At 39.3% G+C, this 144179-nt stretch overlaps 2 protein-coding genes across 4 annotated transcripts; both read right to left on the reverse strand.

Annotated features, from left to right (window-relative positions):
- Positions 1 to 28960: 28960 nt before the first annotated feature.
- AQR (aquarius intron-binding spliceosomal factor) lies at positions 28961 to 116324 on the reverse strand. The gene is made up of 35 exons (XM_037133156.2): positions 116062 to 116324; positions 112100 to 112156; positions 109089 to 109129; positions 100475 to 100510; positions 97850 to 97970; positions 96326 to 96466; positions 94319 to 94387; positions 92968 to 93068; positions 90606 to 90682; positions 87278 to 87342; positions 86077 to 86193; positions 83937 to 84050; positions 82283 to 82386; positions 79001 to 79103; positions 76344 to 76464; positions 73246 to 73387; positions 70366 to 70544; positions 66555 to 66722; positions 64864 to 65033; positions 61751 to 61992; positions 59989 to 60135; positions 59149 to 59218; positions 56475 to 56585; positions 53931 to 54040; positions 51413 to 51548; positions 48902 to 49111; positions 47037 to 47174; positions 43846 to 43917; positions 42591 to 42778; positions 41803 to 41974; positions 39662 to 39832; positions 36142 to 36227; positions 31913 to 32087; positions 30681 to 30794; positions 28961 to 29561 (listed from the first exon to the last, which is right to left on the reverse strand). Exons 1-35 carry the CDS (start codon positions 116134 to 116136, stop codon positions 29250 to 29252), a joined length of 4455 nt encoding a protein of 1484 aa, XP_036989051.1. The 5' UTR covers positions 116137 to 116324; the 3' UTR covers positions 28961 to 29249.
- A 6471-nt stretch (positions 116325 to 122795) lies between these two features.
- On the reverse strand, positions 122796 to 131061 carry ZNF770 (zinc finger protein 770). 3 transcript variants are annotated; one of them, XM_037133175.2, is made up of 3 exons: positions 130944 to 131061; positions 129230 to 129399; positions 122796 to 127052 (listed from the first exon to the last, which is right to left on the reverse strand). In XM_037133175.2, the coding sequence occupies exon 3, from the start codon at positions 126994 to 126996 to the stop codon at positions 124915 to 124917; it is 2082 nt and encodes a 693-aa protein (XP_036989070.2). In that variant the 5' UTR covers positions 126997 to 127052; positions 129230 to 129399; positions 130944 to 131061; the 3' UTR covers positions 122796 to 124914. The 3 variants fall into 3 exon arrangements, with proteins under 3 accessions (XP_036989070.2, XP_036989071.2, XP_036989069.2); XM_037133176.2 differs by having other exon boundaries at positions 129310 to 129399; positions 130856 to 131061; XM_037133174.2 differs by having other exon boundaries at positions 130856 to 131061.
- Positions 131062 to 144179: the final 13118 nt, after the last annotated feature.

The raw sequence follows: 144179 nt of genomic DNA on the forward strand, positions 1-144179 counted from the left end.
TGAACCCCAGTTTCCCCCCGTGAAAAGGAACACAATAACTCTTTTCTGACAAGGGTTATTAATGATTATGATAATGAGGGATATCTGGAAAAACGCATAGGTGATAAATGGTTACAATTCAGTTACAGTGATGCTTTTGGAGGCAGTCGTAGCTCTCACTCCTAAAGAATCAGGTCCGTTTCACTTATCTATTGATTCAGCAAATATTTATGAGGCAAGAGCTGTGCTGGGCACAGGGATAGGTGATAGACAAACCAGCCTGTACAGGATAGACTGCAGGGCAGTTACAGGAAAGTCAGGGACAGTTACGCTACCTGCTGGGAAGGAAAGGCAGGAATCACTGGGACAGTCACTAAAAGAGGCAGCCACTCAAAAGATTGCCGTCCTTCATTGTTTTAAAAGGAACGTGGGATCGAAGTTCATGACCCTTTGGATGAACAAAAGCAGATAGTAGACAGTTTCTACCTGGGAGTGGCTGATGGCAGATTCCCATGTTCGCAGCCATATGGGCAAGGAAGCTCCTGGAAAGTCGAGCTAGTCACTGAATGCCATGGTCGCTGACCCGAATCCTTTACAAATACCCCCCCGGCCTGGGAGGCCAAGTCCAGCCCATGCGCCTCTGGGCCAGTCTGTTCTGGTGGGGGCCGGCAGGCCAGCGGGGCATCGAGAAGAGTTTCAGAAAACAACCCTTGCCCTCAAAACGTTTTTAAAGCAACTTAATTATTTTCCACATAGAACAAAATGTACTTTTATATGCCTTATATTTGTGGTCAGAAAGAACACTTTTCCCTTAAAGATCTCTGATGGTTTGATATTTATTTATTGTAGTTCTGCTCAATTTCCACGTTCAAAAGTTTGAATCCTATTTCACATACTGAGTGGATCAAAAGGAAGTTTAAGCTTGTTCATCTGGAAAATAATACAATAAATAATAAAGGATAAGAATAAGTTGTGTTTCCAGCACTCACAATTGTAAACCCACTTTTGCCCCGCCCTGTATTTGAAAAATAAGTCCGTGGGAAAGTAGGATTCAAAGACAGATTTTCACTTGGCACGATTTTCCAGGGACCCACTTCGTTTAAAAATTGAGATTGGTTTCTGTCAAACCTACTTAAGCAGGTTTATTAGAAACGACTTTGTCCTCTGTGGTGCATTGCAGATATCCCCTTTTTGAATACGGTGTTATGAAATTTTGAATTTTATGTTATGAAATACACATAACATAAAATTTACCATGTTAACTTTCAAATCGTGCCGTTCGGTAGCGTTCAGTACATTGGCATCGCTGTGCAGCCCCTCTCCCCATTTCACTCCTAATGCAAATTGGGACTGAATTGATGGTTTCAAAACTCAGAAATGGCTGTGCCGGGCAGTGTGGGAACAACAGGTTTTTGCCCTGAGGAGCGAGGATTCAAATCCAGGCGCCTGACTGAGCGCCCGTTCCTCATTACCACCCCAAATGCCTCCAGGTCCACTCGGGCTGCTGTCCTCTGCTATCCTGTGAGCAGAATGCCGGAGCCAAGTGCAGCCGGATTACCTGGGCTGCCTGATAGAACCTCAGTTCCCCGGTTTCACCTTGGGACATTGCATCTGCGTTTTAAATAAGTCACCGCCCCTCTTCCCCAGGTGACTGACAGAGCTAGACGAATTTAGCAGCACTGCCTGCTTGTTCCTTTCTAGGCCTGCGGGGTTTGCTGAACGCTGCCCACGCTGCCAGTGCTGGCCGAGTGGAGGTTGGCTGACCTTGAGCCTCCCAGTGGGATGGCAAAACCCGGGTGTGTCCCCAGGGCTCTTGAGAGCCAGCGAGGTCCTCCAGGCAGGGACAGGCCGTGAGGGAGACGTGCAGGGCAAGCTGAAGGAACAGAAGGTGGGACAGTTCCCACTGCCCTTGCCTCGAGGGAAGCCTGTTTCGTCCACCATCTGCTGGGATCTGGAAGGGAGCGCCCGGCTTCCTCCAGGCTCTGGGGGATTAGCAGTTACTTATCTCAGCTGTTCCTCTACTTGGAGGTGTCGCGGTATTTACAGAGAAGCCAGAAACAGACTTAATTCCTCCCCACAAGCTCCCTCTGTCTCCTCCTGCAGCCCCTGCATTCCATGGAGCAGGAGGGAAGGGAGGCTCTTTCTAGACTAGACAGTGTTGGGGGTGGGGAGAGCCAGCCTTCTTAAACATTTCTATTTTCTTCCCCTACACATTTGTTCACTCCCACTGCACTCTGGCTGGAGCTGGGTTTCAAATTTCATTAAAAGAAGAAAGTGACGTGACCGAGGGATGCAGGCCCCCACACAGCCTGGCGCTCAGAATTCAACACCAAGGCATGCCTGATCTGCCACATGCTTGTCTGTGCTGTACCCAAAGAGGGAGGGTGTTTCAACTCCAAATGGAGCAGATTCTGGCAGTCCCTGCCTTCTGACATGAGAGGACCAACTGTGATGAGTCTTTTAATAAGACTTAGAAAAGGAGAACAATGCCAGCGAGTAGGCGGGAGCAGAATGAAGGGAGATCCTTTTGGGTCTTGGAGTCACATGGGTGTAATGATCGAAAAGCCGAATTTTCCCTCTCTTCTCTCCTGGTATAGGTCCTGGAAGTAACAAAGGACTTCTAAAAGCCTTTTTAATCCCTTAAAAGGAGTTTGTCCTTCAAGAATGAAATGCTGAAGTTCACAGGTTTCTGCTTGGAAGGCATTCCTCTGAGCTAAGGTTTGGCTTGCTCCCCACAGAGGCGGTAACTCTATTTATGGAGTTTCAGTTTTTCAAGCATTACCTGGAGCAAGCCTGCCTTTGAGAACTCGAATGTGTCACTGCCGAACCTAAGCCTGGCCGTGTTCCGTGCTCCCACGAGTGCTGGAGGGCCTGTGGCAGAGGGAGAGCTGTGAGCTCACAGGTGCTCCTGGCGCTGCTTTCGTTCACCGGCATGGCAACATGGAGCTCGTCTCTGCCCCATCAAAGAGTAGGCACGCGTCTGACCTAGAACATTGGTGGCAATAATACCAATCACTGGCATTTATTGGGCATTTAGGGAGGCTGTGCACTATCTTGGGACGGTAGATGTGCACATGGTCCCGGGGAAGCTTTCTAGGTGCAGCTGGACTGGTTGCTGGCGGCAGAGCCTGCAGAACTCATCTCCATTCACAGAGCTGCTCTTTGGTGTGATGTCACCAGCTGCATGAGAAAGGCGCCATCTCTAGCACAGAAAGAGGTGCCACTGCCTCTAGGTGAGGATGTTGTCCGGGGTGTTCATCAGAGGATGCGGTCTTCTTTTTGAGTCTCTTGGAACAATTTCCTGTCTGGTGTTACAACCAAGAGAAGTAGCACTTCTACTGAGTGACTGGTTTGTTTTGATCCCATGGATGCTGAATCTAGTGACCAACCAGGTTTTCCCGTTGGTAGTGGCTAAGGAAAATCCTAAAACCACACGTGTGGTCCCATTATTAACATGATTACATATTATATGATTTACTTTACGGACCTACCTTTATTTTTCATTTTTCTATTCCTTCCGTTTTTAACTTCTATTTGTTTGTCTTTGTAAGCTGCTGTATATCCTTTTGTGGGACAAGACAAAGGATGGATTTATGGACAGACGGATGGATAGATAGATGGATGGATAAGAATGTGCTTTGGAGACAATGGAGAAAATATTTGAAATTAGAATTGGCACGATCGTTGTACAGGTAGCTGGGAGCCCGAGCTGAATGTCTGTCAGGTTCGTCCATCTCAATGGGAGCATATATTGCTCAAGGAGAATGCTCACTGCCTATACATTATCATACCATTTTGGCTTCCCTTTTAAGATCATAGCGAGTATCAGTATGACTGGCCATCATTGTAGAAATAACATGTGCTTTTTGGGTAAACTATTAAACACTAGACAGGAAAGCACAAAGAAAAAGATGTGTCTGGTTGGGTTCTTAGAGCCCTATATTTTAACCACCCTAAAATAAAACTTCATGTGATATAAAATTTATGAGGCCTCAGCTTCCATAGCTACTTACAGCCGCTGGGTAGAGAAAAGAAAAATAGCTTCCTATTCTGGTAGTTTGTAAGAATGTACACTTGTTCTTCAGAGAGACGTGCAATGCAAGGAATTTGCATTAAAGGCTTTTTTTGATTTTACTAGTATAATCCAAATTATCTCTAGTCAACAGCTGGACCCGAAGAATGCCGAACTGGGGGGCAGGCTGTGCCCTAGGGATTACACCACCCATCTTTCACTTATATTTTAGACGGTGGGTTTTAGTTTCCAACTCAGCTGTTGAACTCCTTCAAAACTATGGTCTAAAAACAGAGCTCTCACAATAACACAAAACTAAACCATGTGCGTATATCGCTGAAGGCTTTTCCTTTACACGGTGAGTTTGAAATCAGGTGTTCTGGGAAACATATATACAACTCCTCTTCATGAGGACTACAAATAACCAACTTATCGTACTGTCACCATCTCTAATTTAATTCCATAAGCAAAAAAATCATAAAAATAAAGGCTTTGCCTAAAGTCAGTCATCCGTGTCATCGAGGGAAAGAAAACGGAGATTATGCCTCCAAAATAAAAGCAACCGAAATGCCTGCTCAGGCCCTTTCTCAGGTGACAGTGAGAGCACTGTCACAAAGAAGTAGGTCTGGGTGCCTCTGGCGTTGCAGAGAAGAGGCAGCCCTCTGGAACAGAGAATGGAGTCTGCCACTAACCCGTGATGTGACTTTGAAAAATGATCAGAAAAAGTCTGGAGCGTGACCCAAAGGATGCAACCGAGTGCAGTGTATCTCCAGAGAAGTACCTGCAAGAACTGGGTAGACCTGAGTTGAGAACATTTTTTAAATCAATTAATTTTTAAATATATTATATTGATTATGCCATTACAGTTGTCCCATTCTCCCCTTCATTCCCCTCCACCCTGCACACCCCCGCCCCATCCACATTTCCCCCTTTAGTTCATGCCATTTATCATAAGTTCTTTAGCTTCTACATTTCCCACACTACTCTTGCCCTCCCCCTGTCTATTTCCTCCCCACAGTTTATGCTACTTATTCTCAGATGAACAAGAAAGGGTCCTCTGATCAGTTAACTCTTTTACAGATTCTATTAGAATACACGATTTTCCAGGGAGAGAGTCCATATATATAGATTTATCTCTCCACCATGGCTACAGCCATCTTCTCTTTGTGTCCTCGGTCCCATGACATGAGAGTCTAGGGCTCTACTCCCGGGGGTTTAGAAAGGGATCCCCCAAAACCTAAAGTAACCTTATCTCCAAGTCTGGCATAATCAGTCACTGTTTGTGTCTGCCCAATGATCCCGTCACTAAGCTACGGGCCCAACGTGATGGGTGGCGCTGAGGAGAGGATGATGGGAGCAGTGTGCAACCCCTCCGCCTGTCCCCTGAGTTTCTACCTTAATAGAACACTGGCAGAGATCAATCAGAAACACGTGCTGATACAGGTGCGAGGGCTGAGTCTCTGCTTTCACACGGGCAATGGAAAACCTTAGACAAGCTATGCTCATGATGCCCACCTCGGGGATGTGAGCCCCAAAGTGGTAATGGAAAGGGCAGAACTGACCCATGGAGCGCAGGCTCACGGAGCAGAGACTCATGGGGCAGAAAGCCGTGTTTATTAGAACAGCTCCAGTGATTGGGCAGTGCCCGCACCTCAGGCCTAAATATCACACCCTAAAACATCGTTCCATAGCTTATAACTGTAGCTAGTCAGATTCTCCTTTGATCTATCTGGAAGCTAACCTTTATTTTGATTAAATATGAAAAATGAAATGTTAAGCTTGCCAGCTGTCTCACCTGGAACATGTTTGTGTGAATCTGAGAGAATCAGCCATGAGTAAAAGATTTATTGTTTCTATTTCTGTGTGTCATAGAGCCGTCACGTGGGTAGGTCAAGTACACCTACCTGTCCAAAGCATCAGATTCAGCCACAGTCATGTAGACAGACAGGGTTTTAGAAACCTTAAAGTTGGGGTTGGGGAGCAGCTAAAATTGACAGATGCTCTTCATTTTCTCAGGTATTTGTGGGTGTGGAAGGTCTAGAAACATTTCATGCAGTCACCACACTGAAACTGTGACATGCAGGAATATCCCATTTATAAAAAGTGTGACGTGCTAAGAAAATATAGCATCCTATCATAAGAGTCTGTGTCATTCCCAATAAAGTATCTCTTATCCCCCTAGTCTCTGTGAACATTGTTTAAATTCTCACCACTAACCATGAAGACATCCAGTCTCAGAGACTGATTTTGAGCAAAGGGCTTCAAATAATTTCACTGGGAGAGCCAGGCTTGCTGTTACCTGTGGGGAAACTCTCTTATTTTAGAAATAATTAGCAAAATATTTCAGATGAATAAACTTTTGAGTTTTAAAAAAACATCACTTCTAACTAAATAAAATCAAAATAATGGTGCCCACTGTATAGATGTAGATACGGACAGGAGAAAAATTTAAATTTTGTAGCCAAATGGATGGGGTTCCCTTGAAATCAAGATGTGGTTAAGGCAATCTCTCTAACTGATATTAGTGAAATGCCTTCTCTGGGCAAGGCATTGTACCAGGTAGAGCGAGGAATATTAAAATAAACGGAACAGGGCTTGCACACCAAGACAATGTTCATACCGTACTAGTGGTACACCAGTCCAGCCCTCCACCACAAAGAGCTGTGCTAAGCAGCATAAAAGAGGTATCTGACAAATACCTGGGAGTGAGGGTGGAACAAGGGAGAGAGCCTTTCTTATTGGACACTTGGGCAAAGCTTCCTGGTCAATGGATTTTGAGCTGAGCTTCTAAGAGCTAACTGCCTCATAGCTTCCCTCCATCCCCCACAGACCAATCCTGCATAATTTTATAAATGAGTTAGAGAGAGTGCACAGCACTGCTGAGGGACAGAGAGGTTTCAAAAATGAGAAAAAGCTGGGGGGAAATAATTAGTAAGATTTAGTATATTGTGCTATATTTGAGAATTTATTTTCAATCCTAATCAATTTTTTAATGGGAAACACAGGCACAGGTATGTTGTCCCCCTGTGGAGTAATTAGTTTCTTTAGCAGATACTCGCTGAGTGCCCACTGCATACCACTGGCTGCACTCCGGGGGAGATGGCTTGAGGTTCTATCGGGTCAGAAATCAGCACAAAACTGAAGGCCCCAAAGACATGGCGACTTCAAATAAAGAGTGTGAAATGTGTGTGTGTGTGTGTGTGTGTGTGTGTGTGTGTGTGTGTTTTCAAGGGTAGGCACATCTTAGTCTTCATGAATTGAAAGCTAGCAGAGACCTTAGAGAGAATTCTTCCCCACTTACCACAAGTCACTGCCCAGGACTGATTGCAAAAATCTCCAGGGACTGAGAAGTTGCAAGTTCATCTGCACTTAGGAACCTTATCTAACCAAACACACTGAAACTGTTAGCTCAGGGGTGAGGGTTGAAGGGCAAAAAGAAAGGAATCTGTTACATTAGCCATTTCATATTTATGTATAGTTTGAATATTTTTCCAGAACCATGTATTAATTTTATAAATTTAAGAAAGGAAGAAAAAAATCTAATTTAACATCTTTAGCTTGAAGCCCAGCATGTTTTTGCCTTGCTGACCCAATGGAGATTTCTCCACAATAACTTCCACACCCTTGGAGAAAAACACTGCATCCCAAGGATTCTTTGGGATCTCTCTCACCAGCAGTGCTGATTTTAAAATTGTTTTCATATTTGGTCAATAGTCTAACTCTGCTCCAAGATTTCCACGTGCAATAAAATTTCTCTTAGCCAAATTGGTTATATGTTGGGTTTCTGTTTAAGTGGAAAACAACAACTATTGTTCAGAGAATTGAACTCATTTGAATACACCCACACAAAACAACAGAGAAGATAATTTAATTTTCTTTGGTGCCTCAGAAGTTCTTCACAGAATATTCTCATTTGGAAAGCAAATTCTTGTCACATTGGATTGGCATGATGTATGTGGCAGATGTAGAGTGTTGAGATAAACTAAAATTGGGATATCCTGAAAAGTTGCTATATGAATTAATTGTTGGTATCAACACACCCATTATCTATTCATTTCTCTTAAAAATCATGTATGGATCCAATTTCTGGTTTTATTCAAGATGGAGCATCCTATTTCTTCCAGGTTCTCCCTCTTACAACTGCGGACACCACCACAAGCAAGCATAGTAGGTCTCAGAGGTGGAAAGAAGGTGAATGGCCTGGTGACTTTGGGACTGAGAAATAGCATGGTAATGAGCTCCGCCGAGGAGGTTCCAGCATCCATGGGCACGTGTGCCGAGTCAAGTATGGTGACAGTAGGCACGCCACAGGGTGACGGAGGAGCCCAGGAGGAGGCTCTTTTCTATACCTATTTAAGATGGAACCTGCCACCATGAGCAGGCTCAGCACTGGCACCTAAAGATCAGAGAGGAGCGATGCTCCCCATGAACAGTGTGGTAGCTTTTAAATGCCAACGGAGCTACTCTAGAAGCAGGTGAACGTGTTGAACCAAAAGGCCTATGTTTCACACAAACATAGCTGCCCTACTAAGCTCACAGGGCCTGAGGGCCTCTGGTGGGAGTACCTAGTAGAAAAGCAGAACTTAAAGGTTGGGGAGTTAAGTTTCCTGCTCCGGTCCAGATCCACAGCTGACTGAGTGATGGTTAGCCTGCGATGCTGCACTGGGAGAAGGTATGTATCTATGAGGCTTGGATGTTGACATCCAGGAGCGAGTGGCAAAAGTGGTGCAAGTGATGGCCAGAGTGGCCTGGGCATGGCAGCAGCCAGAGTAGCAGTCCGCACCTTACCTGGAGCACCTGTGAGACCCTCTCCAGGAACTTTAGGGAGTATAGAAGAGATGGGAACCTTAAAAAGCAGGAGGGTGTGAGGGATGGAGAAGGGACGAAGAAATGCTTTGCAGATGGGGGTTCTCAAGCAGACAGAAATCTGGGCCAGTGGTTGTCAATCACTGCATGGAATTGCCCGGCGAGGTGGAGGGGGTGATGCCTGGGTATTGCCTCTGTGAGCAATGAACTGAGAAAGAATTCTTGTTCTGCAACACAGGGGTCCCCAACCCCAGGGCTGCCTGCTGTCCCCTCTGGCCCCTTATCTTCCACAAAACTGGTTCCTGGTGCCAAAAATGTCGATGACTGTGCTGTAACAGATCATCTTCAGATTCTGTTGAGTTGCGCTTAAAAAAAAATTAACATACGTGCATAATTTGGAGGAAGGAAAGGAAGGGATGTGTAGCCTCTGCTCTGGGCACGAAGTGCTCACATCTATGCGTCAATACAATGGAAAACAATCTAACTTTGGCCAAATGAAGGAGGGGAAAATCATGGTGTATCAGAGACCCATGCTGGACTTGTCATTCTGCCCTGCCTTCATAGTTGGGCAAGATTCCTATCTTGTGCTAATTTATGGATTTTCTCTAGTAGAAAGTAGGATGTGAATCTCACCTCCAAAGCGAAGTTGAGATATTCAAGTTAAGGAATATGGAAACAGAAATAAAAGGCAACCAATTCGCAACCAGAGTTCCTTTTGTTAAAGTGTCAGCAAGTCCTCAAAGCTGATGTGTCCTATTTCATCTACATGAAAGGAATATAAGATAACATGAGGCCAGGAAGATAAACACCATGTTTACAATTAGAAGCTCTTTTGGAGATGTGATCACATCAATGTGCAATACAATATAGTTGGAGCATTTCACAAAGCACCAGAAGGCAAAAACCCCCTCTCTTCAAGGAAAAAGCCCCACACATGTAAAAAAAAATGTTCATAATATCTTGCTACCTAGTTACCCAACTGGATGCTCTGGAGGGCTAGGGAGTCTCTAGTAATATTTGTTCTGCTCCCTTCTCCTCAGTTCCCAAAACCATACTCCTTCTGTTCAGCTAGTTAAAGACTTGTCTGAAATTATTAAGATATTTCTTTCTTTCTTTTCTTCCCATAAGGCTAAGCATATTGTATTACAAATACACATTGTTCTCAGTTACTTAACTTAGGTTTTATGCAACTTGATCATCTAGTAAAGATTCAGAGTGGAACCAAAAGCAGTTGATTGTTTTTGCTGACTGGAGGAGCCCTTTGTATTGTATGTAGTTTAAAACAACAAAGACACAGAGAAGAATGCTAAATGGCACAGGGCATGCCTACTTAGAAGACTACTGAGGAACTTGACAATGAAAGGAAAAAAATTGTGTGTTATTTTTATCAAGTGCCCTTCAGCAGGCCACTGTTGACTGTCACTGGTCTCCATAGCTGGAACCCTGCATGGATAGACCACACCTCCTAACATTCATCTGAAAAAAGTATAAGACATGATCTCCAAGAACGTTGCCCAGACAATCGGTGTTGAATGGAGAGAGAATTTACTACAGGTTGAAGTAATCTGGGGAGGCTTCCTGAGGGAGGTAGTGTTTGGTCTTGCGGTCTAAGTGCTGTAGACCAGAAGTACAAGGAAGGGAATGGCAACCCAAATAAAAGGCACAGAAGAAGCAAAGCCACTGAGGTGGGAAAGTTTAAGATGTTTTCAATGGAAACTAAGGAAAAAGTACTGGTTAAAGCAGAGATGCTCAAGGATACAGCTTATTAAAAGCACATAACAGTTTAATTAAGAAGGAAAGAGAGATGCACACTTCCTTCCCAGAAACTCATTTTTTAGCTAGAGGCTATGATAATATCAGAAGCACAAGGGTAAATGTAAGTCACCAGAAAAGGCTGTTTTGTGTGCAGACATCATGGCAATTAAACACAATATCCAGGTGGTTGACAAAAGCCCCCACCTCAGGGCAACTTCTCCGGCATCCACCTTCTCCAGGCTTCATCCCCAGCGAATGAAGACTTTTGGGCCATTTTGCCCCAGAAAGCTCTGGCTGCCTAGCCATCTTTATAAGTTTCTCTAGTCAGTTCATGATTTTGTTCTCCACATTATTTCATGCCATCTCCAGTCTCTTTGAACCATCAATGAACTGCCGCTCTTGAGCCAAACCTGTGAAAAGGGGTATTAGAAATTAGAATAGTGGGTGAATCCCAGCCATGACCGGAAGCCTGAAATGACATATCTTCAGCAACATCATTTTTTAGGACTTAAATTGTCCTTTCCTTCCCTGAATTTCTCCTTCCACACTTTACACATACTAACACCAGGGCTTTTTCCCCTCTGATCTATCTACTCTCCCAACGGTGGTGTGCTGGTAAGTTGGCTCTCTAAAAAAAAGAAATAAACCCTTGATGTGTAGTGTTTATTGATTTCTGTGGTAAAAATACTCCCACCACAGCTAATTGCAAGCTGTTCCCAGCTTGTAATATTTACCAACCCACCAGAAAGTCTGGGGGCCTCACTTTCTGAGTCATCCTTGTTGTATGGTGCTCCTTTCTCATTCCCCAGACAGCTCTCCCGATGGGCCTCTTGCTCTCTGGCCTTTGTAGGAATCTTGTGCTTTATCAAAGGATTGCAGCAACCAGGATCAGATGACTGAAGTATCCTTAAGTCACTGCGGGTAGACCTGTGTGTTAGAATGTGTCCTACTCTTCCATGTGTTGGGGCTCACCTTCCATTTCCCATGAAGTTCAGTATTCTAGAGGAACCAGGTTATGTTTGAAGAACACAACAAGAATCATTGAAAAGCCTCTTCCTTCTTCAACAAAATTCTGGTTCCTGAGTATTCTGGGCATATACTTCTTTTGCACGTGTGACAAGAGGCAAGAATTCTTATGCACACCCCTCTCTGTGCTTGATAACTACAAGCCATATACAATTACCTGGGGATCTGGTTAAAATGCAGATTCTAATTCAGGAGTGGAGAGGGAGCTGACAATTTGCACTTTTAACAGGCTCCAAGATGATGTGTGTGCTGCTGACCCAAGGACTACCGTTTGAGTAGCATCAGACTAGATGACTACTGAGGTCCTTTCCAGTGTGGCTATGAGCCCCATGCAGAATCTTGAGACCCTGCCTGGTGTGCAAGCCTTTCCTTCTACACCCTAAAGTTCTGAGAATTCTAAGAGGTCTGCCAGCCCTTCCCCTCTGTGACCCACTGTCCTCACCTTTTGCCATATCTTGGCTCAATTCTCAGTTACATCAATTTTGACTTGCTTTGTTAATATTTCAGGAATAAATAAAACCACAAAACCAAAAATATTGCATGGAAGTGGGAGGGAGTCGAAGTTAATAGTTATCTTCTTATTGGAAAGTTTTGAAAATTTGAGAGGAATTGAATGAATTGGCCCATGCACAGCTTTGCAAGCAACTGTGTAGGAAAGAGGGCTGGATGGAGGCAGAGTTTTTCTGTAGTCTTGTAACACTCAGCTGGATCACCACTGGAAATTTAAGAGCCCATGTTTTTCTTCTACTGAGCATTTATAACTAAAAAAGTCCCCATATGTATATAAAGCAGCGAGGTCTGAAGTTATGTTATTTTAGCATATAGTATTATTTCTGATATGCAGATTTTGGGAGCTATTTTGGGCAGTTAGTGCTAAAAATTGAAATAAGTAAAGCTACCTCCTACATTCTACTACAGTAATTTTTCCCACATAAAGTTAATGTTTTCAAATTGCCCACGCTTTAATCACTTTCATTTTCTATTGTCCTATCAGTACTTTACTGAATCAACATATGGCAGTTGTGTTAAAAAATAGTGCTCATGATTTCAGCAGCTCAGTAATCAGGCCTTTCTAACTGGAGGGGAAGAAATAATTCTCGAGATAAGGAGTCAAGTCTTAGGTCTCCCCAATGCATTTCTCTGAATGTATGCATTCCAGAATTTTATACTAATCTGCACTTAGTGTGATATCCATCAGCATGAAAAGAAGATTTTAGAAGAAGCATTTTAGGTCATATCTGCAACAAGAAAATTATTAACATTGCAGGCTGATTTTTTATTGAAAGATCATTTTTCTTCTGGACAGGTAAATACAGTTCACTAAATAAATATTTGCAATCATTAAATATTTGGATATCAACTGTGTGCAAGACACCACACTTGCTACTGTAAAACAGGCTGAGCCAGAGATGAAGGAGTCATTCTCCAAATTCCTCATGTTTTAAAGTGTATTTTCCTTTTTTCCTACCTATCAGTGTTCCTCTTGGAGATGCCCAGTCTATGTATCTTATTATGCCACAAAGTGGCCACATTTTTGTTCATTTAGCACAACTTCCTTGCAACTTTGGCCAAACCAAGTCAACTCTTTTTTGGTAAAATAAATATTTCTCAAATGCGTCTTTTTCTGGGCTTGAGGTATGTGAAAAGCATCTTTAAAATAGTCCCTAGTACACACAACCTGAAACACAGAGAACGCTAATTTTGTGAATAATTTCCTGCTTGTTTAGTAGGTCTGAGCACCTGGGCTTCTTATGAAATGGATACAAGGACCTCACCCTTTCCCCCAGAAGTCTCAATTCTCTATGTGCATACACAGCACTTTCATGTAAAAAGCTACTGATTGTGAAATTTACCATTGGTTCAATGACAGATATTTGGGGGAAAAGAAGCTTCTTTATGAGATGCATATCTGGTTAATGTTAATGTAGAGGAAAAAAGTACATCTTAGAATTAGGTAATGTAATGTTCTCACAAACATACATATACATACATAGGCAAACCCATATATATTTTAATCTCTCTCCACACACACACACACACAATCTATGTGGGAAAACCTCCAACATCACAGTAAATATATTTCATTTTCACACCCTGATTAACACATGCCATCTGTAGAAGCACACTTCTCACATGAGTGATGTAATTTTCGCAGTTTAGGTGCCATTTTCCCTTCTTTAAATATTTTAGTGCAAATGAGAATTTTAGTGTGATGATATCATGGGAAGTTTAAATTTACGGCAGTCAGGAAATTCCCAAGGTACATGAAGAACTTCTAAACATCACGTGTGCACAGAATGGCTGAGTATAAGTAGCAGTGATGATCCCCCTGTTGATTTTTGTTGTGTTTAGAACTCTTGAAATCATATGACAAAAGAAACTGGATTCTCTCTATGTCGATTTATGTAATTTTAATTATTTAGGGCCGATCATTTTCTAAAACTCAATAAAGAAATTGGATGTGACATTTTTGGAGGAAAAGTGAAACATGGTTCCCAACCATGAGAGAAAAATAGAAGGCGAAAGATAATGCGTAAACAGGAACAGAAGATGACATAGCCATCTGTCAGCCTCCCAAAGGAAATGCTGGCTTTCGTGATGGTGCCTTCTGTTTTCTTTTCCAGTGCTCTCCTGGGCAGTGTGCTGCTCAGGTTTCAACATTCGGGTAGAGGACCGAGGCAGACACTACTGATCAGAGTCACTGGCTTTGGGTACCACTGAGAGATAACCCGGCTTGTCCACTCACAGACTTTGGACAACGGTTTTAAAGGACCAGTTTTAACCCAAGGTAAGAATCTTAAAGCTACTGAATAGAAGACAGACTTTTTACATGTATGTATGTGTATATGTATGTGTATGTGTATGTCCACATATACAAATTCAGGGCAAAAGACGCTATTGACAAAGTCACTAGAGAAAATAAAGACTTCTGGTTCCAGCAGAGAGTGTATCAGCATAATCTTAAACTATGCCAAGGCAGACCACTAGAAATGCCAGATAGTCTAAAACAGTATTTTTTGTAGGTGTATAGAAGTCTCTGTAAGAAAAGGAAATCCCTAGATGCTAGAAGTGAAGAGGAACTGGAAAGCCTGAAATGTAAGAATGTGTTCTGAGGAAGGAGCTATTTTTTTTAAAAGCTACCCATTGCAGCCACATAAGCCACAAAAAAGCCACACCTTTTTCCCTTTTAGGTTGACTTAACACTCCATAAATTTTACCTTAGAATTACAAATATGATGTGCACGTATTTTAAATGTGTATCTTGATGAGTTTTTTAGAAAATGTACACACCCGTATAACCAATACCCCCCAGTCAAAACACAGAGCACCCCCAACACCCCAGGAAGCTTCTTAGGTCCCTTCCAGTCAGTCCCTGCACTCACAGCAATTAGTGTTCTGACTCCCATCACCATGAATCCTGTTCTCCATGTCCCTGAATCATAAGTGGAGTCACAATGTGCATATTCTTTTGTGTGTGGCTCTTTCAACATTGGGGCAGGCAAATCCAGGTACCTGCATGTAACTGTGCCTAAGAGGGTGGTTTAACTGACAAAATGTAATGCTGATGACAAAGGGCTTTTATGAGACTGACAACCCACACTCTGCTGTACTGTGAAGGGGACAGGGAGGACTCCAGTGTCAGTCTCCTGTTCTGCCTCATTGAGAAGCTGTTGACAACCCTTAACCAGTGTGGATGGGGAATAGTCTGTATTGGGTTCACCTTCGTAGTACAAATTATTCCTGCCACACAGGCATGGATCTACGTGCAAATGTTGACTTTTTCTTCAAGGATCAGTTTCAAGATGTGGCCTTCACAGGACACACTTATTTACAGACCACCGTCCTGCATGGAGTCTTCATTCTTGTGTGAACCTGAGTCATCCTGCCACTGCTTGTTCCTAACGTGGACTTGGTGGCTCTTCTCTTTCTCTGGGGCTGCGGACCAGGCCAGCTGCCTTCTGGTTTCCCGGGACAAAGACATAGGAAGGCTTCGACATCTAGTTTCCTTGTGAAAGTCCCTTTCTGTCTGAAGAAGCTTTTGTGCAACACATAGACGCCTCTTCCAATTGACAATAGTGCAGGACTTCTATTTGATTATTTTATGTCCAAAAGTGCAGGAATTACAAGCACTGCAAGCAGTCTGGGTTGGGGAGGGGCTGTGAGAGGGATCCTAGACTGGTTGCCTCTTACCTTCTCTGCAGATGGCGGTGAGGCAGTGGCCAGGAACCATGATGGCCTGGCTTTGTCTCTCCAGATACAGCAATGAATGGATGGATTTTCTTCATGCCTGGAGAAAAGCTAAAATACCCAACTACAAATACCCCACCTGTAAGGTTTCCTTTTGCCTGTCACTGCATTCAGGTGAATGAGCGTTTGGGCGCTTCCTAGGTAACGACTGATGCCGACCCCAAGCAACACGTGAACCTGCAGGCTGTGGCAGCCTTTGGGTGCTCCGAACATCTGTAAGCTGTCTCTCCTGAGTAGTTCAATGGAGCCAGGCTAGCTTGCCAGGCTTGGAAAGAGATGCAGGTGATGAGATCCAAGCACAGCTCGGCCCACCCACCAGGCAGGTGACCTCGGCTGATGAGCTTTCTCACAGATCCTCTCCCCATGTGAACATCTCTGTCAATATGTGCACTGCTTTTCTCCCAGTGGTCCAGTTTTAGATGCTTTAGTTAGTCCACCATGGCCAAGGTCTTCATTGGAAGCTCCAGGCAGGATTTAATGTAATCCCAGCAGCTTAGGGCTGGAATGGCCATTAAAGATCTGGTCAAATCAGGGCTGCTGGCGTTCAGACCTGTGCTGTGGGATTCCTCAGTTTAAAATGCCGTGGACACCTTCTGTACCAAAGCAGATGAAGGAGGAAGAAAACACTTCAGCTGGGCTGAGGCAGGAGTGGGGTGGAGAAGGGAGGTGAGCGATAGCCCCCCCCCCCCCACCGTCGAGGGCGAGAACTGAGGACTCAGGGCTCCAGGGCAGGACACACAGGCTGTGGGAATAGGCCCTGGGATGGTACGGGGACAGCAGTGAGAAGTTCCAGACTCTGATATCGGCAGGTCATAGCACACGGTGACGAGGAGCACAGAGGGACCCAGGGAAGGGACTGGGCTGCGAGCCGGCAGCAGAAGAGAGGTCTGTGGACAGCCAGCCGCCAGCAAGGCTGCCCCAGCAGCAGGTGCCGTGGCTTGGATGCCTGCGGCCTCCCTCCTGGTCCCAGCAGTCGCAGCTGAGTGGTGAGTCAGCACCAGGCAGTCACTCATCCTTTTCTGAAGCCAAGTTTTTAGTTATTTCTGAAAAAAATGGAAAAGATTGAGGAAGAGCTATTTTTTTATTCAGAGCTGATGTGAGTGAAGCCATTGTTACACTAGCCCATGTGAAAACAGTCATGTCTGCAGAGCAGCGTGGTGTTGAGGGTCGAAGGCCACTTGGATACACTTCGTCCATCAGAGACGGGGCCAAGGGGTGGGGTGGCTTGCCCGGCAGCTACACGGCCCCGCTGCCAGCGCAGCCCCACCCGAAGGATGTACACAGAAAACCAAGTGGGGCTCTTACTCAGTGAAGAGGCTAGAGATGGCAGGCGGGGGAGGGAGAAAATGATAAAGGGGGTAAACGGTGATGGCAGGAGACTTGACTCGGGGTGGTGAGCACACAGTACAATACGCAGATGTGTTATAAAATAGTACACCTGAAACCTGTATAATTTTATTAAGTAATGTCACACCGACACATTAAAGAAAATAAACAGGTAAAATAAAAAAGGGAATAAAATCGGCTTTTTGATTTTAAAAAATTCAGTTAAATTAAAAGAGGCTATAACTGTACTCGAACAACAATTAAAATTTAAAAAATGGCAAAAAAAAAAGAGATCGGAGTGAGCTAGCCCACTCACCACGCGTATTTCAGTAGTAAATACGCGTGGTGAGTAAATACGCGTGGTGGAAGGGTTCTGTATCCCCCGCTGCCTCTCAGGGCCCTCTCCACACCCCGGAGCCCCTGCCTGCCTCCTGGTGGTCTCACAGAACTTTGTAAGTTATATTAATGTCTAACCACTATACCGTACACCTAGAACTCATTAAAATGATATTGAATGTCAACTGCAGCTGAAAAAATAAAAATCAATGGGAAAAAGAATTCTATCTAGGAAAAGTATTGTGACTGAATTGCTAAAGAAAAATCAAGCTTTCATTAGATTCCCAAAGGGCAATATGACTTCCTCAAAAGACAAAAAAAACCCATATAAATGCTGTACTCTCAATACTGAAGCCACTAGCTACATATGACAATTTAAATTATCTACAATAAAATAAAATTTAAATTTCAGTTTCCCAGTCTAACCACAGGGCCAGTGCACCTGTGGACAGAGGGCAGCACAGATTCGGGGACACATCCATCTTTGCAGAAAGTGCTGTGGGACAGTGCTGGCAGGGTAACGGGGAGCCATCGAGGGTGTCAGAGGGGGAACCACGTGACCAGATACGGGTGTGAAAGGCTGATCTTACAGTAAATGGAGGACGGACTGGGGGAGGGACAGCCAGGAGACTCCAGAAGGAACTGACCTCTTGCCATAGTCAACAAGAATGGAGAAGGGGCTCGCAATGGAGAGAAATATTTCAGAGCATTAGGGGAAGAAGTGAACTAACATATAGAGGCAGAAAAAAATGTCGAAGCCAAATCCAAGTCTTTCTAATTTGAACGGTGGAAAACGCCAGCACATTCCTTTCTGGCCTCCCCTGATTCACCTGAAACGCCCAGGCCAGGTCCTTGGTCAGGGCCCCCACCCGCTGTGTCCTCTGCCTGGGGTCCTCTTTCTCTAGTTATTCAAATGTGTCCTTCCCTCCCCTCAGCCCAGTGAGGCCTCACCGGCCTGAGTGGACAGAGAGGAGACAGCGAACACGTCGACATGCCTCAGAGGCAGGCCCGAGGGTGAGGGAGCTGAGTCATTCTGAGTGTGTGAATCTGAGTCATCCACAAAACGCTGAGTCTTCACAGACGGGTGACAGTGTTCGCTGAAGAAAGGCAGTATTGGGAAACAGGTGGATGGAATCTCTCTCTCTCCAGGTACCCTGGACCCTCAAGGATCCACCGTCTTTTTGAAGTCTTCTCTTAGGAAGTGTCCTGATAAACTTATTAATACTGAGTGTCCCAAAATATTAATATGTGCAGTTTGTTAGCTGAATCAAGTGCTTTTCATTTTAATGTGGCAAAAGGTCCTCAGCCATAGACTGAATCTCGAATGCTGTACAAATCTGGGGAGCACCCACTTCCATACTGGGCCCCACAACCCCAGCCCACAGGTGGCCTGATCTTACGAGGTGACTGAAACAGTTTTTGAAAGGCATTTAGCAAAGGGTGGACAGGCCAATTCTTTTGTGACAGATTTGCTGTTACTCATAAAATGTAAGTGGATCACCTCCCATCCCCTCACCTCCTGAGCATGTCGGTAATCACGATGTTACTGTATAATGTGAACATTTCCAAATGGAACTAAAGTTGGGTCTATAAATATACATGATTAAGGCTTCAAATATAGCCCTGCTTTATTTTCATGGGGGCTATTTCTGTGTGGTGATTGCCTGGCTGATTTGCAATTTCCAAATACAAATGGCCTTTCCCCATAACTAATGGGCAACTTGGCGGGGCGCTGCACACCCAGGCCCTCTCTGGGGAGCAGTCTGTGAAACGGCGGCCAGTGCGCCTCCTTGGGACTGCAGAAGCGGCGCTGACAGACGGCATCAGCGCAACTCCAGATCCTGCTAAGGTGAAACAGTGTGTTTGTTTCCCTTCTGATTCTTGTAATACGTAGAGAAATACTGACTCTTATAATAAATAATGACATGATCACGAGCACCTACCCCTACGGCATTCTAAATTAAATGCAAGATGGCAGAAATTAGGAATACATGCCCATGGAGATTTCTCTGGCACTGATTTGTAAGTAACTAAAACATGTTTAAATAAGAATGATGTAATTAGTTTCATAGCCATGGTGACTGAGCCAAAGAGGAGGTGCCTGAAGCAAACTCACTCTATGGCTATTATGAGCAAAACACTGACTAAAGAGTTTATGGTCTCCATGTAACAGGGAGAAAAGCAGATTTATGACCTGTGGTGATCTCTGGATCATAAAGCAACTTTTCCAGTGTCGTCATAGACGGTATGACCTATCTCTGAGCCAGGCCTTTGTCAATAAATATAACAAAATGGTTACATTCTGAAACAGCTTAGAGAATGATGAACTTCGGAATCAAAATTCAAATACCAGTTCTTACAAATTCTGTTAACTTTAGACCAATCAGGAGAAGTCTTCTCCTCTGTACAAAGGGGATTTTAAAGTAGCACCTAGGTCTCAGGGTCATTGAGAAGATTAGGTGAAAGAAAGCACGTAAACAAATCAGAGAACCTGGCATATACTAGGTACTCGTAAACATCTCCAAAATTCGTTCAAAAGTCCATTTTTAGCGTCTCTCGTTGACTCCCTTGGCAAATGAGGAAAACAATCCCAGTTTGTGATAAATTATGTTAAATTAGGAGGCTGAACCAGTTGATGTATAATAGTAATTTAAGGTGCAAGTCTTGGTAAATACTACACTTTTCAAAAGCTATTGCTACTTAACCTGTTCTGACTTTGCTTAAAAATCAAATTGTTATTGAACAGAGGTCCAAGGGGGGGGGGCTGGCTTTCTGATAGAGCGTCACAGAAACCTGGAGCAAACACTGGTCCCAGTGGTGACACTGAAAGCTTTGCTCTTAAGCCTGGGAAAGAGTGCTGGATGGGACTGCCTCTGCTCAGCACTGTACCGGAGGTTCTCAACGGGTCAGTACAACAGGAAAGGGAAATACAAGACGTACAGACTAAAAAGGAAGTAAACGCACAAAGATTAAAGAGGAAGAAATAAAACTAGCATGTTTGCAGATGACAGAATTATGTACGTAGAAAATACACAAGAATCTACAAACTATATATGATTCCAACAAGATTGCTACATACCATGTCAACCTACAAAAATCAACTGCATTCTCTATACCAGTAACAAATAATTACAAAATGTATTAAAAAGTACCACTTATGAGAGCATAAAAAGATCAAATACCTAGGAATATATTTAATAAAAGATGGTCAAGATTTTATATAGAAAACTACACATTAATGAAATTTAGAAAAATTAAATGAAAAGAGATATTCCTAGATTATAAAGATGCCAATTTTCACCAAGTTGATCTATAGAGTCAATACCATTCAAATAAAAATCCCATCACATTAAAGAAATCTGTAGAATTGACAAGATGGTTCTAAAATTTATACAAAGACTAAGAATGGCTAATATCTTGATGAACAATACAGCTAAAAGATATATACAACTAGATATCAAGATTTAGTAAAAAGCTGTAACAATTAAAACAGTGAGATGTTGGCACAAGAATAGAAAAACATGCCAATGAAACAATCCCAGAAACTCCCCACAAACGCAGTCGCTCGATTTGACAAACGGGACACTACAGGGCAGTGAGGGAGAAGATCGTCTTCTCATAGAGTGCTCAGTTACTCTTGATCCCTGCACCACATTATACAGGGAAATCTATTTGAGGTGACAGAAAACATGTACATTCTGTATGATTCCATTTACATAAAGCTCAAAAACAAGGAACAACTGACCTGGAAAAAAAAACCAGGGTGTTTTTGGGAGCAGGGAATGACCCATGGGGGCCCGACAGAGAATTCCTGGAGAGCTGGCAATGTTCTTTTCTTGATTTGGGTGATGCTCACATGGTTGTATTCACTCCATGAAAATATATCGAGTTGTTCACCTCTGACATGTATACTTTTCTGTGTGTTTAAAATACTTTACTAAAAAATTAACTAACGAAAAAAAGTGGTCACACATGGCTTGCATGGGAACCAAGAGTATATATTCACACACAAAAAGAATGTCTTCTAGTGTCATTTTGTCCTAAAAATAAATGTAAACATTTTATACAATATATTATGAAATGTATCCCTTAAGATCCCAACATGCCTACTGAAATGTAGCACCTCCTGCTTCATGCAAAGTCCTACTAATTTAGCAGCTTCTCGGAGCTGATACTTTAAATCTGTTCTGAGAGTACCATGTAAGAGAACTTCGCACTCACTTGATCTGCATTCTACATTTCCACCTAGTCAGGTCACTGGCAGGTAATCCCTGTAATTGCTAACTGCAGGCAAGAACCAATAATTTCACTTCCCATGACCAATGTTAATAGCATCATAGCAATTTAAGACAATGGCCTGATCAACTTAAGTATCAGTGCCACCTGACGCTGGCTCCTTTCATCACAGCTAGGACTGCGTTTCTTCGGAGATCCATTCTTTACTTGCTCAGATGAGCCTGCCCTTTTATTTATTGCACCCAACTAGATCAATAGGTGCATTGGTAGCCTCTAAAAATCTTACCACACTTGATTGTGGGGGCAACTTTGCCAGCAAGTCCCCTCGTCTACCATAGATGAAAGTGAAACTACCAAGACACGATCTGCTTGGGGAGGAGAGGTGGCTGGTCCCTCAAAGGGGAAAGGCCAAGAACCTCTTCTTCAATGGCTTTTATTAGGTTGTAATACACAGGAATACAGGTAAAGCTCATCAATCAATGTCAGGCGGCAAGGATCAAACAATAGATAACATTTCAAAGGGATCTGAGGGCTTAGTCTGAGTCAGTGTCTGTCAGGTAAGGGGGTTGCAAAACCTTTGGGAGACAAACTCATTTCCTGCTTGAACCCTTATCATACAAATGAAAGCACCCTTAGCAAAGCAGGTTTCACAGGACTTTAGGAACTCTTTCTTATGCCCGATTACCGTGGATCTGGCTTGAGCTGGCAAGGAGCTGCACCGACTTCCCCATCATAGGTTTTCAGGTTTAAGTGGATTAGAGCCAGGAAGCACTTCTCCCAGACAGAAATGGGGACTCGGGCTATGTCAGAATAGCTGGGGGACAAGGGTCCATCACTCCCTCTTTGTTGCAGCCCCCTGAGTCCTTCCATGATGGCCTCCCAAGTGATGGTGTCTGGCTTAGGTTGCCCACCCCCCTGAGGGGTCTCACCTGTTTTTGACTAACTGACCAGGCATTGGGGGCAGGGGATGAAGCAGAAGCAACGCTGCTGCCAGAGACAAGCTTTGTCTCACAGTCCAGAGGACGCTCACTCATCCTTAGCTATGGGGGGCATTTACGACTCCTGAAACCAGGCAGAGGAGTTCCCAATACTTGATTAGTTTGAGGGTTTTTTTTTTTGTTTTTTTTTTAAGTAGACTTATACTCCTGAGAACTTCAACTTACTTGGACATTCATTTTAGCTCCCAAATGTGCTAATGCTGGCTTTGTGGTAAGTAGAACAAAATTGGGAGGCTGAACCAGTGGACGTATAATCGTAAAGTCTTAGTAAGTCTTATCTTCCCCTTATTATATATTACACTGTCTAAAAACTATATAACCTGTTCTGACTTTAGGATACTTAATTAGCATTTTTGGAGACACAGATTATTTACTAGGGTCCCTTTCCATTAGGTTTCTTCTTTTCTAAGCCAAAACAAGCATTAGTTTGACTTTCACACATGAGTATAAACACTGTAAACATTGAAGCATAGTGGTCTATAGACCTCTTATTTCCTATTTTGATTCTGGCAAGGCAGTCGCTTCTCTGATGTTCTAACCTTGGGAGGAATCCTTTCCAGGCTTATGTGTGGGGTTAAGTGTTGCTCTTTCCACTTTGATTGGTCTCAAGTAAGTTTAAAGAACAGCATGGTAAGGGACTTGCCCAACAGGCGGGCAGTGGGTCTGGTCCTGGTTCAGCCGACTGTGGCGTCCGAGGCAGATCACCCAAAGCCTTGGTGCACTCATCTGTGAATTAACGGGACATTTCCGGCACTGTATTCTGTCACACAGTAGTGCTCAGTCATCTACAAATGTACCAGAATGACACAGATTCAAAGACATCCTCCAACTTTTCCTTGTATTTAACTCAATCCAGTCCTGTGAAAAGTAGTCAACCAGCAACATAAAACACAAATTAAGCAGGTCTACTCCTGTTCCACTGCTATTCTTGGGGCAGCCTGGCACTCGAAGGAGCCAGCATTGAAAGGCACTGCTAGAAGCAAAGGGGCAATGAAAATACAGTGACACAAGAAGCACATTTATGTGTAAACAACTGAACAAAAAACCAGAAGGACTTCCCACCTCCAAGTGAACCAATGAGCTAAAGAAGAAAAAGATGGTATTTTATATGACCGCTTCCTATCCGGAACTCCTGACTTTTTGAAAAATGTCAATAAAATCAATTTCTCAAAACAGCTATTTATATATTACACTGCGCATCTCCCAAGGAAAAGCAGCTACCAGTAAGATTCCTGCACTGAGATTTACTGCAAGAAGAGGCACGTTGGGTGAGCGCAGTGTAAGCCAACGATGGGGCAGAGGGGTCGTGGAGACGCCATCTCTGGAGAGCGACCAAGAGAGTGCAACATGTCTGATGCACGGCAACTTGGGGTCCTCTATGTTACACGTTCTCGGGAGGGGAAATTCCTTCTTTCTTTGTACTTGTCTTAATTTTCTTCTATTATTTCTGGCCCATGGCTATTGGCTATTCCTTTCCCTGTTTGAAACATACACTTTTTTTTAAAGGAACGAACATTTAAACTTTCTAAAACAACAAATGTTCAACGAACTAAGAACATAAGACACACTGGAAATATAAACCGTTTTCCCACTGCATGGTGAGAAACGAGAAAAGCCTAATGTGAAATGCCGAAGCCTCAGAAAAAGTAAATGAGAAATGCTCAGTGACTGTTGGATCTCATGTGAAGAAATGTCAGTTTGTTGGTCAGACTTTTATTCATTTGCATTTTCAGGATGTTTCTATTAATACCACGTGACACTGACCAAATTATACCACCATGTGAAGTTCTATACAGGTAACTTCACCTCTAGTTTCCTCTGCAGTTGTGTAACTGCAGCCTCTGGTCACCTATAGGAAAAATGTATTGGAGTCTTTTTTTTGGTAGGGGAAGAAAAACTTTCTACCTTAAGTTCTGTGGCTGAGGTCTGTGAATAAAACTGACAAAAGGCTGATTACCAGGAGAAAAAGCATATATCCTTGGTAAGCCACTGAACTAAAAATGAGAAGAAAAAAATCCCAAAGTGGTCAAGTTTACAAAAGCAACTTCAATTGACCTTTTAACCTTTCCTTTCACTGGGGCCACACAGAAAGAGACAACTCAACAGCAGCGGTCAGGCTTGGAGCTGACATGACATATTATCAACACGGGGCAGTAAATGGGCAAGTGAACAGGTAAGTAAAGGGGGTCAGGCTTTTAGGGAGGCAAACTGTGGAACAGTAAATACAAGGGGAGACTGATAGAAAGTCCGGGCTGTTTTAGTCGAGGTCTGTTTACTTAGTCTCACCTTAGTACGGTCTGTTTCAGGGTGAGGACCAAAGGGGAGGAGCCACGGTACAGAGGGACATTTAAGCCCTGCTGCTATTGGGCAGCAGCGGGACTGACTTCTTCCCGCACCTACAATCTTTATGCTAAAGTGGCATATTTCAGGGTGGCATGTTATTGTTTTCTAAGAAGCAATCGAAGTTCAGCTGCTCCTATAAAAAACAGTGGTTTCCAACCTGTGTTCTGTGGAGCTAGTTCCCTAAGGTGTCTTGATTTTTTTGAAAAAAGTTCTATGGGCAAGTCAGTTTGAGAAATGCTCAGTTAAATAGTTAAACATGATTTAGTGTAGCAGAAATTCCCAGGACTTTTAATTATCTCATGATACTTAGTGATTTAACAGAAGGGGAATAATCACTTGTTTTCCACACTTAACCATGGAGAAGGTTTAAGAGTATGTTTCAAGATGAGTGTTTCCTATGAAATATATCAAGAAATAATGGGATCTACACGTTTATATCTCAGTGCAAAAGTTTAAGCAGCCACAGAATTAAGTAGAAGCCAAAAGGGACAGAGCTAACGAAGCTGGTCAGCGTTGGTCAGCAGCGACCACCCTGCACTCTGGATCACGCTCCTGGGGACGGAGCTCTGGTCTGTTCTGAGGAAGAACGAAAGCACCCAAAGCTTCTGGATCCCACTGAATTTAAAGCCCTTTCTTAGGCACTGAAGAGCACCCATGGGTGAAGGAAATATGGTCTCATGTTTATTTCCATCCTTGGCTCATACAGCTCCAGTGGTATTATTCTTAAACATCTATTAACACGATTGCCTCATAATTATACAAAGGCTAACTGCCAAGCATTTTTCTCAGGAAGCAAGGCACTGCTTGTCTTTAATTGCTCTTCTGGCTTGTGCAAAAGGGTCAGCATTTTTTTTGAAAATCTTTTTTTTAAAATTTTAATTGAAAAAAATCTCTAAAAATACCATTTGAGTGGCTTCAAGATAAATGGAAGAGTGCATTCAAGGCCCCAAACTGAGTAACTACAACAATATAGACAATTTGGGGGCAGGGGAGTACGGGACCCAGAACTGACAGAACTTAGCCGTCATCGGAAGCGTGACAGTTCTTAGCGCCTGGATTTTCACTGTGGCAGAGACTGTCCTCACTGGCATGACAGACGGATTCAGAGGTTCCCAATCAGTAGACCTGATTCTTGATCCTGAAAGGTCAATTGCCTCTACCCATCGTCCCCTTCATCATCCTCCAGGCTCCCCAGATAGGGGCACAGCTAGCACCCACGTCAGAGGATGGGTTGGCAAAATCCTATGTTGCTTTACGATTTGGGGAAATGTGGAGAGAGAGCAACTAATATTTACTGAGCACCTAATTGGCCAGATACTTTCATACAAATTACCGCATGAACAAACAAACGTTTTCCTTATTTTGTACATAAAGAAAACTAGGGCTTATGTTAGATTATAAAACCAGTCCAAGGTCAGTCCAAGTGCTGATGAATCAACTAGGTTAAAATTTGAGCCAGGTCTGAGTGAGTCCAAGGTCAACTTTACAATTTGCTGTCTCCTGACTACAAACAACTTTATTTTCTGTGGTAGTATAAACAGCCCATTTCTTCCAGGATCCAGCAAAGCATCTCAGCTTTTATCATCACACCAGCTTCTATCAGAGGCCGGATGTTTAGATCTTCTCATTCATTCGCCCAAATCAATGGAGCTATTTATTTTCCACTGCTGGTAATAAACTTTCTTAACTCAGCATTTTGGCGAAAAAAGTCTAAATACTTGAATTGCTTCATTTCACACTCTTTCTCTGTGCATGAATCTTTTTGGCTTGTTTTTAAAAATAGATTCCGAATCACTGCATATTTGGATTTGAAAAGCAAGAGGGAACGCAATGGGAGCACTAATGTGAAACGGTCACATGGCTGCAGTGTTTGTACCTCTTCTACCCCTAAATGAAATAGAAAACTCTCGAATTTATGAAACAGTCACTCCTGTGTTCTTGGGACTGAAAAAAAAGAAATAAAATAGTACCCTAGGACTGTAGACTTGGGTTCTCTCCCGCACTTGCCATCCTGGCTAGGTCTGTCTGATTCAGTTTCCTTATTATTTAAAATGAGTTTTTAAGGAACTCCTAAGTTTAACTGCAACTCATTGGCCTTTCCAGTGATTAAACAATATAAAATAATTCCATTACTACCACCTAATCCTTTTTAAAATTTCTTTGACAAAGGCAAAGGACTAACCCATCTACTAATTTAAAAAAATTTTGAGTCTGATAGGAAACCAAGCAGCAAAGAAAAAGGTATGGGACCCAGAAAATGGTCTACTTAATGAGACAGCAGCATCAGAGTTTGCTTATTTTGGTTGTGGGTATCATGATTCATGCCCTCAAAAGGACAGAGAGGAAGAACCACCTTTTCGAGGAAGGACTAATACAGTAAAGCTTCTTCCCCTTCTGCTTAGTCTGATACCACATTTTCACGACTGAGAATAATCCTGTGAGTGCGAGCTCACATAGATGCCCACAACACCTGCCTTCGGAGTCTTATAATCAGAGGGGTTACGTAACAGACTATCGGGCCCAATCCTTAAAGGGACAACAAGCAGACCTCGGTTTCCGAGGACAGTCTCCTTGGCATTTCACTCCCCTCACTGTCCCATCACTTTGATTTCCCTCCCTTACCCAACATTTACACTTGGGTTCTAATGCAGCGAGACACACTGTAAGGTGGGTGAATCATGTCCACCACAGCCTGGTTGGGTTGAGTCAATACTAGTCACTCAAAAATACTATATCATTGACTTGGCTTTCTGGGTTTAATTTCCTAATAAATTGATCATTCCTTCAAAACGTCAGGATCAGAAGTATTTCAGAACAGTGTGCAGTTCTTATTTCATCAAAGGTTCTTTGGATCTGGTGAAGCCCATAGGTACATGTGCTAGAGGAGAGTCTTTGGGGAAATGCTTCTCTTAGCCGCTCTAGCAGAATGGGGGACAGGGAATTAGAGCACAACTCCTCCCTCCCAGTATGTACAAATTCACCTCTTTCTCCAACCACCATTTACACTTGGTGTAAAGACTAGAAGTCTTTGTCAGAAAACATCAGTCACGCTCGGTTAATTCTACCACCAAGAGGTCATCATTCTACTACCATTCATGTGAGGAGAGCACAGTAATCTCAGTACAGTGCTTCTCAAACTACAGAGTGCTTATGAATCACCTGGGGACTTTGAAGAAATGCAGACTGAAATTCAATAGATCTGGGGTAGAGCCCAAAGGCCTGCATTTCTAACAAGCTTCAGTAATGCTGCTGATTTGCAAACCATACTTGAGTATCAAGATCCTAGTATCTGCTCGTGGCTGGTTATCTACCGAGAGAACTAAACAGGGCAGAAAACTCAGAACCTCTGTATGCACTGCAGAATCCCACCCTGCACAGAGGAGCAAAGTTCACTGCCTCTCCCTGCCTACACTCTGGATCTTTCTTCCTGCCCAGATGGATTTGCCAGCTTCTGCTTGCTGAGCTGAATGACAAATCCTGGCTCAGACTCACCAGCCTTACCTGACGCCACTGTGCCTGCAGCTCAAACACGCTAAGCTCCTAATGAAGTACAGATTCCTGGGCCCTAACCCTGAGATGCTGATTCATTACCTCTGGAGTGACCCCAAGAAGAAAGAGATACCCTAGGTGATTCTGACAGGTTATGAAATTTGGGGGAGGGAAATACATGTAACCTCTTTGGTGGATTTGAAAAACCTATATCCTATGGCTGTTAATGCCTTTATATCAAGAAAGAAAGGTTAAAGAAAAACAAAACAACTTGAGCATCTGGTACTATGAGAGAAGACACGGTTTCCTCCTCAGTTTCAACACTTGCTTAGGGGCACTTATTATTTCCAGTACATTCTATCTGTTTCCTCATTGAAGTTCACTAAAAATGTAATGTATGCCTTAGTCTATAAAAATTATTTTAATGTAGGTATGATGACAGATACACTCAGTTAATGAGAAAAATATCAAAGGAATGATTATTTTACCTTCTGATGGAACAAATAAAATTCATGTTGTTCATACACATACACTTTTTACAAATATATCCAAGAAGAGTACTGATCATTAATAAAAATAAGAAATGAACATTAATTATTCATTTCAAAATGGCAAAAGCAAATATAAAATACAAAAAGTAACTTTACTTTGACTTTGTAAATGAAATTATCTCCCTCAAAAAGGCTAGCGATTGGCTATCTGGTCTCCTCTGGGGCAGGTGTGACATGTGGACAGCTGTCAGCCTCTGCTGGCACAGCCTCGGGTCCCGCCCCGGCAGCAGGGGCCTCGGGTACAGCGCAGGCGACGTCAGGACCGGAACCAGCTCCTGTCTGATCAGGGGTGGTGTCGGGCGGAGAGGACAATGTTTCTTGACCAGAGCCAGCATCGGTCACACCGGGCATCTCGGCTTGCGCAGGCACACCCTCTTCTTCCATTTCCAGTTCTGTCTCCTGACCCTGAACTTCCTCACCTTCTTCTACCATAGCAGGTGGTAGCTGTAATAAGGTCTAATAAAAAAAGAAAATATCAGTGTGAAGTAATTCAAATGAAAAAAACACGGGCCTATGAAGTTAAGCTCTCGCATATCTTCTAATAAATACTGTTCACTGTAGTCTTCTCGACAACACTGCTGGCCATTTTGTATCACAGATGAAATAGCTCTGATGACAAAGGCCTAGGTTTTGCTGACTCCAAGAATATGCCAACACAGGTATCGCAGATAATGATAAAAATATGGCATATCTTTAGAGAGGAAAATAATTTTAAAAACCTATTAGATTTTTTAGCAAACGAATTTGCTGTCACACCTGGAGAAACAGTGGCTGATTCGGACTGACTGGGACTGACTGGGACCGACTGGACTGGGACAGCCACTCAAGAAGAGCCAACTGCAGTGAAGGAGCCCTGCGAAGGGCGGGGAGGAACCAAGCTGTGGGACAAGCCCCGGCAGGGAGGGAGCAGGAGGGTATAAGGCTTCTGTCCCCTCGAGTACTGGAACAGCTCCAGATTTCTAGATGCTGAAGCTGGAGCCTGGAAAAAGGTGGGAGAGGGACAAGTGAAAAATGGGAGGGATTTCCAAGGAGCGTGAGAAAACTTTTGGGGTAATGTGTCCATTATCTTGATTGCAAAGATGGTTTCACAGGTTGGCCTGCCTATCTATCTATCTATCTATCTATCTATCTATCTATCTATCTATCTATCTATTTTGTATCTCTGTATCTCTATACATCAGAACATATCAAATTGTATACTTTAAATATGTACAATTTATTTTATGCCAAATCATATCTACATAAAAATGTTTTGAAAGTATGGATGCTGCATGAATAATGACAGCCCACTTTGATTTGGCTGGTCTTCTGCAAGGAATCAAGTATTGAAAGACCTTCTCCAACGTGAAGGGGGAACGGCGTCAACACACCGCGGAAAGGTGGGGCCGGGGCAGGTACCAGGATGGGTGGGCGGTCATGCTGTAGGGTGTAAAAATGCCCAATCACTATCCTGTGCACCTGAAATTAGTATAACTAATATAATATTGTACACCAACTACACTTACATTTAAAAAGAAAGTTTATTCTGAAACAGATTCTTCAAGAAAAACAAGAGTTGTTTCTGAGAAAGCTCACCTGATGATAATGATGTGTGGTCTGTATCAAATGCATGTACATGTTATACACAAAGTTTGCCATTTGGGGCATGTTCTTTATTATCTGTACTTCATGAGATGGTCTCTCCCCGTTCTAGAAGAAGGCAAAAAGAGAGTGAAATATAAAGTGAAAAACACTAAAAAATAACATCCCATTAAAAGCCTATGTCTCCATTTTATGTATAAACACTATTAGGGTTTAGAGGACATAAAAGACGTGTGAGATTCCAATAAAATATGAAAAAGAGTGATTAAATTTAGAAAATACAGACATTGCGAGGGAGCTAAAAGTTATTAGCTTTTAATACAATTTTAGGCTGGTAAGTAAAATATGAGCTTTGGTCTGCTAACTAATATAGAAGAAAAAGAGATAAGCAAACAAGTGAAATAGAAAATACAGTCTAAAGGAACAGTTGCTAATATTACATATGCTCCAAAGGCAATTCTCAAGATTATTCAGAAAGAAAATATTAAAACTATTCGTCCTCTGTATGTTTTTCTAAAAAATAAGAAGCTGACATTTATAGTAAGAAGCTAACAATATCTATACTTTAGGTCATGAAGATGAAGATTCAAAAAGAATCTTTACTGATAAACCACATAGTCGAAAACACTGGCAAAGAGTAGTCTGAAGTGTGAACTTGGTGGTGTTCATTGGGACCACCTTGGGGAGGAGGCTCAATCACGGAGGCCTGGGCTCCGGACCCCAGAGGTTCAGACTCAGTCTGAGACAGAATGAGGCGAGTCTGTTGGGGCGGTTTCTGACAGCAATCTGAGAAACAGCGTGCTGTCACTGTGGGAAAAGCAAAGGAAGAAAAGGCAAAATTTGCACTTCTTCCTAAACTGTACTAAATAAAGATGAACCACTTTGCTATTTACACTCAATTATAAAATGTTTATAAAGTCGCACCATTTATTACTTTCTCTAATTCTCCATTTTTGCATATATAAGTTGGGTTAATAAGAAAACCTACTGAACAGGGCTGTTATTAAGATGGAATGAGATCATTCTGTAAAGAACTAATTGCTTGATACATTGTGAGTACTCAATAAATAGTGGCATATATTATTTTTATGTAGAAAATATAATTTAGTTCCTTAATGCAAGCAGCACTCTAAACCAGTGATTGGTAAACTTTTTGATGATGTCCCTAGGTAATGGGGTCATCTATAAGAGAATGCAGCTCTATGCAATGAATAAAAAAGTCTTACCTTTCTAGTGGTTGGGAAAGGTTCTGTTGGAATTATATGCAAATGAAGTGGGCGGGCCGTGAGTTGGCTGAAAGCTGGAGTTAGTTCAAAACAGTTTTGGAAAAGGGATACTCTGGCGAAGATATAAAGTCCAAGTCTGGCTCTAGACATGGCTACCACTAAGCGACGAACATCCCTTAGGAAAACAAACAAAATTAATTAACATATCAAGATTAACAACGTTATTTATGCAGCTTTTTCTTATATATTTCATGAAGTATTCCTGTTAAGCTATGTCAATAAAAACTTAATTTTTCTCAAAACTTAACAGAGCAAACATTAAGTTAAACAATGTTATGTGACTAGTGAACTGAGTACAAAGTTAATGCTTTATTACTAATCTCTACAGTGGTTATTTTTGGGGGGGAGGGTGTGGTGGGGAATAAAAAAATAACCAATGCATGATTAAAAAGATCTCAGTAACCATATTCGTGTCATGGTTCAGCTGTCAGTCACCACTATTAAATCAATCTGAACAACCCTTCCTCTGTACCTACCAAATTCTCAGACTTCAAAGTCAAATTTTACTTCCCAGATAATTGTCACCACATTGTTTTGCACTTTTTGTAATAATAATTACAAATATAAACACATAGTATGATGATATGATACAACATAACATAATAACATGCCTTATTAATGTATTTACTCTAGTACCGAGGCTCAATTCCTGGAATACAGTAAGTATTCAATGTTCACATAAACAGTAATAAAAATGGCTAAACTGAATGACAGAACTATACATGTGACTAATATATTAGGCCAGTTTTCTTTATCTTTTAAAGGGAATATGTTTTTAAAACTTTATTTGAATCAAGTAAATTTATAAAAGGGGGGCTATTTAGTAAGTCTAACTTCATGTGACTATTACTACATGTTTTTAGTAAGAAAAACATATTTTGGTTTCAAACACAGAAAACTGTTTTTTTTGAGATGCTTTTAGGAGGCTATTTGAATTTGTGAGTATTCTACAAAAAAGACAACTTTCGTGAATGAAAGTATTAGAGTGCTACAGAGATCAAACATTGCAAAGATCATATAATAACCAGGGTTACCCACCCCCCAACCCCCACAAAACTATGAGAGGTTCATTCAGGTAGAAGAAAACATATCCCTTTGAGGAATTGCTACATTTGTGACACACAGAAATCAGGAAGAAATACTATCTTCTGGGCCACTGCAAACCCAATTGTTTTTTATTTTCCCCACATTTCCTTAGACCCCCAAGGGGTCATGCTACAGGTGGGTGGTTCCAACACTGGTAACTAGGTGCATAATACCAGAACTACCTGGCATTTGGACTTCTCACACAACACTATAAAGGAAAGTACAGTTAAAACAATGCTGTCAGGGAGAAAAGGATGGTAGTGGGAGAAGCAGGACGCAAACTGTTGTTTCCATGGTAACGGCTGTGCAATGTTCAGTTCTCACCTTCCTGCGGAGAAGGCTCTGCACCTCTGGGCAGAGCACAGACACAGTGCTCTTGCAGTGATACTGAACTGACCCCACTGCACACGAGGACAGTTAGACTAGAGTTTTCTGCTTATTCAAATGCAGGTATCTTCTAGGGATATGCTTAATGTCTCTCTATGTACAGGACTCTAAGCTTCACGAAGGCAGAGATCATAAACATTACAATTACTTCTATATGGCAAGAACCCAGTGCACTACCAAATAATAATTTCAAAGTGTTAAATGAATGACCAAACACTGTGAACATGACAATCTACCAGGCAAAAAAATAAATGAGTAGACAGGGTTCCTGAGTATCTTAAACCCAGGGCAGTGAGAATGACCACCTCCTTCACAGGCCGTAGAACACGGCTGGGCAGAAACTGCACTGTTGAACAAGGCAGCATTCTGATAGAACCCTCGACCAGGACACAACACAAAAAAGTTGCAGCATCACTGCTTTGCACGGAACAAGTCCCAGGCATTTCTGTTGGTACTTGGGCCACTCAAATCAGGTGGGGGCAAGAACAATGAATACTAGAAAAGGGAGTAGAAATGTTACTCTGGCTTCTAGAGAGTGCACAGAATCCTAAGTCAGGTCTCCGGAACTAAAGCTGAATAGCCTGGCTCCTGTACAACCACCCGAGTTTACCCTGGATGAAAAAGATGTAAGCAAAAGAAATATGACAGGTACTGGAAAACTAAAAGAGTCACCCATGACCTAGGTAACTAGGCCCAAGAGAATGAAAAACACATCTACACAAAAACTTGTACATGAATGTTCACAGCACCATTATTCATTCATAATAGCCACAAAGTTAAAACAAAACAAAAACCAACCCAAATATCCAACGGCTGATAAATGCAAAATACAATGTGATATATCCACACAATGGAATATTATTTGCCAATAAAAAGGAATGAAGTATTCATACATGGTACAACATGAAAGAACCCTAAACCCATTATTATGCCAAGTGATCCCATTTATAAAAGTGCCTAGAATAGGCAAATCTACAAAGACGGGAAGGGGAACAGTGGGGCCCAGGCCTTGAGGAGAGAAGGCAGGGTGACTGCTGTGAGGGCAGGGTTTCTCGCTGGAGTGGTGGAAATGTCCCAACACTGGCTGAAGACGGCTGCACAAGTCTATGAATATACTGTCAACCACCGACTTAGAGACTTAGACACTCACAATATGTGAACTGCATAGTGCATCAATTGTATCTCAATAAAGCTATGATTTAAGAGAGATATGAAAGAAAGTAGGTTTCCTTGGTCTCTTGAAACTTCAGAAACAAAAATATTACAAAAGGAAAGATATGAAAGGTGATCTCTGTAAAAGAAAATATTCTATGAAAAGTTTGATAAAGTTCTAGCTAAGGTACCTAAGCAATTTGGGTAAGGAATTGGGTAGCTGGATACATAAATAATGGTTAAACTGACACACCCCCTACATACTTTAGCAATACCTGAACCATCACCTGCACCACCCCCACCCCGCCAAGAAGAAGCTGGATACCCAAGAGCAAATTTTGGCGAATACAAAGATTAATTACATAAATAATAGTATTTTTGTTCAGAAAATCTTGATATGTATGGCAATATGAAATCAGGTTCTTTTTTAACCCTTCGTTCATAATAAGCATTTACCATCCTTTTTTTTTTTAAAGTTTCCAGAAAATTCAGGCCAAGAAAAAGCACAGACCTGAACTCAGCGAATCTGGAAAAGACAAAGCCCTACAGAATGAGCAAAAAGGTGGGGACGAGAGGAAAGTAGTCTTCATGTACTCATACTGTGAGTTTTCCAGAGATTTTAATTATGTAAATCCTAATAATGCCCCATTCAGACAGTAGCTAGCTATAAATCTCACTGTGAGAAAGGAACCGCTTTTTAGAAAGGTTATTTTCCAAATACGTGCTTGACACTTAAAAAATAAGCAAAAATTAACTGTTTTAGAATGTATTGTCTTAAAACAGTCTCTCGAAACATCCCATTGTTGCTTACTCTTACATAAAAGTTATCAGTCTAATGGAGCCTGATCACTGGGCTAAGCTCCAAACACATCTCACCTTAATGATAACATTATGAGAGCTTGGAGAATTTTCTTTTTATATCTACTGAAAAAAATAATAAAATGAACTCTCCATATAGTTTTGCGATTAAGCCATGAGAGATGAAGGTTTATAAAAACGAAATGGCTGCTGTGTAATAATAAGAAGATATTATTCCTATAAATCTCTAGCACAGAAATACATCACAACGAATGACAAAAATAGATTACTGTTTGTCTTCACAATTCTTAATCCTGGGAGGACAAATGGCCCCTTTATCCTCTGACACTGAAGTTGAGAGACTGTGCAGAAACATTGGAAATCCCATGCAGTGAAAACCCAGTCCGAAGAGACTTTGGAACCACTTCGTTTCCTTTCATTTCTCATAGTAAGTTTCCAACAGATATAGAATATATTTTAAGATTTTATGATAAAGTGCTATTTTTGAATTTTACCAAAGACTAAAAAAGTTTAAACTACTAAAACATTTAAGATTCAAAAAACTCAGAAGCAATGTGATGGTCTGAATCTGATATTGTTGTATTCCAACATACGGTATCAAAAGCTGCCCTAACAATGAATTATACTTTAAACTTAAAAAAAAGTAAAACTACTTAGCCAAAGAAGTTTAAAATTGAAGCAGATAGTAAAGTTCAGTAATATTATGACAGTTTTTCCTTACGTACCTCAGATGGCCCACTGCTCTGGTTCGTACTAGAGAAAGAAGAATATAATCATTCTGTTGACCTTGAAATCTGTCAACGGTTGTCACCTAGGAAGAAAAAAGGGTGAATATGGTATGTGTTGAACAATGAGACTCTAACAATCCCTAAACAAACATGAGCATATTCTTGGAATTCACAGGACCAGCCAATGAACACTAACTGAAATCTGGAGCTGTGGTCACCCGAATAGGCCATGTCCCCTGCATTATTCACACACCTGTGCTGACGGCCGAGTAACTGTGTGTGGAACTAACCGTCTTCCCCTACTAGACTACTCAACTCCATGAAGCAGGGACTGTGTTTAGCCTATCACCTGGTCTCCTGGTTTGATGCCCATCTGTAGAACTTAATTTGCTCAGTTATTTAACACATTTCAGTTCTCATCTAAAGCCTTCCTCTGACTAAAAACACACAAGTAGTCTTCACAGTACTTCTTGTTCAGTTTGAAAATACATATATAAATAAGAAGATTCAGGGAGCTTTCAGTATAATACTGGTGCTCAGGCATTTCTCTCCTTTTCATTAATTCAACAAAAAGTTTAAATGTTTATCCTGCACAGACTACAATCACGGCCCTACCTTTAGGAAGTGAACCCTTATTTTTAACCCAGGTTCACAGAGGTATAATTTACATACAGTAAAATACACTCACGTTCAGTGCACAACTGGGTAAATTCTGACAACACGCACCCTCATACAACCACCGCCACGACCAGTTTCCAAGACCTCAGGCCCTCTGTCATCAAATCTGCATGCCCCAACCCTGCACGGCCTCTGATCTGCTTTGTCACTACAGAATTTTCCCCTAATTCTAGAATTCCATAAAAAATGACGCACTCTGTCTAAATTTCTTTCACTCAGTGTAATTTTCCTGAGATTCATCAATGTTTGTGTACATTAAAAATTCATACTTCTTTTAACCACTGATTAGTATTCCACTGAACACAAGTACCACAATTTGTTTACCCATTCACTTGTTCATGGCATTTGGGTTGTCTCTAGTTTGGGGCTATTTTGAATGCAACTGCAATGAGAAATCTTGTATAAGTATTTTTGTGTCATGTTTTCACTGCTGGTGGATAAAAATCTAAAAGTGAAATTGCTGAGCTGTATGGAAAGGGTGTGTGTAACTTTATAAGAAACTGTCAAGGCTGTTTCCCAAAGTTGCGGTATCACTTTACACATTTACCAGCCAGGTTCCAGTTCCAGAATTCCAGTTGCCCCACACCCTTGTCAACACTTACTATGGTCAATCTTTCTAATTTTAATCTTTCTCTTGGGAGTGTAGCGGTACATCATTATAGCTTCAACTTGCATTTCCCTGACAGCAAACGATGGTAAGCACTGTTTCACGGGCTTATTGACCATTTGTATGTTTTCTGGTGTGAAATGTCTGTTCAATACATTTGCCTAAATATTTAGTATTGGGTTTTCATCATTTAACCATGACTTTTACATTGACAGAGGTCCTTATATTCTGGATACAAGTCCTTTGCTCGGGCCTACAGCAGTTATACTAGGAAGTTTTGCTGTCATCCTGACCCCATGGACAGAGCTTGTCCGAAAACTGGGCTCAAAGCTGAGAATGGCGGGCAGGGGAGGAGATGAACCTGGTCTTCGAGACCAGCCCTGGCTCACTGACACCCCCCACCCTGGAGCCATGCTACCTTCATCTTGCTAGGGGAGAGAGACACTTTCTTTATTATTTAAGTTTTTCTGCTACTTATAAATAAAAGAACTCATATATTGAAAAGCTCCTATTTCTAAACTTTCTACCTTTCAAAGTTACTAGCTTCTCATTTTCACTCTCTATATCCCTTAGGGAGTGTTTTATAGTGCCTATTCCTCACTGCAGTGCTTTTGATTTTTGTCTTCATTTCTATGATTTTGTTTTATTTTCTTCTAGTTCACATTTTGACTCTTTCTGAACTCTTCAATTTCTCTACTTTGTAGCTCCCTCTCAGATATGGATATTTCATTAAGTACTTTAAAATTCAAAGCCAAATATGGATTCAAAATTTTCATGTTCCAGGCCAACTTGTTTTCTGGAACATGTATCTTGTCAATTAGTATGTTCTGAAGCTCTTTATCCGTCTTCCCCTTGATTTATATAAATCAAATGTGCTAGTTCTTCCTTTCCACCACTATTTCATCACTGATTAACATATTAGGTTGGGGTGAGCAGGACTGACTTCTACAGGCTGGATGGTTTCACAACAGGAGGTTCTCTTTTATTCTGCAACTACAGAGACAGTCTATTTGCAAATACAGCTATTTGAAAATAAACCTATTGCAAATGTAGCTCACCTGCAGGCTTCTCCGAACCAACCTGAGACCCAGAAGGCTTCTGCTGGCCCCAATCTGCACCCATGACTGATGCAGGGATGGGGCTCTTACACTTCAGAGCAGGCCACTCATCTGCAGGAAGTGCACTGTGCCGGCCTTGGGAAACTAGCCCACTAAATCCTCTTCTTCCCACAATTCCTTCATGATTTTAGTCACCACACTGTGTCCTCTCACTAGAAATGGGGTTTGTCTTCTCCTCCTCCCACTTCCCTTACTTTTGGGTTATTTCCAAGAAAAGGTAAAAGAGTTTTTATACAGCTATGTTCACAACCAAAGTCCCAACTCTGTCACTATTAATATATGTTTCATTATTCTTTCAAAATTTCCACCTTTTATTGATAAAATCCAGCATATTCATTTTTATGTGATATTACTCCATCAAATCACATAAAAATAAAAAATATTAAAAAATCCTAGGTCTAGCAGTTTCTCATTTGCTATGGACATGACCACAAAACATTTTTCCCACTAAGTTTTCTTGGCTACATTGCCAGTATCCAGTCTATTGGGAACATTTTATTAACTTTACTTATATTCACTGTCTAGATAAGCACTGTCCAATATAGTATGATACAAGTTACATGTGATATTTATGGGATCAAAACATGAAATTCCTTAAATAAAAATTTATTAACTTTAAATAACTGTGCCTGTATTACACATAATTTTAAAAAACCTTTATAAAAAATCGTTTACCTGGATTCAGTTTACAATTGTCCTTTATCTTCAAGAAAAACCACTCCCCTACACACATACAGTAAGAGGCGGTGCAGACTATACCCTTGCAAACAAAACAAAGTGATACAACTCCCACTTCTACTCTAACAGTACCTAATGTCATATTGTTACCCATCATTTTGGCAACAAAAGATTTTAGACACATTTACTTCTGATTACTGTTCATAAAAACCTTCAGTGTGGTAGCCGGGACAGAAGTTCAAAGCAAACCAATAACAATGTGGGAGAGGATTGCCAGAGAATTACTTATAGTTCCTATTACTGCATTTTCTCACATTTTAAAAGGAGATAACAAAAAGACAAAGTGGAACAATATAAATAACATAATAAATATAAATCTTTCCATCTTACCAAAATCAAGAATAAGAGAACATATGTATTATATTCAAAGAATTACCTTATTTGGTCTTCCAATCAATGGATTGCTCCCACATCGCCTATTGATAATGTCACGAATAAGGTGCTTTTGTCCGTTGTAAGTTGTTAGGATACTAATCTTGTCGGCAGGGTAACCAAGTAAGCACATGTACATGAAGAGAGCCACTGCATACTCCGCCTCCCCAAGATTCTGCAACGCAGACATAACCGGGTTGAGCATTTGTGTCCTATTGTTTTCATTTTGTAGAAAAAGTGGCTCACTAGCACAATCTGTTCATTTATCACTCTTGAAGAGGTGAAGAGTTAAGTAATTTGGACAAGTGAACATCTTATGTAAAACTGACGAATAACCTTATCCTAAAATGACACTGATGATAAACACAGAATAATGTAAATATTACTGTTTGACATTTGCAACAAATTGTAATAGATGCAATATCATAAAATAAAAGTTACCAACGGAACACTTAACATTTCTGGGACCACAACGGTCACAGTACAGATCAGTAAGGTCCTGCTCAGTGTACTGGGACTGAGAGAAACTCAGTTATGGAGAGAAACTGACATAGGTGGGCAAGGCGACTGTCGTAGAAGGCAATAAAAAATCCAGTCTAAAAGCATATATATCTAGCACTACTGGAGTCAACTCTCAATTTTCACACAATGTTTTTCCTTCTTCTTTCTACTTCATAGTATGTTTTCTGCGTGTGTTTTATGTTTGTTCTTTGATGATGGCTGCGGCCTCTACCAGAAACCACTTTAGGAAGAAGATGTGGCTCCAAATCGGTGAGTCTGGCTTACTGTGACCTGAGGGACTGGTTACAGATCAGTGAGAAGGAGTTTAAAACCAAGGCTTCACTGCACTCGAAAGCCAGGAAGCACACACAAGCCTGCTTAGTCCAGTTCGGTAGAGACTAAATTGGAAGTAGGAGATGTGGGAAGAAAGTAAAATGAGAATATAAGTATAACATGACAATCTGAAAGGAAAGACCAAAAGCTGGATTTCATGTTAAGGAAACAGGAAAATTACAGGAAGACCTCCAGAAAAATCATTTATATTCTGGTGACACTTAGACAACCTGGGCTATCTCTTAAAATTTCTAGTTCTTTAAAAGACAGGAGGGAAAAGAAGTCACATGACTATAAATCTTACTGATTTTCTTATCAACAGCGAACTATATCTATCTAAGCATCAACTCTATCACAGGTAAATCTTTTGGTGTATACGCTGCCAGATATTTTTGTATAGATTATCAGCATATATTTTCTATATGTGTTTTTCTGTTTCTTTTTAAAAATAAAATGGGTCACTGTAGATACATTTCAATTTGATTTTTTCATTTAATATTGCATAAACATTTCTCCTGTTAGTAAACCAAGTTATAAATAATGTCATCATTCTTAGTGGCAATTCAGTATTTCATTATATGGCACAGGTAATAATATGATTATTCAGGTTGTCTCCCATTTCCAAAATACTTTGTAGTAAAAGATAAACTAAACATTTTAGCACCAGTCTTTGGAAAAATTCATCTAATTTTTTATAGGATGAATTCCTAGAAGTGAGAACGTTGTGCTTTTAATACACACTGACAATCTGTCTACCCAGTTACTTTCCTACTAGTTTTGCATGAGTACAGAAATCCCCCAAATCTACCCCTATAGAGCTGGAAATATGTTCCAGTGATTTATGCTTGCTATAAATCTATATACTCCTGTGTGTATGAATTGCATATTCTTGTCCTTATTGCATTTTTCTGTTGGGGTGCTGATTTTTTTTAAAAGAGTGATTTATAAGAGTTCTACACACATTCAAACCTCAACCTATTGTTTGTTAAATATTAAAAATAAATTTTTCTCAAACTAGTATTTTTCTTTATGATTTTTGCTTTTGGTAACAAGCTTAGTTAATAAGACCTTTCTCACCTGAACATTATACACTCATCAATAGTTTCTTCTTTCTAGAACATTTGCTTATAGTTCCTTTTGAGTATGCATCTTCAATCCATCTGAAATTAAATTTTTGTGTGTTGTCTGTATGGACAGGATCTAATATCCTTCATTCAAAGACCAGTCAGATGGCTCTGTATAACTGACCTAGGTAGTAATTCAGCCCGGTATTTGCGAAGTAAACTTACAAGTTTCATGTCCTTTTCTTACCTGATAAAAGTAAGGATTAGGTTCTGATTCTCCTACTCCCTGGAAGTCTTCAACGTTGATGAGCTGGAAGTCATACAGCAAGCCAGCATTTGCTGTACTAAACTCCGGCAAGAGCTGCACGTGGGGTAAGTTGCCTAGTTTCTTGTATCGCCAGTTGTAGAGGTTGCACAAGCTTTCCAAAGACAAATCCCCCCCAACAGGAAATGTCAGCAAGGTGAAATCCCCTTTAACATACCTAAGAGCATTTCTAAGGGACTGTGCTCTTCCTCTTAATTTTCAAGGCACCCACTCTGTGCTTATCTTCCTAGCAGTAATGCTTTTTCAACCTCTGCCTCCCTACTTCAACTAACCAAATCAGAAGGTAGATGATACTACAGAAATGTCAGCTCCATTGTGTTCTCTAAGGTAAACACTATCTCCACTGAAATTTAAAAAGCAGGGAAACTTCTATAAATTGAGGAAAATTTGAGGTAACTATGAGATAGGCCCTGTACACTTTATGAAGCAAGAACTGGGTGTTCTCCTCTTGTTCCCCTTTTGCTTTGTATTTCAAAATGGTACTAACTCTGTATCTTCTGGGAGCATAAAAAGAAGGGCCAGTGGAAAAAGTTATTTGGTTAATTCATACCCCATGTCAAAGGCAATAAAGATGCTTTCAGATATTTAGATGGCCAGTTCTTGGACAATGGGGAATGCTGAGTTTATATGGAAGACATTATCACATGCTTGGATTATGGAATCAATGTCCCTAGACTGGAGTAATCCCCTCTCCTCCCCCAACCGCTTACCTTGCTCTGGCTCTCCCTTGGGCATCGAGGTCCACAGTAGGAACTCCAATTCGGACAAAGCGAGTGAAGAGAGACTGCTCCATGTTTGAATATTTTTGAAAGGCCATATTCTTAATGACTGGAGGTAACTGGTGATGATCCCCGATCATAATCCATCGTTTCAGTCGGCTGAAACCATCCTGAGGATTCTAGAAAAGACAAGCGAGGAACTGGCAAAATATTCTAACTGGTATACTACCCTACTAGTCTACAATTTATTGCACAAGATTCTTGCTAGTCACAAAATGGCTTCATTAGCTCACTAATTCTTCATATTCACCACCTCCAGAGAGGAACCTGGCAAATTACAGAATGACCTGTGAACCCAGTACGGGCACCGCTGCTCTTGGCTGCCAGTCTGTGAGGAAGGGGGACCGAGGTGGCAAGCATGGAATCGCCCCATTTCAGCAGGTGGGGTAATCCAAAGACGCCTGGGAGGCTTAGGTCAGAGTTTGGCAGAGAGAGCACAGAGGGAAGCAGATGCACACGCAGGGAAACAAAAAGATGTCCAAGTAAACACCCCGTGTCGCAGCCTTGCAGAGAGCCAGTTCTGAACCCCCAACGGCGGTAAAATTATACCTTTTAAAATTCCTTACACTATTTCAATTTCCTACTCTATGTGTCTTCTTATTCCTGAAACGTATCCTGACAAAATACATTTCAAGTCCCAAATAACTTGGCTTGTAAAAGTACTTTTGGAATCCAGGGTATCTGTAAGTTGAAGTCTTTATTCTTAAATTGGGAATTCCACATTTTGTTTTTAATGCTTCCACAGTAAAGACTATTATTGTACAATAAGAAACTTACTTAAACATCATCATGTAGCTCAAAAAAATTTAGGCAGAAAATAAAGAAAAGCAATGTACCCAGTAAGCATCAAAAATAATTCTAAAAACAACTCTAAAAGAGATGAAAATATAGCTTATCTTCCATCCAAACTGCATAAAAATGCAATTTTCTTGATTAAAATTACTCTTTTCAAAACTTAGAAATGAACTATGAATTTTTAAATAGTACTCCCAGAAACAACGCAAACTACTAAATAGCCAGTGAATAGATGAAAGGAAGTTTACAAGCTTAAAATAGAGTATCAAACATAATGATGTTAGGGAAAATACATACTTATGGCAATCAGCACCCCCAAATTATCTAACTTTCTGATGCTGCCCCTGGGAATTCTTCAAACTTTACACTGTGTCAGATTTCAGTATCTTACCTGTAGAAGAAGAGGTATAAAAGTTTCAATCTCCAGAATCTGAGCAGCCTCCTCCATTAAAATGTTGTCATACTGAAAAAGGAGAAACAGGAAAGTTCATCACAGCATGAAAGCCAAACAACTACTGTCATAACCACAACCACCACGCAAATACAAACAAATGAAAAAACAGCCCTGGCTGGCGTGGCTCAGTGGACTGAGTCCCGGCTTGCAAACCAAAGGCTTGCCAATTCCATTCCCAGTCAGGTCACATGTCTGGGTTGCGGGCCAGACCCCCAGAAGGGGGTGTGCAAGAGGCAGGGGCTGAAAATTCCCATTTACTGCTCAATTATCACCAAAGTAAACTTTACCTTCAAAACCTCCCTCTTGAATCTGTTCATTTTTCTCCATTTCTACCACCACTATTGCTCTAATTTAAGCCACTACTCTGACTACTGCAAGCCACCTTTTTACCAGCCCCCCCTTCCTGTCTTGCACCCCCCAAATCACTGATGTGGCAGCCATCTAATCACTTCCCCTCCCTGGTGTCAAACCGTCACTGGCTTCCAACTGTCCTAGGACAAAAAAGCCCTTAAAGTGGCCTGCAACAGACATGTTAACTTAGGGCCTATCTCTAGTCAACCTGGCCCCTGCCTTCCTCTCCTTTATCCGTCTTCTCCTTATTAAGCTTTAGCCATGTTGGCCTATTTCATTTTCGCAGAAACAGCAAAACCATTCCTGCCTCTGGCCCTCTGCACATGCTATTCTCTCTGTGCTTGCCTGGCTCTTTCTCATTCTTAAAATATCAGGTTAAACCCCATTGTATTAAGCCTTCTTTGATCTCCCAATCTAAAATGGGTTTCCAAATATTCTTTCTCTTTGTCTCACAGCACATCACAATCTGTAGTTCTGGATATTCACCTGCTGACACCTATATCCTCTCACCAGCCCAGTTTATAGTAATGTTAGGCACTACGCAGTTGTAAAATAATAAAAAAGCTCTTTCTTCAACACAAGATCTCATTCTTTGATGATGATTTCTCTTTTATCTGCCTAATTCTCTTCTTTGTCACTTCTCAACATGTTTTATCTTTCCCCTCTACTTCTAATTCTGGTGGCTACTTAGTGTATCTTACTCCTTGTTTCACTGGTAAAATACCTTCTCTGAGAATCTCGTAAATATGTATTAGAATTCTTTTGTTTCCTGTTTTTAAGGTTTTCTCCTCTTATTTTGTTTTCTGAGAAAGTGACAGGTAGGGGGACAGTTATGTCATCCTGCTGTGAGCTCACAAGGAGGAGTCCAAAAAGCCGCATTTTTACAGAAGTCCCTGCGTGGACTCTCAGGATAATAGATACACCAAGCAAGAGAACGGGGGAAGCTCAAAGAAGACAGTTTAAAGAGCCCGCTTCCTGGAAAACTCTGAAAATGCAATTTAACTTACAAATATACACGTGTGTGTGTGTGTGTGTGTGTGTGTGTGTGTGTATTTTGCTTTTAAAAAATCAGATTTTAGTCACAAAGCAAAATTATGCCGTACTGGGAATATTAAGGGAAAAGCCCATGAATGCATATGCGTGTCTCCTTGCGGACAGCACAGAGTCAAAAACAAGACCTAAAGTGGAAATTTAATATTCTTTACTAATATAGATTAAAATATTGAAGGAAATACGAAGAGTTGAAAGCTTAAATAATTGGGGAGGATTAGAAAGTAGCGGACTGCCTTTTAAAATTTTAAGCAGATCTACAAAGTTGTTAAGCTCTTAAACCAGATACATGTATAAGTTTTATAAAAATAAATTGAAAACATATACTATCAGCACTCATGCTATCTTTAGATGTGTACAACAATGTGAAGAAAATGATTAATAAAACCGTGACAAGCTACAAGTAGTGTTTTTTTTTAATATGAACCTGAAAGGCTGCATGAAAGTATAATATGCTCATTTTAACACGCATCATTTCCCCTTGTTATTGAACTAATATGACTTCACATCGAATTGAAAGCATATCTTATGTCAGCTCCAAAATAAAATATTTACGTGAAAAATCCTCACTAGTAATTTGCAAGGGGGAACTTCACACTACCCTTTAACACATCATCTACATCATCGTGTCTGTCCCACCTCAGAACCGAGGAGCCCTTCATCCGAGAACGGTCTGTCAGATTTATTTAGCGCCTACCTTTCCGTGAGTGTGTAAGGGTAAAAAAACTGTCAGTTACTTTCATCAACCACAAACGTTTTTCCAACTCTTAATTCAACACAGTACATCAACCCTACTTTAAACAAGCACAGATAAACCAGTTGCAGAAAAGTTAAATGATGTGCATTAAAATCAGAGTTTAGGTCAGTATCATTAGCAAAATCAGAGTCTGGAAATTCACACTTACTGCTCAATTATTACATTCCACTTCCATTGCGTCACAGGCTATATTATGCTCTTTAGCAATCTGGTCTTCATCATGTAATTAAGTCATTTAATATCTCATCTTTACAGTCTAAATAGGAGCATTCCATATGAGGATATGGAAGGCACATGGAAGGCTTTTATTTGTTGGATGAACAAATAGCTGGGATTGAATGTGTGCTTGAAATGTGAACGATGCAAGCATATAGATGTTCAACAGATAAAAAGCATTGCCAAATAATATTATCTATCTATCTATCTATCTATCTATCTATCTATCTATTTAAATGCTCACTGCAGGATATGTTTATTGGTTTTAGAGAAAAAGAAAGGGAGGGAAGGAGAGAGAGAAACACTGATGTGAGAGAGAAACATTTGCCTCTCGTATGTGCCCCGACTGGGGATCGAACCTGCAGATTTTGGTGTATGGCAGGACGCCCCAACCAACTGAACCACCTGACCAGGATGCCAGGTGTTATTTTTATAGCTTTTAGTTTTGTTCAGAGATTTTTTTTAACATAGAAAAAATATATTAATCTACCTTAACAAGTATTAGAATTTGGTTAGATAATCATATGGTTATAATGTTATTTAATGGACATATTACTTTAAAAAATTACATTCAGAGTTCACTAATCACATAAACACAGAAGTTTTCAGTTTTAAGAGACATTTCTAAGTAATTATAAATGTAAACTACAATAAGAGGTAAGCCAATCTCCAAGGGAAATGGCTTACATTTTAAAAACACCAAACTAACAGCTGAACAAATGATACATTGAGGAACTAAAATAGAAATCTTTACCTTGAAACCTAACTTGACTAAATCATGTCGTTTTAAGGCGGCATGAGTACAGGTCATGGCAATGATTTTGGCTTCTTTCACCAAAAGGTATTTAGATCTGTCCAGTCCACTTCGAAGCAGTTCAGAGGCCCTGAATTCCTAAAAGAGTGGGGATGGAGGGCAGTGAGAAACTACTTTAGGAAAGTAAACACAAGTTATGCCTACATGCACACAATCCAGTTAATCAGACTTAGTTCCTGATAAGTTAATATAAATATATCATAAACTAGGCCTCAAGAATCATAATTATTGTCATTATTAATTGGGTACTGAGTAAATTCAAGTAAAAATTGATATTCAAACTACAATTTGGACTTTTTTTTTTTTTTTTTTTGGTATAAGGTGAAACATTTGCAAGATCAACAAGGGTGCTGAATAAAATATCAATCACCACTGTACCTATATTACTCTGGGTCCCTCCAGAAAAATGGAAACTCTTTCAGGTATTTATAACAAAGGGAATTTAACACAGGGGACTGGGTACACAGGGGACCAAGGAGCAGAAAAGCCACTGAAGGAACAGCAGAGTAACCCAGTGGTCAGCACAGCAGGAGGTTACGACTTTCCTAGGCTAAAAAGGATAAAGGGAGGAGGCAGTGCAGTCAGAACCCAGGGACAGGGAACCGCAGACGACCAGGCCGGGGGAGACTGGAGCCACAGAAGAGATGGAGCACATGGCATACAGAAGCGGTGGAGAAATATCCTGACTTTTCTTCTTCTTTTATTTCTTCTACAATTCTCATTGGCTAAACCCAGTAAAAGTCCGCTGACATGGGAAGCAGGGAAATCAAATCTGCAAGGATCAGCCCCTGACCATGGCAGAGGACCCCCACGGAGCAGAGTACGGGGATGGACAATGGATGGATGCGAGGAGCAAACAAGCAGACTTTTATCAAATCTAAACATTGCATCATACCTAACACAGACTTATTAAATAACATTTTAATTTTGATTTTTAAATAATTAAAACATTACAGGTACGGGTGAGATACCCCCTCCCCAGACAGCTACTATAATAATTATGTTTTTATCATTTTACTTAATGTAATTATAAACATAGTATAATATTGTTCTGTAGGTCTTAAATTTCTCTTATCATGCTATGCATTTATTATTCTTTATTTACCATCCACCCACCTATTCATATCACATATTAATATCTACTAAATATGTACTATGTGCCCGATACTATTCCAGGAAGCAGGGATATAATCATATTTAAAGGTACAAGACAAATGAGGCACAGACTCTGCCCCTTTACCTGGAATAATCCCAAACCCTCTTACTGAGGAACCTGGGTCTGAATATGATGCCTTTACTGGACTGCTATCGTCTTCCAATGATGTTTTCTACAAGGAATGAGAAAACCAGGAAGCACTCCAGGAGGAGTTCCTGCCTTCCAGTATATTCTTCTCTGTCCCCTTTGTACAGCGGTAATTCTTACTTCACCTCAGTAATCAGCATCAAGCACCCTGGCTAACCAGCGATCTAACTTCTTGCCTACTGAAAAAGTGGCATGAAGGACTCAGAACGGCCACGTGCCGTCTCAAATTCCAGTCCAGAGAACCACTGTTGAATCTGCTGATGAAAGCATTCTTTTCTTAAATATTAAGACTTTTACACCAGAAAAGCCAGAATAATGTGCATTCAATTCATATCTAATTTTATTTATTTTTTGAACTAGAACTATAAATATTTGCAACAAGCTCACTTAAAAGTAACAATCTGGTTTGTTAGATCTGAATATTTTATTTACTTCACTTAAAAAAAGAAAACTAAACTTAAAAATTTTAAAGGAAAATTTAAAAGACCTTGAGAAACCTTACCTCAAGCTGAGTAAAAATTTTCTTAATATGTCTGAAACATCCTTCAGCAATTTCCATGTCTTCTTCATAAGATCGACCTTTAAAAATGGGTTGTGGGGCATTTGCAAAGTATTCATGAAAAGGGAAGAAAGTGGAAACTTCAGTAACATCTGGCGATGAGTTACTTTTATTTTTCACTTTGCTGATATATTCCTCCCAACGAGACATTACCTATAAAATGAACTTGAGGTTAATTTTGCCAGCTAATTGTTTTAAATGATAAAATAAAAATAATTAGTAAAAATAAGATCTGCTAGGTAATAGAAAAAAAAAAGCAATCTTTGACCCCAAAGAAATATTTCTTATCAAAGTCACCAATGGGATTGCCCTGCTTTTATAAAAGTAACCTTTAACATTATAGAAAAAGTCTTTTTAATCAAAAATTCAGAAGGGGAAAAACCCTCAGTCAGGGCCATCTTGTGGGGCTTTATCTCAGACATTTCAGATTCTCCATTCATCATGCCAGGCAGTTTATTATTAAGGCTCAACACAAATGAAGATATTCCCTATGTTTTCATTATCTCAGTTTTTCTCCATATACGGTAAGTTCAGCTTTGGCAGTTTTTAAATCAATTTGGCACTTAACCCTTCTCTCAGACCTTTATAATTTTTCCAATTCTCTTCAGTACATTTATGAAGAACTTAAAGAACTTCTGGTTAAGCTGAGTACACATCTGAAAGCTAATTTTATGAGTTCTGTGCGAGTTCAATTACATCCTGGTATCTATGACTACTATGAAGCTCCTACTTAATTAACATTAACTTTGTAATTCTCCCAAGTCTTTTCTGTTAAACCTTCAGTGTTTCTCAAAGTGTGGTTCTTAGGCAGAATCTACTGCAAGTGACTTTCTGGGGACAGACATTGAGAATTTCCTTTTAAACAACTTTTCCCAATGTGATCCTTATGTGTTGAAAATTGTTGACCTATACTGCGAAGCCTTAAGTTCGTAGTCCCCAAATGTATCACTTAGGTCTCCATATTTTATAGATTATTTCTCTTACTTTTAAAAGTAGTCATATTTTGCCTTGGCTGGTGTGGCTCAGTGGTTGAGTGCCAGCCTGTGAATCAAAAGGTCACCAGTTCGATTCCCCGTCAGGGCACATGCCTAGGTTGTGGGCCAGGTCCCCAGTAGGGGATGCACGAGAGGCAACCACACATTGATGTTTCCTCTTTCTCCCTCACTAAAAAACAAACAAGTAAATAAGTAAATCTTTAAAAAAATAAAAAAGGATGAAAGTACTCATATTTTGCTGTGTATAATGCACACTTTTCCCCCCCAGATCTTTGAGGGAAAAATAAGAATGTGTATTATACATGGGTAGTACCTGAAATATCTTGTATCTGCTCTTGTGTTTTGTGATTATTTGTTACATAAAATTTCCTATAATATGCTGAAAAATAAATGCTAAAATTCCTTTATATTACAAAAAATCAAGTGTCTAAATATAAATAGATATTTAAATTAAAAAATTAAAACGAGACTTCTTTCCTAAAAGTTTGGGACAAAAATGTGGGTGCGCATCATACATGGGAACACGTTATACACGGCAAAATATGGTAGTTTTTACTGATAGCCTAGTGATTTTTATTTTGTGCCAAATATGTATTTAAGCATGATCTTTATTATTTAAAGTTCTAAACAGTCTGGGTTTAATGCAAACTACTTTGCAGAATGATGTGTATCTTCCCTGTTTTGTAAGAAACCATGAAATATGCTCATTTTAAATGAACTCAATTGGTTTGGGTACTCACTTATAATGAGCACAAACCCACTTCTGTTTTAAAATTTCAATGGGATGATTTATAGCCAAAATTAGTACAAAGAGAACAAAGTTATACAAAAATATTCATTATTTGATTAACACTCGGTCCATTCAAAATTATGAGTAAACCAACTTGAATATTAAAGTTTATTTGTATTCATTTTATTTGTCTTTATTTCTCATTGGTTTCATACCCAAAGAACTAGCCTCACAAAAGCAAAAAAGGACATCTCTAAATAGAAGTCAAAAGGATTTTTAACTTAAACTCTTACACTAAAATTAATTCTAAAACACAATTTACTGCTTAAAATTTAAGGAGATTATGTTTTTCTTTATTAATTGATTAATATGCATAGTAAAATTAAGTTATAAACTGCACTTTGTTCACTAGGTAGCTAGGATATTTAGTTATTTACAATAATAAAAAAAAAGATTAGAAAGTTTTTCAATAGCAAAGAGGAAAAAAGAAAAAATTTAAAAGTACCAACATTGGCCTTTCATTGAATGAGTCCTCAAGCAAAGTTAGCAAAGAAGGTTGAAGACCACAAGAAACACAAACATTTAACACTCACAAATACTGCTTGCTTTGGTAATAAATTACTCATGGGAAAATATTAAACTTTCAAAAAATATCTCCAAAAACCCATCTTGGTTTCTAACTAAAGACCATGTAAGTGAAGTATGATTTAAAACCCCTTAATTTCTTACCTGATATAAAAAGAAATAACCTGCAGTTTCACAAGTATATGAAGCGTCTCCTGGAACCCCGAGACTCTTCTGCAATCGTTTGACTTCTTCCAAAAGTTCTATTCTTCGAGCAAGGACATAATTAACTCTTCCGTACCTAGAAATTACAATTAAGGAAAATATGTAATGAAGGAGCTTTCGAGAAAACTGTCAGCAAACTATTCAAGAAAAATCATATTAGAAACTATAAATGGCCAAATTACAGAAAAGATAGTTTATATTTAACTGTAAATTCTTGGGTCATTTTACACCAAAGCTACTTAAAGTGTGCCCTATGAATCAGTGCAAATCTGCAAATGTGACAGTGGTCTGTGAGGAAAAAAATCAACTACATCACTAAATACACCATTTAGTTTAGCTATTGATTTTTCCGTAACAGTATGTTCACACAAAAGCAAATAGTACAGAGCATTCTGGTGCCAGTTAATCTCATCCCAGACCAAGAACATAGAGTTTACAGACTGAATGCTTGGAACAAAGCACTGTTTTATACTGTAGATTAGTTCTAAAGGCTTTCAAACAGTAATGCATTTTTCAGTCTGTCATCCTACCACATGGCTTGGCATCTGAACCTGTAGGCTAATAAACATGTGCTCAATGAGTAAGAAAACCAAAATTTGGACAGTACCTGGTCCAGAAATCTACAGTTGAGAAAAAAAAGTGGTGGAACCAGAACTGGATCCCAAAGCCTATATATACTCTTTCCACTGTAACAGAGTGCCCACTATAACCCTTTAACAGTCAAAAAGATGAAACAGTGTAAACAGAGAAGTCACGTTCCTGGCTGCTCCAGAGTTCGGACACGGTCTATGTTTTTAAGAATTTTCCAACTTAGAAGAATATAAACATTATAGCAGGTAAGTTTTTTTCTGTATGCTTATCTAGCTTATCTATAGTTTAAAACTCGTCCTGTAACAAATATTTTGGTAATGAGAAAAAAATTGGGAATGCTTATAAAGAGGGAGCAACAAAATGCCAAAACCTTGTGATACAATGTTAAATTTAAAACATGATATACAATGGAAGTCTATGTGACATCTATTCAATTATGCTGTAAATCTATTAATTTAAAAAAGCAATGTACAGAATTATAAATAGTAAGATTACAGCTGATTATTGAAAAAAAAAAGACCATCAACACTGGTTTTGGATAAGTGAAATTATGGATGATCACTGCTTCTCTCTTGTCTCTTTTGATTTAGAATTTTTTCTCAATGAAAAATGATACTACTTTCGTTGTGACAAAATATTCACTTAAAAAATTACGACAAAGGGAGAAAAATGAAAGAATATGCCCAACAATCAAGCACATACATAACAAGACCTGGGCCTTCGTTTGTGTATCAGAAAGCAAAAGGACTTTTTCCTTTGAAATTTAGTAGTAGCAAAAATCATTTTAAAAATCCTACCTATGCTCTATTATACTATTCTTTAAAAACTATAAAGTCCACTGTAATATAATTATAATGATGGTATTTAGAATTTCTCAGCATCTGTATGTTCACTGAATTCTGGATTATTAGGTTTTAGACTCAGGCCCTCTTACCAGTTAGGGTTAATGTGAGGAAATAACTCATGGGAAGAAATTCAGAAGTATCACTGGCTGATACAAAATTTTAAAAAATCTAGAGCCCCAAATAACTTAATGTGTGCTATTCTTTGCCCTTTGACTTTTTAGATGCTAACAATGTTTGGTGAGTTCTGTAATACAAGAACGCAAAGTAGATGCAATGTAATAATTTAACACTCTTTTATTTTAGCTCTTTTGAAGTCTATGATCAATTTAGTGCCAAAGGCTATACTAAATATGTGCAGCTGTTAATTATGCCTTCTGTCTAAAACTATGTTTTAAAAATGAATTTATATATAAATGAAAGGAGCAATAATAAAGCAACTTTGAAAAAAAAACAAAATACTAATAGCAGAAGAAATCCAAGTGGTGAAATTTTAATCACTTTACAATATGCAATATTAAACATAAAGTCCAGCTAAACTGGCCATAAGTACCTGAAATAATACTTACAGCCCCAAAGCTTACATTGACATTAATCTTCAGCTGCACTTCACTAAATGAATCAACTTCCTAATTAGTGCCTAAAATATATGTACATTGATGTCTGGATGAAACATGAAAAAGAATCATTTCTACAATTTGGATTCAGTAACATTAAAAATTGCCTCAATAAACAGAGAGCGCACGGCAATCTGCTATTTTAAACTGAAGAACAAAGTAACTCTCCTCACTGAAATACCTGTATGTTTGAGGAGAAAAATGGCATCAACTGAGAGTCAAGAGCTGAGGGACATCACGTGTAGACTTCTAGGGCAACACATGGTTTAAGTAGGTTACCCTAGAATCTTTCAGAGTGAAGTTCGATTATTCATTATTCTCTTCTCCTGGCACTTCTTTAGTCAGGAAAAGGAGAAGGCTAAAACTTCCTTTGCCCACCATTTCAAAACCCATCCCATTTCAGCTCACCTGCTGAAATCTTTCTCCGTCTCCAGCTCCTCCTCTCCGTGACCGAGGCGCAGCAGGTGGCGCTCATCAATGTCTAATGCCATGATCTTCTCAAACAGCTGGTTCAGGGCCTGGAGGGCGAGAGAAGAAGGACCATGTAGCACTCCCTCAAAAGTAACAAGAACTAGCATTCAGAAAAACTGAATAGAATAAGAATTGCTCGGTCAGATACCAATCAAATCAAAACACAAAAGAAACATATTAGGTGATTTGGAATTTGAACGAAGTAGTGTTTTAAATGAATTCTGATAGTTCTGCCTATGTATGCTTGGCCGGATGAGTAACTGGAAACCACACACAACATGTAACAACTAAATTTCTGCTTCTAATTTATGAAAAGAGAAAGTTTCAGGCTCAGTTTCTATTTCCTCCAAGTCCTAACAATTACTGAAGTAATTAAGAACCATACCAAGTTCCATTTCACTCCATGAAATTTCCCTGGTTGTAGAGAACTGAAAAGTGTTTGCGGTTTACATTCAGGTGATGAGTGTAGGTGGAACACATCAAAAGGACCAAGAGTAAAAACCTTAGGCTGCAAGTCTAAAGATCGAAATGCAACGATAAGCAGAGAACTCATTCATTGCAAATTCTGCTGATGAAGGACATTCAGAAGTCACTCCTTTCTACCTATGAAATGTTTCTACTTAGGGTTCCCTCAAATCCTAGTACTTATTATTGAAACAGCTATAGTTACCAGGCTTTTCAGAAAAGGAAAAGTTTCATAGTATGAGAAGGTACACTCATAAAGATGTCATTTAAAAATTAGCCCGCAGTCAAACATCTTTGCACATTTACGGTCAGATGGACACTGCCCATTGAGTGCGGGACATACAAGCTCATCAATATCCAGGTTATATAATGTAAACATTGATATCCTTTGCTATTAGAGCTCAGAAACTGAAGAGATAAACGTAAGTTGTTAGAAAAATTCCCCACTATCCAAAATCTTAATATTTTACAGCTAAAACTGGAGGCCCAAGAGATCAGACTACATCACATTACTCATTAGCTACACCTCTGCTATCTAAACTCAGGAACCACACAGATTCAGAGGGCAAAAACTCTGCCACACACACCACAATCTCAAAAAAGACTTCATGATTTCATTGTGAACTCGAGTGATACTGGAGAATTGCTTGAGTTATATGTGCAAATTGAGATCTGACAAACAAAACAGTTGTGAAAAATCAACAATCTGATAGACAGGCAGAGAGACGATTTGATGGTCAAAGGGTCAGAAAACGTCCTAAGGAAACAGTAAGTCTTTGGCTATTTTCACAAAATAACCTTCTCTATAGTTGTGCCATACAAGTCAATCATTAATAGAGGATACCATAGAAAGTCATTACCAAGTTATCAAAACTTACTAAAAAATGACATGTTATTCTTTATTCATTCTAAGAATTTGCAAATAGAAAAGTTATTAGACTAAATTTTATTAAAGAGAAAAAAGCAAGTCTTTACACCTGTGTTTCTTTCATCAAGATAAAACCCCAACCCACCCTCTTCAGTGCAGGTTTAGCACAGTGTGCCTCCATCACCACACACCTCAAAGATGTGAAACAGGATAGGTATGAACACAATAGCACTGGCTTTTAAAACCTATGAAAGTTGACAAAAAACAGAGTAACTGAAATTTACCACTCTGAAAACTCACTGCTTCTTTGTAGACCAACTCTCTATAAAACTGGTCAACTAGAATCATTATTAACATGTGTTCAGAGACTATAAGTACCTTCAGAGGTTGAGTCTAATTTGCAAGTTTCATAAGATGTCTCAGGCCGTCCTGAGAGCTGCCTGTCACATTCCACAGAACTAATACATGTTACCTATTTTCCTCCCTGTCTATGATAGTGACAGCTTCAGAACAACTATCGCATCACACGAGTAGTTATAAAGATAATTTTTCAGCCACAACTTATAAGAAAGAAGTTTGTTTTTATTATTTTAGGTGTTTACAAAGCCTTATGTAGTAAACCTGCAACCTAAAATAGTCCTTCCATGTAACATCGATATTCATCTGTATACTTCAAAAAGATGTAAAATTCAATCCAGTAGTATTACAGTTTAGACTTATGTCTCCCAGGAATATTTGTTCTACTTGTAGAATAAATGCTGTTAGTGCTTTTGCTCTTAAAGTAAAAGCTCTAGCTTAGCACACAAGATGGGAGGGAAAGGCAATTTAATTAAATCTAATCCAAATATTTGACTACATATCTAAATATTCTTCTTAGAAATTTTCCGCAATTACCGCCCCCCACCTCCAATTAGACAGAGAAGATTTAAAAAATATTTTCCTCAATACAGTCTGGTCATGACTAGTAATAATCTAAGAGTAACTCAATAATACACACTACACTCCTCAGCCTTTCCTACGTACCTGTGACCGGGTTATCACACAAACAGGAATCTCCGCTGTGATTTCCCTCCTTCTTTACCCCCTCCCAGGTCCAGTGTGCACGTTTATGTGTAAATGGATGCGCACATGCACCCCCTCTCTCTTACCTGATTGGAATGAGTAACAATCAGAGTCCTCTGCTCTGGAAAATTGTGGTATATGTTGGATATAATTTGAACCGCCACATCTGTTTTTCCTGTACCGGGAGGGCCCACAACCTAAAAAGGAGACGGGCACATAGCAAACTACTGAATTATCACATTGGTAGAAAATGGGAATTCTAAAACTGAAAGATAAAATGTTTAAAAATTCACTGGTTGAGTTCAATAATATAACGGACAAGATGGAGTCTGTGAATTTCAAGACAGATCAATAGAAATCACCTAACCTAAATAACAAGCAGGAAAAGGGGATTAAAACAAATCATAAACAGAGTCTTGTGAATCTAGAATACTAAAAGGTCTAACATTCATGTCACTGAAGTCCTAGAAAAAGAGGAAAAAGTATACAGTGTAGAAAAAGTATGTGAAGAAATAATAGCTGAAAATTTCCCAAATCTGGCAAAAAAAGACATAAAACTACAGAATCAACCTCAGCAAACCCCAAACAGAATAATCCCAAAGAAATCTATACCCAGATACACGGTAATTTAATATTTGAAACCAAAAGACAAAGAAAAATTATGAATAGCAACCAGAGGAAAATGATGCAGTACATAGCAAAAGGATTTTAAAAAACTGTGTATTTCTCGTCAGAAACCACGAAGCCAGGAAGATGTGGCATAATTTTTTAAATGCTGAATGGAAAAATCTGTCAAATCAAAATTATGTATCCAGTGAAAGTATCTTTAAAGAATGAAGATGAATTAGAGACAGTTTCACATGAAGAATCCCCAGAGAACTTATTGCTAGCAGGCCTGCTCTGAAGAGTGGTAAAATAAACTCTTTAGCCAGAGAGGAAATGATACTAGAGGAAATGATATGAAGGATTACTGGTAAGTATAATAAAGGATGATTCTTCTTCTCTGGAGTTCTTTAAAATGTTTGATGCTTGCAAACAAAAACTGTTAACATTGCTGATGACATTTTTAATGCCTTTATATGTAATACAGATTACATTTACAACATAAAAGAGGAAGGTAAAGGGATTTATATGAAGGTCAGGATCCTCCCTTCAACTTAAGAAACAAAATACTGATTCTGAGCAGAATGAAAAGTTAAGGATGTATACTCTAATTCTCTAGAGTAGCCACTAAGAAAAATCATGAGATATAACAAAAGAACAAAATAGATAAATAAAAATGGAACTAAAAACTATCCAAATAACTCATAAGAAGGCAGAAAAAGGAAAACAGGACCACAAAAGGAACAAACATAAATAATAAAATGACAGATCTAAATCCACACACATCCGGTAAGCCCATGACACAGGGTCTAAACATAACAAAGAAAAGACAGAGATGGCCAGAATGGGTAAAACAACATGCCCAAATTACACACTGCCCACAAGAAACTCACTTCAAATGTTACAGGTGGGGCAGAAGTACAATGATGGGAAAAGATATCATGTAAACACTACTCAGAAGAAAGCTAGGAAGGTTGTGTTACCATCTTTTTGTCATGTATAATGTGCACTTTTTTGCCTAAATTTTTGAGAGAAAAATAAGGATCATATTATACATGGGCAGTACTAATTTCCACATACAATTTGCATTATACATGGGTACTAAAACATGGGTGTGCATTATACACTGCAAACACAGTAATATCAAGGTAAACTTTCACGGGTGTCTAACCTTTTGGCATCTCTGGGCCACACTGGAAGAAGAAGACTTGTCTTGGGACACACATTAAAAATATAAACATTAACAAAAAACAAAAAGCCTCACAATGTTTTAAGTAAATAGATAATTTTGTGTTGGGCTGCATTCATAGACACCCTGGGCTGCAGGCTGGACACCCCTGCTCAGAGTAAGGAAAACTGCTAGTGAACAAAGAGAGAAATTACATAATGCTAAAAGCACCAGTTCACCCAGAAGACACTACAACCCTGAATGTGTATATACATATCACAAAGCAAACACTGAGAGAACTTAAAGGGGAAATGACAAAAACACAGTTACAGTTGGAGACTTCAATACTCCTCTCTCAACCAACAGAAATATTAGGTGGAATATCAGCAAGGACAGAGAGGTACTGACAATACTATCAACTGCATGAATCCAGCTGACTGACATAGAAGCTACTTCTCCAACCCAAAACAACAAAATACACATTCTTTTCAAGTGCACATGGAATATCCACCAAGACAGATATTGTGGGCCATAAAACAAACTTTAGCAAATTAAAAAAAAATTGAAATCATATAAAGGACATTCTCTGACCAAAATGAACTCAGACCAGAAATCAGTAACTGAGAGGTAACAGGAAAACCTCCAAGAACTTGGAAATTAAACAGGTGTCTAAATCCATTGTCAGCAGACATTTCTGTAAAGGGCTGGCAAGTAAACACTTCAGGTTTTGTGGATTTAAACTCTGCTGATGTATATAGCACAAAAGGGGCCACAGGGAATGTGTAAGCAAATGGGCATGGCTGTGTTCTAATAAAGCTTCATTTATGAGTACTGAAATAAATAGCAAGATCTCCATATGCACAGGATGCCACCGGTACTTAGAAACACTTGAATAAAGTTGGGCTTTTGTGCTTCAAATAGAACACACTATAAAAATCTGTGCTAACTTCTGGTCTGAATCCATGTAAAAACACATATAATGCTCTTACCATAGTCAGCCCAGGCTGCATTCCGGCACGGATAGCCTCTATCTGTGTATGAGTGAACTGAATTGTATTACTGCAAATGAGAATAGATTAAAAGTTGGTTGAAAATACAGATGAATGACATTCAGTAAAAATTTAGGTAGCAATGAACAGAGTTCTAAACACCTGCTCTGCATCTGTCCCTCTCCTCCCAATCTCTTCTCCCGCCTCACCCTGGCCCAGTGTGTGAGTGTGGTAAAAGTACGTGACGTGAAACCTACCCTGCCATCACAATTTAAATGTACAGTACAGTGTTTTTTAACTATAAGGACAATGCTGTACAGCAGATCTCTAGATTTTCATATTTTACGTGACTGAACCAACCTCTTTTGAATGACTCTCTTCATACCTGTCCATCCACAGATCAGTTAAAACGGAATGAAACTTGTGGAAAGACTACACTTACTTTTCAATACACTTAACCTATTCCAGACCTCATTTGGAGCATCGAAGTTCTAGTTCACAATCTACCACCAAATTTCATGCCCCAGTTATGGTACGTGCATACCAGTAGCTATAATCTGAAACATACAGTCATGATGTAAGAAGCCTGTGCTTAAGTTGAGATAGTCTTCTAATATTTATTTCTTATAGTACCTGAAAATGTTTCTTTTTGTACTATGACCACAGAATGGCCAAAGACGTCTGAGCTATTCGGCCAGTGGACAGACTAGAAGGAAAGTGGGTACAGCACAGAAGTTGCCTGGTACTTTTAAAGAATCAGAAAATTAAAACATATTACATATCCAGCTCAAATGGGAAGCCATTGTTCACTATCACAATTAGAACAGAGAGTAAAATTACCGTTTAGGCTGGTTGTAAGGGTAAGGACCTCGATTAGGGATAACATGAGGTTCAACTGTTAGGGTCTTTGCCTCTTCAGTGTCTTCATCTTCCCCATCCACATCTTTCCTTTTCTTCCCCTTTCCACTTCTTACCGGAAAAGTTATCCTACAACACAAAACTTTTGTTCAGATTTATAATTAACAATAATTTATCGAGCACCTATCTTGTGCATGCCATTGTAGAAAGAATAATCAGATCAGTAATAAACATTTGTAATATAAGGAACTGACTATACATAAATTTTGAAAAAAAGCAGATTTAAAAGCACTGAAACGTGTATTAAGGGTGATCAGATTAGAAAGTCATCTGATTAAGGGAAAATAAAAACATTTATATGACGAGTGTACTTATGTCACAAGTGCTGCCAAATGCTTTGCACACTGTCCTTTATTTAATTAGAAAAGGACTCATGGGAGAGGTGGAATCGAAGATGGGTTTCAAAGCACATAAATGTGGAGGGGAGGGGAGTCACTCCAGGAAGACAAAGTAACGCAGGAGGTCAAGTGTCAGTAGCCAGTTTTGCTGGAGTGTTGGATGCAGCACAGAAAATAAGGCTAGAGCGAGAGCCTTTCAGGCAGAAGTTCTTAGCTCGGGGTCCGTGACACCTCAGCAGGCAACTCCCCATAGGCAGCTGGGGAAAGTCAATGCGTCCTTCAAATTAAACTACAATATTCTCTATGTAGATTTTTACCAGTCTTTCTTCCCATTCTGAAAGGACAGATAATACCCCCCTGCCCAAATGTTAAGAAACAAAGAGACTGAGAGGTCAGCCCTTATTTTGATAAGCAACAGGAAAAATCGGTGTTTTTTAGCTGGGAGTAGAATGACTAGCAATAAAGCATGTGATAGGTGCAAATGAGGAGACGGAGGCAGGAAAGACAGCGCTCCCAGAAGTCCAAGGTGCTGAGGGCCAGAGAGGCTGCAGTCAGGAGTGACATATAAAAAAGTATCTTTAAGGCGGAATCTACAAGGCATAGCACGTGTTATAGGAATAAAAGGATTCAAAAATAATGCCATTAACAGGATTTGGAAAGTAAGGAGGAAGACTAGGTTTAGGCATTAAAAGGATGCAGAATTTTAATGTGTAGAATTATTATTATATTTATATTTAACAGTCAATTAAAATTGTATGTTCTAATTTCCAACTAAAAACTAAGCGCTTGCCTACCCCCCACAGGTACACCGAGTACTTCACACTGATTCTCAACACGAAACCAGGGCAGGGCGGTCAGTGCTTTAGCTTCTTTGTTCTATTTCTACCCAAATGTTAAAACCAAAGCTCCTTTACCACTAAATACAACTCTACTGTAAACATTTAGTTTGTGAAAGCAAGCGAGGTTAAAAATTCTTTTTTCTTAAAAACACAATAAAGTTCAAACTCACATGGCTGTGTGTACTAATTAGGAAACACAGCAGACACAGAATGTGCACGCACATTTCTTCAGTCAAACGCTGCATTCACACACTGCTCTTCAGACAGGCATTTCCCGATCCCTCATAAGATATAAGCTACATTTATGGTGGCCTCAAAATAACTGTTGCACAAATAATTTGAAAAAGAGTCAAATAAAATAAATGTACCCCAGTGATTACACGATGAAAGCAAAGACTGCCCAAACAAAATCCAGGTACAATGCTCAAAACTTACTTTCGCTACAGTCCTAACGGCCTAACTCAGACTACAGAAAGCCTGAAAGGCATACAGCCAGACTGACTTTACCTGAAAGGGGGTATCTGCAGAGCTGGGTCATCCACAGTGACTTTAACATTATGACCAGGGAAGCTGTTTTTCAAATGTTCAATGGAGAGAAATGTATCATTGAAATCCAGGGTGGCAATCTGGTTGGGCATTTTTGAATAATGTGCACTACTTGGATCCCCATAACCTAAAATGATGTCGTGCAGCCAGGCAGGTACCACACAGTCAGTGTTCATCAGGTTCCGAATAGTCTCCAGCACAGCCTGTCAGTAAAAGAACAGAAAAGGGTCGTGTCAAGAAGACATCTCAAACATGTGCACTTCAGTGGAATGCGGAGCTGGCTGCACTAATCCAGAATTCCTGAGTGTTTCAGGGCAAGAAGCTATTTTCTGCTGACAGGTGCTTGGCTAGACTGAATCAACAGCTATATTTTCAGCTGATGCCATACACTGAGTTAAACAAAAGACCAAACTTAGCAAGAACAGTTTATCCGTTAAGAGGTCATTTAGATAGAACATTATAAATGAGTTGACTACTTGACTTCTGTTGGGCAGGGTAAAACTCCAATAAGGTCCATAGAATGGAACTGCCCCTGACCCCCAAAACCCTATAGAACAAACCCTTAAAGAAAATGCTTCCTCTTAGAAACTACTGGAGTTTTTTCCCCTTTACAATTCACCATTCCTCAATGGGAAGAACACACAACAAAAAGAACATTGATGTATGCCTCAATTGTGAAACATTTCATACTTTAGAAATATTAAAGTTAGCACTGTTAGAAATAAGAAATAAACAAGTGAAAATGATAACAATAAAGTGTCAAATAAAATTCAGGATGAAAGAATCCAGACTACAATAAAAGAACATTACAGTAGTTAATGTATACATGATCAAAAGTAATTACTAAAAGCCAAGGAAAATTCTTAGACTTTCTAGTAATTATTTCAACAAAATGTTCTATGTTACACATGTAAATCAGAAGGCTAGGCTGTTAATTTCAAAGAGTAAAATAACCAAACCAGCCACTTTTATACTGTAAATGCTATGCAATCCAACAGGGTAACAAAATAACAGGTTAGCTCATGTAACTACACTCTTATGACGTTGCCTTGTTTTATGTTCTTGCACTTACTGCTACTTGAAATTCTCTTATACATGTCATTGGTTACTGGTTTATCATTTGTCTAATCACTACTAGAATATAATTTCTGTGAGAGCAGGGATATAGGACAGTTTAAGTATGGGAGGTGTAAATGGATGGATGGACAAATAGCTATGTTCACACGATGAATAACACGAGGGCCCACTCTCCAAGGTAATTATGATTGTAGTACGATGATAAAATAAGTCCTTAACAATGATGCAAAGCAGTAGGATGTGCAAAGAGTAAAAAAAATACTACAAAGTATGATAGAAACACAATTTGAAGTGAAAGGTGGATACAAGGGAGACTTGACATTAGCCCAGGTTTCTTGGAGGAAAAGTGGCATTTCAATGTAGCTCAAGTAAAGGATTTGTGAGAAAGCTTTATGTCATCATTGCTGTAAAGTCACAGAAATGTTTTGAGAAGCGGAGTGAAATGATTAGTGGAAGTATATGAAAACCAGGTGACTGGTGACAGACTATGAGGAGAACAGGGGTAGAAACACAGGAGACTATTTTGAAACTATTCAGGCAGGAGGTAAAGCATCCAGATTAGGACATGCTGCACAAACAGGAGAAGAGAGAAGGAATAAATGAGGATGCTGCCCAGGTATGTAACGAAACACCAAAGATACCAAAAAAGCAGTCTCCCTTCCCAAACAGGCAATTCAATCATTCCTCCTTTTTCTTGCATCAGGACCTGAATGTCTCTTTGAAGCTCCAGGGTGCCTATCGGCATCCTTTTCATGGCTTCAGCACTTTCTAAGTTTTCATGGCAGTTGTCTATATTTCTAACTTCCCTTTCATTAGGAATCTAAGCTCCCTAAAGATATAAGCTGTACCTTATTCATCCTTATTAGCTCCATACAACTTAGCACAATACCAGTCAACAATGGAGGCAGGGATGCCGGAGATGAAGGACACAGCATCCGTGGGGCTGGAAAGCTAATCGGGCTGACGAGGAACTGGGCGTGGGGTGTGAGCACAGAAAACATCAGCGTATTTGCACTGTTCTGTCTTCGACAACAGAGTGAGATGGGGAATAAATTCCGCTGTGTGTAAGGTTTTCTCTTTCAGTTACAAAAACTAAAGATAATCAAGTGAGTGTTTTAAGAAGCACTGTGTTGAGTGGAGAAAGGAAAGAAAGGCACTTGTGCAAAAGCTAGTGTTACCAAATGCTAGAACTGCTCAATGTTTAGGTTTCACAATATAGTTTCAAACAATAATTCTTGTTTATTTTTCATTGTATTTTTCCACTACCGTGCATCCCCCTTATACCTCCTCCCCCAGCAATCGCCACCCTGATGTCCACGAGTCCCTTTTCCTTTCTGCTCCATCCCTCCACCCTCAAACCCCTCTCTATACTGTCATCCTGCTCTCTAGGAGTCAAATAATAATTTTTAAAATCTTCCTTTACTAAAAAACTCCTCTCTACACAAAAGTTATTATGAAAGTAAAACTCTCTAGCCCCCAAACCTCCCCTTTCCCACTAATGAGTGAAGTATAAATACATTACATCATGAGTAATTCAAAGCCCTAAAGTCCCACATCAGCACCCTTAGTGACTTGGAAGTACACTTCTTTTATACTCATAAAAGGAGTCATGGGAAACAAATAAGCAGTTTTCTTCACCTCTTACTGGGCACAAACTGAGTATCTAATATACAGAAAGCAAGGAAGGAGGACCTTTAAAATAACACATGAATTACACCCTGACTGGGTAGCTCGGTTGGTTAGAGCACAGTCCAACACACCAAGGGCCTGGGTCTGATCCCAGTCAGGGCACATATGAGAACCAGCCAATGAGCGCTTCAACAGATGGAACAGCACATCGACGTTTCTCTCTCTTTCTTTCCCTCTATCTCAAAATCAGTAAAAAAGTTAGTGATCATTATTTTTCTTAACAAATCATTTAAACCTAGTAGCTACATATATATCTCAAAAAATTTTCAAATTATGCAGTGTTTTTAATTATATAGCCCCCAAATTACCTTGAAGTTATTTTCCTTTGGTTTTCTCCTCATTATTACATTGAAAGTCTCATACACATCTTCCGCTCCATTCTGAATAGTGTTGGTCATGTCTTGTTGGTACTGGTTTGGATCCAAAAACACTCTAAATGTCCTCGACTCTCCTCTAAGATTGGGTCTGGGTTCGGGCCCTGAGTATTTTGAAAAAGTTTGTCAAACAAAGTATGTGTTTTCCAAATATCAAAGTAAGTTAGCAGTATTCCTTTTCCAGAAATAGTGAGTAAACTGTTTAGACCTAACTCCAGCCACCCCCCTGACTAGAATGCTTTCCATCCATCCACTTTAAATTCTAAAAAGCAGAAAATATTTTCTTTCTCTAAATTCTTACTATTTCTCCCTAAAGTAGTCCTGTAATGTCTATGATGCGATGCCAGGAACTCCAATTACTTCTGTATGACTCGACTAAAATCGGAGCCTCAGAAGTCGAACCCCTGCACTTCTGTCATCACCCGTGGCTACTGTACGTGGCTGGCCATGCGTGTCTTTCCACATTCCACACTGATATCACTAGTGGAAAGGAAACTGCATCCACTGACAGCTGAAAGCTCAGAGGTTGCTTCTTTTTGTCTTGGGCCTCCAACTCTGGTCCTGTTATGTTTATTCTAATATCCACCATTCCCTTCTTCTATTTTACTTGTATTCTAGTGATAAAAGTGGCCTAATTGTCAGTACTTTGGCAATGGTGCAATCTCCTGAAATCACAGGTAATAGAAACTACTTTAAGTTCTATGAGAGGTTTAGTAAATTGTAAAATTACAGATTATAAAATAAGCACTGGACATGCATGCAGTTATAATTACAATTTAATAGTATTACCAAAAAGGTGAGGACAACATAAACATTTCAGAGAACAATCAGTGAAAAGCTTAAGACTCAAAGAGCTAACTAACCACGGCAGGGGTGTCCGACCTGCGTCCCTCCTGCCACGCTGAAGCCCAAGATGGCCATGAAAGCGGTCCCATGCAACATTGCAAATTTACATAAAACATTACGAGATTCTTTTGTGATTACGTGTCGCAATGTATTTAACATGTGGCCCAAGACAACTCTTCCTCCAGTGTGGCGCGGACACACCAAAAGGCGCAGTTTCTAAATGGGGTCATGCCAGCATGGGCATCCCAGGTGGGACAGCTCCTTCTACAAGTCGGTTCTGTCTACGTGCTCGCATCCCTGGTTCCCAACCAGCAAACAGCAGTAATTAACCATCCCCTATCCCTACCCCAGTCACCTGCCAACATAAATACTACCAAACATTTCAAGTTGCAGAGTAGTGCTATTCCCAATTGAGAACCACTCCCATAATGAATGAAATCAATAAAACTTAAGGAGAAAAAAATTAGACAAATATATCATTGAACAACTATCAAAGGTTTTCAGTTTTGTAAAAGCAATATTGTAAAGTATTATAAAAGGAAGCTTTACATAAAGATAATTTCAAAAGATCCTGTCCTTTCTAGTATTTAACATAGATGTTTAGAAATCATTTATTTCTAAAACTGAGTGGTAGGTATGCTATACACATTTTACATGTAATCCTTTGTGTCAACTTAGTACACAAAACAACTAAAAATAGCACTTGAGGTGCAAAAGGAAAAGAAGGCAAAGAAATGTATCATTAGGTACACAAGCTTTCAAAACACAGATCCCCGTACCGTCCTCAATGACGCGTCCCTTGTCATCCAGCATGCCCTGGATTTCACAGCCTCGGACATAAACCAGGCCCACCTGCTCAATAAAAGGTCTCCTGCGGTCAAACTTGGTACCATACGGTTTTGTGGGACGCACAGTAATTAAAAAGCAGACATCATGCTTACGGAGACCTGGTAAAACATAAAGACATTTTCACTTATCATTGTTTTTCATCTTTCTGACAAATTTTCATCTTAGGAACAGAGATACAAAAAAAAAAAACATCTAAAATATCAGAGATGGCCAATGATTACATTTGCATTGTAATATAATCATGCATGGGCTTTCCCATAACCTCTAATACTCAGTGTTTGATAGTATTAATTAAAATGAAAGTTTTTGGCCCTGGCTGCTGTAGCTCAGTGGATTGAGTGCGGGCCTGTGAACCACATGATCGCAGTTCATTTCCCAGTCAGGGCACATGCCTGGGTTGCGGGCCAGTTCCCAGTGGGGGACTCACAAGAGGCAACCATACATTGATATTTCTCTCCCTCTCTCCTTCCCTTCCTCTCTAAAGATAAATAAATAAAATCTTAAAAAAAAGATATTTAAAAATAAATAAATAAAAAATAAATAAAATGAAAGTTTCTTTATATTAAAATTTGAAAATTTTATGCCATGAATACATTACTAAATAAGTCCCCCAAGTCAGGCGACAGTTCCAATATTGAATGCTCGTCTTCATTCTTATTTTTAACATTCCAAACAAGTAACCAAAAATATGGCCGGCATATAATCCATCTGTATCACATTTGGCAGGTTTCTAACATCACTTTGAACTATCCATCAGTCATTCCAACAACACAGTCTAAATGTATTTCACTAAAAAAGGTCAACTCAAAAACAATTCATCAAGGCACAACAGCAGTGTCTGCAGACACCATGCTGAGGAGGCTGAATACAGTTTGTTGGCAAATACTGAAACATTTTTTAAGTGAATGTGAAGAAATAGGAGACCTGCCCCAAAGTCCATGGCTTCTCAGCTATCTGGCCAAACAGTAAATGCAACTGGATTCCCTATTCGATTAAAAGTAGACAGTGAAGACAAGGAACATGAAAGTAGACTACAAAGCATATGCTGTCATACTACTTAATCTTTATTTCTTTTCTGGTTTGACTTTGTTAGCCAGTGTATGACAAAAATGCAAATTTAGACAAGACTGTGCTTGTAACCTTGATAAGTAACAGGACACACAAGTAAATCCAATCAGCAATGTGAGTGTGTGCCTAACAATGTTGGGACCATTTTGGTTTGCTTCAATATGGAGTGTATAGAGTTCAAGTGTGCTAGAAATCCTAACTGTTGATACATGATAATGAGTTTATTTCTCAACAAATGCTAAGCAAAGGAGCAGAGCATGAGAACTAAGAGGAAGTGTTCTACTGTGACTTGTACTGCCCACATGACTTCTGATCTGCATGACTCATTAAAACTTCTAAGTGTCAGAGCCAAAGAAGTGGCCCTGAGAAGTAACTCAGTCCCTACCGATGTCAGTTTTGCACATCACTGAGGGATGAGGACCTGTTTACTCCTAAAGCAGATCATTTTACTGTGGGACATTAAAAATACCTACATGACAATGAACTCCATTACCTCTCTCCTTTCAACCATCTACATTCATTCCTTTTGGAACGTGCCTTTTGGAACAGAATCTGGCATTTCAATTTCCTTAATTCTGTTTCCTCAATTTTAAATGAGGTATGGAGCAGATGAGGGCCTGAACTTCACATCTTCCTGACAGGGACAAGGATGTTTTTTAGTATCTAGCTTAAACTCTTCAAAGCTATTCTTATCTATATATGTATTATTCTTATCCCAGAACATTTTTCATTGTTTTGAGAGAGAGGTAAAGGGAGAAACATGGGTGCGAGAGAGAAGCATGAATGGTTGGCTCCTGTATGTGCCCTGACTGGGTACCATACACACCCAGACCTGGACTGGGGATGGGGAATCAAACCCGCAACCTAGCGATATGCCCTGAGGGGAAATGAAACCTGCAACCTTTCAGTTACTGGACAACACTCCAACTGAGCTCTATTGGCCAGGGCAAAAGCTATTCTGTTTTTACAAGATAATACTGTTTTTACAAAACAATGTTCATTACTATTTACACAACCTCCTTCTTACTTTTGTCTAAATTTGCTACTTGGTTATTCTCTCTGTGATCAATACTGGGTCTGAATTTTAGCTCTCGCCTCCCGTAAAACACTTTTCTCCTCACCATTCCTTCAAGTATGAATTGCTTCTCCCACAACACCCTATTGTTCTCTATCCTGCCCATCAAAATTCACCCATGCTATTTCTCATTCTACCAGAGGCCTATGTTTAAAAGAAAAAAGAGCTCCCCTCACCCTCCCCAGAAGACTGATGTCCTGACAGAAGTCTGCAAAGTAATGGAGGAATGGGGTTTAGAGAAACAGCCTTTCCCCCTTAACCCAGTAATGCAGACTGGTCGTCTGTCATCTATAAATTTCTGTGAAGGGTCTTTTATATATTTTTAAGTTTATTTCCAATATTACATCTATGGGTAGCCAAGAAGTTATTTCAGTTTATTACCCCCTTAAACACTAAGGGTTAACAAATATAAGACCTTTTCCAGCAACTTAACGCCTTTCTCAAAGTTCAGACATAATAAAGGTACACATTATTCTAGACATGTAATGCATCAGACTGGAACACTTTTGAAGCAATCTGGAGTCACAAAATCTGTCACAAACTATATCCACTACAGTGGCCATTTGTTAAAACATTTGGCCAGCTTCGCTGCAGCATTCCTTCAGAATTATGTGATAAATATATCATACAGGGCTTGTTATAAACAACTCCGTCGAGAGCAGTAACTTCTGAAAACTGAACCTCTAAGGGACTATCCCTTTCCTTCTGGCATGCCAGGAAGGTGCAAGGAGATAAAACCTGCCAGCTACTGCTTCTTACAACAAGGCAGCAAGAGCTCCCGTAGACAGCTGGGAGAAAAAGTTACAAGTGCCAATTAAAACTCGGTTCCGTACCATTTCTGACATAGGTGCTAGCAATGTTTTAACTCTGTAAGACTTAGTAACTCTCAACATATTTGCCCCTAAGTAACAGTAATTGTGGAACTCCCATCCGTCAACTCTTGTCTAGTAAAAAATAGAAAAAAAAACCCTCCTAATTTTCTGCAATTATTATTTATCCTGAGTACACAGGACTTCACTGATTTTCTGACTTCCTCCCTTTGGTGTAAATAAACGATTACTATTTCTTTTTGAGTTGTTTTGCTAGATCCCCCTATAATTTCTTTTGAGTCTGATTTATATTGTGAATTTTTATTTCCATAAATGGTATGCATCCCTATTCTCAACTTTGTTTTTATCTTATAAAAATACCAATTTTCCTTGTTCTGTTGTATATTCCCCCTTTTTTCAGTGAACACTAATATTTTTACCCTTTTTGTATTGATCCCGCAAACTCATAAACATTACCTTCTTAAATTTAAGATTTAAAACACTTTCAGCTCTGCTAACTGCAATTTTCAAAACACTTTGATATTAATGCTATTTGATGCTTTTATTAAAGTATTAAGGTACTGAATCATTCTTCTACAATCCCTGGTATTTTTTACTAATGGTAGTTATAAAGACAACTGGCATTCTTCAAATCGAACTTTAAGGATAAAATTTAAAGAGTTTAAAAGGGTAACATTTAGTCAAAGTGCTCTGCTAATTCTCTAAGTGAAATTCTACATGATAAACCACAAAGTTAAAAGGTAACCACTTTCTGAAATGCAGAATTACCTTCCCATTCATCTTTGATGTGATCTCTGACGTTGAGATTGATGGTCACGTCAGCGCGAACTCGGGTCGGCCAGTTCTCACCGATGTTGGGTTTGGCCACCTCAACCACAGTGAAAGCCACAATGGGCTGAGCCATTCGCGCCCAACCACCAAATACTACGCCGCCATACTCAGATTGCCTGAAAACCAAAGAAGTGGACGATTACTCAAACAAGATATAACTTTTGGATAAGTAAAACGAGTAAGAATACATGTTTAGCTAGTATTTAAGTCCTAACTTTAGTAACTCTTTATTTCTATACTTGAAAAGAAAAATCTAAGTCTCAATCTATAGGGAGTATACACGGTGGAATAAGAGGCAAACATGGTCCAGAAAAGAAGGGGAAATAGGGGAGCACCCTGTACACCCCCAGAGAACAAGGTAACTCTGCACATAAGAGCCGAGCCAGCTGCCAAAGAATGAAACAATCCAGCACATTTAGTTTTATTTTATATTCCTATCCTTTTCCCTTCTTTATCAAAATAGTCTCAGCTGTTTAATTTTATCTTATGTGCTCTAGTATTTTGAAAAGCTGTTTCAAAAACACTTTAGAACAAGCCAGAAGTTAACAAATTAAAACAAGCAAATGATAATACCCATGTAAATGCCTTCTTAGGGTATAAGATGTGAACCATTTGAAAGGTGCTGTCGTGGGCTGGGGGGACAAACAACTAAGTCAGTTGTAATAACCAAGCCCACCAACACCCAAACACCCATTCTCCCTGCTTATAGTAATCTCAGTAGTACTTTAATTTTTATATTACATAGTATATTTGGGAAACCTGTAATAAAAAAATGGCAGCAATATTCCAAAATTTGCAAGTATTGCCAAAAATGACATGCTCACAAAGATAACTACATTCTAAGTAAAGGCTTTGTGCCATAGTAAAAAACTGCAGAACTTCATAACATCAAAAAGTAAAACAAATTAAAAATAAAAACTTTGCAATCCAATGACTTGGTTCACCCTGGGACAATTTTTAAAAGGCATTACCTTGTGTCTAAAGCTTCTGTAATAACTTTTTAGCACTGCCCTCATATTTTACAACTTTACTATGGTACAGTTGACATGAAATACATTCACTGTAAATGTACAATTCATTCACTGTAAATGTACGATTCGGTGATTTTTATTAATTTATAGAATTGTGCATCTCTCACCACAATCCAATTTGAGAATACTTCCATCATACTTAAAAAAGACCCCTGCGGTCCAGCTGCAGTGAGTGCCTGTCCCCACCCGGGCAAGCACCGGTCAGGAGGGAAGTACAGCCTCGGCCTCTCCCGGGCCTGCCCTCTGACCCTGCCGCGCAGTGTCATCCGTCTGACAGCAGGGCCCTCAGAAAAACGCCCCCGCTCCCCTCCTACCTTCAGAACGTGTGGAAGAGAATGAGGCCCGGCCCGTTTTTAGATCTGCCTGTTTTTAAGTTTTCGGTCATGGGCAATAAGGAATAAAATTTTAGAAAAATTTAGTACCACAACTTAACTACAAAAAGTGACATTTTCTTCCCCATTAGCAGAAACTGTAAGTTAAAAACAAAATCCCTTATAAACAGACCATAAAAACTGGGTTACTGCTTTTCTTGGCATTTAAGTAAAATATAACTAAATTCTACTTGATGAACTGTTAGTTAATAAATCCATACTTTGCAAAATGGCCAAAACTAGGCCCTGAATCTGAGCACAGAAATGCAAGGTAACTGCGAATCCTGAGGACGCTTCCGGAGCAAGCACTCCCCCGGGGCCCCAACAACGGCAGTAATTCCAGCCAAGCTGTGGGCGGGACACTCAGCCTGCGGGTGTGCACAGCGCTAGCCTGCTACTGACTCAACTGATTATTAAGTCAAAAATACTTTATTTTGTGTTTCACAGGCTCACCCAAAATAACTATTCACATAATACTTAATTAAAGAATAGAACTGGGTATGAAATAAAATGCAAAAGGGAAAAATAGATCATGACCACTGTGTCTCTGTAGCTCTCTAAAATTAGAAGGGCAGAAGCCTGGGGTACCTGCACTGGCTGTACTGTAACAAAAATTCATTTTACATTTATTATTGGAGATTTCACTTGTGACATACAATTTATCTGTGTCAACTTTATACTTAGAATGAAACAGTGACCAAGGGCACTCACCACAAATCAATCATGACTAAAAGGCAAAACTAACCTTAACCTTCACAAGTCCATCACAGAACTGCCTGCAATAACCAGAATGAAAGGTTTTTTCCTTAGCTAAAGGAATTATCTAAAGACATGAGCTAGCGGTTGGGGAGCAGATGAATTCCTCAGATAACAAGACCAACTCAACCGGCCCTAAAAGGAAATGCTGATGATTTAGGCTCTTCCAGACACCTCAGGGTGGAGGACCAGGGAGACTTCCCAGGGCAGTGTTCAGAAGTGCCCCGCGCCGCCTGCCGGGTTCCTCAGGTGGGCCAAGCAGAGCGGGGAACGTCCCAGAGCCGTGAGGGCAGCAGACACCCCTTTGTCAGAAGCTCCTCCAGGCCCTCGACCGCCCTGCTGGCCAGCCCACAGGCTCTCCCCTTTTCTCGTTTCCTAGTGCCCAGCCCTGGCCCCTCTCTGTCCCCTCTCACCTCCAGAACAAGGACCTACCTTCCCCCATCCCCAGTCCCACCTGCAAATACCCAGACTCTGTATTTTAGCACTTTTGATGTATTCTAAGTTACACTGAAGGATTTCTCAAAGACTAAGTATCTCTCATTTTGGAGGGCATCTGCACACCAGGTACACTATTTCTAAATGCACTTCTGAGCCTTCTGGCAGAAGTGTGTCTGTCACCGTCTGCATCTCTTCACTGCAAATGGAGCCAATTCACTAACCACGGCTTCATTCTGCTGACACTGTCCTCGATGTCCTGACGGATTTCGTAAGTCGACTCTAAGCGGAAGAGATTAAAGTTCCTTAGGAGGTAATCGTGAAGAGTCAGAAACTGCAAATTCAACTTGGGAAGAGCAAGACAACCTGAAAAGGAAAATAACATCCGTATTTGAATTAATTTTTCAATCAGACATCTGTCCTCTATACAAAAAAGGTATCACAAATTTGGTAAGAATGCAATTTAATGGTGTCTAAAATATAGCATATTTAATAAGGTCTTATTCCTATTTCCACACATAAGTGAAACTCACAAACTCGTTACCATTTAACCTACACTTAGCAAATCTCGAAATCAGTAATGCTACCATGGAATTAGTCCAAGACAAAATCACCCAGAAAACTGAATGAGCACATTACCCTGCACAGCGCCGTCTCGACAACCACTCCTGCGCCCTCCCGCACCTCTGCCTTTTGCTGGACCTGCAGGGGGAGGCCCTGCCTGACTGTGCTGTGCTTCCTCCTCTGTCTGTATCAGTGAAGAGTAGTCTTTCCACTGTCCTCACTCGACAGTGCTTCCCTTGGATGATAAGTGACTGTGCATTCAGCAGAGATAGCAAAAAGGTTTTTTTTTTAAAGATTTTATTGATTTATCTTTAGAGGGAAAGGGAAGGAGAGAGGGAGAGAAATATCAGTGTATGGTTGCCTCTTGTGAGTCCCCTGATGGGAACTAGCCTGCAACCCAGGCATGTGCCCTGGGAATCAAACCATGGTTGCTTGGTTCCCAGGCCCGCGCTCAATCCACTGAGCTGCACCAGCCAGGGCTCAAAAAGTTTTTTTAAAAAGCCAAAATATATTTCACTTGAAAATCATATTCTTTTCACCATCCTTATTATAGTTACCAAAGCAGTAACACACCTAAAAGCAAGAAACATTAATGTATAAGAATTTCACACTTGTTTATGTTAGTAAACTCTCAGTTAAAAATCTAGTTCAATTGCTTTAAAGTCAGAAGGTGAAAGAAACCATCTCCTTCAATAGCGTACTTTTATTTAAAAAAAAAAAGACAATGAAAATGTCACCATTTCAGTGCTCACTGAATGAACAAATCTAGCTGTTAAGCAGCAACAACTACTAACATGACGAAAAGACAACCAGGCGTTATGTGCCTCCTGCTGAAAAAGAAACGCACCACTACCAAGATTCTGGCCAGAGAGAGAGAACCTCACCCCGACTGAGCCTCTGCATCCAGCTGCCAATTTGCAGGAAAAAGCCAGCAAGCAAGCAAACAAACAAACAAACGGGCAGAGGGACAGGCTCACAGTCACTTAGAAAAATCGGACTGTGAGAAACTACACAGATCAGACAGTGCAGGTCTTCCATGGAAAGACAAGGAAGAGATACAGGGGTACCTATAAAATAAAAGGTATTTTTAAAATGTACGAGACTGACGTTAGAGTCTAGGGCTACATGCTTGGGTGATAAAACTATTTTAAAATGCAAGATACTGATGGCTATAAAAGCCAAGAAATAAACAGCCCCATTCAAGTAGAGGAAGGCAGTGGGGACTGGAAAGGGGCAATGGGAGGGTTCTGACGGTTACAAGGGTTTCACGGTATTTCCCTTACGATAACTAGTGAAGCCCCACATTTATATTGTGTGGCTTTCCCTATTTGTGTTTATTTTATCATTAAAAGCCTTTAAAAAGGCAAAGTTTCAGCAAGGTATTCTCTTAATTCTTACACTGTATTTTTCATATCTATCCCAGTTTTACACTTAGTTTCTCTCCTTGGGAGCCTCAAGCAGCTTGCACAATCATGTAGTAACAGCTTGATCTCTGCCTGTCTCACGGCATCAGATCCTCACGCACAGTCCCATCCGCGGCCAATGAGGAGCAATGCAAGATGGAGCCGAGTCTGCAAATAGCTGTGTTACATTCAACCATCTGGTAAGTAATATTGCTCTGAAATACTCTCCTTCTATGAAAAGTGTAAAGACTGAAATTCTGAGAAGTATTCTTTTTCACTTAAATTCATTAACCATGGGAATGAAAGAGAAGTAATACTTTATACTAAGCAAGATGTTTTAAACCAAGACCAACATCATTGAATAGAACCAACAGCTAGACATAAGACTGTTTACATGTTTAAGGACACATGAGCTCTTCATTAAAAAGACAAAATATTCCTAAGTGTTATGTACCTTTTATGGACTGATCAGTCAAAGAGTTAGATGCCATACATATACGGTCATAAATACTTTCAGCATGAACAATTTTCCCCACTTTGCAAAGTGGGGAAATAATATATTAACCATTGTCAGTACATTAGAAAGTAAGAAGACTGCCTATTCTGCAACCCAGAACAGTTTTAGTATGCTGTGTTTATTGGAGCTATGGCTCAGGACATAACTCTGAAGTTACAGTTTTACTTTTAAATAAATGTACCCATACTAGCAATGTCTTTAAAATAGCCACATTTCTTCTAATACTATTGTTCAAAACTTTTTTGAGATAGGTCTTCAAAATGTGTCTGAATGCACTTCGGCATACACTCAGAGGTAGCAAATTCTCATCCTTATAGGATGAATGAAAGCATATGGAAATGATCTGTTAAAACAGAGTGCTGAACAAACTAAGCAATATCATTCTGAATCAAAACTAAGGCTTTACTATTAACAAGTGACCATGCCTTTTGAGGGTGGTCATTACCTGGCTCTATAAGCAAGAAGGGCCTCCACAAAAGGCCTGGAAAAGCAAAGCACTGCCAAACAAAGCCTGTTCCGCTGGCACAGTGACCAGCTGCACTTCCTACACTCTCAGGTCTCCTCACAACACAACTAATTGTGCTACAGTCATGTTCCGCAGGATGACACACACACACACACACACACACACACACACACACGGACACACGGTTAAATTTAATAAAAATTGTTAATGCTAAGCATTCAAAATACAAAACAGCTTCTAGCTTCTTAAGTTGAACCTGAGGGTATCATAAAATTATCCCAACATATATAGCACATAGCAGTCTTTTCAGTTACATGTAAATTCTAAACTCAGTTTCACGACACACCTGGACTCTGTAATTCTTTACCGTACCTTCCCCTGAGTAGTACTCTGTTGGGACAATATTTTCATCCCAAATGATTTTCTCCGTTGGATACAAAGGCATCTGGTTCAACTGCTGAATCTGAGAAATTCGACGTTCATGACGAGATACCTAAAAGAACAGGTTCAGGCAGAAAGTTAGAAGCGTCTTTTTTTAATCAAAATAATTTATGGAGAAATTCACCAAAAGTATGGAATGAGATATTTCACATCTTGCAGTTACTGTAGCACTTAACAAGAAATGTTATTTCCTTTTTCCATTCTTTCCCCCCATAAACCACAGATGAACGAAACAGCAATGGTGACGGCCCCTGGGTCAGAGAGACGTGAGTTCCATGTCCGGTCCCTCTACTGACGAGCTGTGTAAAAGCCGGGCAAGTCACTTCAACCTCTCTGATCTTAGTTTCCTGTTTCCATGAAAAAGATAAAACGTCCAGCATTTCTCAGGTTTCTTATGAAAATAAAATGGAATACTGTAAAATAGCATCAAAGCACCCGGCACATGCCAAGACCTTAAAAACCACAGCACCCAGCACTGGTTTGTGTAAGAAAAAAACAGGAGCCCCCAGTCCTAGGTTATAGTGTTCACTCTTGTACTAACTTGCTAAACACTCTGGGAGAGTTTATTAACAAGCTGACGTCAGTCTAATTTATGAGAGAGTTGGACGCGGTGATCTCTATGTAAACTTGCATTGTTCATATTAGAGTGATTTATCTCAAATACTAAAATAAGTTTGTTGTCTAACTGACACATGCTGAAATAATGATATATATGAAAAACTTGTCACATTCTCTTTAAAAGAGATAGTATGGTTTTAGGAAAAAAGTAGTGGATATTATCTAAATAATATTCATATTTCAACCTTTTTAAAGGTTAGTTATTATTATTTTTATCAATGCTTGAGGACATGCTTATGATTTTAGAATGAGGGAAAGGAGAGAGGGAGGAAGAAAAACACTGATGTGAGAGAGAAACATCGATCAGTCACTTCCTATCTGAGCACCAACTGGGGACCCAAGGTGCAACCCAGGTATGTATCCCCGACTGAGAATCAAACCTGTAACCTTCGGGTTTATGGGACGGCACTCGAACTGAACCCCACTGGCCAGGGCCATATTTCAACTGTTTAATCGTGATTGGGAATTTTAGAAGAACCCAAAGCCTGAGGAAATCCTTTAGTAAAAGGATAAATGTAAGGTAATGCTGGAACACTATACTTTAAAAATGGTAGTGTTCTTTTTCACATAGTAATTTAAATTTTAAGGAATTACTATAAATCTCCAAAACCTGACTTACTACAGAAGATTTTACATTGTCAGGAAACAGGACGAGAGATTTTGAGAAAGCACTTGTGCTGAGACACCATAAAAAATGATTTGTAAGAAAGAAGGCAAAGACGGTGACCCAGGATACACATTTTATGTAAATAAATATGTCAGTAAGGTATTTTTCATATGTGCATCAGTTTAAAACCCTTCCCAAGAAACTCTCTCCAAATGGCACTAACACACCTGTCGCCAGGCTTTAAACACCTGCTACACAGTTTCCCATTACTACCCCAAAACTAGTATATCATCTTTCTTTCTACAGTAGGAGATTATATTCTATACCCTACTATTAGCTTGGAATACGAGTCACAAAACGGTGTGCCCACAATTGTTCCACAGGTGTAAAAAGTGCACGCATACATCCACAGTGCATGCTTGTATAGGATAGAAGTCTGAAACACACGAGAAACAACTCAGCCTTTTGGCTGTCAGCACACACAAAATTAAAACAAGCTATTATTTTTTGAGGGTGGCAAAAATTGGGATGACTCATAACATCCAATGTTGGTGAAAGCTTAAAGTGATGTACTTTAACATGCTGTTGGTGGGAGCACACACTTTCTGGAGGATAATATGGCTGCATCTTATATCTTTTAAATAGACACAGACAGGACCAAGAATAAACACAGGTGCAAGGAATGAGTGCATCACTATTTCTAATAGTGATACTGTAAACATCCTAAATTTTCATAGTATGGTTAAACACTCATCCATTTCATGAAATAGTTTACTGAAGTTAAAAATAAGGTACATCTCTTCCCTTCAATTCTGCTATGAACCTAAAAGAAAAAATAAAACTTGGAAAAAAAGTATTACTTTGAGAGTTAAAGCCATCATTTTCCCAAATGACTGAGAAATCCCTTACAATTCTTTAACCGCTAAGTTAGTGATAACTTTATTTCTAAACATCCCTGAGTTTTCTAGTGATAAAGGTTTGGCTTAATATTCAAAGTGCTGTATCCACATAACAGTGTGTAACTGTGACCTCTTAAAGGCAGGAACGGTGTCAGCCACCTCCATCCCCCCAACACCTGACTCCAGTGCCTGACACAGAAGCTTCTCATACATGTTTGCTTAGAATAAACTCGTGCCACAAAGCAGTTTTAAGAGGTAAAAAGACTTCAGAAAAGATATCCAAGAGATGAGAAAAGAAACTGGATAAAACCAAATGAATTAATATAATTTGCAAAGAAGAAATAACCTATCCAATATTTAGTCCGGAAAAAAAACCTATACCAATCAATCTACATTTTTAAGAATGTTTTGGATGGATAGGAAAAACCACATGCAAAATTCAAAGAACATTAATAGGTATTTACCAGCAATTCTAGAAGAAATTCTTTATCAAAAGTTGTGTCTTCAGTTGTAGGAAGAGTTGGTAACAAGCAGAGATATGATGCCACCTGGTGGAGTGTATTTGAACTGCAGAGTAGAGAATATTCAAATCAAAATTTTATTATTTTACTTCACTTCTGAAACATGTAATTTTATAGACTGTATAAAAAGTTTTACTTAGCAAATATAATCCTACAACATAGGTAGCAAATAGAAAATATCAGCAATGAAAGTAAAACCCCTAATACAGAGTTCTTAAAGTATCTCCTGAAAAACCTCTCGTGGTCCCTGAGATCCCTGCAGTGCGTCTGCAAGGACAAGCCCTTTTCATATCACTACCAAGACATCATTTTTTCCCACTGTTGGTCCATACACGGTGACGGTGCAAAAAACAACGGTGGGTTTACCACTGGCCTACACATCAAGGCAGGGGCACCGACCAGCACTGTAAGTGGCCACCACATTCTTCAGGCCACACGCAGTTTTTAAAACCTCTCAAAAACCCAGCTTAGGAATGTCCTTGGTGAAGCAGTTATTAAACTCAGACACCTGAGCACCTGTTTTTAAAAAACCTCGTGTGGCAGAACGGGAAGTGCACACTCTGTATGCAATGTTTACTTGACAGAACTGACAAATGACGATTATTCAGACTTGAATAAATGGCAAAAAAAATTTAATTTGAACAAAATAAACCTGTATTTTCAAGATAAACAACTAACAGTGTTTGTTGCCAAAGAGAAAATGTGAACTTCCAGGTGAGAAATTGGAATTTTGGAAAACTTGCATTTGCCACTATGAGCTTGACCGCTTTCTGCTCGTGGGTACCGTGCAGCCACCCAAGCACAGGTCCCTTACTCTGCCCCAGGCCCTGGTGACCGCTCGTCTGTTTGCAATCTCTGTGACTGCTTTTCCCCGAAGGTCAAGTGAGTCACTGCGCAGCCTTCTGACACTGCTCACTTTCACTAGCATAATGTATCTGAGATTCACCCACATTGTTGTATCGTTTCAGTGTTGAGTAGTATGAGTGGTTCTTTTTATTGCTGAATAATATTCCATTATAGAGATGTATCACAGCATGTTTATTCGTTCTCCAGTTAAAGGATATTTGTGTATTTCAGTTTTGGAGAACTGTAAATAAAACCACTATACACATTTCTGTATAGGTTTTTTCTGTGAAAGTCAGTTTTCATTTCTCTTGGGAATGTCTGTGAGAACACTACAAGTGCATGCTTAACTTTACAAGAAACAAGAAACTGTCAAACTTCTCCAGTATCACTACCACTCTGAATTTCCATCAGGAATGTATAATTTCATTTATATGTGCACTCTTTAAAAAAAAAAAGCTCATAGATACGAAGCACAGACTGATGGTTCCCAGGGCGGGACGGGAGTCAAAAGACGCAAACCCAGTTGAACAGGTCGCGGGGATGCACGGTGCAGCACGGCGGTACAGGCAACAGCACTGCACTGCACGTTAGAAAGTTGCTAAGAGAACAGATGTTAAAAGTTCTATCACACAAAAAAAAAATTCCCTAACTATGGCGACAGATGTTAACTACATTTGTTCTGGTGTTCACTCTGAAATACATACAAATATCAAATCATTATGTTGAATTTTGAAACTAAATAACGTTGAATGTCAATTATACCTCAATAAATTTTTTTAAATGTTAGGGTTCAGAAAGCAGACTACGTATTTGTCCCTTACTTGCTCTGTGACCTAGACAAATTAAATGAACTCTTCCGTGCCTCAGGGACTCTCTGTGTGATGGGATGCTTACTCCTCTGGAGTGGATGTTTTCAGGATTAAGTTATTTACATACTTAACACAGTGCCTACCATATAGCAAATAAATGCATGTTATTATTACTATTTTTAAAAAATATATTAGCAGATAGCAAAGTGACAGAGAGTACTACTAATTTCATAAATTTTAAATGTGCAAAAATCTTCCTAAGACATACCTCTAATGTTACACGCAGCAGTCCCCACATCTTAGCCATGGGGGACATTTTGCAAACCCCCCTCCCCCGCCACTGGGCATCTGAAACCTCAAACAGTACCGAACCCTGTACATACTATGTTTTCCCCTCTACACACATACGTTTCATCCTTAATCAACTTAACCTCTATCAGAAACGTGGCAGCAGCTTCTTCATCAGCAATGCCACCTTTCCAGTAACTTTTACATTTCAGTCCAAACCGATTCCTGAATGTGTGTGACTGTCCCTTACTTGCAGTGAATGTCTTGGTGTCATTCATTGCTAGTCTCTGTACAGGCTCAGTGCTTTCTGGCACAGCGATCGAACACATTTCTGTTTGTGTCTCCCACCCACACATTTAGTGTGTGTGCTGCTGAGGCGAGCACTCTTCCACCCATAAACTTCATGCTTTTTCCATCTTAACTAAGCATTTATCACGCACTGTGGCCATAAGTTTTGCAGTTTGTGATGCAACAGCAATACTAGCTTATGAATATTTTTCCTTCTTTAGTTTCAAGATTCACAATTTCAAGGTTGAAGATTCATTCTTACCTCAGATCTTAGCAACCTTAGCACACACTTTCTTATTAAACCAAGGAAGCACTTCATGGCTTCTCTTTGGCACCTAAATTGCCAGCATCACTACTCTTGTATTTTGGGGCCATCAGTAAAATAAGAAAAGTAAATAAGGATTATTTAAACACATGCCCTGCAATACTATAACAGTGAATCTGGTTACCAAGGTGGCAACTAAGGGACTAATGGGCAGGAAGTGCATTAGTCTCTCTGGGACTTTGTCCAGCAGAGAGACGCTGGACAAAGTGGTGATTCACGTCCCGGGCAGGATGGAGCGGGACAGTGTGCAATTTAAAACTGATGAGCTGTTTATATAGCTGGAATTTTCCATTTAATATTCTTGACCACAGAGAACCACAAATGACTGACACTGCAAAAAGCAAAACCGTGGCCACAGCGGAAGCTAGTGTATGATGAACATTTTTTATTTCTGTTGTATGTATTTTATGACTGATTGGATACCAGTTTTATGCTCAATTCTAAGAAAAATTTAAGATCTAGGAAAACTGCATGTTATGTAAAATACAAATTTTACAAAAAAAAAAGAAGATGGATCATTACATACTAAACCAAAGATACCAAATGCTAGAGAGAAGCACTAGTTCTAGTTGTCAATAAATAGGGTAACAGTGAGGTTTATCTGAAGTGGTACAAAAATGCTTCAAAGAAAGAAAGTTGAAATTCAGTTTTCCTTTCATGTCACTTTACCTAAGAGGGCCAAAATACTTGACCAAGGACTCCCGGGTGTCTACTTCTGCCACGTTTGAGAGGGCAAAATCATAGAGTTCAGGAAAATGTGCAAAAGCAGCTCTCTAGAAAAGAAAAGCAAAAAATTTTTAAACATCAATAATTAATGTATATCTGTTAATACAATCGAATACAATTTATATACTCTATTATGAAAATATTTTTTAAATATTAATAGACTTATACATGCTCCTCACATGTGACCTCTGCCTTATTGAGCCAGAAGTATTCAATACAATGGGGAAAAACTAGAATTCTCCTGGCAGGAACGGAGAAACAGAGTCAATGCCTGGTTTCTTATTTCTAAGCTTGTACTGTGAATATACAGGAAAGTCAGCTTCTCTGACATGAGGGAGAAAACAAAACATTTTATTACCAAGAACTGGCCTAACTAAACTAAAAGTTTTAGTTTTCAAGGAAAATTCCCAAGAAAGAGATAGCTTGAAGAGGGGCTCAAAAACATAGTGTGCTGTGTCCTGCTTTATGTTGAACTTTGAAAAGAGCCTCTCAGGGTACCAACGCCAACCAACATAGAGTTAAGCTCCAAGAAAACAGAAACAGCAACATTATGCCGATTTGATAGGAAAATGTGAGATAACATCCCTAGTCTTCCTTGATGCCCTTCTGACAGAGAAGATCCGAAGTTTTCATGTACCCACAGAGTACCATGCAGAAGGGGGCCAAGGTTACAGATGAGCCTGCCACAGATTACTACAGGCAATGGCAAAATGACCATGCATCCCACACCTGATGGGCGAGCTAAGCTAGAAAATGAATGAGAGTCAGCTTGCAGTTCACTGTCAAGATCAAAGTCAGCGCCTCCTCACTAGGAGACAGCCAAGCCCCTCGTGAGCAATCATCATGACTTGTCTGTGCTGGCAGAACAGACCACACACCCAACCAGCTACGGTCACTTCGAGGGCCGAGGCAGGACACAAACAAGAGTAATGCTCTGAGACAAGCAAGACGACGTCTGAGCTCGGACACTGTGAAGGTCATTCCTCTCGCAAACTAGGAGGCTATTATCCTAGTGTCTCCAGGCACCCCAATGCCACCCGGGGAAAAGGAGGACAAGCAGAGACTCCTTGGGAGACAGTAGAAGTGATTATCAAAGAAAGGTGAACTGAAGTCTGACTGCGTCTTTACTTTAAGTAAATGCCTTCTTAGAACAGGGAGAACTGAATCACTTCACACTGGCAATGAAGGCCTCACTCTGCCACCGGAGAAGACAGAGCTCAGGAGGAGGACGAGGTCACAGAACACAGAGGCACTTCTCGTCTGAGCTGTACCGGTCAAGTCCATTACCTGTGTCTATCTCTAAAATGCATGAAACGTTCACACTACTTAGTCATATGTTAATATGGCTTCTTTCATGAAACAAAACTGATGTTTAAATGCACTAAACTGGCCCAGTAACTAATTTCTGAGTATCAAATATTCACATACCGATTCTCAGAATGAGGCCTAGGAAAGAAAGCACTTTTTTAATGCACTCGAAATTCAAGATGAAAACTGTGTTAAATTAATACCTCTTCTATTTGTACTATACGAATCCTAACTATTCATGACCTGACTTTATGGAGCAGAAGCAAAGGCTATAAAGCATCTCGATTACCTGCAGGGAAGTGATTCTATCGTAGTGAATTGTAGTCATCTCATTCTCTGTCAGTGCATTCCCCGTCTGGTCATTAATCTCGAAACCAGTATAGAACTTAAGCATGTCCAGTAGCTGAAAGGAAATATTTAAATTAATAAACTGTGCAAGCACAAAAGCACAAACATTATTTATTTAAAATAATAAACAAGTACATTTACTTTCTCAGAGGTTCTGAAAAAGTCTGTGATATGAACAGTGCAACAAACATTTCAGAACATATGCAAATGCAGTCTCATTTCTGTGGGAACAGATATGCCTGTGCCTCGTGAATAAATTAAATCTGTATCATATACATGTTCTACTTATTCAGAGAAGAACTTAAACTCCAATCCCCAAAATAAAGAGACATTAAGGATCTAATCAAAGGAAGCCAATCATTTTAATGAAAAAAATCTATCTGCATTACTGCAAATTTCTAGAATTATATCACTACAGGGAACCCCCGAGGTCTTTTCCTTACGCCGCTGAAGAGTTTTGGAATTCGGGATTGGAGACACTCTTCTCTACATGCTGCTTCAATGGGGGAAATCAGCGAGGTGGGGAGAGCTAAACGGTCTACTCCTCTGCTCAGTCCCTGTGGCCACCAGGGCCCTTTCTCTATGTGACTGTCATTCCTGCTGTTAATGGAGGCCTGCTGTCCCCTGCGGTGGTCGCATCAACACAGTTCACTGGTGACCTTCCCCCCGAATCTCTATTACTCTTAATGCTACTCTATGGCATAGCAGATATTAGAATTTTAAGATATTTTAATATGAGTCAAATCGCTGGGATTTAATAAGAGAATGAGATAAAAAAGGAATGCTCACAGATACAAGATAAAAGAAGACTTATTGGGTTGGCCAAAAAGTTCATAGTTTTTTCCGTACGATGGCTCTAGCAGTGCTTAGTTGTCTTTAACTTCATTCGAAACAATTCTGTTAGACTGCATTGTGACAGCTGTCATATCAGCATACATTTAAAAAAACTTATCAAAATTGGTGAATTTTTGTGCAGCCATTTAAATATTGTAGTTGGAAGAAAATATGCAATATTTTCTGTGTATTATGCTTTCTTACTTCAAAAAAGGTAAAAAAGCAACTGAAATGCAAAAAAAGATTTGTGCAGTACAAAAAGTGGTTTGTGACGTTTCCTGGTACCATTGACAATTCAGCCAAATAACTCTTTGCTGTGGGGCTGTCTAATGCATCGGAGGGTGTTTAGCAGCACCCCTGGCCTCTACCTACTAAAAATATCCAGATCAATAAAGTTATTGGTGAAAATGAAACATGTATCTTTTATTTTACAGAAAAAACTACATGGACTTTTTGACCAACCCATGTAATATCTAAACACATGAAAACTGTATCTCTAACTATGACCTTATTTAAAGGGAACTCTGTTAGAAGGCTTTTCTTTCGGATGACATTACAGGACGTGCAAAACCCTAATAATGCATCTTCCTATCCAAGTTAGCAAACAGAGCATAAACATCTCTACGCTGTCAGCTGCCTGTCGCCACCTCATGGAAGGAGAGCCATGGAATTAGGGCACCATTCACTTGAAATGAACGCTCATCATCTTTTATGTTGCACAGTGGTTATGTGAGCTACATCACCAAACTTTACAGAATTTAGTAAGATTATAATAAGGTCACATATGATTAACAAAAGGTTGTAATATATCAGTATTAGAGGCTACCTATATAAGAATGCATTCATTCTGTTGTTTTTTAAGATTTTATTTCTTTGTTTTTAGAGAGAGGGGAAGAGATGCAAAAAAAGAGGGAGAGAAACATCAATGTGAGAAAGAAACACTGACTGGTTGCCTTACACTGAGGACTGACACAAAATCTGGGCATATGCCGACTGGGCACCAAACTGGAGACTTTTTGCTTTGTGAGATGAAGCCCAACCAACTGAGCCACAACATTCAGGGCAAAAATGCATTCATTTTGTACATTAAGACTTGATTTTACTTAAAAATGAACAATTAAGAATTTTCATTATTCAATTCGATATAAAGCAAAATTACTTTGGGTAATTTTGGTACTCTCAGTTGCAAGGGAAAGATCAATTTAGAAATAAGAACAGTAAGTCATGTTCAGATACATAATGCTCACCTGGGAAAAAAGATGGCCATCCTCTTCCCTATGAACAAGATTGGAAAGGGAACAGTGAACCAAAAGGTGGCTGTCATCCAGGATGGTATTAAACCAGCGCCTTGTGGGGAGTAGGGCCTAGAAAAACATAAATACCACTGCGGTAAGTTTGTGGGTTTTCTCCAGCTAGAGATGAAAATCACTGATACGAAAATGTCAATCACATCCAAAGTACCCTCCAGTCTCCTGAAGACATCGTGCACAAGGCAAGGTCCATGTTGTAAATGAAATCAGTGTTATTACTTCTCAAAAAATACAGCACTGAAAAAAATCCCGGATGTCTCAGCCAGTAGTTTTCAAACAAAACCCTGTATGAAATCCCAGTGTGTACTGTGTGTAGGTTTAAAAATGGAGCTGCTTTGAGAAAAAAGGGAGTGAGGAACCCTGAGTGGAGACCTCTCTTCCATTTCCCACATCCCCCTACAGTGGCCAGCAAGACGATACAGCGAAACTGTACCACTCAGCTGGAAAAACACTAATGTAGTCAGACACCCTCATTCTGTAGGTGAGGTTACGGAGATCTTCAGTGGTTATAAATCAGTCACTGGCTTGAATGAAGATCTCATAAATGACTGCTACTCCAACACTCTAATCCTCATGTCAAGAAACCACCCTACCTTTCCTGATAGGAACAAACAAAGGATTTCTTTCAATTTCCTTCATTAAAGAGGGAAAGGAAATAAATTCAATCTGAACTACAGCAACTCTGCATCTGAACTTTCCATCAAAATCTTTTACCTACTAGTCTGAAATCTTTTTTTTAAATCTTAATTTAAAAAATTGACAAGAGCAGCTATATCTTTCTTCATCAATGACAGTAGGCAAATTTTAAAAAGTGAGATTATTTAAGAGATGGCCATGACTTCGGCCACTGTTTAAAGCTCTGTGAAGGAGCACTGAAATGTGACAGGAAACAAACTGCCATTGCTTGTCTTAAGCTGTACCAAGAACCATTTTTCCTACAAACTGTAGCCATCAGAAAGCTTCAAGACTCTATTGCTTTTGACTTGCTTCTCTAAGACACCTTGAAAGGTGTCTTTTATCACCTCTGACTGCAAAGGCCAGTCAGAGGTGATAAAAAATATTTTGCATATAATCATATGCTTAATCTTAGCCTCCTTAAAATGACTGTGTAATAGTAAAGTAACGACACATTTCTTACCTCTAGATCAATCATAAGTTCAATGAATCTTTCACAGTAATGAACTTTGTCCATAGTGACAGGTTCTAGACATAACAGAGAAAACAGGTTAGAATTTCTTACTTAGGTTAGTGCGTGGCACTATATTCTAAAATTGGCAGTTATTTAAATAAGATCACTTGTTTCTTATTCATCAAGATTGAACTATGATCAGAGTAAGGACCTCCCATAGATTTCACGAAAAGGCAGGCCTTCTTATATCTGGTTCTACGAATATGAGAAAATGAAAACTTGCATCAGAAATATTATAAAAAGAAGATTTGCAAAAACATTTTAGTGTTAACTTTTAAAAATCTATAATAATTAGATTTTTAAAAAACGAGATATAAAAGCTAGAAAGGCAGTTCTTTATTAATTCTTGCCCCACTTTTCATATTGTCTTCACATACTAAGCTTCTAGAGCTTTTAAAAAATACTGTATTTATTTACTTTTAGAGAGAGTTGAAGGGAGAAAGAGAGGGAAAGAAACATCAATGTGTGGTTGCCTCTTGTGCATCCCCAACTGGGGACCCGGTCTGCAACCCAGGCATGTGCCATGACTGGGAATTGAACCAGTGACCCTTTGGTTTGCAAGCTGGCACTCAATCCACTGAGCCACACCAGTCAGAGCTAGAACTTCTTTATATGCATAAACACATACATATATGTGTACACGTGTACATACAAAGATACCTTAGAATGCATTAAAAAATGGGTGGGAAAGATATACACCAAACTAATTAAAGGGATATTTCTTATGACTTTTTTCCCCACTGTGCATGTATTCCTTTTGACATTAAAATGTCAATGACACAGAGCAACAAATATTTTTTAAATCACTATCTTATATTATTCATGAGCATTAATGTACTGTTTTAAAAATTTTACAGTTTTGCTTTTAAATAATTACAGTGTAGTGACATGATATTCTTTCGGAGTACAAGTCCCTCATCTCCCAACCCCCATACCAGGAAATGGTTTACCATTTTACCACCTAAAACTGTCCAGCCAAGATTGTTTCAACCAAAAAGGAGGTAATTTCAGGGTCCCTACTGCTCCTTAATCTAAGAACTCCCAGCTACAATTAATGCAGCATTCGCTAGGCATGTAGAAGGCACACTACAAATGCTTAAATAAACCCATTTATTGAATTTATTTCTGGTTTACAGGAAAAGGGAAGGCTTTATATGATGAAAAAAGACAGATACTTTTGTGACCAGTATATGGAAATGTTAACTGGAACTTTTCCATGTATTCAGTATTTTTATTTATAGGTTGAGAGAGTTATTGGCAATGGCTTATTTACAGTTTGAATATGATGCTTGGCACTCAACTTCTGCGCTCTGGCAGATAAAGCTGCGTGTTTTTAAATTATGTGGCCCAACTGGGCGTATTGTTTAGAGCTGAAAGCTTGTTATTCCAATTTCAGACATCAGTACATCCTATCATTGGCTTAACATGTACTGTGTTCTTTTCCTTCCTTCTGACAGCAACCCTGGCATCTGAGATCATCTACACAGACTTCCTTTACAGCAACTGATAGAGACATGTTGTTTTTAATGACCCTGCACAATGGAACTACAATTCTTCTTATTCTTTTAAAAATCAGTTTTCTGTTTCCCAACTATATAATCTATCTATCTTTATATCCCTCTTAAACCCACAGTTTTCAACATCTTGTTTCTTCCTTTGCAGCAAGTTAATAAATCTTCATCAAAACTCAAGATCAATCTAAAATATTTTCTTTTCTGACAATACAGAAATACAATGGCAACAGTTAGTAAATAAAATTACTGCAGGCCCTTATGTCGTTGTTATTTGACTATCAAACCTTTCTAAATGACAAAGGTAAACATTCTATAGCTAGAGGCATCAATTTTTATGACCTAATTATTACATATATTTGTAGTTCTAAGCACTCATTATTACTGATTGCTGCAAGAAAACCAAATCTAAGTCCTCTTAACTGAAAGATTTAAATATTAATAATTAAGTGACTCAGATTGTAAGCAAATGATATTTGTTCTCTATACTGACGATGACAGTAATATGCCTCTATTTATAACATTAGTACTCTGCCTCACTGAATTCTAGGCATGATTTTCAGTTGTAAAATATTATTTGGAGGGTCAGCATTTACAAGTAATTCTACTGTACTTTTATTTTTTTAAAAGCAGGATCTTTCTTAATGTTTAACTTTTTAGTGTTAGCTACACATTTATTACAATACTTGTTAATCTTTTTAAAAGATTTTATTTATTTATTTTTAGAGAGAGAGGAAGGGAGGGAGAAAGAGAGAAACATCAATGTGTGGTTGCCTCTCACGTGGCCCCCACTGGGGACCTGGCCCGAAACTCAGGCATGTGCCCTGACTGGGAATCGAACTGGCGACCTTTTGGTTCGCAGCCCGCACTTAGTACACTGAGCTACACCAGCTAGGGCTCTACTGTACTTTTTCGTTTAAATAAAGCTACAATCTTTGATGCAAGAATAGAATTATGTTACATCTATAGAGCTGTTTTAGATTACATTTCAGTAAAGGATAAGACATTATTAACCAATGACATCTCTTACATAGCATATATACACCTTTAAGTAAACAATATTCTATTTGCATTCACAAATGTTTATATATAAAAATCTTGTAAAACCAGCATAAAATAACTGGCCCTGCTTGACATGTAAGCATATAACACACACACACACACCCCAATCTATAGTATACACACACATATATATCTGTATAGAGTATGATCATGATATGTTTTAAAGTGTATACTCTCCATAGTATAAACTTACATTGGTTTCATCAATAAATGGGGGCCACAAAGGAGGGAAATCCTTTCCATTTTGTCTTGTACCTTATACCTGAAAAAACACTCTCTTCCTCTGCAGACAGCATGTGATGTCACTTGAAAACACTGTTCAGCACAACAGTGCAAATGCCCTGCGGACAGGGTTTCTCACTATCTCCTTTACCACTCTGTCCTGGCTCCTTTGTTCAGGACCTGGGTCTTACAGGAAACTCAAAAAATATTTACTAAATAAATGACTTATTTACTGAATAAGTAAATTTCATTACATGAAATAAATGTTTATTTACTGAAATAAACATTTCAACAACCCTGCTAATGTCTCCAATATATGTGAATTTCACATTCAGACTGGTAATATATTTGAAAAGGGGAGGACACGCACTTTGTCATTACAATTTAAAATTATTCTAAGAGCAGTTTTTGGAGTAAAACTTATTAAGCTCTATAGGTGCATCTAAATAACTTCACAAATAAGCCGGGTAAAAGATAGTTACCAGAAAGTGGGACTGATTTTAGCACAGAGATAAACTTCTGGATTAGTTGTGAAAGGAATCTTCTTTCTTGATAAGCTCTAAAATCAAAGATATAACATTGGTCAATTATTTTGAAAAGTAAATATTTCAAAAGTAAAAAAGGTTGAACAAGCCTTTCTTACAATGTCGAAATATTCCATTTTTCTTCTTCTTATGTCAAATAAATAGGCAGGTACTGCATGCTTCAAAAATTCTTGCGGCACACCCATTGTAAATTACTGCGCTAAACTACTGTAACATTTAATCTAACCATTGTTGGGTTTCGAATTCACAAGAAAGCACTGTGGCCTAAAGCAGTGGGTCTGGAAAAACGTTTAGAAGGTTACCCTTCAACCAAATGGAGTGCAGGGAAAGGGCACCCAGGGAAGGAAGATTTTTAAGAAACAATGAACAGACAAGTGCAGTGACTGGGGAGAGTCACAAGAAATGGCTGGAGGTTTCCGAGTGCCACTGGGAGGAGTTCAGAGTTTACCTGTGGGAACTAGGAAACCACTGAGAGCTTCTGAGTAGGAATACGACAAAACAAACACAGTTTTCTATGAGGATGGCTAGTCAGGCTCATTATTGTAGGAAATCTAGAAGAAACATTGGATAGGAATTTATTATAGTGGTTTAGTCATGAGGCTTGCTACACAAGGGGAACCCCCAAACCCTGGAATTTACTTATCAGATATTGGTTATTTATTCTTGCACATTTAAACTTCAGTCACCTTCAAAGTACTCTCTATCCGATACAATACACCTATGGAGACTTTTTCCACTGCTCAAAACAGTTTTGAATTCATTGATTTTGATGCCCTTTAGTGCTTCTGCTGTTTTTTGTTTCACTCTTCCACAACTGCAAACCTTTGTCTACAAGGAAATTTTTCATCCAGGGAAACAAAAAACAGTTGCTCAGGCTAGATTGGGTAAATATAGAAAGTGGGGCAAAGAAGTCATGCCATTTTTGTTCAAAACCTGCTGAACACCCAGGGTGGTATGGACAGGTGCACTAGTAAATCCCCCATCATGAAATGGCAAACGTTTGAAAGAATCTTTAAAAAAATTTCACGGAAGCCAGAGTCTCTCACGAGACCACCAGCTGGTGCACTGACACAGATGGGTTGCTAGAACACTCACTTAGTGGGGGAAGCCTGTCTACAAGGGGCCCACCCTCCAGAAGATAATCCTGGTTTTTTGGGGTCCCTCCCCTGGTAAAAGCCTCAATCAGACAACAGCAGTGTGAAGAGACAAAAAAGAAGATGAAGGACAAAAGGTGAATTCAACAGGACTGGCTGACTGGGCACAAACAGCTAGTGAGAAAATTAGTGGGCCAAGCCAAGTGGCTAAAAGAATTCAAAGGAACTGGGCAGACAGGGAGTTTGGGAGGAAAAAACAATGAGTATTATTTGGTCAAGCCAAACTGAACTTCATGGCAATGCATCCCAACATAAACGTCAGGGACATAGAGATTTAAAGGTAAGTCACGTTGAGGTAATAGAAAGAGGGTTCATTTTTTAAAAGTACTCAGGTGACGCAAAGATATCATGTAATTAGTCCAAAAGGAGTGGAGAAAAGCAGTTAAATGTGGAGAAAGAAAAAGGATTATTGCTGAAACAGTGATGGAGTAAATGAGGCAAAAGCACAATCAGACCACTGAGCCTCAGACAGAAAGAAACCTCTCCAGGGGTGCAGATCCTTCCCCTGGGTCCCACCAACAGAATTCCCCTCGATGGACACCTGCTACCAGACTTTTATCCAATCGCTAATAATCACTATTAAAATAACCCCAAACCCCCACCTGTTTCTTTAATCTTTACACTTGATTTTTCTCCTTTGCATGTATCACCATCTAATACACTATACAATCCATCTGTGTATTGCTGTCTTCCCTGACTAAAATGTAAGTTCCACAAGAGCAGGAACTCCTTTCCATTATGTGCTTTGCTATGCTTCCTATTCCCGCAATAGCATAGGGCATAATAATAAATACTCAATATTTGTTGAATGAATGAATTGTATACGGTTGAAATGTATACAAATCATTGTTAAGAATGAGGGAGTAAGAAAAACAAAAAAAAAGTTAGAGTGATAATAGCCTGAAGATTGTAGAGAAAACTGTGAACCATCCATGAGAGACAGACTATAAATGACAGGCAGGGAGATCACTGATATATTTATCTCCGGGCCAGAGAGAAAAGAAAGAAGAAAAAAGTGGTAAACACACTTCCGAACCACACATTTGGTTCAGCACTCTGTAAAGGCACTAACACACCAGTCCGCATCATCTAAGACCCACACCCAGCATAATAAACTAACAGGGAACGAAGCTTTGGCAACATACTGTTCTCTTGCTTTTGGATCCATCTTTTCATCATTCTTCTTAATCAAGTTCCAGAATTTTCGTAGCTTAGGTGTCTTTTTTAATTCTAATTCCAATCGTGCCTGAAAGAATGGTAAGATATTAAATCACCAGTGACCTCACAGCTAACAAGCATAAAGATTAGATCAACAATTGGTTTCCTAATCTATGAAGGCCACACAGAGCAATGGGATAAAACCTGAAAACTAAGAAACCCAACAACTATATTTTTTAAAGCTGTTCAATTCTAAAACTAGTTAACAGGAAAACTAAGACAAAGGAAACTGCCTTTCTAGTCAAGATTTTAAGCTCAGTAGTCATTTAAATTCCTTTCTTATTTCTAAAATTAATTTCATTGTGAAAAATATGAACATTAATACTTATGAGCAAAAATGATTGAAAAAGTTTGAAAAATGAGTCTGAAACAATGAACATAAAACAGATATTACAAGTAAACGAGGTAATGTCCACATCCCTATATTCTTTCGTATGGCACTTACAGTTTTTAACTTACTACTAATTATTATGTGTCTGCTTTCATTCTCATCAAGTGGTACCTGTGAATGAGCTTGCATATCTAAGTGTCTGCAAAATCACTTTCATGCTGGAAGTGGAATACTGAATAAAGTATTATAGTTTTAACTGTACTCACTAAGACCTGTTAATCTGACCTTGATACCAGTAAGTATTTCTAATAAGGATCTGATGAAAAAATGAAGTCATCAATGTTAAACACGATCCCCACACCTTCTCCTACAGCTTTTTGTATATTCCAATCCAGGAAAATAAAAATTCAATTTTGTACTGAGTTTCATCCAAAGACATAATAATAAACCATATTTTTGCTAAATTAAGGCCCTTCTATAAGAGCTCAATAGATATTACCTTATTTCACCTTACAAAACTAAAATTAGGTAAAATATATATTAATTTGCAAGTAAGAAATTTAAAACCAAAAAACTAGCCCTGGCTGACGTGACTCAGTGGATTGAGTGCTGGCCTGCAAACCAAAGGTTCCCCAGTTCGATTCCCAGTCTAGGGCACATGCCTGGGTTGTGGGCCAGGTCCCCACTAGGGGGCGTGCAAGAGGCAATCACACATTGATGTTTCTCTTCCTCTCCTTCTCCCTCCTTTCCCCTCTCTAAGAATAAATAAACGCAATCTTAAAAAAAGAAACTCTAAAAAACTACATCTATGATTGAATTAATGCACAGTAAATAGATAATTTCTTTTAAGCAGGTAAGAGGATTTTTGCTACCATTTTATATTAAAGCTACATAGTCCAAAACCACGTTTCACCTATATATGCAGGTTTCTGAAATTAGATACTTACAGGCTGTAAGCCCATCCACATTGGGAGGGAGATAAGCTGCTGTACTTGACTTCGTATCAAGTCTACTTCCTGTTTAAAACACGAAGAAAACAAGTCCATAAACAGAGCAGCATTTTAACCTGTCTTTACATATGCCTTTTTAAGTTCTGGAGGAAGAGGGGTGTGAGGGTGAAATATGCCGCCAATACTTCCAAGTTAATGATACTGTAATATTAAGAAGTTCAATAGTTTATTTAAAAAGATATAATCAATCCTCATTATTTGCAAATTCTGCATTCAGGAATTCATCTCCTTGAGAAACGTACTTGTAACCCCAAATTCAATACTCCTCACACTTTCACAGCCATTCACAGCTCACGGCAGTGAAAACTGAACTGCCCAACATGCACGTTTTCAGCTCTGCCTTCCTGTTTCGGCTCTTCTATAGAGAAGTGTCATGGTCTAGTGCAGGGGTGTCGAACTCACTTTCACCGGCAGCCACGTCGTCAGCCTTGTAAGTTGCCTTCAAAGGGCCGAATGTAATTTTAGGACTGTATGAAAGTACAGTCCCCTAACAGTTAACAGTTAAGTCCTAACTTCTTAACAGTTAAGCCAGAGCTTGGTGCTGCTGCCTGCTAGAAACAAGGTGCCAGGCTGCTTAAAACAAGGTGAGAGGACAGGATTCGGCCTGCGGGCCTTGTGCTTGCCACCTGTGGTCTGTTTAGTGCCCCTTTTTCACATTTTTGTGCTTTCTGTTGGCTTTGTTATTTAAAACGGCCCCCAACCACAGGGCTGAAGTGTTGGTCAGTGTGCCTGGCTCAAGGAGGCTGTGATGTGCCTTACATGAAAATGTGTGTTATTTAAAGTTTGTTCAGATGTAAGTTGTAGCACCGTTTGCCATGGGTTCAACATTAATGAATCAACAATATATATTATGTAAAGTGTCTTTAAACAGAAACACGTATAAAACAAGTATGTATTGATTGGTTGATGAAAATGTTAACTAGAAAGGCTTGCTGATCCTAATAATCCTATAATATTCCTTAGGAGCAATGGTTCAATTTTGGCTTATTCAGTGTCCGCGGCTTTAAAGAACTACCTCAGATAAAGAGAACTGACAGTAAACTGAAAAAAAAAAGAGGATTTCGATAAGCTAGCTTTTAAGTTCATTAAACCTAGCACCAAACTAATACTAATTAAATCTTGTGTCTGTTCAATTTTTGATAAGGAATCACATCTACCCAAATTTATATTTGCTTTGTTTAGTTTAGTCAATATTAAAGTGTAATAGTGGCATTCAATAGGGCACCATAAATCTATTTTTTTATGCATCTACAAGATCCATGTGAGGTAGTACGTGGAGACAGGTAACAGCCATTCCTCTGTTGACACATTTGGTCTTCAGGATAGGAAACAACCCTGTGCATTCGCCTGCAGGGATCTAAGTGAACTATCAATTCAGAAGCACTTTTCTTTAAATAAATAGGTACATACATTCAGATAACCACAGCAGGGAAGCACAAATAAAATATTCATTATTGTAAATATTTAATTTTTTAGAAGATAATCTTATGAAGTGTATCATATCAACCCAAGAGATTTTCAAAGACCATCCTCAAGTGCCCCTGTACTGTCAACTCAAGGCGGCCCTCCTGCCGACCTGCCCGCCCGGGCGGGAGGGGTGACCGAAGGGCATGAGGCTGTTCCGGGTGCAGCTCACAGCACGGACCTCATTACTCAGAGTTCCTATTAACCAGACTCTCTGCCGTTCTACCTTGGAGAATTTCCATTCTCATTATCATTTTTCTTAGAGTCTAACAGAAAAAAGGAGAGAGCAAGTCCAGATCTATTAAAAAGCAAACAGGTCTTACAAAATGGTTTAAGAAGTGGCTGAAATTAGGCTCTTAGCATTATCCTCATTCCCCACTACTATGAAATGAAGACTTGGCTACAGAGGTAATTTCACCTACATTCAACATAAAAGAACAAGAAAACCTGAAAGTTCTCCCCAAAGAAAAGTAGAATTACCAAACTATTGAAGCAATGATCAAGAAAAAGCAGTAAGACGGTCTGCTCATGCAGTGAAAATGCACCATCAGTTTCAGCCAATGCGGCTTTCAAGATGCACTTGAAAAAGAATGGGAAGTGGTCTGGCTTCTTCTTGAAAGTCTGAAAAGAGAAAAAATAAAACATTCATTTTGAAGTAGCTTGCTCACCTCTTTTTCTCCCTTAAACAAGCACTGGTAGACTTTTTAGGTCTTAAAAAAACAAATAATTACTGAAAGTTTATTTGCTTACTTATAATTAATGATAGCAGGTCAAATACACGTTTCTGGACTATTGATAGTTACAGAAATCTTTACATTCCTGTCTACTAGACAATTTCATCTGGATATTCCAGAGGCAATTTAAACCCAGTAAATCCAAAACTCAATTCAACAATTTTGTACCCTCCGAAGTCTTCCTCAATCCTTTTTTACCAATCTTGGTAAGTGGCATTATCATCTGTATTCAGTTGTCCAAGTTTAGAAGGTTATTAAAAATAGTAACTTTCTCTAATGCTACAGCAATGATCAAACCCAATCAATTCTACTTTCTAAATTTCTGTGCAACCTTTTCTCTTAATCTGTATTGCCCTTTCTCTATTTCAGATCACCAAAGGGGTCTTCATAATATACAAACTGATTGGGCCATTCTCTGAATCAAAAGACTTTCCCCCTTCCTTCCCATAGTATAATAGTTAGAAGCAACTTCAAGAAACTCCTAAGATCTCTCAACAAGACACAAGGCCCATATTTTAGTTTGGGCTCTAATCTGCCATAAAATGTAGTAACTTAACGAACGTTTGACAGAAGTGACCATGGTTTTATCTTAAAGAGTCTACCACTTTTTCACTTCGAGACCATCCCCTTAAAAGAGATGACAAGTATCCCTGCCCTTCGTCACTTAAAAAAGAATGAGTGAAAGGGAAGAAACGCTGGATGAGCTGACCATTTTGTGGTGGCCAAAGGAATCCACATTTTGAACCTGTGCTGACCATGCCTCCACTACACTAAGCACAAAGAAAATGTCAGTCTATCAGAAATTTCAAAAAGGAAAAACGGATCCCAAGTCAGAGACAGAGAAAACTGAAATCATAATATAAACATCTGTCTTGACTTTGGAAACACTGTTTTATACACGTAGAACTGCACACATGTTCTGCACTGCGAGGTGGGAAACATTAGCTAATCTTGACTGGGAAAGATTAGCTCACTGGAGCACCACCTGCTCGCACCCATTAATACAAACTCCCCTTTGTCTGATGTGAAGGTCTGTGTAATCAACGTCATTCTTTGTTTCAAGCACAAACCAGAAAAATAACTCCACATTCATAATTTTTAACTACTAGTAAATTAGTTTGGAGAAAGTGTTCAAAGTAAATAAAATTTAGTATTATTTTTCGTATATCTATTCCTTATCTCAACATCTACTTTGTTATTGGGTAAAGTTCTGTTATTTTGTAATGAATGACTTAAGTGAACACAATACAAAGTTGCTTAAATCTGTTACCTCCCATGCAGGGACATTTTCTCTGAACTTCTCATTCACCATACAACAGATTGACATTAAATAGGCCTTGCTGGACACTTCTGGAGAATAATTCATCCAGAGGTAATTTTCAAGATATTGGCTGTGGAGAGTGAAAAGCACAGAATATTTCATTAGTTGGTAACACTTATAATGTTATCCACTTGAAAAGGCATAATTATTTATAACTCTCTAAAAACATTTTGAATATCTTTAATTATAATCTGAGAATCCTTCACAGATTTACTTGTAACTTAGGTCACTGCTACCTACTACAAACTTATGCATAGCAAATTTAGTTTTGGAGAATGAGTCTTAATATTTTAAATAGAAAGATATCACAAGTTACTGACATGTAATTATCACCATCAGAACACTAGATATTCCTTTATCTAAGGCTCTCTGTAGAGTAAAAAGTAAAAATAACTACTAATAAACATCAACTCTAAAACAAAATAAGATGGGCAATTTCAAATATAAATGTATTAGAAAAGTTATACTAACTCCTATTAGAACCAAGTCACTTCCAGAAACTAAGAAAGATAACAAAGAGTCTTTGTAATATTTAACTTATAAGGTATTCAACAAGTCAGTTTTCAAGATAACTGGCATTTCCCGCCTACGGATGCCAAAATTCTTATTTTAAGACCTTGGTGAAAATATGCCTTAAACAAATTACATATTTCTAATTTACAAAACATAACTTAGTCATTTCTTATCATTCAGGATAGCTGTAAGCATTAATTTTTGTACTGGGATACACTGTAAAGTACTAATAAAATAAAAAGCAAGACTTTTTGTTCCTGCTTTAAATTATTCACATGCATAACACTTCAATCACTTATACATGCATGTGCACATACATGTGGTATGTGCATAACACCGGGTTAACTGTTTCAGATTCTGCTATGTGCTATAATTTTTCCACTACTTCTATGCTTCACAGGTCTGTCCATGAGTCTATCTTTAGCAATCTTTCTTGCTTAACTTGTGAGGACCTAAGAACTAGGGTAAGTAATATTTTACTCAAAATAATGATCAAAAGCCTCCAAGTTACATACTAGCATGCTCTTCCATAAATAAAATGCATGAAGATTCATTTCATTCCTTTCCCCTGAATTATGTCCATTAGAACTTCTGTTAGCAACAGCCTATTAATGTTAATGTGTCTGGAATATATTGCATGAATGTTTAGCTAGCTATAGAATTCTTTCTAGGCTGATAGTTATGTTTTTTATTATTCATCTTACTATCTTTTCTATTACTACAATTGAGAATTTTACATTCAATCTATTTTCCTTCTTCCCCTTTGAGTAGACTTTTTCTCCTTCAGCAAATCTTAAGCTCTTCACTCTTTGCTGCTCTGCAGTTGCTCTGTTCAAAATCTGTATCCACACATAAAAATTACGTACAAGTTCCTGAAAGGCAACAACTCAGTGTCTCAGTTATTGAAAACTGTCCACTGTCACTCAATCTGTTCTGTTGCTTTCTCCTTCAGTTCCCACGACACTCCTGGTGTCTGACATTTGTCAGACCATAGAATTTATCCCAATTGTGTATCGGCAGCCTCTCAATTTTTTCTGTCTTCTTGAAAGACGGCATGATATGGTGGAAAGGGCATATTAATTAAGAGCCAGAGGGAACCGATTTATAGCCTTGGTATTCTCCACTATAAGATAAGGAAGATCTTACTGGGGTTATTCAGACCTGAAATGAGATCAAGTATTCAATTAACAACACAGTTCTTAGGATACAGTCAGCAGTTGGCTTACTAGTTAATTCACAACTACAAACTTTAATTTCTCTCTGTAAAAATGATAAGAACTGTGTGTATGTGTGTGGGGAGGAACAGTTACTGATACAGAGGCTCTGACCTCTGATGCAGACTAAACCTCAAGGTACTGCAGAAAAGCAGAAAAACGAGCTCTTTGGTGTCAGACCCTGGCATCCCAGCTCTGCCAATTTCTTAACTGCATTATCTTCCACAGATTACTTAATCTCTCTGATCTCAGTTTCTTCCTCACTAAAAGGAAAGCTGACTTTGCAGGATTGCTATGAGAGCTCTGTATGTAAAATATTTCACACTGCGCCTACCTAGTAAAGACAAGTATTCATAAACTGTAAATATTACCATCATCAACAACAATCCTGGCTTTTATTGCCAGCCTATGGACCACACTTGGCTGAAATATAACCTAATCTACCTTCATGATCTAAAAGCTGTACATTCCCTTTAGTCTGAAATATTTATAAGTAGCTAGATCAGAACAAGGCTGCCTTGGTAATAACAACTTAGCTTGGAAGGAAAAAAGGGATACAGAATGAACGCCAATTTATTCACACTGATCACTGGGGACCTAAGTTCAGAAATTGCTCAGCACACACTATCTTAATTAGTGAGAAACGACTCAAAATACAAGTTATACTGACAATGGGGCATCATCTTTGAAAACAAAAGTTTCATACACATGGTCCAAAATAAGCAAATCACAAAAATATGAATCTTAATTTAGAATTTTTAACCACTTACAGAAATGTACAGAAAATTTAGCTAAAAGTTATATCATTTCATCTTTAATTTCATCAAAGTAGAGACCTTTAACTCACCTAAACTCCAAGAGCATTATTTTCCTGATGGCAAACCTAAAAATATAAAAATAAACACAAGTATTTAAATAGAAAATATAAACATTTGAGTTATTAATGCAGATGTATTTTCGAATCTTGTTTTATTAATGACTCACATATCAGAATAATCATATTTAGATGTGCACTGATGAAAGTTAATTTTGCTTTTATATTTCTTAATTTGCATTTTATTTTACTTTATTTTTAAAAATCGCCTAAGAACAATGACAAGTAAAATCTTACCCTACTTACGTAAGAAACAAAATCAGCACCACAACACACTGAGATATAATACAAAGATTCAGAGCCAAATGATTTTAATCAAAACACAGATGTTCACTGCACCGTGGCCAGGCAGCTCAGTTGGTTAGAGCACCATCCTCACACACCAGGGTTGCAGGTTTGTTCCCCGGTCAGGACACACACAAAAATGAATGCATGTGTTGTTGAAAAAACAAACAGAACTCTCTTTCTGTCTCACCCTTCTCTAAAATCCAAAATTTTAAAAAAATTTAAAAAAACCACAAATGTTCATTAATATTCATAATATTGAATTGAAACTTCCAAATGCTAGCTGTCTTAATTTCTTAAAAGTGACCAATATACTTTAATTTAACATTCAAATAGACACATTCTGCCAAAGTCATGACTTCATAAGCATGAGACACATATATACATGTTGCAAACATGGAAATCAGACTTTTCACATGCTGTGTAGTCTTACAGTAAGTCTGAAATATTACAAAATTGTGGAAGGAATTCCCGATATCCCTCTTTATTATCTTTTTTTAAATAGAAGCATTTCATTTTATACAAATAAACCATGCTGTAGTTACAGGACATCCATAAATGCAAGTCCAAACATCCACTTATTTAACTTTATCGTTTTGTATATTAGAAAGAAAGTAGCCAGATCAGAACGCTACCGCTGGAAAATAGCCTGTAGCTCTAAAAATTAAATGCTTTATGAATTTATAATGTCCTAAGAGACCATTACTCTGTCAAAATCTTATTCCACTGACTACTAATCTCTTAGTATCACTAAGTAAGTAATGTCACAGAATTTTAATGAGAAAGAAATGAAGGTTTTTATTGTACAAAAAAAAGGCAAAAAGACAGAACATCGCCACTGTCCTGGCTCCTCCAGCCAGCCAGTCTGCAGAGGGGATGCACCGCTTCTGTGACGCAGTCCAGATCTCCGGTTGCGGGCATTTCACTTTAACTGCAGGTTGGACACCAGAATTCACTCAGTACCCACTTTGCACATAACTGCAGCCTCACATTGGCAGCCACATCTAGGACCTCACTGATGAAAGAAAGAAAACCTTGGCTTATGAGATGGACAGATCTGCCCTAGTCATAACTCAGCATTACCGTCAAAACACTCAAGGGCGGACTCAGTCTCCTCAGTACAAAAGAAGCAGAGTGGCTGGTGACTGCAGAAGTGAAAAATCAGTCCTGACAGGTCAAGATAAAGCAAATAATAATAAAAAATAATAATTCTGGAAAAGACTCAACTTCTTTTCTAGCAATCTGGTGGCATTTCATTAAGTTTAATTTTATGCTTCTGTCAATAATCTTCCTGAGATGAAGTTAAGAGTTTAACTGAAGGTGAGCATGTAAGATACTAAAATGGGTCTAGGACCAGACATCATGCCACAAGGCATATAAAGATAAGAACAAAAAGTGAGGAGTAACAATGACAAATGTAAGTAATTTAAATAATTTTGGGATTTTTAAAGTCACCAATATTTACTGAGAGCATGCTTTACGCTTCACTCTGTGTCAGGGGTTTCACATTAAACCCTCCTAGAGCTGGGCAGTCTATGCACAATGAATTAAGCTCATTAACTGTACTGTTCACTGGCTCATTAGGTTTGAAGGGAAGCGTGGAGGGGCCACGCAAAGGGAACTTCTGTTGCCGCCGTCACTCTCCCCTGTTCCTTTCTCAGGACATGGTTGTGTGAAACACGAGGTCGGGAGCTGTGGAAGGCCCCTTGCGACCACACGGGGGAGGCCAAAAAAGCAGAACAAAACAAAAACCAAACAAGCAAAACAACAACAACAAAACCTGTTAAACGGCTGAGCAGGGCCCTGACATTATAAACTCTGGTCTACCTACTTCCAGATTTACCGTTAGAGAGACAATTACAAAATCATAATTGTGAGCAAAAGAAGCCAGCCATAAAAGATTATATACTGTGTGATTCTACTTATTTAAAATTCAAAAACATGCAAAACTGAATTATACCGTTCATATTTGCACACTTGCATATCAAAATGGTAAACGGAAGGGGCATGCTAGGGTTTCTGGGATGCTGACGATTTTTTTTAACCTTGGTGGTGGTTATTAATTATAATAATTTAGAAAGCTAGACATTGCTCTTTTGTTTCCTTCTCTGTAACATTTCACAGTAAAAAAGTTTAAACATTTTGAATAGAAATACATGTAAACACTGGCAAAAGCAAATTGTTCTGTAAGTCACCCTTTTTCTGTATAAAAACCACTTGGATGGTGGTTTTCTGTATAAAAACCACTCACAACAGGATTAATAATCATACCAAAGTGTGCTGGTCCAGCATCTGAAAGGGCAATGGACTCTGTCCTATTTAAGAACAGTGCACTGAGTAAGAGTCAGAGACAAGAATTTAGTACCTGGCTCTGCCTCCTACTACTAGGAAGCATGTTGGGCTAGTTACTCGACCTCTGTGTACCTCTGTTTGTTTCCCCCTCACGTCGGTAAAACGAAGGTAACAGTGACTACCACAGGGTGCGGTAAGGACAAATAAGCTACTATGTGCAAGGTGCTTGGAACAGAATCTGGCAGATAAAAGGCACTCAACAAGTAACGATTATTTTTAATACTGTAAAATCAAAAAAATATATATTAAGACAAGCTCACCAAATTTGATAATGACAAGGATGGCAAACTGAATCAATTGTATAATACACCACACATTAGAGGGGTCATTAGGCAATATGATATTTTAAGATCTAATTCTGAGATCCTAAAAATGATCATTTGTACCGCAAGAATGTAAAGAACTGATTTAATTCCCAGATGCCTCTTAGGGACATAGGGTTGATATCCTAAAAATGAATATTATAAGAACCTTAATTTATAATATTAAGAGTGCCTTATGGCTATAAGCTGCCTATTTTGATAGGCTAGAAACAAATGAACAAATCAAACACCTAGTCATTCCCCCATAATGAAAGTGCTATGAGCACGTAACATAGCCACAGAGCTTCTACAAGGCACTGGTCTAAAAAATAATCACTTAAAATTTTAAATATCCACTATAGTTTGTAGATATAAACAGTCTGTGTTCATACAGTTTGTGTTATAAAGGTGCATTTAACTTTTTGAACTCCGTGACTTGAGGGTAGAATGCAATCATTTTGCTTGTGTTTAAATATTTAAAAATAGTACAAGATGAGAACATAGCTATGAAAGTGCCCTGATAAATCTAAGTGAGACCATCTAATGATGGGTACTTTCAGCAATTTAGAAATAATGCACCCAAGTCTACATAATTTAAAAATCACTGGCAGCTTTTCATTATACGAAAATTATCTTTGAGGAACAAAGGTTCAAATAAAACAACAACAACAAAAAACTACAAGCAATTACTATCCAGTGGATTGAAAGCCTGTTTTAAAAAGAAGTTCAAGACAACTTTAAGACTGATAAATCCATAATGTATAAGAAAAAGGGATCCTAGAATTTATCTACCTGCTCATCTTTAGTTAAGTTTCCTCAGGCAATTTCATCCATAGTCACCCTCAGACCAAAAAGTCGTATGTCATATAGAGGGTCTGTCCTGAAAAAGTGTAGCCATTGCTAATATAATGAGAATGGCTGGCGCAGCATCGACGTAACCTGGCAGCCAAGGAGAGTGGGCTGGAATGCTCATGAGTGAACAATGACGACTTCACTTTACTAGTCAGTGGGGATGGTAGACACCAATGAGTGAGCATGTGTATTGTGTGTCCCTTGCACTCAAAATGACTGGGCAAGTGGAGCAAGGAATCTGCATCAAATTTTGCATTGAGCTTGAATATTCCTCTGCAGAAACTATTCAGATAGTTCAGAAGGCTTTCAGGGATGATGCAATGAGTGATTGGCAGCTTCATCATAACATGTCTGCTCATGCATCATGTCTCATGCAGTTTTTTTGAGAAACATTAAATCATCCAGGTGACTCAGTCCTCCTACAGCCCAGATTTGATGCCCTGTGATTCCTGGCTTTTCCCAAAACCAAAATCACCTTTGAAAAGGTGATGACTACTCAACCTTTAAGTGAATTTGGCAAAACAGTGGGGCACAAAGTCAATATTCAGGAATCAAAGGCATTTTTGTATATCAATATTGAAAGATCAGAAACAGAAATCAGGGGAAAAATCCCATTTGCTATACAACAAGAAAAACTACCTAGGAATAAACCTAACCAAGGAGGTAAAAGACCTGTACTCAGAGAACTATACAACACTAAAGAAAGAAATTAAAGAAGATACAAATAAATGTAAGCATGTACCATGTTCATGGACTGGAAGATTTAACATCATCAAAAGGTCCATACTACTGTGGGGACAACTTTTCCAGCAAGTCTCCCCGTCTGCCATGGATGAAAGTAACACTACCAAGGCATGACCTGCTTGGGGAGGAGAGGTGGCCAATCTCTCAGAGAAGAAGGGCCAGGAACCCTTCTTTTATTGGGTTGTAACACACAGAAATACAGGTAAAGCTCATCAATCAATGTCAGGCGGCAAGGATCAAACAGTAGATAACATTTCAAAGAAATCCGAGGGCCTAGTCTGAGTCAGTGTCTGTCAGGTAAGGGGGTTGCAAAAAACTCTGGGAGACATACTCCTTTCCTGCTCGAACCCTTATCATATGAATGAAAGCACTCTTAGCAAAGCAGGCTTCACAGGACTTTAGGAACTCTTTCTCATGCCCGATCATCCCGGATCCTGCTCTAGCTGGCAAAGGGATACACCACCTTCCCATCATAGATTTTCAGGCTTACGCGAATTAGAGGCAGGGAGCACTTCTCCCAGATGGAAATGGGACTCAGACTATGTCAGAATAGCTGGGAGGAGAGGGTCCATCACTCCCTCTTTGTTGCAGCCCCCTGAGTCCTTCCTTGAGGGCCTCCCAAGTGATCATGTCTGGCTTAGGTTGCCCCCCCTCTGAGGGGTCTTACCTGTCATAGACTAACTGACCAAGCACTGGGGACAGGGGATGAAGCAGAAGCAGCGTTGCTGCCACAAACAAGCTTTGTCTCCTTAGCGGCTCACAGTCTGGAGGGCGCTCACTCAGCCTTAGCCATGGGGGGTAGTTACAACTTCTGAAGCCAGGCAGAGTGGTTCCCAACATACCACCCAAAGCAATTTATAGATTCAACACAATCCCTATTAAAATACCAATGATATATTTCACAGAATATAACAAACATTTCAAAAATCTATATGGAACCATAAATGACTCTGAATAGCCACAGCAATTTTGAGAAAGAAGAACAAAGTAGGAGGGATCACAATACCTGACATCAAACTATATTATAAGCACAGTAATCAAAACAGTCAGGTACTGGCATAAGAAGAGACACATAGATTGATGGAATGGAATAGAGAGCCCAGAAATAAACCCAAGTCTCTATGGTCAATTAATATTCAACAGAGCAGGTGGAAGCATAAAAGGGAGTCAAAGTAGCCTCTTCAACAAATGGTATTGGGAGATCTGGATAGCTACGTACAAAAAAAATGAAACTCGTCCACCAACTTATACCATACTCAAAAATAAACTCAGGATGAATAAAAGACTTAAATATAAGTCACAACACCACAAAAGTCCTAGAGGAGAGCACAGGTGGAAAATTTCAGATGTTCCATGCAGCAATATTTTCACCAAGTTGTCCCCTAGAGTGAGGGACATAAAGGAAAGAATAAACAAATGGAACTTCATCAAAATAAAAAGCTTCTGCACAGCTAAAGAATACATCAGCAAAATGAAAAGGGAACCAACCATATGAGAAAATATATTTGCAGTGATACTTCAGACAAGGTTTTGAGCTCCAAAATATATAAAGAACTCACAGGACTCCACTCCAGGAAGACAAACAACCCAATTAAAAAATGGGAAAAGGACCTGAACAGATACTTCTACAAGGAAGACATACAGAGGGCCCAGAGACACATGAAAGGATGCTCAGCATCACTAGCCATTTGAGGAATGCAAATTAAAACTGCAATGAGATACCACTTCACACTGGTCAGAATGGCCATCATAACCAAATCAACAAATAAGTGCTGGTGTGTGCACAACCTACTACACTGTTGGTAGGAATGCAGACTGGTGCAGCCACTGTGGAAAACGGTATGGAATCTCTTCAGAAAAGCAAAAATGTAACTGAATTTTGACTTGGCAATTCCACTGCTGGGATTATACCCTAAGAACCCTGAAACACCAACTCAGAAGAACCTACAAACCCCAATGTTCATATCAGCACAATTTATAATAGCCAAGGGATGGAATCAACCTAAGTACTCATCAGTAAATGAGTGGATCAAAAACTTTAGAACATTTACACAATGGAATTCTATGCAGAAGAAAGAAGGAAGGAGCTCCTACCCTTCACAACAGCATGGATAGATCTAGAGAGCATTATGCTAAGTGAAACAAGCCAGGTGGTGAAAGACAAATACCATATGATCTCACCCATAAGTGGAACCTAAACAAGGGAGCAAAGTATTGCCAGAGACACTGAAACAAAGAACAAACTGACAGTAACTAGAAGAGAGGGAGGAGTGGATAACAAGGTGGGTGGGTATAGAAAGGGTCATCGAGGAACACGTATAAAGGACACATGGACAAAACCAAAGGGTGGTAGGATCGAGGGTGGGATGGTGGGAATGGGTATAGCCAGGAGGTGGGGGCACAGTGAGTGGAAGGGGGAAAATGGAGACAACTATACTTGAACAGCAATACAAAAAATTCAGTTTTACTGGAAAAAAAATAAAGTTAATGTAAAAGTTAAAGAAAAGGAGGTTGATACAAAGTGAGCTCAACCCAGTCGTCTCTCCTGCGCTCTACACTGGGATACCCAGCTGCTTATTACACATGTCAACCTGCACGGCTTGTTAGTAGCAAAAATTCAACATTTACAAAAGTGAACTAATGACGTACAACCAATCCCATCCAAACAATAACAAAAGTTGGTAATGGCACCAATAATCACCTAGCAACCTAAGCCCAAAACTTTGGAGTCGTCACTGATCCCTCCCTTTTCCTCACCCACCACATCCAACCGCCAGCCATCTCTTCACTTCTCTCTCAAACTGGCAACTCCTCTCCATCCCAACTTTTCACATCATCCAAGCCATCATTATCTCCAACCTAACTACTATAATATTCACCTAATTAACTTCCTGCCTCTTGCCCCCTCCAAATTTTCTAAAAATATTACCATTGTGCTTACACCTCTTCACTGGCTTCCCTTTACTCTTTGAATTTTTTTTTTTTAATTATGTAACATGGTCTTTGGCCCTGCCTACTTCCCCTACAGGCTTGCCAAACAATCATTACAATGAAACAACTAGTCTCTTATTTTGATATTGCCATGGTTTTGCCTTTACAATATTTAGCAAAATTTACCATATAAGACTCAAACACATAATAAATATCAAATCTGAGATTTTCTAAGTTTTGTGACATTCATAATATAAGTCATCCTGCTTCATTTTCCTTTTAGTCAGTTTTCCTCCTTTTTTTTTTTTTAGATTTTATTTATTTATCTTTAGAGGGGAAGGAGACAGTGAGAGAAACATCAATGTATGGTTGCTTCTGGTGCATCCCCTGCAGGGAACTGGCCTGCAAGGAAACCTGCCTGCAACCCAGGCATGTGCCCTGACTGGGAATCGAACTGCGATCCTCTGGTTCACAGGCCCATGCGCTCAATCCACTGAGCTATACCAGCCAGGGCGCCAGTTTTCCTTTTAAAATAATTATTGGGCATACATGTCTATAGATGCAGACATAGATACATTGGGGGTTTTCTTGGGTCTGTTTGTTTTCGGCATGATGCCAAATGGTATACAGACTATAAACTCTTCCTTGTTTAAAAAAATCTGGAGTGGCAGTGGACTGGAATAAACACACACACACAAATAACTTAACTGAAGGCTAAGAATGGGAAAGAAGTTTTATTGAAACTTACCTCATTCTCTATATTGTGCAAAGTAATTTTTATTTTTCATTATGTATAAATGCATTTATTATTTTGTATTTAGTTATTATATATGTTTTACCTTTTAAACTTAAAAAAAGATTAATCAAATGATTTAAAAATTAATTGAATTGAAATTTTAAAATTTCCATATTTACTGTCACATTCCTTCAAAAATAAAATAAATCAATATGCTTCTTCAGCACCTAGCTTAAATTTTTTCTAGTTACTATTTTCCTGATGACCAAACCAGAAAAGAAAAAAAGAAATTCTAAGTTATGGTCATATTTAGTTAAAAAGGTATGATAAGACTCCAAGTTAGTACCATCTAATTCCTATATATAAAAATTAAAGCCATTCGTACCTTGATTTGACAATTTCTTTCTCATATATATCTTCAATGACCTGGTATTAAAAATACAAAAATGTTAACAATCTCAAAAATCTTTTTTCAGACCCTAAATAGTTTTCAGTTACTGAGACTACACAAAATAATTTGGTTTTAGAAAGCTATTAAATATTACTACCACTGAAATAATACTTGATATTTCCTATAATCCCATTATATTCCTCAAAATGCGAAATAAAGAAAACAAAATAGCAGAAAAACATAAATAAGAAAATATACCTACATAAAAGAGTCCTAGAAACAATTATTAAAAGGATGTATTCGAACCCAGGTGTCCTTTGATGGATGACTGAATTTTTAAAAATGTGGTACATATATACAATGAAATACTACTTAGTGATAGGAAGAGATAAAATACTTCCATTGGTGACAATATGGATTGAGAGTATCATGCTACGCTAAATAAGCCAGATAGATAAGGACAAGAACCACATGATTTCACTTACCTATGGGATATAAAACAGAAACCAACCAACAAACAAATTCAGATACAGGCAACAGTACGGTGGTTACCAGGGGGGAGGGACGTGGGGGGAGGACGATGAGGGTAAAGGGGTTGACTACATGGTAATGGAAGGAGACTAGGCTTTGGGTGTTCAGCACAGAGCAATACACAGATCATGTATTACAGAACTGTACACTTGAAACATATATAATTTTATTAATGAATGTGACCCCAATGAACTTAATTTAAAAATGAGGCATTTGCATTCTTTCTAGGGAAAATAAAAGTTCATAAAGATCAGGTTATTTAAAAAAAAACCTTAATTTTAAAGTTATTTTTACAAACTTAATTTTAAATATTATCACATTCCATCTAAGAGTCATAAGAACGTGCTTTCAAAAGCCAGAAAGAAAATACATTAAAAGTATAAAGATATAATAGAAGCAAATGCTAATTTGTAACAGTTTTCCAAATATATATGAGAGAGCCTCATAATTTCCACTTATTTAGGTTAGGGTGGACAGGATGGTATGATTACTGAGCTGGCCAAAAAGTTCATTTAGTTCTCTCTGTAAAACAAGACACATTTTTCATTTTCACCAGTAACTTTATTGATTTATTTTGAGTAAGTCAACTATTTTCCATGTGGTATAATGTTGACTGCTCTCAGTTAATGTCTCCATTTGATCGCTATCAACTTCAAGTGGTCTACCTGACCGTGGAGCATCGTCCAGTGAGACCCTCCAGCATGAAACTTCGCAAACCACTTTTGACACATTCCATCAGTCACAGCACCTTCTCCATACACTGCACAAATCTTTTTTTGAGTTTCAGTTATGTTTTTTACCTTTCCTAAAATCATAAACCATAATATGCTGAAAATGCCACTTCTTTTCTTCCATCTTCAATATTAAAATGGCTATCCAAGAATTCACTGATTTTGATTTTTTTAAATGCATGCTGATATGACAGTTGTCACAATACAACCTTACAAAATTGTTTCAAATGAAGTTACAGGCAACTAAGCCCTACTAGAGCCACCAAATGGGGAAAAAAACAAACTTTTTGGCCAACCCAATACTTAAGAATAAATAAGACAACACATGTAAAAAAATTTAGTATAAGTCCTGGTACACGCGAGCCTTTAGTAGGTATCAGCAGAAGTAACAGTACTAGTGATAATAGAAAAAACAAACAAACAAAATGTTACTATAAAATTATGAAGTGCTTTAACATGGTAAGATACAATTTTATTTTATGGTAACTATAATGTCTTTTAACTGCTAAGAATATACTTGTTAAATAAATGTGACTGTTTGAGGAAAACAATTAGGCAAACAAGTCTTGTTCAATTTATGAAATATTTTATTATAGCATTTCTTATCAAAATTCAAATTAAATAATAAAATGAAGGACATAATCTTCCTTCAATACTAATAGTACAGTTCTTCTAAACAGGCATATATAGGTTCATCTAACTTTATTCTGTAAAACAATCTGGATAGAAGTTTAATTTCTAAAAATCGTAATATAATTAGGTTCAATTCAATCTAGCAGTGTCATCCAGATGTTTTTTGTTATTAATGGAAAAATGTTCCTAGGAACCCCAAACCCAAGATATACAAGCATAACATGTATACAAACAGCATATAACAAGAGAAAACAACCCTGCTAATAATTAAGATTATATATGTCATGTTTATTAATATCCTCCTGATGAATAAAATGGAATTGCTAACAAAACAAAATATATTTATAAACAAAACATTTAAGCTTAATGTAAGGAATTTTGGGTTAAGTCAGTCTGACTAAGAATTCCCTAAACAGCTCCATTCACTTTATAGCAGCAAAGCTTAAAGGAGGTTTCGATTGCTTGTGAAATGGCATGCAATATGTCCAGCCCCATTTCATTTACAGACCTCTCTTTAGGAACTTATTTCAATGAGACTTAATTCTACATTTAAGAATTTCTTCCTTTCATTCACTCAAAATTGCATCACCTGCGTCATAAATCCATTCTCTGTTGACTACTGCTGACCCACGGTCATGTAATCCCCTAAGTTAAACAACTCTCACTTCTTCGGTCATTACTAAAGATCGTTATTGTAGTTCGTCAACTTAAATATAAAAAAGAAAACAACAGATTCCATTCCAAATAAACTGTCACAAACTGTAGAAAAATTTCTCTATATCTACCAAGATTTTCATTACATTGTCTTTTATAATAATAATAAATTAAAAACAATCTTACACAGGAAAATCCACACACATTTTAAAAGCTCAAAGGAAATTCAACAATATGATAATAGAGATTATCCCTGAGTAGTTATTTTTCTTTATGTGTACCTTCCTTCCGTTTTTTTCCAAATTTTCTAACATGAATACTTATTAGTTTGATAATTAGAAAACTATAATTTTAACTTTTAAAAAAGTTCTGAAAGCTTTGCTTGAATTAACTCCTAAAAAGAGATACAAAGAGCATATCTATTGAAAAAGAATGTTGCAAAGCAAAAATGCTTACCTTTATATCAAAAGGTGATTTTTTCTTGATATGGGGAGCCCAGTATTTACACGCTAACTGCAAAAGTAAAGAGTGAAAACAGTAAGTAACAGAGCCGTGCCACCACAGAGCTGAAAGACTGAGATTGCTCGGTGCCAAGCTGTTTCTTAACAGGGCACGACCGATGCTGGGAACCGGAGTCATTCCACCTTCTCAGAAAACTATGGGCTTGCACGTCAGTTGACAGCCTTTGCCACAACCCACTGGATGCCACTAATGCCCTGCACTGCAACCTGCCACTGCGATTTTTAAAAACCTAACACACTGTTTAACTATCCATATCGAAAAAATGGAGCAAAGTTTAAGACCATGGCCAAATAAATACCTTTACCACAGACATAAGCAAAGCCAGGTCCAGAAAGATTAGGTGAGCTGCCCAAGATTACAACTAGTTAACAGTTGAACTAGTCCTAAAAACCAGAATCAAAATCTTTGGGAATGTTAAAATCTTTAAGTGAGCAGTGCATACTCATACACACTTAAACAAAACCTTAAAAAACTGTAGTCTCTCAGTGGATCATTACAGAGAATAAGAGTGGGCAGGTATAAAAAAGGTTAATTTGAAGTTACATTCCAGGTGCTCAAACAACAGCTGATGAACAGACAAATGAAGTGAAATCTGAAATGTGACCTCTTCTATGAGGCTTCCCTTTCTACCCCACCTGATGGCGACCTATTGATTCCTGTTTAATCATTTGATTGCTTAGCTATCCTCCCTGCCCACCTAATGTCTTCTCTGCTACTACAGCTGCATACATATTGCAGTCAACACTCACGAAGGGCCTCACCAGCAGTGAGGACACTGGCCCTGAGGAAGTCTCAAGGACATCACAGTAATGGCCCACTCATACGCCACTTACCCAAATTATCGATCACCCTCCAACCAAAAAGAAAAAACTTCACCCCCAATTATTCTGTGGTATCCTCACTTCCTCATTCTGTTCCCTACGGGCATCAGACCACGGAGAGAACTGAATCTGATCTATTTCCTTGGATTCAGGGACCTCCAAATAAACATGCAAGTCCTATCTTCTGATCCACACTGCTTACTGCACACCTCTACTTCATTAAAGATCTAGCAAACATCTATTAAGCATCTATCACGTCTCTTTTTTCGGAGTTTCTCCTTTCTCTTGGGGTCTAGCCTGTGACTTTTCAGACACATGTCCCTCCAGGAACACACTGCCCTCTTCCACTCTCTACTCTCACATGAGACAGAAACTCCCCACTCTCCACTCAGTGCCACAAAGCTGGCCCAAATTGTTCAAAACAAATCCGACTGAAAGACAAAAAGGAAAAACACAGTAGCATAAACAATTTGGGTCAAAGTTCAGAGAGCTAATCTTAAAACTAAGATTTACACCCACATTTCCTTTATCCAAAGATACTTACAAAGCACCTTCTCAGGTCAGATGTGCCTGAGGGAGAGGGAGGGGAGGGGGAGGAGAAGGCAGAGGACTGCTTGATGTCCTCTGTACCCAGAAAACCCATTTCCCCACCTTCCTATTTATGTTTCCAAGTCCATTTCAAACAGCACTTTCTCAATAAAAAAATTCTTTCTGGAAACTCTTTCCTTAGACAAATGTAATCATTTTACACTTTGTTCTCAAAGCACTTCCCTCACATCGTTATCCTGGCACATATCACACTGAACTACAATGAGTTCTTTAAGTCTCTTCAAGTCTCCATTCACACATTGCAGCCCAGCGAGCGTAAGGCAGCTATCTGTCAATCATTAAGCACTAATGCTTCTATCATGGCCAAAGATTTTTGAGAATGTTTATTCCTTCCACTATATCCAATGTCCCGGTACATTTATTCATTAATTCGCTCATTCTTTCAGCAAAATACTTATGCATCGCACAATGTGTCCTCACACAATGCTGGGTGCTCGCACTACCAGGGGAATAAAAGACACAGTCCCAAGCCTCAGCTCTGACAATTGAAGCAGAATACAATAAACACCTCATGTTTACAAACAACATTCTGGAGGACATCCCAGGCAGACCTACAGTTTTAAATACCATCGTGGGTGGTTAATGTCCAAACTATATTCAAACCCAGATCTTCCCAACGTGCTCCAGACTCACTTATTCAGCAGCCTTCTCAACATTTTCAACTGAATGTCTACAGGCACCTCGTCCTTAACACGGACAAAACAGAAATTTTGACATTCCCACTAAACCTTCCCTTTTCCCAGTCTTCCCTATTACAGTAAATGTCCAAATTATTCACCCAATTGTTTAAACTATGTTCAGTGTGTCTCCTCCTCCATCCCTCGTCACTCATCATCAAATCCTACTGCCCCTAGTTTCAGTGGATCAGTCAGCTTCAGTCTTTAACACAGAGGCTCTTACCTGGACTAAAGGGTAACCCTACTACCACTTTTGTTCTCCCACCCTCATTCAATTTCACCACATTAGCCACAGTGACCTTCCTATCTTTCTAAAAAAAATTTTGCCACTAGATTGCAATCAAAAGCTACTATATTTAGAATAAAATCCAAACTTCAAACCTCAGCCTCCAAAACTATTTGTGACTTGGGCCCCTACACACTTGCTCAGTGCCTTCAACTTCACTCTCCCTCTCACGTCTTCTCTTTGCTATCCCGGCTTTCTGGACCTTCACACAGAAAGCCCATTTGCACTTGCCATTCCCTGGATTTTTTTCTGCTCTCCCAAAAACTGGCTGTTTTTGTTTTTTTTTCCATTCAGGTCTTAGCTCAAATGTGACCTCAGAGAGAACTTTCCTGACTGCCTTTTCTTAGACATCACCCCAGTCCCCGTCACAACACCTTGTTCCATTTTCCTGGCAGCACTTACCGCTGTCTACAACTATACTGTTTGTTTGTCTGGCTCATGTGTCTAAAATACAAGCTCCACGACAAAAGGAAACCAATAAATGACTTTCACCACAAACATGCAAGTATATGGAAAAATGGAAGATCTAATCTAATCTAAATTGTCAGAAAGAGCCTCTCCAAAGTAATGAAGATGAAAGACAGTGAATCAAAGTAACGGAGGGGGTTTGGACGAGGATTTCAAGCACAGGTAACGATGGTGAAAGGCCAGGAAGTTAAAAATAGCAAGGTATATTCAAATACATGCTGTTCAGTGCGGCTAAAGCAGAGTTAAACAGGGAGACAAACTCAGGCTGGATCACACAACACTCTGGAATATCCGGGTGATTAACTTAAGGGCACTGAATTATATTTGTGTCAAATCACTGACAGCAACAGGAAGAATGGGCTGGAGGACGGCAAGAGGAAAGAAGGCAGGTTAGGATGTCTACGTACAGGTAGCAGTCAAGGGCAACCTGGCTTGGAGTAGAGAGGTGTCGCGATGCAGACAGATTTAAGAGATTATTAGGAATGTAGTAGTTATGTGGGGGTTAAAGGAAGAGGAGGAGTCAAAGGCTTCTGCCCAGCCCAATCCTATGAGACAGGGACTAGGAACCAGGTAGGTTAACAAACTTCTGCACTAAGCTCTTTGCAATCTCCTTCAGTATCCAAAGCAACAAGTAAGAATTAGGAATGTTGCCCGGGGCTACAAAATTGTGTTTCCCTATTCAAAGCCAACCACGCGGTTCACAATGTAACAAGGTAAACAGATTCTAAATAAAGGTTCTCAAACTACGGGATTACTCTCTTCACAGAGGCGCAAGTTCTCATCACTCCACTCAAAAGCCTAGGTTACCCTACGGCTCAGAAAAAAGCCTATTCCTTTCTCAACTATCAGTTCAGCGTCATCTCTGCTACGAAACATCCTTGCTAGTTTAAGGTAGATCGGGGTGAAGCCACCTCTTCCACGAAAGACTCTGCCTTCCCTGGAACGTGAACTCCTCAGGGCAGGAAGGCCCCTCTCCCCAGGACAGCACCTGGCACGTCCTCATCCCCCACACACGCCAGACTCGCCCAATCGCACCTGGGTGACGAACTCCGCGTTGATCTGGGACACCGTGGGGGCCACGATTTTCTTTGGCTGCGCAGGAGCCGCCATGGCAGCACTCTCCTTCTGCTCCAGGGTTGAAGATAGGGCGTCTTCGAGCAACAGAGAATGCGATACGCTTTCCCAGAGAGGCGGCTGCGGCCGCCTAACCCCACAAAGCAAGTACCCTCCGGCCCGGATCTTCTCTGCTTTCTGAGTCCTGCAAGGAACGCGTACAGCAGCCGCACATTCCCCCGGAAGCCGTGGGGAATAAGGCCGGAAGCCTGCGGGGCGCTGGGGCTGAGCTAGAGAGGCCAGGGCATCCGCCTCCTCAGCATGCTCCCTCTAGCGGGAGACTGGGGGAAAACACCCACCACGCGGACGCAGTCTCAGTGCGGGGTCAAGTGGATGGTGTTTGGTGAGGGTTTCTCTAGGAGCAGTGGCGGCGCGGCCCGGGGTGGCCCGGAACAGGCAGGGTTGGGGGACATAAAGGTTCTTGCAACCCTGAAGAAAACAGACCGGGAATGGGGGGCTTGGTTTTAACTGTTTTTAACAGGCTCATGGATATTTAAGTGGACATACAATGAACTGCACATATTCAGAATAAAATTTGATCCGTTTTCATCCGTGAAAACATCACCAAAATAATGATACTAAGCATATCTAGTGTCCCCACACGTTTTCTCGTGCCCTGTTGCAATCCATCCCTATCGCTACTCCTACCCACCCATTCTCGGGCAATCACTGATCTGCTCTCTCACTGCAGTTGTGTAGATTACTTTATACAGATTTTTGTATAAATAAACAATATAGTAGGTACCGTTTTTCTTCTTTTTTTCACTCAACATAATGATTTGAGATTCATCTAGGTGCATGCATGTGTTATTAGTTTATTCCTTTTTATTGCTGAATAGCCTATTTAACAAACATACCACAGTTTGTTAAACTATTCATCTGTGGATAAACATTCGGATTGTTTCCAGTTTTTGACTATTATAAATAAAGCTGCTATGAGCATTCGTGTATATATGTCTTAATATAAATATACATTTTCTTTTCTCTTAAGTAAATACCTAAAAGTGAAATGACTGGAGCATATGGTGGGTATATGGTTGACTTTTAAAGAAACTGCCGGTTTTCCAAAGTAGTTCTATCATTTTACATTTACGCCAGTAGCAGATGAGAATTTCAGTTACTCCTCTTCCTCACCAACTTAGTATGTCAGTCTTTTACATAATAGCCATCTTAATAGTTATGTACTCTATTATGGCTTTAATTTGTATATTCTAGTAACTAAAGACATTGAAAATCTATTTAGGAGCTTATTTGCCACCCGTATTGCTCTTTGGGAAAACCCCTGTTTAGATTTTTTGCCCATTTTTACACTGGATTACTCGTTTGATTTTTGTTACTGAGTCTGAATACACACCTGTACTGTTCTCAAATCCACACATAAATTAACATGTATCTCTGGTAAACTTAACCTGGATAAATACAGGCGAGAAACTGGTAACACTGCCTGTAGGGCGGAGGGAGTGGAGATGGGGAGGACAGGAGTGAGGAAAGACTTACTTTACATTTACGGCATTTTTAACTTTTGAATGTTGCAACATTTATAACCTGTTTGAAAGTAAGAAGATGTGAAAGAAAAAAAAGCGTCTGTAGATATGGAAATTAATTGTGGAGTCCTTTTTCTTGCTACATGTTATTACGTAAAGTCTGATAGAACTAGAAATGAAACTTTGCATGATCACTATTTTAGATGCAACAGATTTTGAATATATAACAAAATCTATTGACATTTTATTTACAAATATATCTATAATATGAGAGAGATAAAATAAGATTTTATGAGTAGCTTTTGTGATGAGTTTTGAAGTAGACAACATTTCGACAAGGAAACACAGCAGGAACACTCTTTCTAGAACAGTCACAGCCCAGATAAAGAAAGCAGGTCTCTCTGGGGATGTTAGGTTAGGAATCATCGATAAGGCTTAACCTGTCAAGGGCCTGGGACGCTAGGGAAAGGGGACTGGGTTTACTGTGGGAGGCAATGGGAAACCATTGATCGGAGGTCTACTTTTGGAAGATGCCTTTTCAGTAGCATATTAGATGGGTTAGAGTAGGTAACCCAGGACGGCAAGACCAGTTGGGAGGCTATTGCAAATCTAAGACAAAAGCACAAAAGTCCTACATTTGGGTTCTGGCAATAAAAAGAAAGAGGAAGGAATAAACGTGGAAAACGCTGAAAAGATAGAATAAAGAGAATTTCATCCTCAGTAATTGAAAGAATAGTGGGACCAGGAAAGCACAATAGAGGAGACAGAGGATAGAGCAGGTTTTAGAAGGAAGCGATTCTATTCTCTACAGAGGAACAGCCTGAGGTAGCAGGAAGCGATCCAGGGGGTGATGAGCAGGGGTTTCCTTTCTTTCTTTCTTTTTTTTTTTTACCAATTTAAATATTTATTAAATTCATAATTTATCTTATAATTTGTGGCCAAGAGAATATTAAGCAAATAAGCTTCAGGTCATATGCAGCTTTCTGGTGATCTATTTAAGAGGTTCTAACTGATAATACCTATGACAAAATGCAGTATCATAATATCTTTCTTTTTCTCGATAGTCCTTTACCCTCCTCTCCTTTATTTTCCTATCATTTCTCCTAGCCAAGTTTTTGACTAATGGGTTTGGATATTTTAAAACTATACAATGTGTATTTTATGATTTTTCTTTTATTTTTACAAGACTTCTATAATCTGTTTTCTAAATAAGGAAGGGAGAAAGCAAAGGAAGCATGTAATCGAGAAAGAAGAGTTTCAAAATCCTTGATTATCAATAGTGTAAAATGCTTCAAAGAAAGCAAAAAGGACAACAACTTTAAAAACTCCATAGGTTTGGCAATTAGGAAACCATTGGTGACCATTACTAGTTGGTATTTTTTGTTGTAAGAAAAAACGTAATTCAAATTTGGCTTAAAATAAAGGAACTGGGAGTGTCTAACCTGGGGTTTGCGGGCTGTGTGCAGCCCGGGATGGCTATGAATGAGACCCAACACAAAATCGTAATTTACTTAAAACATTATGAGTTTTTTTGTGATTATATGTCCCAGTGTATTTAGTGTGTGGCCCAAGATAACCCTCCTTCTTCTGGTGTAGCCCAGAGATGCAAAAGACTGGACGCCCCTGGTCGAGACAGGTTAGGCTTCAGGCATTTTGATTGGCTTCCAGCTCCATTTCTGAATGATTCTTTTGGCTCTCTGCCCCTGGCCCTCCTACCCAACCCTGCTCTGTGTTTGACCACCTCACCAGACTAGCATCTGTCAAAATTAGAGAAAGCTTTTCTGCACCCACTTCTCTCTCCTCAATCATGAGGTTTCACTCTGATAGATCAACTTAGGTCAGTGCTCACTCCTGAGCTAACTAACTACTATAGCCAAGGTAACGCTGGGTGTTGACTGGCTTAGACTTTGGTTACCCATTTCTGAATGGTCATGATGAAAAGGGAAATATGGACATTTTGATAGTCTTAAATGATAATGACCTATTGCTGAAGCTGCAATTAAGGTTCATCCTAACCAAACTACTCAGCTGATCCACAGTGAAGAAGAGATGTCGTGGTTGCAACTAGCAATGCCTATTACAATGATCATCCACAGAGCAGCTCCCAGGAGGTGGTGAGGGAAATCTCTAGGTGAGAAAGGGCTAAGAAGTTAGTGAAGGAAGAGGCAATGAGCAAGTAGGTGCAAAATGAATGTTCAACAACTTTGTCTATAAAAGACAGGGAACAACATAAAACAGTTACCAGAATAACAGGTTGTTTGTCCCAACCACTATCTCTTTTTAAGCTAGATGCAGTGGAAATCACTGACTATCAAATCCTCCCTTCTTTCCAAATACGACCTCACATTTGACCAGTGTCCATATCATCTTCAGGTAATCATGTACCCCAAGAAAGGAAGCTGAGCCTTGGCTCCAGCTCCAGGTAATTCTATCTCCCCCATCAGTGGCTGGTTCAGGAATGTGCCTGTGAAGCACTTCTGGCAGCTGAGAGGTAGTGTTTACTGTAGGCTTCTGGGCAAGTTGTTCTTTACTCTCGTGAGAGTTACTGGATCTCTTTCGTAAGCTGTCCCACCCTACCCTTCATGGAGGAAGTATATGGTCCTGACTGGGAACAAAGCATACAAAAACCATAAGGAAATGCACTTATCATTGTGAAAGGCAGAGCAGAGGGAAGGAACCAGAGTCAACTCAACTGTATTATTTAACAACCCAGAGCTTGTCTAGGTGCTGGAATTCAAGTTCTGTAAGCTGATAAAGGTGCCCGCTGCTAGAGCAGTTTGAGTCCATTGTTCTGTCAGTTACAGCCAGCAATCATCACAACAGGATAGGACACATTATTTCTTTCCTGGGCAGAGGGGAAGGAACCAATGGACAGGGAAAACCTAAGCATACAAAAAAAAAAAACCCAAAACAAGAAAACCAACAACAACAATGAAGAGACTATTGAAAATATTCCTTGTATCAAAAGAGATAAGGAAAACCTAGCTTCAGAACGTGGATGAAAATTTTTATTTTAGGATATATGGTGAGAAAAGGAAGGTGTAAAGGTAAAAAGACATTATGGGGTAAGGAAGGGGAAAGTGTTGAGAGTACGTATTGGGTTGGATTTGATCTCAACATGTTAGAAAGCAAACTCATTCCAAGAGTGAATGAAACCTCTAAATGAAGTTACAGATTTATGGAGAATGTTAAGAGTTTGTAAGAATGGCTCCATTTGTTTCTTCGTCCGTACATTCAGTATATATTTGAGGATATCAAGATGTACAAACAAGAGGTCCAGAAAGGGTTTTAAAACTGTGTATATAAAACATAAAAGATGCATTCCCTTGCGTTCCAGGAGCACACAGTGTGCTCAGTGGTTTTCAAAGTGCAGTCTCAAAACAGCAGCAACAACTAATCTGTATAAATGCAAATTCTCAAGCCCCGTTTGACACGGAATCAAAAACTCTGGAGCATGCAGCGATCTGTCTGTAACTAACCCTCTCCATGACTCCAGGGCACTCTAAAGTTTGAAAAACACAATCAACAGCGACAATAGCAGTATGAACCAAAGGCAGTGGGAACGCAGCGGATGGAGAGCTGGGTGTATCAGAAAGGCTCCCAGGGGAAGGTATTTGAACTCGAATGTCCGAGAGTGCTGGAAGTTCGCTAACGTAGATACGCAATGCTACACGTTCCGTATTCCATTTAATTGTACCACTGTTCCACTTTTATTTTTTCTCTTAGTACTAACAGAATTCCTGCAGTTAGCTGTGAAATTCTAAGCCCTTCAAAGTGCCAATCGGAGAAATCTCAGGGAGATAGGAATTAAATGTTCCCTTTCCCTGAAGTTTCCAAAAAGCAAGTATTCTGCACCATAAAACTGAGCCTTGCAGACGCTATTTCTAGCAAAGGATTCTTGTAAGATATCCAGACTTGAAAGTGTTCCTAAAAAGCCTGGAATTCTAATTGGTTATCTTACAGAACATGGGAAGAGAAATCTGTTTCCTAGAAGTCAGTTTTGAACACTTTAGTATTCTCTCATAATCATGGAGGAAAACAACAAAATCTGGCTCAACTGAATTTCTTTGAAAAGTGTGTCTAAATCAAATTTAAATTAATATAAAGTAGAGAAGATGGAGACAAGAAGAATGACAAGACTACTGTGCACTGGAGGAACTACTTCTACATTTCTTTTTTTAATTTTTTAATTCAATTTTTTTTTTATTTTTTATTAATTCTATTTAGTTATTTTTCAAGTACAGTTTTTTTTGTCTATTTCTCCCATCCCAGCCTCCCCCGCCCCTTGCTCCCCATCTCCCTCCCATTTCCACCCCCCTTAGTTATCATCCCTGTGTCCTTCCTATTTGTTCCTCCAATCTACATTTCTTTAGTACACTATGGAGAGGAAGGCCAAATGGCAGACAGATCCATCATGTGGCAGGCGATGCAGTTAATACATCCTTCTGTGGGTGAGAAGAAGCTACCAAAGAAATGTAACATGAGCCACGACCAGTGTGGCTCAGTGGGCTGGGTGTCATCCCACAAAGCCAAAAGTCACTGGTTCAAGTCCTGACCAGGGTACCGGACTGGGCTGTGGGCCAGTCCCCAGTTGGGGCATATGCCCAGTTGGGACATGATTGATGTTTCTTTCATGCATGGATATTTCCCTCCCTCCACCTCTCTCTCTCCCTTCCCCGCTCTCTAAAAATAAGTTAATAAAATCTTTAAAAATGTACAACATAACCCTCCCCCCTTTCCCCTCTAAAGATAAATAAATAAAATCTTTAAAAAAAAAAAAGAAAAAAAAATGTAACATGAACAACAACAACAAAAAAACCTAAATGTGCATCTTAGGAAGTTCAGTGTGGAAGGTGGGTTGGAGTGGCTCAGGAAAGTGTAATCAGTATTGTGCTCAACACTATGTGATTTTCCCTTAAAAAACAGGAAAAGTCCAAAATGTGTAATCCGAACCTTCATTTTAGAAATATTATGAAGTTTGAACTTTTCAAGAGCCTTAACCACCATCCACTTTTCTTCAATACATACACATTTTGTCCTAAAATTGTAGAACCTAATGTAGTACAAAACAAGAAACACTAATTCCACTAACTCAGCCAATCAAATTACCTCGTTAAATAATCATGCTACAACCTGGAATCGCCCAAAGAAAAAATTCTAATTCTCTTCAAAGATATTTATAATGTTTATTTTTCTTTCCAGAAAACCAATGCAACTGATTCCACATAACAGTTCTGGCATGCAGCAAATCATCATTTAATATCTAAAGTTGAATCTTATCATGGATGTATACGGTTTACTTGCACTCCTATAAAGTTTCCACAAGAAGCTGGCAGTGACAGTAAAGGTAAATACGTATTTTGTTACAGGTACTTCAAATAGCACTACATTACATCTTTGACAAAATTTGTACAGTTCCCCACTTTCAATATGAAACAGCTTAAAAAGGCATGGGCCAAAAAAAAAAAATCTAATAATCTTACAAGCACAACACTGTTAAGGACTCTCCCTGTTTGGGTGGGAAAGAAATATATAAGATATTTACTTCAAATAAAATTATATTAGTAGCTTAGGAAAATCCCAAAATACATAATTTCAGACATAAAAAGGGAAAAAATCCCTTGAACCTTTATTCTTAGATAATATGAACTCGTTGTTACTTGCCTTACCGTAATAGATGTTTTTGAAGTTTTGCCTAAAGCAAATTCTGTAAACTACTTCACTTGCACTGAAGTTATGAAGCTCAAGGAAACCTAAAAGAATTTCCTTCAAATGTGATTCTCCTGCATAGTTGTACATCGCTGGGCATTTTAGCTGTACTGTGCTGTTTCATCTCTATAAATTAAACCTGTTTCTCAAAATTTCACTTGTAAAACAGGGAAGCAGACCCCCCTTGCCACCACCACACACAGACAGATCACATAGTATGATGGAACACTTCAAATTGTTCATTTATCCATTCTTAGTACAGGGCTTATCACTGTATTTAAGTGTGCCAGGAGAAAGTCTCACCTATTCTTTTTACCTTAAAAGATCATGGTTTTGTGGGGGCTTTGCTAGGAAATGTTAAAGATTTTTATAAAAAATGGCAAATATGAAGGACATTTTGTGATAAACCTTTTATTGTTTAAGATGAAGTATTTCCTAAATCATGACAATACTATTTAGAAAAATGACACCCTCAATTCTATTAGCATCTTATTCCTATAGAGGAATAATTACCTTACTAGTTAAAATAACAACTTACTAAGGATCAAAAAAACATTCTTTAGAATCAGAATCTTGCAAAAAACAGAGGAATAAAAACTATAACTAGACCTAGTCATTGCATTTTGATCAAACTTAACAGAATATATTTAGTTAAATCATAGGACCACTCAATTAAGAGACATTAAAAGAAAGTTCTATTGAAGTGAATTTAAAAATCAACTGCTGTCAATCATCAATAAGCAAATAGACAAATTACATTTATTCCTCTGAAAATATAACACTGCATATATCTCATCAAAAGACTATGGCACTGGGCCCATATTCCTGGTAAGTAAACATGTAAATGTGTGGAGGCGCATCCAGCCTCTCTCCTACTTTTCAATTATTTTGAGAAAGACAACAGCAGGCTGGGCAAAAACTGATTCTAATCACCTGTGAACAAGGTGCAGCTACCACGGAATCCTAAGAATAAGTAGCTTGGAAAAGACCATAATAATGCTGATATTCTCATCCATTTTCACTGATATTGCCTTTATGTTTTTTAAACCTACAAGAAAAAAGTTATGCAATGGAATTTGAGCCACCATTGAACAAAATTGTGCTTTCATGCGAACTGTAAAATAAATGAAGTTTTGTAGAGCTATTTGCTGCAGCCAAAAACCAATTTTTGCCTCTTAGTTTTGACTGTATCTAACAGGAGATGGCATGTCTCAAGGAATAATTCCTTTAAAAAATGAACAAGGCTGAATTGTTTGTACCGCATCATGGATTTTTAACACTTCCAATACAGCCAAAGTATGTATTACAATAGAATTCATGCTTACTTTCTGGCATCAAATCATGTTCTTCCCTCTAAATATTTGGCTGTTCCTAAAACATTGTATTAATTTTCTATGTATCTTACCTATGTTGCAAGACAAGCAACAGCCTATAAAATCATTCAACCTAGAGCAGGCCTTTTGATAAAAATACATTTTTTAAAATGATACAGGCTTTAAGAACAAGATCAGACAGACCACAACCACGTTAGTGCGCCTGTCAGTTACATAACCAAATCTAAGACAACTACTTTTTCTTGTGGTTATTCCTTAAAGTGAGTAAGTTGATGTCTCTTCCAGTGAGGAGCCTGTCTAAATGTTTTACCACAAACTGAGCATTCAAATGGCTTCTGCCCTGCATGAATTAGATAGTGTCTTTCCAATTTAGAAGGAGATCTAAAACTTTTAGAACAAACACTGCACTGGTAAAGAAGGCCATCGTTCTTCTCAGCGTGTCCCGGATAATTATAGCAGCGGCTCTGGCGGCTCTGCTCTGCTTCCAGAAGGGCACCAGAGAGGCGGGGCTCTCTGTTCCTGTAGTGGGTACCCAGAATGAAATCCTCTGATTCTGCCTTAACTTTTATTTCTGATGTTTGATCCGACTCTGGGGCCTCACATTTTTGAAAACCCAGAGTCTGGCATTGTTGGGAAGCATTATAGTTAATATTATCACCCGGATGAATGAAAAGTTTGCTCAACTTGTCAAACTCTACTTGGCAGAGAGATCTTCTATAAGGAATCTTTTCAGTATGAGTTAATTTATGTCTTTTTAAGTGAGCTGACTGTCTAAAAGATTTCCCACAAACATTACAGCCAAAAGGCCTCTGTCCAGTATGAATTAAATAGTGTCTTTGTAGCTTCGATATGGACGGAAATACTTTCTCACATTTGTCACAAGGACACATCTTATGTCCAGTAGGCATGTTTTCATTTGGACCTGAAAAACCACACGGAAGCACTTCACAGTTATCAAAGAATTCCTCACCTGATGAACCACTGATAGATATTTCTTTATTATTCACTGAATTATCCATTGTTAACATGTTTTCTGTTGTAAGGATACCCTTCAAGTTTTTTCCCATATTTTGGCTCTGGAAGTGTTTTTGCCAAGAAGACGGCAAAGTCAATGTTTTCTTCTTTTTATTGCCAACTTTTTTGTATGTTCCATGTTTGCCAAGAGAGCCCATAAATGTTCTTTGGGTTTGTTCAGGGCTCTGCTCACTAGAAATCAAATCACAGTTTTTTAAGAAACTGTTTTTAAATACTTTTTTCTCAGATTGAAAATTATCTAATTTCTTACTCCCAACACGTTTCAGCTTGGCCAAGATTTTTTTAACAATGGTTTTATAGTTGAGGCTTCTTTTGAAACTGCTTGGAATTTTGCCACTTCTGGCAGGAAAACACTTGTGTCCATTGAGAATCTGCTCTGATTCAAAACACTCTTCACACTCTGGACATTGAAAGGGAACGATATAAATAGAGTGGACATCAAGTTGATTATTCTCCTCAGATTCACCTATATCACCATTTTCAAAACCATCCTGCTTTGCATTTAATTTATTAGGTAGGGAGCATGATTCTGGACTCTTCATCTTTAATGAAAGAGCCTGAAAAGTCTTATTCCTGGTATGGATTTGTTTATGCTTTAGAAGTTTGCTTTGAATCTTAAATCCTTTTTGACAGAAACAACACTGAAAAGGTCTTTCTTCTGAATGTGTGAGTTGGTGGATTTTTAAGTGAGTTGACTGTCGGAAAGATTTACTGCACAGGACACATTTAAAAGGCCTCTGACCAGTGTGAATAAGTGCATGCCTATCAAGTTTTGATTGTGATGGAAACATCTTGCTGCAGATCGTACATGCATGAATATTCTTTCTTTTCTTTGCAGGGCTATAGGTCGGATCGGACATAGTGCATGGTTGTAATACCCTTCTCTCTTCTGCGGTAAAAGTGTGATACATTCCATACACTGGTTTTTCTTGCTTGGCCTCCAGCAATCTTCTGACCTGTTTAACGTCATTCTGGTAGGTTTCATTGTGAAGGTGCTGGTGCTTCACAAACGTCTTTAGGTTTTTAAAGTGGCGCTGACAAATACTGCATTTAAAAGGCAGATTATGAGTTAGCTGATGTCTCTCCAGATGCACTAGTTGCCTAAAGGTTTTATGACACACATCACATTCAAACGGCTTCTGACCAGTATGAATGAGGTAATGCCTGGCTAACTTCGATGGTGTTTCAAAGTGCTTGAAGCAAATGTTGCAAATATATGGCCTGTTTCTTGGTAGTCTGTTGGCTACTATACACTGCTCAATTTTTAGCATTTTTAAATTGTTTTCAGCCATCATATTCTCCAGTGGTATATTCTGATAAACTCCATAGTATTCTTAATTTCCACAGATGTCTAAAAATAAAAAATAAAAATGTATTAATTAAAAAATTGCTTATTCATATGAAAATAAAGAATTTAAATTGTTCTTTGGCTAAAATGTTAAGTATAAGAAAGAGATCTAGACTTTTCTTGTGCTTAAAAGTGAATATCCATTTTAGACGAATACTTTAGAATCATAAAAATAATTTCATACACATAAATAATGAGCCTTTAAAAGAAATATTCAAAAACCTATATAATTTGAAGCTATATTTCTAGTTAAGATGCTATATTAACATGAGACTCAACTGAATTTTTTAACATTAAGTAGACCTTTTAATTCCAATTTTCCTAGTTCGCTATTAAGTAGATTTATCAATATATAGTTGCTTTTCATTTTTTTAAACTTTGGGCTTGCAAGATACACAGTGTAAGAATTAAAATACTAAAAATATGATGTATTTGCATTCAATTACAGCATACTCTACACATGATTTAAGAATGAAATATTTTATTTATCCAAGTTAGATTCCTTAGCCACATCAATAGCACTATTTATTCTCAATTACTTCTTTGGACCAGAAGACAACATGGACAACTGGGAGAAAATGTCCCAGAAAATCTGGGTTCTAGACCTAGATTTTCCACAATATAATTTTGGTGGCAGTCAGAAGAAAAACCATATTCTTCATCTGTAAAGTGGAGAAAAATGCCTCCTGATACCTCTGAGCCTACTGCAAAACTGAAACAATATAAATGTCAAGGTATTATTTAGCTCAACACTAATCAAATTCTAAAACTTTAACCTTCTCTACCTAATATTATTTTTAGGGTTTCTGACTAAGAGTTAAACACACTAACTAAATCTATAGTTCCTTTTATTTTTTTCTTTCCATTTTGTTGTTCAATTCCTAAAAGACAAGCAATAACGTCCACAAACTGGCTATATATATATATATATATATATATATATATATATATATATCTGTCTACGGTTAACTTGGAAGCTGTGTGTGGTTCCCTTTTTAGGCAATATAATAAAAAGGATCATTTTATTTGCAGAGTTAATATAAAGATAAAACTTTTCCCTGTAATACACCTATGTAGGACACATAAAAAAGGTATTTCCACAACCACCTTACAACCCATCTTCCCTTCTTTTATGAGTTAATTTTCTTCTTATCCTTCTTCTATTACTGTATTCTGAATAAGGGAGTCAGAGATTTAAAAGAAAACAAAACAAAAACCACTGTTCTAGCTCCCTCATTCTAATTTTGTATCTTCTAGCTGAGATCAGAGTTGACCAGTTTGCCAGAAACTCAGGGTTCTTCTGTCCACTGCCTTAGCCCACCTGCAACATATATGCTATTTGCTATTTACTGTCCTCTCCCAGAAGACACCATAAACACAATCACAAACACACCCACTGTGTGGTTCTCCCCAGCAATCTAAATCACAGACAAAAATAAAATCACAACTTATTTTGTTGAGCAAATATCTTCTACTAGTTGCTTTATCATTTTTTTTTCAAACTGCAATGTCACTACCCATTAATGGATTATGAAATCAATTTAGTGGAGCATGATCAGCATTTTTGTTTAATAAAACAGAGTATAAAATATCAGATTGCGTGGCATTATAGCAAGAACAAATACTGTTTTGTGAGACTGCCATAGGAAGAGGTAAAAATGTTTGTGAAGGCTGTTGCTGACATACTTCATACAACATTAGACAGAGGAACCCACAACAAATCAATTACTTCATTCAAAGTGGCTAAGGATGAGACAGGATTACTAAGAAAATCAAGTGTCTAGTTTTGTTCAGTTGGCCCATATAATCCCAAACTATTTATCAAAAATCTAATTAGAGGGCAAATAAAATATGCCACAGAAATTTATGCAAAATAATCTGACTGCAAGCCATTATATTAAATTTATAAAATACCCAGATATCCATGTCAGGAACAATCAGCTGTTGGTGCTGTTAATATTCATTTTCGCCAAGTTAGAGAAATTACAGGTGAAGAACCTCCATATCTCTAAACACATTAACACTGCAACAATTATGAGGATTAAAATTAAGTCATGAATCCAGTGAATAGCCAAGAACTTGGTACTTTATTTAATTCCTGTCAAGCAATCAGGTGTTGATGTGGTCAATTAAGACAATGAGCCAAACTGAAAAAAATAATCAAGCTTTTGTTCACTTACTGTGACAGTGCAGGAAAAAGGCTAAATGAAATGACACTAGGTGAGGGTCAGGTGGACATAGTGCACACAAATCATCTTACTGCTGAGGAGGCGCAAACGAAAGGCTTCTGACTCTTTGAGGACAGGTCATCCAGGCCAGGGAGGAAGGGAGGGTTATAAATGGAGAGGTCCTGGGTCAAAAGGGAGAAAAGTGCATCAGTCACAGCATTCCCTTCCCAATAAAGTCTTGGTGGAGGCATCCAGGAAATGCCTCAGCCAAGGTCCTCAAAATTGAGGTACTGAGCCAGGAATGTAGTATAGTACACACATGGCTAATGGGAGGAAGGATGAGTCCCTAAGTGCAACTCCCTCCAGAAAACTGCAATGCTCTGACCAGGCACAAGTCTGGTGTGTGCTGGGGGTAGGGGAGCTCCCCAGCTCCCCACCTCCCCTACCCAAGACACCCAGGAAAGGGCTTGCAATTATCTTATGGTTGGGTCTGAAAGGATTTTGGCCTGGGACTGAACTACTCAGTTCCTTTTGTATATTTCTCCTTCCCTTTAATAGTGTCTCTGAAACACTTAAAAAAATATCCCACACTAGAACCACACACAAACAACCATCTCTGATTATAATAGGAATTGACTATCTACAGCTCCTGTGCCAAAGAGGCTATGGTTGATAATCCGCCACTAGGACTAAGAATGGATACTATTGTCACTGGCCTCCAAACCACGTGGGAAAACACTGGAAGCTCTTTATTGTTAGTGCTATTGGTGGCACGCAGTGATCTCATCTCCTATTTATAAGTGACAGCTCAGGAATCCCCAATGCTCCAAGTGTAGTCCTCTATGCCGGTATACAGGATGCATATTAATTTGACAGAGGTCCAAATCCCATTTCAACTGATTCTCTGTGGTCTCAACTGATTCTTTTGGTCAATAATATATATTCTTTAAAAAAAACTGTGTAATTTCTTCTACGTTAAACTGAAAATAAAAATAATGGTTTGATTTATTTTCAGTGGTTCGATCTGAAAACTATTCTGTCAACAGTAAGATAGAACCATTAGAAGTCTGTAAAAACTGGTCTCCAAAACTTCCAAGGTTGCTTCAAGGCTGAAAACCTGTTGGTTAACATGAAAACGAAGTAAGGATATCACAAAAGTCAATGAAATCGAAACGAAAGACCTGAGAGAAACTTAAACAACTTTCAGTTGGGGAGTAATCTCTGGCGACATTTATTACAGCGTTTCCCGCATTCTAGTTTCTCTACCCCCACCCACTCTCTTGGCCTTGAACCCTCACCTGTCCCTCTCAGGGTGAATGCACTGGAGAAAGGATCCTGACCTCTAGTCCTTACCCTAATCATCCATAACTAATAAGCACCTAGTGGTGTAGCAGAGTCCAGAGACTGCAAAATCCCACAACAGGAAAGGAAGGGCAAGCAAGGGTGAAAATCGCTTTGGCCGCAGCCAGGAAAAAATATGCCTTATGTGACACGACCCGTCACAGCAAAGGAAAAGCAGTCTCTCTGGGCCTTTCTCTCAGCGATTCCCACTCTCCGTGAGACGCAGTCAAGACGTGGAAAAGTGGGAAAGGAAAAGGAGCTGAGGTCGTGGTGTCCCCGTTCTGGGTCCCTGAGCACCTTGGAGGGATCCAGGCAGGTCCGACCCTTCCCGGGGCTCGCTCCACCTCACACGGATTCCTGGGTTCCTGGCGTGCTCCTCACGCACCTGCAGCTGGCACTGACCCGGCAGCCGCACATCTCAGGGCCCAGGAGTCACAAATGCTACAAGCTCAAGTTCAAAGAAGCAAGCGCAGGTCGGCGAGGCCGGCGCGGCTGCGGGCTGAGCGCGCAGGCGCAGCACTAGGGAGCGCCCAGGGACGCGGTCCGGCTGGAAACACGCTCCCCCGCACCCTTGGGCCTCTCTTGCTTCGGTGCTACCCGTGAGTCTCCTGGGGAAGAGAATGCTCAGAGACAGCTGTGTCCAAACACAGCGCCACCACTCACCGCGCACCTCTATTGCGCGGGGGAAGAGAACTGAGGAGTAAAGAAGGGTGCATTTCCCATCTCAACCCTAAGTCTCGACTAGAGAAATCCTGTAGCCCTGACCACTGGGCATAAAGCCAGACTGAAAACTGGCGAGCCATCCTTCAAAGCCCATTTGCCTCGTCCCTATAACGCAGAAGGCCAGTGATAAAACGCCACGCACTAGGGGCTTTCTACGCTAGCACTGAACTCAGCACACTGTATATTGTCAGATATGGCATAGGGGTTAGAGACATGGACTTTGTGGTCAGACATAATTGGGCTCCTCTCCCGGCTCTACTACTGGCCTGCCAGTGAGGAGGACCTTGTTGGTTTGCTTCTTCGAGCCCTACTCATTCAATATACCTATTTGGTAGTCTACTATGCTCAAATCTCTGCGTTTTAGTTTCTTCAACTTGCTCTGACAGATGAGTGTAAAGTGTTCGACATAATGCCTACTGCGTAGTAAGCCTCAAATAATTACCATTTATTAATTACTGTTTACTTTAAATACAATAACTTTATGAAAGGATAGAATCCCATTTTAAGATAAGGAAAATGAGGCCCAGACATTAAGGAACTTACTCAACATCTCACATCTGATAAATGGTGGAGATTGGATTTGAACACAGGAATTCTAATACCAGATCTGCACTTTTAATTCACGACTGCTTCCCAAATTATATCAGCATTTAATGTAGTCACAATTAAGGATTTATGTGCAATACATTACAGTGTAAAGGACCCATGGACAAAGCTAAAAGGGGGTAGGATTGAGGATGGGAGTGGGGGTGGGTGGGGCCAGAGAAAGTGGTGGTGCAAAAATGGAGAAAACTGTGTTTGAACAACATAAAAAAATAAAATAAATTGAAAAAAAAGGTCATCAATCTTGTTTATCTTTTCAAATACGTAGCTCTTGGGTTCATTGATATTTTGTATCTTTTTACAGACTCCCTTTTGTTTATTTCTGTTCTGATTTTTATTATTACCTTCTACTAACTTTGGGCTTTATTTGTTGTTTTTGTGTGTGTGTGTGTTTCTTTAAGTGTGAAGTTAAATTGTTTATTTGAGCTTCTTCTTGTTTTATGAGATAAGTGTGTAATGCTACAAATTTCCCTCTTAGGATTGCTTTCCCAGTGACCCACAGATTTTGGATTGATCTGTCTTCATTTTCATTTGTATCAAGGTATCTTTTCTTTAAAAATTTTATTTATTTATTTTTAGAGAGAGGAGAAAGGAGGGAGAAAGAGGAAGAGACAGATCAATGTGTGGTTGTCTCTTGTGTTCCCCCTACTGGGGATGTGGCTTGCAACCCAGATATGTGCCATCACTGGGAATTGAATCAGTGAGCCTTTGGTTTGCAGGCCGTCGCTCAATCCACTGAACCACACCAGCCAGGGAAAGGTATGTTTTGATTAAGTCCTTTATCTTGTTGTTGTCCTATTCAGTATTTAATAACATATTATTTAGCTTCCATGTGTGTATTTAGCTTCTTTGTGTTTGTATTTAATAACATGTATTTAGCATCTTTGTGTTTTTCAGTGTTCTTCTTGTGATTGATTTCTAGTTTCATAGTATTGTGGTCAGTGGAGATACTTGATATGATATCAATTGCCTTAAATTTATCGCGACTTGCTTTCTGTCTTAAAATATGGTATACTCTAGAAAATGTTCCATTTGCACTTGAAAAATATGTATATACTTCTACTTTTGGGTTAAAGGCTCTGAAGATATCAAATCCATTTGATGCAGTGTGTTATTTAAAGCCACACACAGTCTCTTTGTTGATTTTCTGTCTGGAAGATCTATCCACTGAAGTCAATGGAATGTTAAAATCGCTCACTCTGAGTGTGTTTCTCTTGATCTCTCCCTTTATGTCTACCAAGTTTGCTTCACATATTTAGGTGCTCTTCCATTGGGTGTGTAAATGTGTATTAGGGTTCTATCTTCTTGTTGCCTCATTCTCTTTATCATTTTGTAGTGCCCTTCTTTGTCTCTCACTATAGCCTTTGTTTTAAAGTCTATTTTGCCAGATATAAGTACTGCTACCCCTGCTTTTTTTTCTTTCCATTTGCATGAAATCTTTTTCCACTCCTTAACTTTCAGTCTGTTTATATTTTGTTCTGCAATGGGACTCTTGGAGGTAGCACATATATGGGTTTTATTTTCTTATCCCTTGAACTACCTTCTGTCTTTTGGCTGGAGCATTTAAGCCATTTACATTTAAGGTGAATATTGATAGATGTGTATTTAGTGCCATTTTATTTTTAGATTTTTTTCTGTTTTTTTCCCTGTTTTTCTTTTTCTTGTTTCTTAAAGCAAGCCCTTTAATAATTGTTGCAGTATAGTTTGATGTTAACAAACTCCTTTTTTTTTTACTGAGAAGCTCCTTATTTTTCCTTTGATTTGAAATGATAGCTTTGCTGGGAAAAGCAGTCTTGGTTGTAGGTTCTTGCTTTTCATCACCTTGAATTTTTCATGCCACTGCCTTCTGATCTGAAATGTTTCTGTTGAAAAATCAGATGACAGTCTAATTGGTGCTACCTTGTATGTAACTACCTGCTTTTCTCTTGTGGCTTTTAGGATTCTCTCTTTGCTTTTAAGCCTTGCCATTTTAATTGTAATGTATGTCAGTTAGGTGTCTTAGGGTCCAATTTGTTTGAGACTCTATGAGCTTCCTGGACTTGTGTGTCTTTTTCCTTCACCAGATTAGGCGTTTTCCATCATTATTTCTTCAGATAGGTTCTGGATCCCTTGCTCGCTCTCTTCTCCTTCTGTTAGTCCCATGATGTGGATGCTGTTATGCTTTATGCTGTCCACAATATTTTGTATGCTCTCCTCATTTTTAAGAATTCTTTTTTCTTTTTGCTGATCTGCCTGGATGTTTTTTTCTACCTGTCTTCCAAATCACTGCTTTGATGTTCTGCTTCATCTAACCTACTATTTATTCCTTCTAGTGTATTGTTTCTTTCAAATATTGCACTCTTCACTTCTGACTGGTCCTCTTTATGTTTTCTATGTCTTTTTTTCATGTTGTTCAGTATCCTTATAATTATTACTCTAAACTCTCTATCTGATAAATTGCTTGCCTCCATTTCATCAAGTTCTTTTTCTAGACAATCCTCTTATTCTTTCTTTTGGGGTCTGTTTGTCTTTCTACTTTGGTTTCTTCCTCGGATTTGTTTCTGTATTAGGTAGATCTGCAAAGACTCTGGTGTAGGCCTTTGTCAGATGCTGCTTGTGACTGGCTCTGGTCAACCCGTTTGGAGCTGTCAGTGATCCACAGTATGTGGCTCCCTCTGCTGGGGTTGTTTGTGTGCAGAAAGAACCAAGCAGCACACCTAGGCCGCCTTTATCAGCACCAGGCTTAGGAGAGGGGCCGCTGATGTCTCTGAGCACCCAGAGACCCATCTTAGTGTTTAATCACTGGTATGGCCTCAAGCTGTGCTCAGTAGCTGGACTTAAGCCTCATAGGGTGGCTCAGAGTAATTTCTGTGGGTGGAGCTATTGCTTTCTCTCAGGCTGATGCCCCCTGCAGGTCAGTGCTCTGCCTGAGAAAGATGGCTTCTGCAGTATGGGGAATCACTCAGCACAGGGATCCTGGTGGCTCCTCCTTCAGTTCTATCCTCAGAGTCTACTCCCAGACTCTCTGAAAGCATCTCTACTACACTCTGCCCTCCCTTTGCTGAACCCAGGCTAAGTGGCTGCAAACAAAATTTTATGTGTTGACCCTTTAGGAGGCGCTCTGCATTTCCAATCATCTGTCCCTGGCAGACAGAAACCCTGCTGCTTTTCACAGCTTTTGTTATCTGGTTTCCTTCCCTGGCTCTGGTGCTGTAAGCTAGGGAACCCAGCTTGGGGTTTAGACCCCACACTTCTAGGAATAACCCCCACTGCCGCTGAATATCTCTCTAGGGCTTCAGCTGCCACCTGTGGAAGCCCAGCCAGCCCTCTCGTGTCTCCTCCTCATTCCCTACCAGTCTCATTGTGACTAAGTGGTTTCTTCTGTCTTCCTTGGTTATAAGGCTTCTCTCCAGCTAGTGTTTCAGCTGTGTATTCAGGATAATTTTTTCTACAACTTGGTTGTAATTCCAGATTGGTCCTAGGAGGAGGCTAGTGTAGCTTCTACTTACTCCTCCGTCATCTTGGGTCCTCCATATGCACATTTTTTTGTGCATACTGCAACTTTTTGCATTATTTCTAAAGGATCACTGACAATAAAAGTTGTTATTTCTAAAGTTAAAAAGGGACCTGTTGGACCAATAATAAGTAAGTCTCTATTTTGGATGTTATAACATGAAGAAATGACTAATAGAAAATGAGCTTTTTCTTCTCATATAGCTACCTTGAAGGAGTCATGTTTAGGAATGTTTGAAGCCCCAACTTCCAACAGAAGCAAAAATGGAGAGAAAAGCAGTCAAGCTTCAGGTGCCCTGGCTGCTATTCCCACGGTGGGATTCTGTTTGTTCAAATAACCCTTGGAAACTTGCTCTGTTCTACAGATTCTCCTGGGAGCTCAGCTCAGCCAAACCCTGCAAACAATTGCATCCATCACCAGCCACATAAATTCTTAGGAGAGAAATGAAGATCATGAGCAACTATTATCTGAGGTTGGAAAGTAACAGGGGGTACATTACCTGCAAAATAAATAAGACTTTGCATGAAGAACATGAATATGGAGAGTAAAACACAGATGGGACATGGATAAGCTATTTTTGAAGGCCACAGCCAACCTCATAATCTTCCGCATTTACCTTGGCAGTTGTCCCAGGAGACTTCTGGGAAAAGGGGAGAAACTACCATGACTAAGAGTCATCAGAAAGTTTTTATTAGGTGAGATTGGGACAAGAACCTAGTAAAGGGTATAATTTGGATAAGTAGAATATGTGGAGGTGAGACAGGACACCAAAGGGAGAGATGGGAGTAGAGGTTAGGAAAAGTAAAGGGATATCATGGCATACATTTGGATTTGTATCATCTCTGCAACTGATTAGTGTGTGTTCTTAAAAGTCACTAACCTTTCTGAACCTCTGTTTCACCATCTTTAAGAAGGGGAATATAATCAATCATTCACTGATGTAATGATATGTCATGTATCAAGCACAAGGGATTCACTTCTAAGTATATAAAGAAGAAAGAGTGAGGCCCTTGGCTTCAGTGCAGTTTTCCACACAAAACAACAGGCAGACAAAAAAGTACAGTATAAAAGGAGAAGACACGTATGGGGTAGTTGTGGTTGTGGGGACTACTTAAATCTGCCTGGGGAGCTTCAGGTGGACATGGTCTTTGAGCTGAGTCTTTAATGATTCATCTACCTATTCAGCCATCCTACATTTACTTTATTGAGCACTTGCTATGTACCAATTGCTATTCTAAGTACTGGAGATAGAGTAGTGGACAAATTAAAGAGTTAAAAATCTCTGTCTTTATAGAGTTTATATTCATAGTTAATATTTTATATATTTATATGCCTACTGAGGGAGTTAGACAATAAAGTAAAATATGTCATATATAGTACATTCAGTATTGATAAGAACTGAGGAGAAAAATAAGCACAGGAGGAGGTTATAAAAATCTGGGGGAGAGGGCTTGTTGGCTTTTTAGTAGATAGCCAGAGCTGACCTTACTGAGAATTTCTGTGATTTTTGAGTTGACTCCTAATTGTGATATGAGAGCCAGCTCTGCTCATTCATGCTCCACATTTGGAACCCCTACTGCTCACCAGGCTCTTTGCAAGAATCTGGGAAAGACCTTAAATTCCCAGCAATTTTTTCTCCTTCTTCTTTCTTCTTTTAATTCAATAAGAATTGGAAATTTTTGAAGAATTTTGATCACAGGTAAGGCATGTTTACATTTCTGTCTTAGAAAACTCACTCCGACATAATAATGTAGGTAATGACATGGAGGAGGCAAAATTAGAACAACTATGCTGTCAGTGTGGGAGGGGAGGGGGGTGCCTACTCCTCAAAGGATTTGGATGAAAATCCAATTCTGTGCCCTGAGACGGTCTTCATGACACCTGTGAAGTCTCGCAGTTCACTCCTAGTGTGCATCTATTCTCTTTTGTTGTCATTGACCTCTAGGCTATCTTCTTTTAGCAATAACATGTTAAGTATAGAAATGAGTATAGAACTTGGCTTCTTCATCAGTTTCTAGAAAAACATCCATTCACATTAAGTTGTGTGTGTGTGTGTTTGTTTTAAAAAATGCTTCTCTGAAGATTTAGGAGTCACTAGGGAAGAAGGCTTCAGCTTACAGGAGGTGGGTCCTGGGAGCAGCTAAGCTACTACCGGGTGCATTCAAGATAATTGCACTCAAAAGAAATCCACACTTTCAGCATCTTTCATGTGCCTTTTGGAACGTTTTCAAGGAAGAACATTTAAAACTAAATTTTAATGCTCGCCAAAGCCTTTTCTGGCCCCCAAGTGGTCAGCATAGCAGAGAGGTCACATTTCCTGTTTTTATTCCACCTCTTTTGTTTCCTCTTTTCTCTTTTTCCTGTTTCTGTGGAGCAACAGATAAAACCAATCCACTTACCTCTAGCAGATAATTCACTAAAATATGTACCTGCTCAGGTGTCAATTTCTACCCCTAAGCAACTATCAAATAAATTTTCCAACACCGACAACAGCTCTCCCTTTCTAGGAGGATTTTTGATGAATAAAATCCTCTTCTTGCTATTATAAATCTTCTCCAGAAAAATATTTGCAGCCTCATGTATATTTTGCTACACAACTTCGGAAGGCAGGGTGACAGGGGATGAAGGTAGGGGGTGGAGAGTTGGGATCGGAAAGTAGAACAGAGTACAGCTGTATTTTACTTAAGGCAGTTGGACCGTCTCCAACTCATACTCTAGTCCCAGTCTCCTAATGGTTGCTGGAAATTTTCTCTAAAGCTCCACTGGGGATAATGCCTGTTGGATTTCTCAGTCTAGTAACATAGCAGCATCCTGCCCCACCCACTGACTATTCACCTATTGGTTCACTGGGTAGCACTGGGGCCCCAGAGTTATCCAGGTGGCAGGCAGGATTCCCAACAGAAGGCTCTGACCACATTTGTTCACTGTTAGGTACAGAGCCGACTTCTGGACTCTCACTAAGTGGCCTTCTGACTACTATAATCATCTAGGTCAACCAAGGAGGGAGGATGGAGTGGTGAAATCAAACTTTCTTGTCTATGGGGTCAGGAGAACTCGATACTGTGATCTCTCTTCCTTTCCAGATCTTAATTTCTGGCAGACAAGGTAGAGATCTTCTCACAGACACATTCTACCAAAAAAGTACCCATCGTCAGAAGAGCCAGAGCAGACGGAGGCGTTTTCTTCTCAGCCCCACCCTCCAGTAGTGCTGTGGGTTTTTACTCTGTCTCTGGTGGCTGTCATATTCAGGGGCAGACACACAAGATATTACTGATCTCTGTTTAGGGCCTGGCTTCCTAGTTGATTCAGTCCAGTAGTCATGGTTCCTGTTTAAGGCCCAGGGCTTTTTAAATTTTTTTTTACATTCGCACTTGAGGATATGTTTTTTGATTTTAGAGATAGAGGAAGGAAGACAGACATCGACGTGAGAGAGAAACATCAATCAGTTGTCTCCCTTCCAGTTGGGGATTGAACCCACAACATTTTGGCTCACGGGACAACGTTCTAACCAAATGAGCCACTCGGCCAGAAGGCCCAGGGATTTTCTGGTGTACTCTCCGACTCAAAATAAGGAAGCCACTCAGCTCTAGTCAGGGGGCTTTGGCAGTTAAAAATGTGAATTCGGGCAGCTGAGTCCTACACACTCCACGCAGCTGGACCAGTGCCTTAAATTCTCACCCTGAACAAAGTCGTCTCTTTTCTTTCTCTTGAATAACTTCCTTAACAGCATGGAGTGGAGAGAATAACTCAAGTTTTCACAGGAAATTCTCAGCCTCTCCTATAATGCTTTGCCTTAAATTGTAGGAGGGACTACAGCAACTTGCTCTAACAAGCCGGGTTTTTCCAAACTGCTTTCCAACTGCAGTGTGGAAGGCTTTGTTGCCAAAGCCTCTTAGGTTTTTAACACAAATGCAAAGGTCACTTCTCCTTCCAGCTATTACACTGTCAAATATCTGATTTATTTACCACATTACCAAGTATTGCTAAGCATTCAGGTACCCGAGGGATGTATTTGCAGCTTTGCGATCACATAAATTTCTAATTCTGGACCCCGCAAACTTGTAATTAATTACTGTCCACAACCTGACTGCCACCTCTCTAATATGTCAGGGGAATGTAAAAATCTTCCTTCATGTATTACCAGAAAATATTAATATTTCTCGTGGTATATAGCATTCACTAGGGGAATGGGCTGTCCAAAGTTTGAACCTGCGAGGGACCCTGTCTCAGTAGAAGAAGCAGGCATAAAAGGGATTTTTCATCAGCACCGTAATGAGTTGCCTTGTGTCCCTGAAACACATATGTTCCAGTTCTAACCCGAGGTACTCGAGAATGTGACTTTGTTTGGATAGGGTTTTTGTTTTTGTTTTGCAGGTGTAATTAAGGATTTTTATATGAAATCATTCTGGATTTAAGGTGGACCCTACATCCAGTGACTAATATCCTTGTAAGAAGAGGACACAGAGAGACACGCAGACACACGAAGGAGAAGACCAGGCCCAGACGCAGAGGCCGAGGAGGGAGTCCAGGAAGGCCTGGGGCCACTAGGAACCAAAGCAGGCAAGAAAGAATCCCCCCTACAGCCTTCTGAGGGAGCACGGCCCTGCCAACCACTTGGTTGTGCCTTTTAGTCTCCAGAATATGAAAGGATAAATTCCTGTTGCTTCAAATGATGCATTTCCCAATCCTTTGTCGCAGCAGCCCTAGGAAAACAATGTAGGTCCGCATATTTTTACTTATTCCTTCGACAAAACGTTTGTTGAGTACCACCCCATGCCAGGCAGAGAAACAAGATAGGCCAAGTCTTTGCTCTTAGAGAGGGCACATTCTGAAGATGATGGTGGTGTGAGAGACAGACGATAAGTAAGTGAATGATAAGTAAGGTAATTTCCAGGGGAGATCAGGGCGCTGGGGCAGGGTGATATGAAAGAGAATTGAGGCCTATGAGGACTTCTTTGGATGCAGTAGTCAGGGAAGGTCTCTGAGGAGAGAACGTAGGAACTGAGACCTGATGAAAAAGTAAGGGCTAGTGATGTGAAGATAGAACAATGGGAAGAGATTTTCAGGCTAATGTTGCAACTAGTACAAAGGTCCTCAGACAGGACTGACCACATCATGTTCAAGGCCAGTGGCTCAAGGGTGGCACTTGAGGAGGAAGTGGTAGAAAATGAAATGAGCTCAGAGAATGGTGGGATCAGATCCTGTGCAGCCTTGTAAAGCACAGTAAAGCGTTTGGGTTTTATTTTAGGTGCAAGTGGAAGCATTTGGCTTTAAGAAGGAAAATAGTCCTGATTTGAATTTTGAAATGATATCTACTGCTGCCATGCTGGTGTATGGAGGATTTGTGTGGTGTCAGTTTAGCTAAACCAGAATTATACATCCCAGAATTATCTTCTCTGCATGGCTCAGGGTTAGCCAGCCTCACAAGAAGAATTTGGATTCTATTTGGAAGGCAAAAAGGAAACAGTATTCTATTGTGTTTGTACTGGGAAGGCTGAAGCAGAGTAGAAAGGCACCATTGCGGTGCATTCACATTATTGTAATCTCTGCTGGCTCACTTTGTGGTCCTGGGGCAGCATCCAGCCCGCAGCCCTTTCAAGTTCTGCCAAATTTTCTTCTTGAGCTTTTCTAAATCCTGGGCCAAGAGTGTATTTAGCTCCATGACTAAGGGCATCAGCCTCTTCTGTGTGGTACATACTTTCATCAAAGTTGTAGGCTCAGAGGTGGTGAGAGACTGACAATGATTCTAACTTATCCTTATAAATTCAAGTTTACCTTCTTATCTTCACAGATCCCAGCTGATCCTTGAATCCTGCTCTTCACAGTCACCATCCCTTCCAAGTCCTTAATCAGCTCCCAAACTGTGTAAGGTCAAAGCTCTATAATAAGTTCACACGTATACAAGGTCAGGCAGAAGTAATGCCTGCTTGAGTGTGGTTGGTTGGGCAATAATATGGGTATAATAATGTATAGTTATAATTTGAGCATTTCATCTAAAATGTCATATGGTGTGCTTGAGTGTGATATTGTTATGTTACTGAATTCCATGCTTATGATTATGTAATAAAAGACTTCATAATAAAAAAGGGGTGTTATTTGTGCTGGACCCTGTATATATATACATACATGCACATACACACACATATGAATTTGTATGTTATATAACTATATATTTATATAGTTTTAGAATGTTTATTTATTTTAATATATTTATGTAAATATATTATATATAATGTTACCTGTTTTATATATTTAAATGTATTTTATAGTTGGGGTATGTCATATTTTAATATTTATTATATGTGAAATATGTATGTTTTACATATTATATACTTGTCATTTATGCATGTGTTCACATACGCACAAGGTCTTTCTGGAAAAGGTCCAGACATTGTTAATGTGAGAACAGTTTGCATGACACTGACATAACTGGGCAGCCAAGGAGAGTGGACTGGAATTCACATGAGTGAATGATGCTGACTTCACTGTACTAGTCAGTGGGGGCGGTACACACTATTGAGTGAGCATGTGTGCTGTGTGGCCATCAAATTCTAAATGATGGAGCAAGTAGAGCAATGGATTTGCATCAGATTTTGTATTGGACTTGAACATTCCTCTGTGGTAACTATTTGGATGGTTCAGAAGGCCGCAGCTATGGGCAACTGGTGATAGACAGTTTCATTACATTACAATTTACTCATGCATCACATCTCATGCAGAGTTTTTTTGTGTGTGAAACATCAAATCACCCAGGTTATACAGCCCAGATTTGGTGTCCTGCAATGTCTGGCTTTTCTTGAGACTAATAGAGCCGCCCAAAAAGCGCCCAAAATTTTAGCCAACCGCCCCACCGTTTGCCTTAGTTTGATTGAGCCAACCCCTGTATCTCTTGCTTTTCCTGCCCTAAAAACCCAGAGTTTGTAAGCCAGGCCCCCACTGCTCAGCCGGAGCCCGACCCAAAAATTTACCACCCCTCATCGGGTCCTTTCTCGCAACTTGAATACAACAAAAATCACCTTTGAAAAGGCAGAGATTTCCAACCATTCATGAGATTCAGGAAAACATGATAGGACAACCTGATGGTGATTGGGAAAACTGTGTGAAGTCCCAAGGTACCTACTTTGAAGGGGACTGAGGCATCATTATCCTATGTACAATGTTGCTTGTATCTTCCTCAATAAGTGTCTCTATTTTTAATATTACATGGTTGGTTACCTTCTGGACAGACCATATATATATATATCTCCATCCTTCTGGACAGACTATATGAATATATATATCCATTCTTATGGTTCTGCTTCTTTGATTGAACACCATTGAACAGCAGGCAGAAGTGAAAGCAGGCACATATGTTAGGAAGCCATTACCATTTAATCTAGAACCAGAGATTCAGAGATGTCATGAAAATGGAAAGACTGTACCAATTCAAGAAATGTTTTGGAGGTCGTATTAGTTAGGGCTCCCCAGAGAAGTAGCACTAATAGGATGTAGATATATAGAAAGAAGCCAAGAGATTTATTATAAGGAATTGGCTCACATAATTAGGGAGGCTGAGGAGTCCCAAGATCTGCATTTGGAAAGTTGGAGACACTCAAGAGCCAATGGTGTAGTTCCAGTCTGAAAGCCCACAGGAACCAAGACTCAAGAATTGGAGATGCTTCGGTTTGAGTCCGAAGGCAAGAAAAGACTCATGCCTCATCTCAAATAGTCAGGCAGAAGGAATTCCCTTTTACTCTTGGGAGGATTAGCTTCTTGCTTAATTCACATCAACTGATTAGATGAGGCCGACCCACATTAGGGAGAACAATGGCTTTACTCAGCCTACTGATTTAAATGTTAATCTCATCCAGAAACCACCTCACAAACACATCCAGAATAATGTTTAACCAAATAGCTGGGCCCCAGTCAAGCTGACACAAAAAATTAACTACCACAGAGGTAGAATTTACAAAAGTATATTGGATGCAAGTTTGGCTTTGGGCACAGCTTCATCAGTTCTCACACTTAGAAGGATCCTGCCATTGGTTTAACGCTCTATTGTTGCTTCTCGGTAAATTTTAAACAAGGGGCCTGTGTTTTCACCTTCACTGGGCCCGGCAAACTATGCAGCTGGTCCTGCTTCAGTATGAGGAGTGATGGAAAAAGAGACCTAAGGACTACACTCAGGTTTTGGGCTTAAACAACCAGAGGATAGCAGTTCATTTGAAGGTATAATTTGGGAGCGAAATAAAGAATTTTGATTTGAACATAATTTAGAGGTGTGTCTCAAACATTGTGGTGAGATATTTGTGGATTACCTCTCAGCATTCGTTTCCCTCTTCCTGATTCCTCGGTAGATCCTGTTTCCCAAACTTGTGGTTTGGTTTGATTGGCTCTAGCCATGTCTTGCCATGCTAGGCTCTGCCCTATAGGGGCAAAGTAATCAATTAATCTAGGCAGGGTAGTGCTCTCTGTAATTCCCTTCGACATGAGATTAAAGAGAGGCAAAGGCTACAGAAATGAAGTCTAAAGGTTTACCAATCCTAGGCCATGTATATTTGTGGGAGAAATTTCTCATTTACCCCAATACTTGTCCTTCCCATTTTCTTATGTATGAGACCTTCCATTGTTTGAGCTGGGCATATCGCCTGCTGGGAGAGAGACTATACTTCCCAACGTTTTTTGCAGTTGAGAACAGCCACGTGATTATATTCTATTTTATGAACTATAGGAGGTAGTACGTGCAATTTGCTGGACACGTCCTTAAAGAAGGAGGGCATACCATTCCTCCTCTTTCCCTTCTTCTGGGTGTCTGAAATTTTA

This window comes from Artibeus jamaicensis, unplaced genomic scaffold (assembly GCF_021234435.1).
Source record: "Artibeus jamaicensis isolate MK-2021 breed Jamaican fruit bat unplaced genomic scaffold, CSHL_Jam_final contig_1132, whole genome shotgun sequence".
NCBI lineage: Eukaryota > Metazoa > Chordata > Mammalia > Chiroptera > Phyllostomidae > Artibeus > Artibeus jamaicensis.

Bases quoted from the DNA above. Each gene is read 5' to 3' on its own strand.
- AQR (XM_037133156.2), bottom strand. From the start codon at position 116,136: ATGGCGGCTCCTGCGCAGCCAAAGAAAATCGTGGCCCCCACGGTGTCC. The intron at 109,130-112,099 runs GTAAGCATTTTT...TTTTAATACCAG, and splicing joins AATCACCTTTTGATATAAAG to GTCATTGAAGATATATATGA. The intron at 41,975-42,590 runs GTAAGCGGTTGG...GTCTTTGGAAAG, and splicing joins CAAGGGAGAGCCAGAGCAAG to CTTGTGCAACCTCTACAACT.
- ZNF770 (XM_037133175.2), bottom strand. From the start codon at position 126,996: ATGATGGCTGAAAACAATTTAAAAATGCTAAAAATTGAGCAGTGTATA.